We start from the raw sequence: 121,896 nt of genomic DNA on the forward strand, positions 1-121,896 counted from the left end.
ATGAAGTTATGGACGTAAGAAAGGTGACTGTGTCCGAGCCTGGCACAAGTTAGATTCCTGGAGAGCAGCAGCACCAGCCCCTGGAGTTAAGGCATCCTTGGTTAGGATCCCTGCCCTGCCTCCTGCTTGAAACCACTCCAGTCTCTTCACCCTGATGTGGCTCGTGACCCGTGAAGATGCCTCTGGGTCTTGGCCTTCCCCTGCTTCATTCAGTTACTTTGCAGGCTCTGTCTACTCGAAGCTTCAGTCCTATTTCCAGAGATGGAACTTCCAGAAGGTTCAAAGGCCAAAGCTTGTAAACGCCTGCTGAGGATGAAGCAAGAACGGGGGCGTCCCAGTCTCTTCCTTTGGATTCTACATTCCTGCTTAAATGAGCAACTGTCTCTCTGGCCATCACACTTAGTCAGAGGATAAATTCCTGGCAATCATGAGTGAAAGTAACATTACTTTTCTCATTTGAACTTCAGGGCTGTTTGCCCTCTTGTACACTTACTGCCTGTGGGAGTTTCCTCTTTACTGTTCTGTTGGCTACTACTCAAATTTAGGTGGGCATCTTAGGGTTTTTGGTTTTTTGGTTTTTTTTTTTTTAATTTATTTATTTATTATGTATACAGTGTTCTGCCTGTATGCATGCCTGCACGCCAGAGGAGGGCACCAGATCTCATTCTAGATTGTTGTGAGCCACCATGTGGTTGCTGGGAATTGAACTCAGGACCTCTGGAAGAACAGTCAGTGCTCTTAACCTCTGAGCCATCTCTCCAGCCCCCAGGGTTTTTATGCTATTCACAGCCACAAGAACTGGCCTTGTACAGCATAAAAATGAGAATTCTGGGAAGTATGAAATACTGTTCTGTTGGCTGCTACTCAAATTTAGGTGGGCGTCTTAGGGTTTTTATGCTATTCACAGCCATAAGAACTGGCCTTGTACAGCATAAAATGAGAATTCTGGGAAGTATGAAAGCATGTGTACAGATGATCGACGATCAGAATAGGCTGGGATGTAGCCCAGCTGGTGGAGTACAGGGAGTCCTGGATTCAGACCCCAGCACTGCATAAAACCAGACATGGTGGGGCTGGAGAGATGGCTCAGTGGTTAAGTACACTGGCTGCTTTTCCAGAGGACCCCTGTTCGATTCCCAGCACCCACATGGCAGCTCGCAACTGTCTGTAACTCCAGCTCCAAGAGTTTTGACACCTTCACACAGATACACACACACACACACACACACACACACACACACACACACACAACACCAATGCACATAAAACAAAAATTAATTAATTCTTAAAAACCAAACCAACAAAAAAATCAACAACAACAAAAAAACAAAAACAGACAATAATAGCACATTCTTGGGTTACATGGTGAGTTCAAGAGCAGCCTGGCTTACACAAGACCTTGTCAACAATACACATAAATACATTGGTAGGACTGGAACCACAATACATAAATCGCTGAAGAAAGTCTCAGTTCTTAACAGCTAGAAATACAGTTTACTTTTGTAATTGTAATGATTTGGTAATATACGTAATTTTAAAATGCTGTGTTTTTTTTTAAACAACATCCAGACATAAAGAAGAGAACTTCATAATTATCATTTTCTCACTCTTTTTTTTTTTTTTTTTTTGCGATAGGATTTCACTATGTAGTACTGGCTGGTCTCAAACTCATATAGGGATCTATCTGCCTCTGGCTCCCACGTGCTGGGCTTAAAGGCATGTGCCATCATACCTGGCAGCAGTTTCTCAGTCTTAATTGCCCTCTTTCTACAATATTCTTGGCCTAGATTGGCCCAGAAAACATACAGAAATTGAATTCTAAAGATAATGACATAATATTCTAAAGTATGAAAGTAGCCTGTTATGTGATAAATTCTTACCTAACCTTAGAATTCAGATGCAACCCATGGGAGCAGTCAGAATGAGGGCTCCTATCAGGCAAGCAGGTGGAGAAGACAGTGGAGGTAACTAGATGCCAGAGCTGTGAATAGTGCGCTGTGGCGCCTGGCGGTGGAGGGTGAAGGGTATAAGTGACTCTGCTGATTAGGTAAATGGACTGAGCTCACAGGGATCTAAAGGCATGTGCTGCCACCACCCAGCTCCACAGCTCTTTCACGTACCAATTGCCATCTTGAGTGCCTACCTACCTATCCTCCTGTCTTTTCATCCATTTAACCTCCCCTCCCTCAGGTCCCCAGCAAATGTGTATTTTTCCTGCAAAATTATCTTCCATCATCTACTGTGATTGCTCTTTTCCCACTTAGAATGTCTGTTTTTAAGACTTAAAATTTAGCCAAGCAGGGGTGGTGCACACCTTTAATCCCAGCACTCAGGAAGCAGAGGCAGGTGGATCTCTGAGTTCAAGGCCAGCCTGGGCTACATAGTGAGTTCCAGGACATCCAGGGCTACACAGAGAAACCTTGTCTCGAAAAAGGAAAAAAAAAAAAGACTTAAAAAATTTTTTGGACAGCACTGGAGATTGAACAGAGGGTGTCCTGCATTCTAGACAACTAGACAAGTGCTCTATCACTGAGCCACACTCCAAAACCATTTTATTTTATTGTGAGACAGAACTAAGTTGCTGCAATGGGCCTAGTACTTTAGACTCTTCTGTCTTACCTTTCTGAGTGGCTGAGATCATAGGCTTACACTGCCATGGCCTGGAATCCGTCCTAGAAATGATTGTAGCATTTGCTTTCTGTACCTTGACCTAGTACATTTCAGTTCAATTGCTATCTTGAACTAAACACTTAAAATCCCTATATATATATATATTCCCAGCACATATCAACTGCAAAAAATTTTATATATTTTATGCTTTGTTTTTGTTTTTGTTTGAAATAGGGTCTCACTATCATCTGGGCTGACTCAGAACTCACCATGTTGCCCAGAGTGGCTCCCTGCCTCAGCCTTCTAAGTATTGATTATGACGTGGGCTCTGTATATTTTGTGTTGTCTCCTCATTACAGTTGCAAACCCCTGGAGGGCAAGAACAGCCTGATTATTTGCCCTTACTTCTGCCTTTTCTGAAGGGTGTCTTTGGCATTGAATGGCACAGGTATTTAACGGGGGTTTTGTTTGTATTCTATTCATGGCCCATAGGTGGCACTCATTGAACACAACAGGCTGCAGTTTTGGAGGCTTCTGCCTAGCACAGGTTAGATTTTCTTCTTCCAGCATCAATAAACCCTGTGGATACATTGGTTCCCATAGGTCTCTAGTGTCTGCAGTGGTCCAGCTATTTAAACCATAGACATTTTCTTACAGACATGTACTCGAGTGCCCCTGTGTTGTTTGTTCTTGTAGGACCGGGTGACCTTCAGAAGAATCATAGTGAAAAACAATGCAAAGAAGAGGAAGATGTTTGAGTCATTCATTGAGTCTGTGCCACTCTTTAAATCACTAGAGGTAAAGTCTGAGTAAGAGTCTGTTTATGATTTAGGAAAGGCTTTAACACTGCTCTTAGGTTTCCAATAATACTGTTCTAACCTAGGTCTGTAACCATGACACTCAGTCACGGTTTTTCCTTACACTATATAACTGTGTTATGTAGATGTCAGAACGGATGAAGATTGTGGATGTGATCGGAGAAAAGATGTATAAGGATGGAGAAAGAATAATCACTCAGGTGAGTTGGGGTCTCACGCAGCCCCTTTCCTGGGAGTCATCATCTAAAGGAACAGTGTATCACTTGTGGGCAGAGCATGGTAATGCACTCCTGCAATGCCAGCACTTCAGAGGCCAAAGCAGTAGGTTCATAAGTTCAAGACCAGCCTGGGTCACATTGTATTACTCTGACTCCAATAGAAAACAGACTTAGCTGGGCAGTGGTGGCACATAGCTTTAATCCCGGTACTCAGGAAAGAGAGACAGGCAGGGCTCTGTGAGTTTGAGGCCAGTCTAGTCTACATAGAAAGTTACAGATTAATCAGAACTATGTAGAGAAACCCAATCTCAAAAAAAAAAAAAAAAAAAAAAAAAAGCAAAGAAACATGTCGTCCACTACTGGAAGCTGTGTCGCCTACAAAGACCTCTGAAGTTCCTTGGTGTCTTATCTCCGTGATACACGGAGATCTCTTTCTGCCCTTTTTCCATTGAAGTACTGGGAATTGAACTCTCCGCTAAGCAAGTCTTCCGCAACAGCATCCTCAGCCCTTTTTCTGTTTGTGTTTCGAGACAGGGTATTGTCAAGTTGTCCTAAACTCAGAAGCTCCCTGAGTCACTGTGATTGCAGGCATGTGCCACCAGGACCAGACTTCCATTCCTTCTGTGGGTGGGCTTCTGTTGGACATTATTTCCTTATTTACCCAAAGTAAGCTTTATTAATCTCTATTAGAATCCAGAGAAAGAGCTGGAGAGATGGTTCAGAGGTTAAGAGCACTGGCTGCTCTTCCAGAGGTCCTGAGTTCAATTCCCAGCACCCACATGGTGGCTCACAACCATCTACAATGAGAAAACTGGTGCCCTCTTCTGGTCATACATACTGTATACATAATAAATAAATAAATCTTTAAAAAAAGAATCGGGAGAACACTGGGGGCCTATGCCCTGTGTTGTCTCTGCTGACACAAAGCAGCCTCTTGATGACATGCCGCTAGAATCCTCAGCATTCACGATAATCCGATCTGTGTGATGTCTTGATTTACCCTTTGTGTCTTTTTCATAAGTTATTTTTGGATAATGTGAGATCCTCACACAGTGACCTGGACCATTATAATTAAAGAAAGACTGCAAAGTGGGCATACTGGTACATGCCTAGAATCCCAGCACTTAGGAGTGGAGGCAGGTAGGTAGGAGTTCAGGGCCACTCTCAGCTACATAGCAATTTCTCGGTTTTTCAAGACAGGGTTTCCCTGTATAACAGCACTGGCTGTCCTGGAACTTGTTTTGTAGACCAGGCTGGCTTTGAATTCAGAGATCTGCCTGCTTCTGCTTCCTGAATGCTGGGCCTAAAAGTGTAAGCCACCACAGTCTGACTGAAATATCTTTTAAAAATATTGTGTGATACCCAGGTGGTGGTGGTGCATGCCTGTAATCCCAGCACTCGGGAGGCAGAGACAGATGGATCTCTGTGAGTTCAAGGCCCACCTGGGCTACCAAGTGAGTTCCAGGACAGGCACCAAAACTACACAGAGAAACCCTGTCTCGAAAAAAAAAAAAAAAAATTGTGTGATAATTCCCGTTGTCTGCTATATTTATGGGTTGTTTTTGTTGTTGTTTTGTTTTGTTTTATTGGTTTTTCGAGACAGGGTTTCTCCGGAGCTTTGGAGCCTGTCCTGGACCTCACTCTCTGTAGACCAGGCTGGCCTCAAACTCACAGAGATCCACCTGCCTCTGCCTCCCGAGGGCTGGGATTACAGGCGTGTGCCACCACCGCCTGGCTATGTTTTAATTACATGTAAGTAGTCTGAGAAACTTTTCCAGATACACACTTCCCTGCCAGTGGGTCTGACAAGAGCACTGAGAAGGTTGAGCTGCGTTGGGCTCTGTCTGCCCTAACACAGTTGGGTTGAGGAGGAGTTTCAGGTCAGAGTGAATCCAAGGCCTATAGAACTGGCCCCAGCAGAGTTTGGGAACTAGTCAGACTTAGGATGGAAGAGAGGGAGAAAGTCCCACTAGAAGAGAGGAAACACTGACGGAAGTATGATGTTCATTCGAGTTACATCTCCGAATGGCTTTGCTTTCTAGGTTCCTTATGTAATTAAGATTAGGATAAAAGGACTGAAGTGATAAGCTCTGTGATAGTGCGAGTGAGAAAAGTGAGGGTAGAGAGAAGGAAGTGATAAACCACGTCATTTCCTGGAGGACATATCACTGGGGCTGGGCCTGAAGAGTAAGTGCAACTTCTTTTACAGGCTGTTTGAGACTCAGTTGTTGCCTCAAATGTACAAAATATAAACTCCATGAAATGTTTATGTTTACTTTGTTGTTTATAAAGTAAAAGTTTGTTTACATTTATATTACATACTTATTAAGGCAAGGGACTATATGTATTTAAAAAACACATTTGTTCTGCTTGAGGCATAGCATTTAAGTCATTCTCCACATTATTGCACATCAGCACCAGTGTATGACATGCCATCTGCATAAGAATGCTAGCGAGAGCCAGGCAGTGGTGCATGCCTTTAATCGCAGAGGCAGGTGGATATCTTGAGTTTGAGGCCAGCATGGTCTACAGAGTGAGTTCCAGGACAGCCAGGGCTACACAGAGAAACCTAGTCTTGACAAAAAACCAAGGAAAAAAAAATGATAGCCAGTGAGGCTGGGTATGGTGGCTCATCCCTAGGAGATTATCTCTCATCTCACATTATTTGCCCGGAGTTGAATTGTATCTGAAATTCCACTCGTCATGTGTGCATACTGGTGTTCTCTTTCCTTCCTTATAATCATGTGCCTCCTTTGCTCAGACTGGCCAGAGGCTTGTCAGTTCTCTTGCTCATCTCTGTGACCAAATTTCTGATGGAAGCAACTTCCTGAAGAGAGGGAAGGGAGGTTTATTCTGGCTCACAGTTTCAGGGAGTGTCAGTTCATCACAGCAAAGGAGCTAGTTGGGCTGCGGTAGCTGGTCCCTCACAGTAAAGACAGTAATCAAGGAACAGATGGAGAGCAGGGCTGGACTATAACTCTCCCAGGCCTACTTCTAGTGACGAAGGTAGGCTCCACATTCCAAAGGATCAGTTACTTCCCAAGAAAGTATTATCAGTTGGGAGCCACGTGTTCAAACATGTGAGCCTTTGGGAGACATTCCATCCAAACCATAATACAATACTCTTTTAGGTTTTTGACAGGGTATTGCTCTGTAGCCTAAGCTAGCCTCTAACTCACAGCAATCCTACCTCGGCTGTCCGTGTGCTATGATTATAGGCATGAGCCCTCAAGCCCAGCCTGGGACTAGGTCAATGCAGGCAAGTCATCCCATTTGGGGTATGAAGTGGTCAGTCAGAATTAGGAAGTCTGTCCAATCCATACCAAGCTGAGTGTGTGGTAATGCACTGGGGAGGCAGAGGAAGGAGGGTTGATGAAAGGTTGAGACAGACTCACCTGGCATACATAATGAGTCCGGGCCAACCAGATCTATGTAGCCAGACTGGTCTCAAAACAAAACAACCAACTGATAGATAGCACATGATTACTACTCAGTTGTCCGTGGTTTGAACACAGTAGCTAGTCCCTCTACCAGCTTTTGAGAACCCATGATCCCCATCTGTCCTTTCCTGTAGCACTTGCCATCCTCTAACACAGCTGTATCATCTACTGATCACCATATTTCTTCGTTAGTTTTTTTTTAATCCACTGACATATCCCTCATGTCGCTAGGACAATGCCTGCACACAGTGAGAACACAGTACATTATTTGTTGAATTACCTGAGTGGGTTGTTCAGCCAGGTAGTTTAATAGTAAACCAAGCAAAGGGAAAGCCTCAAGTTTAGAAAGATGGTGTCAAAGCACCTACTGCATCAAGGCAGAGAGAGACCCATGCTGTCCTTTGTGTATTTGGGGGGACGGACAGCCTCGAGTATCATTCCTCATATACAATCTACTTTAAAGAAACAATAAAACAACAAAACCCATCAAAGTCTTCCTGGATGTGGTGACACATGCCTTTAATCCTAACACTCAGAAGGCAGAGGCAGGCAAATCTCTGAGTCCAAAGCCAGCCTGGTCTCTACAAAGCTAGTTCCTGGACATCAAGGCTACACAGAGAAACCTGTCTCAAAAAACAGACGGAGCTGGGAGGTGGTGGTGGTGGTGGCGGCGGCGGTGCATGCCTTTAATTCCAACACTCGGGAGGCAGAGACAGGAGAATCTCTGTGAGTTCAAGGCCAGCCTGGTCTACAGAGCGAGATCCAAGACAGCTAGGACTGTTACATGGAGAAACACTGTCTTGAAAAATAAAAAAAAAACAAAAACAAAAAAAAACACAAAAAAACAGACAGAAAACAACACAATCAAGGCCTCTCACTGGCCTGGAATTTGCTGAGTAGGCTCGGCTGGCTGGCTGGCAAGCCCAGGGATCTTGTGTCTGCCTGGCTTGCACCAGGCTTTCACATGTGCAACACCACGCCTTGCTCCTCCTACCTCAGGTATAGGCTCTGAGAATTGAACTCAGGTCATTGCGTTTGGCTTGTAGAGCTTGAGCTTCCTCCCTAGTCTCTCCTTGAGGACTGTGTTTGTTGATCAAGATTATTCCTAGACTTCTGTCGTAGTCTGTTTTACTGCTATAAAGAGACACCGTGACCATGGTAACTCTTCTTTAGGACCAAACCCAGGGCATTGGGCTTGCTAGGCAAGTGCTCTACCACTGAACTAAATCCCCAACCCCATGGTAACTCTTATAAAAGGAAAGCATTTCATTGGGGTGGCTCACTTACAGTTCAGAGGTTCAGTGCAGGCAGACATGGTGCTGGCAGAGTAGCTGAGAATCCTACATCTTGCAGGCTACAGCGAATGGTCTGTGACATTGAGCAAAGCTTAAGCAAGAGACAAACCTCAAAGCTGTCCTCCACAGTGACATGCTTCCTTCAGTAAGGCCACACCTCCCAATAGTGTCATTCCTTATGATCTTATGGGGGCCAGTTATATTCAAACTACCACAATTTCACACTCCAGGACTTACCTTGACAAAATTTGCAGTATTGTTTACTGGTCCCTGGAATGGGATTTTGCACACAAATATAACCAGTCAGAACAACAATGCTGTGTAGTTGGTGACCTGGTCATATTCTTGGAGATAAATATAAAGACTTAAGAGGTAGGAGATGTGTCCGTCATAATTGAGTTAATGTCTAATGATCAGGATCCTCTAATCTGTTATGAATTTGTTAGCCATTGATCTACTTCTTGAGTTAGAGATAGAGACCTGAGGTCAGATGGTGCTGACAGTCTTCAGTGTTATATGTGACTCTGACCTAAGCTCCTCTTTTTCAGGGTGAAAAGGCTGACAGCTTTTATATTATAGAGTCCGGGGAAGTGAGCATCTTGATTAAAAGCAAGGTAAGTTTGGGTGGTGCTATGCCAGGAATGTGACTACCACTAATAAAGATTTAGTATATTTTTTTCTTATCCTGATTTTGTCTCTGGTGAGATGAGGGGTATTGACCTATAAATAAGAAAAATGTAAAAACTAATAAATACAGGAACACTGTATGATAGGTATATATGAGGTTGGATGTAAAGAAAGCATCGCTGTTTTTAAAACACTGCTAGAGAGCTGGAAGGTAGTTCATGCCTTTCATCCCAGCACTCAGGCAGCTCTCTGTGAGTTCAAGGCCAGCCTGGTCTACAGAGTGAGATCCAGGACAGGCACCGAAACTACACAGAGAAACCCTGTCTTGAAAAACAAGCAAACAAACAAAAACTGCTGGAGGAAGTTTCCATTACATTCCTATTAGGTCATTTGTGGATAGAGAGATGTTGATAATTGATGACCTATAGGTGGGAAGAATACTTTCTTTTTTCCTTTTTTCTTTTTTTTTTTTTTTTTTTTTGAGACAGTTTTGTGTGGTCCAGGCTGGCTTCAAATTCAGCTATGTATATAACTGAGGGTGACTTTGAACTTGTGATCCCTTGACTCCACCTCCCTTATGATTATAGGCATATACAGGCATAAGCTTATGATTATAGACATGTGCCATCATGCAGTTTTATCTGCTGTCGGGGATAAAAGGGCTCCAAGCATTCTAGCAGCTGAGCTACATCCCCAACCTGGGAGGAATAATTCTTAGCAGTAAATTCATCATAACCAAATATCCATTTCTTTTTTTATTCTTTTTGAGAATATGAATTTGTTGAAATAGTAAGTTACATATATATAATGAAATCTATTGTAAAATATATTTAGTAAAGGTTTAAGCTGTTGGCAGGGAGGATGTGGAGGCAGGAAGACCATGAATTCAACAATAGTCTAGACTGTAAGTGAGATCCTACCTTAAGACAAACAAACAGAAAGCAACTGGAGGCAGTGCTCTTATTACTGCCCAGCTTGATGCCATGCAGTGTACAAAATAAACTTCTATTTCCAGTTAAGAATAGATGAAAAACAAACCACTTACGTTTAAAACTGTCTAAATCATAGCTTAATTCTTAATTTAAAATAGAGCTGTCGGGGGCTGGAGAGATGGCTCAGAGGTTAAGAGCACTGGCTGCTCTTCCAGAGGTCCTGAGTTCAATTCCCAGCACCCACATGGTGGCTCACAACCATCTGTAATGAGACCTGGCGCCCTCTTCTGGTGATACATGTAGACAGAACACTATATACATAATAAATGAATCTTTAAAAAAGTAGAGCTGTCCAGCTGCTGAGATGACTTAGCAGTCTGAGTTTGATCCACAGAACCCACATGGTGAAGGAGAGAACCAGCTTCTACAAATCAACCTCTGACCCCCACATATGCAGTGTGGAACATGTGTGCACACACAATAATACTAATGCAACACAGTCAGGTTTCTTTAAATCAAGCTATCATTTTATATAAACAGTAGTTTGAAACTTCTGCTGGAGGGCCAGCCTCCAGGCAGCACCCAGGGTATGCAAAGAATCCATAGATGCAGCCATGGCTAGACTGTCCTATCTGAGGAGAAATAAGGAAACATTTGCTTTTTGATGGTAACTTTCTCTTTTACTTCATCTTGAAAAACCTTTCTCTAAAAATCTCTGTTTCCACACAGATACATTCTCCACACATCTTTACACATAGTTTCATCTCTTTTCACACAGCTCTCTCATACACACACTTCTCTCCACCCTGTTACATTTCACTCATAACTTGCATTTCTCTTCTACATCACTCACTCACCTCTTTACCCTACATACACATCTCTGTCTCCACAGCAAAAACTCTGGACAAATATGTTACATTTTCAGAGTCACAAAGCATTTCTTGAGTAAATAATAGGAGACAGAGCCATTCTGATAATCACATAAGGAATCACACGGGTTCTCTCAGGCTAGGGAGGTCAAGCTGACCAGCCAGTGAATGAGCAACAGCACTTGGCTATCAGCCAAGCTCCTCGTGAGCCAGGTGGGAGACATGTAAGGCTGAGAGGTATCATGGAAAGTGACATTGAAATTCAGGACCTAAGCAATAAACAGTTAGTTGGCTGAATCTCGAGCCTAGGAGTACTTGCAGAAAGCTAGTTGCTGAGAAAATTATGTCTACTAAAGTTGCTCTGTACATGACCTTGGTTCAACAGACACTTGGGAATTTGTCCTGGTGTATTCTCTACAGGGGAAGCTAGTCTGTTTTTAATTCGTTCTGAAGGCTTAGCTAAATGTGTGAAAGGCTATCTTTGTAGTTGAGAATTTTCCTGTGTCAGTCTGAGTATGAAAAATATCCTAGTATTTCTATTCATCAGAATTATACAGCTTAAACATAAATCATCTTCCTGACCATCCACAGCTATAAGTATGCCCAGTAGATGAAATATATACATGAGATAAACACATAGGCAGTGGGAAAACACCCATAGCAGTTTTTAGGGAAGAAATGTAGTAGCACATGAGAGAAATTACAGACAGAAGCAAACAGATTCAGTCAGTGACCCCCACAGTCTTTGCCAAGTGGGGGCTCCCCCGTCAGAGAATTATTGACCTGATAGGTTGACTTGGTGAATATCAGTTGTCATCTGCTGTATATTCTTACTGGCCCCTGGCACTCACACAATAATGCAGCACAGTAAGGTTTTTTAAATAGAGCTGTTATTTCACATAAAACAGTAGTTTGAAGCTTCTGTATTCTTTTAGTTGCAGTTTTTGAACTGCTGATACCTATTTGTACATTTCTCCAGTGTTCACTGGCACTGTCTGTCATTACAATATAGTGTTTGATGAGTGGACCAGAAGCATTGTGGCCCTGGGGAGTCAGGGAGCTTATCAGAAATTCAAAGTCTTGGGCTCTGCCTTAGACCTACCAAGTTAGACTTTGCATTGTAAGGGAGCTGTGTGATGGTGCCTAAGTGCTGTTCTAGAGAGTGGACTAAGTGGGCAGCAATATGTCTGCAGTGCCAAAGGATGCTTCAGAAGTTGGAAACAGAAGCGGGATGTGGACCATGCCTGTAATCCCAGCACTTAGGAGGTGGGAGCAGAGTGATCAGAAGTTCAGGTCTTCCTCAGCTACATAAAGAGTTTGAGGCCAGCCTTGGCTACATGACACTCTGTCTCAAAAAGAAAGAAAAGAAAAGCTGGGGGTGGTGATACACACTTTTAATCATAGCACTTGGGAGGCGAAATCAGGTGGATCTCTAAGTTCAAGGCTAGCCTGATTTACATAGTAAGTTCCAGTCCAGCCAGGTCTATGTGGAGAAACCCTGTCTGAGATAGATAGACAGATAGATAGATAGATAGATAGACAGACAGACAGATAAGAGAGAAAGGTTACATTGGTTCACCTGGAACAGCAGACCAGCTGCAAAGCTTAACAGGTCAAGGCAGAAGTGTGGAGGGATGAACAGGCTAAACACAAGAGTGTCAGTTTTAATCTCCACAGGGCTGGAGAGACGGGCTCCACAGGTAACACACCGCCCCTGCAAAGGGTCCGAGTTTGATTCTCAGCACTCACTCACGGCCGCCCCAGGGAGTCTGTCCCCTTTCTGGCCTCTGTGGACACCCACATTCATATGCACAAAGCCCACATACACATAATTAAAAATACGGTATTTTGAAAAACAGTGACACCACCAACAAAGAAGACCCAGCCAGATGGCTTATTGGGTCAAGGTGATTGTTCCAAAGCCTGATAACCTGAGTTTGATTCCCAGAATCCACCTGGGAGAAAGAGAGAACTGATTGTCACAAACAGTCCTCTGACTGCCACACCAGTGCTGTGGCATGTGCATGCCCACACATACACAAACACAAAAATAAAAGAGTGTAAAATGTTTTAAAGAAGGAATTGGGGCCAGAGAAATAGCTCAAGAGTTAAGAGTACTTACAACCTTAAGGACCAGATTGGATCCCAGCACTCATAACAAGCCAGGCATCCTCTAAATGCCTGTGGCTACAGCTCCAAGGTGAGTAGAGACAGGAGGGTCTGTCTCTGAGGCTTATTTTCCTCCAACCTAGGGAATAACTAAGCCCCACCTGCAGGGAAAAGCCCCGCTTCAGGAAAGGAATAGGTCAATGTTGTAGACGAGGATGGCGGGTGCTGCACACACAGGAACACAGCACCAGGCTATACAGATCCACATACCTTCACATACACACATAAATAAAAGATAAATACTAAAAAGTTCCCCCTTTAGGGCTGGAGGGATGGATCTGCAATTAAGAGCACTGGCTGCTGGAGCTGAGGACTGAACCCAGGGCCTTGTGCTTGCTAGGCAAGCGCTCTACCACTGAGCTAAATCCCCAACCCCCAAAATAACATTTTTTAAAATTCTCCAGGCAGTGGTGGTGCACGCCTTTAATCCCAGCACTGGGAGGCAGAGGCAAGCAGATATCTGTGAGTCTGAGGCCAGCCTGGTCTACAGAGTGAGTTCCAGGACAGCCAGGGCTACACAGGGAAACCCTGTCTCAAACAACAACAAACATTCTTTAAGGGGCTGGAGTAATGGTTCAGAAGTTAAGAACGTTCACTATTCTTGCTGAGGAAGTTCCCAGGCTCAGTTCCCAGCATTCATATCAGGTAGATCACAGTCACCTGGAACTCTAGTTCCAGGGGCTCTGACACTCACTCACATCTGGACTGCATGAGCACCTGAACATTCATACATACAAGCCAGCAGGTTCACACACATACACATAAAATCAGGAGGTAAACACACACAACACACACCCTTTAAGGGACCAGAGGGGTGGCTCAGCAGTTAAAGAGCATATACTGCTTTTCCAGAGGACCCAAGTTTGGTTCCCAGAATCCACATTGGGATGGCTCATAAATAGCTTCTTGTAACTCAGCTCCAAGAGATCTGGCACCCTCTTCTGGACTTCATGGACACCTGCACCTACACACACACACACACACACACACACACACACACACACACACACACACGAAAATAAGGTATTTTCAAAAACGGGGGGGTAAAATCTTTCAAAAATAACAAAGGAGGCTGGGGACATGGCTCAGTGATTAAGATCACTAGCTGCCCCTCCACAGGTCCTGAGTTCAATTCCCAGCAGCCACATGGTGATTCATAACCATCTACAATAGGATCTGTTGCCCTCTTGTGGCATGCAGGTATACATGCAGAACACTCATACATCACATATAAATAAATAAATGATTTTTTAAAAATAACCGAATTAGCCAGTCATGGTAGCACACTCCTGTATTCCCAGTTAGAGACTGAGACTGACTCTCATAATTTGCTGTTACGGCCTTACTTATCAGATGGATTTGTAAGAAATATAAAACACATATGAAACAGTAAATACAATATAACAAAATGTTTATAAAGGATATAGTCAACTTCTTAAGAATGGAGGTGCAGTGCAAATAGTGATTTAGAAGAAATGTCACTATAAAGAACAATACGAGACAGTCTCGGCCAACATAGAGTCTCGTGCTTTGGCTCCTCGCTAATAGAAGAATCACTATTAGGAAGAATTAGCAGAAGACCTTGTTGTGTTCAACTGTGCTTTAGTCACATCTCCCAGAAGAATTTGTAATCATCACAGAAAATGTTGGGCTTGACCAGCTCATGGTTAGCCATTATCTAAAATGTGTTAGGGCTTAGGTGGAGCCCCAAGTAAAACAGCCCTTCAGTTATACCAGACCCCAGACTTTGGTCTCTTGAGTTTACAGGGGACAGATAAGAGTTTCTGCAAAGGGAGTGCCTTAGTAATTTTGTTGAACTTTCTGAGAAAGGAATTTGAGTGTGTGCAACTGGACATGCCCAGCTGTGATCTTAGAATCAGCCCAGACCATATTCTTTACCTGTTGTAGACCAAAACGAACAAGAATGGTGGGAACCAGGAGGTTGAGATTGCCCACTGCCATAAGGGGCAGTACTTTGGAGAGCTTGCACTGGTCACCAACAAACCCAGAGCTGCTTCTGCCTATGCGGTTGGAGATGTCAAATGCTTAGGTAAGAAGAGTTCTTTGTGAAGGACTTACAAACCACCCCCAACCTTAGACAGTTCATAGTTGCTGGGGGAAGGGGAGATCTTCTTCATAAGGTAGCCACTGATAAGTTGCCCGTGATGTAATCCTAATTAAACTTTATCTTCCCCCTCCCCCAAAAAAAGACATGAGATTAGAAGAGTAGCAGGGAACTGGCTGGGAAGAGGAGGGGTGTGTAGAAGTGGGAGTGGGACAAGGGACAGGGTGGGGTGAGTATGATCAGAGTTCTAGACATCTGAAGATGCCATAATGAAAACCATTATTATGTACGATTCATATGTGCTAATAAAAACTTTAAAAATGAAAATTCTTTGTGCAATACTAATTTTTTTCTAATATACAGGGTTTGGGATTTGTTTTTTCCTGTTAACAAGCCTTGACTTATTCTGCTGACTCGTTCAGATCTAGGTCTGGATAGTTTGTGTACTTGAGTTCTTACAGCAAAGCTTTCTTTGGTGGGGGAGGTGTTGGGCATTGAAACTTAGAACCTTGTACATTCTTAGCACATGCTGCGCCACTAAGCTTTGCCCTAGCAGTCAGTTCTGAACAATCAGTACAACCCTGAGTAAGACAGGCAGGTGCTATATGCCCACAGTTAGTCTTCAGCGTAGATGCCATCCTGCTACATTCATACAGAAGCATCCCTTTCCAATATCCTAAAATTTCATCGCCTGGAACATGAGTAAATAGTTTGTTTAGAAAAAGGGTGACGGCTTGGGGATTTAGCTCAGTGGTAGAGCACTTGCCTAGCAAGCACAAGGCCCTGGGTTCGATCCCCAGGTCCAAAAAAAAAAGATAGAAAAAGGGTGACATGCAGGAGAGTACTTAAATTGTTCGTGTAAACAAATGATTCTCTCCCACACCTCTTTTTTTTTTTTTTTTTAAACAATGCAGTTATGGATGTTCAAGCATTTGAGAGGCTTCTGGGACCGTGCATGGACATCATGAAGAGGAACATCTCACACTACGAAGAGCAGCTGGTGAAGATGTTTGGCTCCAACTTAGATCTGCTGGACCCTGGGCAGTAGATGTGATGGATCTCAGAGCCTTCTCAGTGTGACACCAAAACCTTCCAGTCAGCCACAGAACACACACAGAAAACAGACACAACAGAACCGTTCTGCTGTTGTTACCGCCGTTGCCATTGCTGTGGTTAAGGGCATTGAGAAATCTTGAAAGTCCCCACTGAAAGATGGACAGAGGCTCCGCCCGCACCTCCACTTTGCTTCTGAAAGCCCATCATTAGACCACTTATGTAACAATTACTCAACCCAGTTTTCACATCTTTGGTTTAGAATGGCATGTCTCTCCAGCAATTGAAGTGCCTGATACAAAGTCCAAAGTGTAAACATCCTCCTTTCCTCTCTTGCTGCTAGTGTTGCTCTGAAAGTTACCTAAGGTCTGCAGAAACCTGTTGAACAACTGTAGACACCTCCACAGTCCTTCTCAAGGGAGGACATGGTACAGCCTTCAGTCTTCTCGTTTGTCCTTTGAGCAAGTCCAGTGTGTTCACAGTTGCTGCTTTTGCTTTCCCCATGGAAGATGGTAGCAGTTATAGTGGAGATCTGGGCCACACCATATAGCTCTGTCCAAGCCCATAGTGATGTTCGGAAAGTCCCAGTGAAGGCCCAGTAGGTCTATACAGAGCAGACGGGCTGATTACTTAGATTCACATTAGCAGAAAGTTTGGATTCAGCACTCTTGCCAGTAGTAGAGAGCCGGGAAAGATTTTCTGGGTTGGGGTTTTGTTGTTAGTTTTTAGCAAGTTTTGTTTTGTTTAACCTCTGTGCAGTTTGCTGTCCATTTCTAAGGAGCCAGGGCTAGCTGGTTAGGTCAGCTGGTTAGAGCATGGTGCTGATACAAAGAGCCAGGGTCTGGAGGTGTCATCACTTTATCTGACCTAAGTAGTTCCCTGAGCAAGCCTCACGATGCCTTGTTGGCAGTTGCTGCCACTGGTTAATGGCAGTGGGTGACAGGAGGCATGCTGCACAGAGAGCCCTCCTTCTTCAGCACTGTTGGGTAGCTTGGCAGTAATCTCCATTTTTAAACTCCTAAAAAAGAAGCTTTTTTTTTTTTTTTAAGGAAATTATTTCTCTACTTAGGGAATTCACCTTGGATATGTTTATATACATGGAGTTTGTCAGCTGGCTCAGACATTTGTCCTAAATACCTGTTTTCAGAACTTGGTATCATTGGGGAAGGAGGTGGGCATGGCTCAGTGGCAAAGCGCTTATGTAGCATGTGCAAGGCCCTGGGTTTGACCTCCAGCACTGTAATAAACCACAGAAAGGTTACCATTTCTAAACATAGACTTACTGTGAAGGCCTTTCTAACTGTCTCTCTCAGCTATTGCCATGGTCACTGTAGCCAGGAAATGTCCAGAGTAGATGAATCACTACAATTTTGGTAACTACTCACTTTCTTGTGTTCCATGAAGTAAAGCAGGACTCTTCCTTCAGACTGCCCTAAGTAGCCTAGGTTACAGGTCTGGAATTGCATGGTTGTAACTACTACTCCAAAGCAGGCAGCTAGCACTGGAAAATGCTTGTGGCGATCCTGAATTTTCCTAAGGTCCTTTTCTACGGTATTGCTTTATTAAATAAATCAGACCTTGTACTTTGACTGAATAATACCTGATTCTTGCAACGGTAAGAGGTGCATTGGGCTCCAGGAGCAGCCCAAAAGTCCAGCCCCTAGACCTTAGAAGAACTCTGAACCCCCACTCCAGCCTCCATGCCAGCATGGGTTAGGGCTGGCTTGAATCTCATGCCAGAGTTATTGCTGCAGGCTGCTAGGGGTGGGCTTTCTCAGCCTGCCCTCATACATCCCAGTCTAATCTTCAGAGCCCCCTGGTCACCCTTCCTGCCTCACTGATGGCTGTTTTTACAGAGTAGAAGTCATCAGGTGTAAGTTCTGCTCTAATTACTGATTGAACCCCCACTGCAGTGTGCCCCCTATGCTGGGGGCATGGGAGAGATTCATCCAGTCTGCAGAAGGAGACATTAAAGGAGCTAGTGTGAGCAGTTACCACAGTGCCAGGACCTGACAGTGTTCCAGTTCTCTGCAGCTTAGAGAATCAAAGGTGACAGACCAGGTGTTACTCAAGGTCACAGGTCACAGTGTTCCTGTTGTGCCAGCAATCCCACAGCTCTACAGCTGACAGTTGAGCCTCACAGGGGCGGGGGGGGGGGGGGGGGGGGCGCAGGGGGGGGGCGGGAGGGCAGACTGTCAGGTCCCTCTGTTTGCACCCCTCCTGAGGATTAGAGCTCCCATCTTCCCTGGCTTTGCTATTGACTTTGGCTGATAGAAAATAGTCCTCAGAGCCTTGAGGTCCACCTGCAGGGTTCTCCTTCCTCCCTGTCCCCAGCCTTGCCTACTCACTCTTCTGTCTCTGCAGGGTGGGCTCTTGTGTTCTTATCCTCTGAGTTCAGTCTTCATAAAGAATTCGATGTCCCTGATATAGAGTCTCAGAAATGGGTATTGAGCTTTTATTTTTTTAGCAGTGTAGTGAGCAAGTTCAGCAGCAAAGTGGGAAAGAAAGAAAAAACAAAAAGCTCTCCAGCTGGAGAGGCTGCGTTTACCCCATTGCATTCTCTGCTCATGATGGAGCCATTAGGTGCTGTTGTCACCCTGGTGCCCTGGGCACACAGCGTTTTATGACATGTCACAGCCTTCATTTTAAAAAGATGAAAGCATTTTGCACAGAGAAAGAAAAGGACCCATGAATGTCATCTTTTATCTTTCTCGGTCAGTTGATATTGGGATTTTTGGTTTTGATACACATTTGTAAGCCAGTCTCACCAAGTTACAGGTTGTTTTGACTTTTCATTCTGATTACCTCCTGTTCCTCCTGTCTTTACTGCTGACATTTCTCCGTGATTCTCACGTTGATTTGATGGGAAGTAGCCTTCCTGGGGTTTCCTATTAACACTGCAGGGCTATCTTTATACTTCAAACAAACCAACAAAAGAATGAAAGCCCGCCTCATGGGGGGTTTGCAGAAAACCATTTAGCCCACCTTGAGCAAAGGTCAGATTCCTCGGGTTTTGTTGTTGCTGTTTGTTTTTAATTCATTGTAATACAAAATCCAACTAAGCATTATTGTGCTACCTCAAAGGTAATATTCTACGGTCATCTTTTGGTCCTGAGTTCTATACATGGTGTTTGAAATGTCTTTCAATTGGAATTATTTTTTAAATTGTTGGGGTGAATCTTATTTTAACCTGTTTTACACTTGTGTTTTAATCTCAAGAATATATATGATTGGAAAGCAAACAATTCTTGATCTATGGTATTGAACATAAAATTACAAGCCACTAAGAATCATTGTTTGCTATAAACAAGGTTGAGGGTTTTTGTTTTGTTTTGTTTTTTTAAAGGAAACTCTAGGGCTCGGCTTCACTCTTAATAAAGGCTGACAAATCATGGATGACTTTTGGTGTAGTCTTGTGTTATATATTTGTCTTCTCTTTTAAGGGTCCCAGGCCATTTCAGCACTTATCTGGCAGATATATTGTTGGGATGAATAGGACCCTTGAAAATTAGGGAGAGGACCTGGGCATTTGTTGTAATTAGGTTCTACACAGAAGCAATCAATAAGGTAGGGTGGGTCGGGAGTAGGGAGAGATGGATTCTGAGGTGTACTGTAAGGGATTGGTTCACGTGGTTATTGAGGCAAAACTGAAGACCTGCAGGATGAGTCATCAACTTGGAGACCCAGAGGAATATGTGGTTTAGTTCTGGTCCAGTTCAGAGGACTGAGAACCAGGACAGCCAGGGCTGTAGTTCTTGTCTAAAGGTCAACAGGCTCCAGAGCTGTGAAAAGCTGATGCCTCAGTATGAGGCTGATGGCAGAGGCAGAGTCACGTGCCAGGTTAAAGGCAGAAGGAAAGGTCTCCTGCTTCAAGGATGCAAAGCCAGAGCCGTGTTCGAGTTCGGAAAATGCTCTACCCATGACTGAGCTGCATCCCTACCCCAGCCCTTTTGTTTTGTTCGGCCTTCAGACTGAACTGCTCATATAAGGCCTGACCACATTAGACAGGTCAGAGGGATTTATTCAGTTTACCAAGTAAAATGCCAATCTCATCTAAATCATAAATATTCATGAGAACACCCATAATAATGGTTGACAAAATATCCCATACCCCAACCAAGTGGACACACAAAATGAACCATCACAACAGGATACATTGCTGTAGATAAGAGCAAGACCATCATACCCCTTGCCCAGAAGATACCAATGATGACAGGAATCATTTCCTGTCTGCCAGGATCTCACTTCTTTGTACTCCTATAGCTAGACTAGGAAGGGTGAGAGGCTACTGCACTTGTGTCTTTCCCAGAGAAGGAAGCTAACTGGGTATCATCTTCAAGCACAGATCTAGATACCTGACCAAAAGGGCCTAGTGATCAGGACATATGAATCACCTATCTAGGTCCCAAGGAACTGACAGCTGACCCTCTTTAAAGCCAAAATGGCCATTTTTCAAGGTTTTAAAAATAAAATGGTGGCACATGCCCTTAAACCCAACGCTTGGAAGGCAGAGGCAGGCAGATCTCTGAGATCGGGGTCAGCCTGGTCTATAGAGCTAGTTCAGAACAGCCAGGGCTACACAGAGAAACTCTTGTCTCCAAAAAATAAAAAAATTTATGGGGGTCACAAGGGTAAGGGACGGACCTGGGAGGACTGGGAAGTGATGTGAAATTCCCAAATAATAAAAATATGTCAAAAATTTAATGTTTCATTTTTGTGGTTTGGGGGGGTGATGCCTGTGTCTCAAGAAGCTTCGGATGTCACTATCTCATCAGAGCCTGAAGACAGCATATCACATTCAGACTGCTTTTTGTGTTAGTATGTTGAACCAAGAGGCTAAAAATTTATCCCATCAAATTTGACTATCTCAGCCCTTAGGGTCCCAACAACAGTACTGTGCGATTGTAGACTTTTCTACCAGGGCTGTTGGAGTTCATTGCCTATATTTTGGACTCCTGTGGACAGCAACTGTGGCCTTCCACTTCAAGGATGATACTTCTAGTGTCTACTGCCTTGGACCATAAAGCAAACTGGCTTGCTCTCTCCCTTCCCTCTCTCCTCTCCCTCCTTTTCTCTCTCTCTTCCCCTTCCTTCCTCTCTCTCCTCTTACCTCTCCCCCTCCCCAGACAGAGACAGGGTTTCTCTGTGCAGTTTGGGTGCCTGAATCTCGCTCTATAGACCAGGCTGGCCTTGAACTCACAGAGATCTGCCTGGCTCTGCCTCCCGAGTGCTGGGATTAAAGGCATGTGCCACCACCGCCCGGAAGCTTTTATTTTTTTTTTTTTTCTGTTATACAAGATCTTTTAATATCATAATTGTTCTCGCTCATGTAAACCATTGAAATCTGGTGCAGCTGAAGGACCAACCAAAGTCAACATGTGTGCACCTTCTTGGCCCACAGAACCTGAACAGGCAAACAGGAGTATTCATGCTCTGAATCAAGGAAGTCATGGCTCCATTTAGAAAGACTGTAGATCATTCTGGAAGCAACTTGGGAGGCCTGGATTAAAGGACTCAAGAAATTGCATATTGTCTGCCCCGAAACTGTGTAGATAATATCTCCTCTCACAGAAGCAAGATTCAAATTGGGGGTCTCTTAGTTCTTTCCTTCCACTTGGTCAGTAAGTTATGAGAATATAAATAAGCCCAGCACTCGGGGACACTATCACAGTGGGAGGAACAGGAAGTCCAGGCTGCTTTAAAAAGAGACGACCGTTGACCACCCGTGGACACAAGGCGGCATCTACATAAGACGGTGTGGATGTAAGAGGCAAGGAGAGAGGGCAGGGCCAGGGCGGCACTCGGGCATCCCAAGCAACTACCTGTTTTCTGTCTGTCTTTATTGAGATAGGGTCTCACTACCTAACCATGACTGACCTGGAACTTGCTTTGTAGACCACTTCGCCTCTTTTTAAACAAGGGTACAGCGCATACAACGCCCCTCCTTCTCCCTCATATCACGTGATTTTGGCTTCGGCTGCCTCCCGGGAGGAGGCAAAAGAAAAGGTTACATTGGCGGGGGGGATGGACTCTAGAAATTCTCATCTTCGTGACCCTTGAAACATGGGGAAGGTTGGCCAGAGATGTGTTTTTGGCCTAAGTTTCTTCTCTTAAGACGGGTGGCAAGAAAATTTTTCCTGTCTGTTTTGTGTGGCCTCGATTCCATCAGGGAAGTCAGCGACAGTGCTGCAGCTTCCCATCTCAGTCAGCAGGGGTCAGGCTATCCCTGGGCTGCCGTGGGCTCTTGGCCTCCAACCCTAGAACTGCAGTGAGAAAGGAAACCTCAAGGCGCCAAGATCCATCAGCCTCTGCATCTCAGCCAAGTCCCAAATGAAGGACAGTTCCCCAGGCAACCGCAGCCTTGGCGGTGTACAGCTCAGTGGGAAAACGTGTCCATTGACCTTGGCGTTTAAGGCACCACCCTAATCTGGGGACTCCAGATGGTTCCGTTATGCTGACAGCTCCTGGCTGGAGGCTACCCGAAGAACAGATTGGAGTTCTCCTGGGCCTCAGGTTGTCCCTCTGTGGAAGCAACAGGTTTATGAGAGGGCATCCATCCTTCTGCTCCTGGCCTTGCCTAAAGACCCTCGCCTACCAGCTAGGGGCTAAGCACAACTCCAGGAAGGATTAGGGTCCAGGGGCTGACTTGTTCTTTCTTGTGCTCAGTTCAAGACTGGAATGTTGTGCCCCACTCCCTGACATTGAGTGGGCCTTATAACTGTAAACCAAATAAAGCTAGTCTCACTAAACCTTACAGGGAGGGCCAGGCTCAGGGCCTGCTAGGTAGCTCAGTGGGTAAAGGCCCTTGTCACAAGACCCAAGGAACTGAATCAATCCTCAGAAAACACCTGGCAGAGGGAAAGAATCTTTTCCTGCAAACTGTCATCTGGCTTCACTCCTTCACTCTGGCGTGTGTGTGTGTGTGTGTGTGTGTGTGTGTGTGTGTGTGTGTGTGCGCGTGCGCGCGTGTGTGTGTGTGTGTGTGTGTGTGTGTGTGTGTGGCTGGCTGGCTGGCTGGCTGGCTGTTTCTCAAGAGAGACAGCAAGCCCAGTGTAGATGCTATCTCTTTTTCTTTTTCCCTTTCTTGACAGGGTCTGTGAGCGTGCATGGATGCGTGCGTGCAAGCATGGTTTCTTTCTCACTGAAGCTGGAGCTTGATGATTCTACTCAACAATGTGGCCAATTAGCCCCAGTGATCCTATATCCACCTTTCCAGAACTGGGATTACAGCCATGGACCTGCCTTTTAAAAATTATTGTGTGCCTGTGATATGTGTATAGGGATATGCATATGCCATGGCACACATTTGGAGGCCAAAGGACAACTTCGAAGAGTTGGTTTTCACCTTTCCCTGAGAATGGGTTCCAGGGAATTAAACTCAGGTCACCAGGCTTGCCAAGCAAGCACCTTTACCTGCTGAACTGTCTGTGGGTCCCCATGCTTTGTATTTTTTTTTATTGTTATTATTTTTGTTTGTTTGTTCTTGGGATAGGGTCTCACTATGTAGCTCAGGATGTCCTGGAACTCACTGTGTAGACCAGGTTGGCCTCAAACTCACAGAGATCCTCCTGCCTCTGCCTCCCTAGTATTTACTAAAGCTGTGTACCATCATGTCCTGCTTTAAAAAAAAATGTGGGTGCTAGAGATTGAACTCAGGTCCTCATGTTTTCTGAACAGCATTTTACCAACAGCTATCTCTGCAGCCTGTTTTGGTTTTGATTTCGTTTTAAGAAGAATTCAGGAAATTATTTCATGAATCTAGAAAACAGCAAGATTCCCCCCGCATCAAAAGAAAAAAAAATGTCAGTCATGATGTCATATAAGTATTTGGGAAGCTGAGACTGGAGAAATACCATAAGGTCCAGCCTGAGCTATATAGTGAGACCCTGTCCAAAAAGAAAGAGACTGAATGTGGGGGTGCACATCTGTGACCCCAGCACTCAGGAGACAGAGGCAGGTGGATCTCTGAGTTCGAGGCCAGCCTGGTCATAGTGTGTTCCAGGACAGCCAGAGTTGCATAGTCAAGACCCTGGAGAAGGGTGAATGGAAGATACTGAGATAGACCCTCCAGAGCCTGGTGGGGTTAGATCTGGTTTCTGTGTTAGGCCGATGCTTCCTGCCCTTTTCTGACTATAGCTGGGGACTTAGGAAGCACCCCTTCTTGCTCGTATCTGGTCCAGAAAGCAGGTGAAGTTGACTTGAGACCAGGCAAATGTCAGAACCCTTTATGCTTTTAAATTTGCCAGCTGTTCCCTTACCCCCAGTGCCCAGAGCTCAAAGTCTGCCCTGGGTCCCTAGTGCCTGAGATTAAACACAACTCAAAGCTGAAACATGATGTTCTCGGTGGAATTGGAAGTGGGATTCTTGCCTTCTGTGCACCCATCCCTACCCACAGCCCGAGATCATGGGTCATTCAGGAAGAGAGCTGGCTGCTACAAATCATTGCTAGGATATTCTCCCAGAACAAAACACAGGAAAATTACCAAGAAAAGGATTCCACAGGGCCAGGGTGGAGGCGGTGTTCAGCACGTCCAGGACATGTACACTCTGTCCCCAGTGCTTCTAGGCAGCGCACAGCCCTGAGAGGCCAGCTGAAAGACTCCCGTTGTGCTGGACAGCTGCCCAGACAGTGAGTCTTACTCCCACGCATGCTCTCAATGCACCCTTGCCTCCACATTGTGAACCAGGCCTTTGTGACTTTTTAAGTAAAATTTAAAGTTCCTAATTTTGTATAGGGGGTGGGGGGGTACAAGGGTTGGGACAGAGAAAAGCCTCCGTTTACAGGACCCAATACTGTCCCCTCTAAACTCTGCAGCCACCAGGCACGTGTGATTCACAGACACACATGTGAACAAAAGTCTCACGCCCACAAAACAATAATTTATTACAACATAGTAACTACAACTATGAGGAAGTTTCAAGTCCTCTCCAGCAATGTTCTTGTGGATGGCAGTCATTTCAGAAGCCTCTTCTTACCATACACTATAGAAGAATAAACACTCAGACCATGTAACTCATTGCTTGGTACTTTTATTAATTCCTCCTCCTCTTCCTCTTCCTCTTCCTCTTCCTCTTCCTCTTCCTCCTCCTCTCCCTCTTCGTCCCTCTCTTCCCCTTCCTCCTCCTCTTCTTCTCCTTCATCTTGTTTTTCTTGAGACAGGGTCTCACATAGCCCAGGCTAGTCTCAAATGAGGATGACTTTGAACTCCTGATCCTCCTGCCTCCAACCTCTTCAGTATTTTTACATCTATAAACGTGAAGCCTACTATGAGGCCCAAATACGTGTGCTTGATTTTTCTGTTTCTGTTTATTGATATTGAAAGGACCAAGCAGATGCCATAAAAGTCTTCTCTCAGAGATCAGGCCTCAATGAGCCCCCATGGCAGCTCAAGGACAGAGCCTGGGACTTGTCCAGGCCTGCCGAAAAATGATAACTGTAACCCCCAACCAGTAAATTCAAAGGTTACGTACCCTCACCCAATCATATGACGCAAAGACTTGTGCCTCCCTGCTTGCGGTTTTTCCCTTTAAAAACCCTCACTCTGAGAGAGAGCTCAGGGCCGTCCTCCCTCCTCCACCCACTGTTTCAGAGTGTTGGACATGGACCTAGTCCGACCTGCTTGTTATCAATAAACCCCTGTGTGTTTTGCATTGGCTCTGTGGTGGTCTTGCTTGGGGGTCTCCAGACTCAGGCACAACAATATCAATTCTCTTGAAGTAGTCCAGACTGGCCTCAAGACTTGAAATCCTCTTCACAGGGCTATATGGATAACTCGCTTATTTAATTATTTATTTTTGAGACAAAGTTTCACTTATGTAGCTCTGGCTGGCCTGAAACTCACTGTGTAAACCAGGCTGGCCTTGAATTCACAGAGATCTGCCTGCCTCTGCTTCCCGTGTGTGTGTGTGTGTGTGTGTGTGTGTGTGTGTGTGTGTGTGTGTGTGTGTGTGTCTGTGTGTCTGTGTGTGTCTGTGTCTGTATGTATGTGTGTGTCTCTGTGTGTGTCTGTATGTGTGTGTCTGTGTGTCTGTGTGTCTGTGTGTGTGTGTGTGTGTGTCTGTGTGTCTGTGTGTCTGTATGTGTGTGTGTGTGTTTCTGTGTGTCTGTGTGTGTGTGTGTGTGTGTGTGTGTGTGCGCGCGTGCATTCAAGCAAGTGTGTAGTTGCCTGTGGAGGTTAGAGGTGTCACATCCTCCTCAGCACTGGAGTTTCAGACAGCTGTGAGCCACCTAACACTGGTGTTGGGAAGAGAACTCTAGTCTCTTGCGAGAGCAATACGTGCTCTTAGCCTCAGAGACACCTTTTCAGCCCAAGGGCTTTGTGAATTTTAACTTAAGTATGCAACATTCCTGTAGGCCATTTCACCCCTGTCCAGCATCCATTCCCTCACATCCTGGAATACAAGACTTGGTGTGATTCTTTTTTTTTTTTAAAGACAGGGTTTCTCTATGTAGTCCTGACTATCCTGGAACCCAATATGTAGACCAAGCTGGCCTCAAACTCACAGAGATCTGTCTGCTTCTGCCCTCCAAGTGCTGAGATTAAAAGTGTGTGCCCCCACACCTGGCCCAGTGGCTATGGAACGCTTGCTTGTTGACTGCTGAGTTGCCACGTGGCTTTTCTTATTACTCTTTTAAGATTATTTTTATCTGTGTATGTATTTGTTTGGATATAGGCCGTGTGTGCATTGGTGCTCACAGAGGTCAAAAGAGGGTGTTAGCTCCCCTGGAGCTGGAGTTCCTGCTGGTTGTGAGCTGCCAGGTGTAGACAACAAGAACAAAGTCAAGTCGGTCCTCTGGAAGAGCAGCAAGCACGCCTCACCACCAACACATCTGTTTTCTGTTTTTACTGCTTTTGTTTCCTATGTGTCTGTGTATCACGTGCCCCCAGAAGCCAAAAGGAGGCATGGAATCTTGGGATTGGAGTTACAGATGCTGGCAATCAAACCCCGGTCCTCGGGAAGATCATCCAATGCTCTTAACCACTGAGCCGTCTCTCCAGCTCCCTTCTACACAGTTTTTTAAATTTTATTTTTAATTTATTTTTTGGTTTTTTTGAGATGGGGTCTCACCATGTAGCCCTGGCTGTCCTGGAACTCACTCTGTAGACCACGCTGGCCTTGAACTCACAGAGATCTGCCTGCTTCTGCTTCTTTAAGAGCTAAGATTAGCACCAGTGGTGGTGCTCACCTTTAATCCCAGCACTCGAGAGACAGAGGCAGGCGGATCTCTGTGAGTTCGAGGCCAGCCTGGTCTACAGAGCGAGATCCAGGACAGGCTCCAAAACTACACAGAGAAACCTTATCTTGAAAAAAAAAAAGAGCTGAGATTAAAGGAAGGCACCACCATGCCAGGCTACTGTCTCTTTCGTTTGTTTGAATAACTTCTCCTGTTTGAGACTTCTAGTAGATTGTATGTGAAGTATATGCAGGTGCACATGCCTGTACTCCCTCAGGAAGGCCAGAGGAGTGCACATCCTCTTTTATTACCCTCTACCTTCTTCTTTAGAGGCAGGGTCTCTCAATGAACCTAGAGCTCACATTTGCTTTTGTTTTTGATTTCAAGACAGGATTTCTCTGTAGCTTTGAAGCCTATTCTGGATCTCTCTCTGTAGCCCAGGCTGACCTGGAACTCACAGAGATCCACCTGCCTCTGCCTCCCGAGTGCTGGGATCAAAGGTGTGTGCCACCACTGCCCGGCTAGAACTCACATTTTTAGCTGAGATTTCAGGCTTGTGCCACCACAGCCAACCCAAATGGCAGCTTTGTAAGTGAAACAAATCTTGTCTTGTCTTGGGCTGCTGTAGCTCATCAATTAGCTAGAATGGTGCCAACGAGCCCCAGTGATCTCCCTGTCTCTTGTTTCCCTCTTGCTTGGGTTACAGGCATGTGTAAAATCATGCTAGACTCTTTCCTGGGAGCTAGGATCAGATCTCCAGTCCTTATACTTACAGAGCAAGCTCTTGGAGCTGCTGAACCACGCTTCCAGCCCCAAGAAATGTTAAGGCTACAGAAAAATCAAATGAAAAACAGTTCTCAGCCTGTAGTGGTGGCTTTATTGGTGCATGGCTGTAGTCAACTTGGGAAATGGAGGTGGGAGGATCTTGAATTCAAGGCCAGGCTTGGAGACATAGTGAGTTGGAGGTCTGGGCCACATGAGACTCTGTTTCAAAAACAAAACAAAACAAAAAGTGCAGGGCTCCACAATTTGCATATGGTTTTCTGTGTTGTCCTTTGCGTCTATTGAGGATGCTAAATATCATGGGTGTAGTAAGTTTAAAAACCAAACAAAATAAGACTTCTTACAGTTCAGAAGGCTGAGAAATCCAAGATCAAGGGGCTGGAAGATTTGGTGCCTAAGGAGGGCCCATTTCATGGTCATAGATGGCACCCTCATGCTTCGTCTCCACATGAACGAAGACTGGAGCAGCTCTCCAGGCCTCTTGTATAAGGGCACCAGTTCTGGGCATGAGGTTCTCCCGACCTAATTCCCTCCCAAGTCCCTGCCTCCCAAAACTATCGCATAGGTAATTAGGTTCCAACATAGGAATTTGTGTGGAGAAATAAACATTCAGCTACAGCACATAACCTATGAGTTCCGCAGTATAATGGCAGGTGTTGATCATGAGGCATCATATGGGACAGTTTCCCTGACCCACATTCCTTGACTCTTCCTATTCTATGTCCTCTCACATCTGCCAGAAGCTGGTCTTTAACTTCTCAGCAGCTTTTCTACTGTTATGTATTTTTTGTTTGTCTGTTTAGATAAAGTCCCCAACTCCCAGACTCAAGCCATGCCCCCACACACCTAAGCTCCTGCTTGGTTCATTACTACATTTCTACATGTGGCTTTAGCCAAAGGCTGGTAGTCATTCATTGTTGCATTTAAAAGTTTTTTATTACTCATTGTTTACTTATCTCTGATGCATACATGTACATGTGTATTTTGTTGCTGGTGGCCTAGTCAGAGGAGCATCAGGAGGCAATTGAAGCTCAAGATGTCAGCCCACCAGGAGGAAACTCTGATGGGTCAATCTTGCACAGGCAAGGCACCAAGACCACAGACCCTGGAATGTCTTTTGCTTCTGCTGTGCCTTTACATATTTGCCCCTGCCATCTTCCTCTAGTATCTGGCAAGGTGTGAATGGGTGTGGGGAGATCCCTACTGCCAGTAATGTAGTGTATTTATCTCATGGAAATATCCCGTTCTACTGGAAATTTTTATCTGTGGATTGTCATGAAGATGGATCCTCCCTAAGCTAATTGATAACAATGATCTCTTATACAGAGTTTTGATGAATAAAAATAAATACAAGAAAATGTTATACATCTAGAACCTATGAGTTCCGCCTAAGGAGCTACATTAGATCACGGCTCAAGTTAATGATTAAGAAAAACAATTGAGGGTTGGGGATTTAGCTCAGCAGTAGAGCGCTTACCTAGCAAGTGCAGAAAGGCCCTGGGTTCGATCCTCAGCTCAAAAAAAAGAAAAAAGAAAAACAATTGAGTCCCCAGGAGTCAGGATGACTCAAATTCCTTTCAGCTTAATGCTGAAAGATGCAGTCACAAGTTTTAGTGTGCATCATTAGCTGAAACAAAGCCTTAAAGTAACTTCAAGTTAGATCAGATGTTTTGATAATAGCTTTGATATGAAAACCCCCAGAAAACAATGTAAGTTATAGATTCATTAAGTTAGAGTTAAAAAAAAAAAAGGCAGCCCAATTGTTGTTAGTTGACTTACTTTCCTTGTTAAGTTTGGTTGGAGATTAAAGGTGATGATAAAGTCCTTGTGCTCCCCCCATTTTTGATTTTTTGAGACAGGGTTTCTCTGTGTTACAGTTCTGGCTGTCCTGGAACTCACTCTGTAGACCAGGCTGGTCTTGAACTCACAGAGATCCTCCTGCCTCTGCCTCCCAAGAGCTGGGATTAAAGGTGTGCACCACCACTGCCCAGCCCTTGTGCCCATTTTTGCCCTCAATCTCCTGATATAAGAAACTATTGATTAATGGGTATGTACCCCAAAGATTTAAAGTAGAGCTGACTGATTCTTTTTCATATATAAAAGTTTAGGTTTATGGTTCCTTTAAGATTCCTTATAAGATTACTTTTCAAGGTAAGTAATGAAGTAATTGGCTCTTTCTTTATAACTGCAAAACTACTGCCAGTAGAAGACCTGACTGAGAAAAATATCTTGCTTGCCTATATGGTTAATCTATAACAAGTTGCTTGGATATGAATGTACATGAGTTCTTGAGATAATTTGTTTTTCACCTGTAATTGTAAAAATGTTTAATCATGTAAGGGACATGGAAAATATGCTGTTTTGTTTTTGTTTTTGTTTTTGTTTTTTTTACTGTTTGTTTTGTATACATTGTAATCATTCACTTGAAAAACAGAATGTAACCACATTGTAATTTTTATACTGCCTGGAAGATTTTTAATGGGGTATATAAGCTGTAAGAAAAAGGTTAAAGATGGAGTTGAGAGAGTTAAAATGGGCTAGAAGGAAAACATCAAGAATCAGAGTTAAAATGAGTTAGAAGGAAAACATCAAAAATGAAAGTTAAAAAAAATGAGTTAGAAGGAAAACATCAAGAATGAGAGAAGGAAATCACTAGGAAAATAAAGAATAGAGAATGCAAAAGAAGAATAGAGAAAAGTTCTGAAGAAAACCATCAAGAGAGTGTGTGAGTGTCTTTCCCCTTAACTCCCTCAGATAGAAAAGTCTAGTATGCACCAATGCTGTGGATTTCCCATTTAAGCTCTGTGCTGCCTAGAGGCTGGCCCCCAGGCAGTGATATTTTGTGTATGTGCCAGTACATGTGTGCACATGTGTGCCTCTGCATGTGGAAGCCAGAGGTCAACCTCCAGTGTTCCTCTCCAGGAGCCATCCCCCTTATTGTTTTTATGTGTATGTGCGAGTGTGTTCAGATACCCAAGGATGGTGTCTGATCCCTTGTAGCTGGAGTTAGATGACTGTGAACCACATGAAGTGGGTGCTGGGAACAAACCCCAGGTCCTCGGTAAAGTTCTTAACTGTTGAACCATTGTTAGATTCCCCCACCTTGTGTTTTGTGGTTTTTAGACTTATATGAAGTCACAGGCCAATCCTGAAGCCATTCTCTGACTTCTCGGCCTCCTTCCATCTAAGAGCAGGCATAGGTAACCCAAGTTTGTCTCTGCTTACCTGATAAAAGGGCCGGGTGTGGTTAGTGTCACCCTACACTGTGATTTACTGACATAATATGTGGAAAGGATGCAGCTGTCTTGCAATACTGGGCCCTTGAACATGAGGACAGAAGCCAACATTAAGGATGGTGGTGGAAAAGCACAGAGACTAGATCCTATCCAGTGGAAACAAGTGGTATGTCCACCAGAGACTTGTAAGAGACCACCAGTGCAGCCATGTTTGCAACAGCCAAAATCTGAAGTTGACCTAGATGCCCACTAATGAATGCCCAGATGAATAGTTGAACAGCTTATGTTATAGTCATATGATGAACTATTATAATATATAGCAACTAAAAGAGAAGTCTATCACTATATACATACAAAAGACAAAAAAAACATGAATACATTTTACAGGTATAATGTTGAATTTAAAAAGCTCACTGTGGGGTTGGGAAGACAGCTCTGCAGGTGAAGATGCTTGCTGCCAAGCCTGATGACCTGAGTTTGATCCCTGAAGCCCACACAGTGGAAGGAGAGAGCTGAGTCTCAAAGGTTGTCCTCTGATCTCTACCTGTATGCACATGCATGTACACAGCATAAATAAATGTAAAAACGAATTTTAAGTTAGCTGGGCTGGGCATGGTAGCACATGTCCCTGGTCCCTGGTATGTGGGAAACTGGGAAAAACAGATCACATGAGTTCAAGAGTTTGGGATCAGCCTGAACAACACAATGTCCCATCCTTTCAAAATAGAAAAGTGGAGGAGGAAAGCCCTTTTTCTCTGTGGGTGTGGCCACTGGCAGGCTGCCCATGTCACACTGGAAGGCCTCACACTCTTGTGCATACTGGCAGCACTACTAACTGGACCAAGACCTGAAGAGACAGCCCAGCAGTGAGGAGCACATACTGCTTTTGCTGAGGAATCCAGTGCAGTTCCCAACACGGTGTCCTGTGTTTACAACTGTCTATAACTCCAGCTCTAGGAGATCTTATACCTCTGGCTTCCACAGGCAGCGATACCTCTCTTTCTCTCTCTTAATAAATAAAGTAAATCTTTTTAAAAATAAGTTGGGAGGGGTGGGTTAGGGAGAGGGGAGATGAATATGATCAAGATATGTTGTATACATGTATAAAACTTTCAAAGAATATAAAAATAGCTAGGCAGTGGTGGCACACGCCTTTAATCCCAGCACTCGGGAGGCAGAGCCAGGCAGATCTCTGTGAGTTCGAGGCCAGCCTGGTCTACAGAGTGAGTTCCAGGAAAGGCACAAAGCTACACAGAGAAACCCTGTCTTGAAAACAAACAAACAAACAAACAAAAAACAAGTGCTGTGGGATGTTCTGTAATCAAATGTGTTGCTCTGATTGGTTAATAAATAAAACACTGATTGGCCAGTAGCCAGGCAGGAAGTATAGGTGGGACTAACAGAAAGGAGAATTGGAAGAACAGGAAGGCAGAGAGAGACACTGCCAGCCGCCGCCATGACAAGCGAGATGTAAGGTACCAGTAAGCCACAAGCCACGTGGCAAAGTATAGATTATTAAAAATGGGTTAATTTAAGATAGAAGAAGTAGATAACAAGAAGCCTGCCACGGCCATACAGTTTGTAAGCAATATAAGTCTCTGTGTGTTTACTTGGTTGGGTCTGAGTGGCTCAGGACTGGCGGGTGAGAGATTTGTCCTGACTGTGGGCCAGGCAGAAAAATTCTACAAAGAGAAAACTCTAGCTACAAAAATAATTTCCAAAAAAGCATGCTGTATGATTCTACATATATCAAGTTTTAAGATGAAGCTTTTAAAACATTTTATCTATGATGACAGAAGTTAGGATTGCAGTGACCTCTTCAGGAGAGAGAGCACTAGGAGATCATGGGGTCACCTCCAGGGTAGGGGATGATTAACACTCTGAGGGTGACTGACTGACTGCCTCTCACTGAAGACTTTGCCCAGAAAAGACACACCCGAGAGCCGCTCTCTGGACCACTCACCACATCATGAACTTTGTCTCCTGTTCGTCCACAGCTCAGCCCTAGAGCTCCGCTCTCCTTTAATCAGATTTGATGGGTTGCTTGCTGGTACAGTTCCTGCTTGGTACTTTGCCTACTGAATTCATTCCTCCTTTCTTTTTAATAGTTTAGATTGTTACTTAAAACTTTCTCTTATGTAACTCTCCTTTGTTTTTTAAGACAGAGTTTTTCTATGTAGACTTGACTGTCCTGGATCTTGCTCTGTAGATCAGGCTGGCCTCGAACTCACAGAGATCCACCTGCCTCTGCCTCCCGAGTGCTGGGATTAAAGGCGTGCACCACCACTGCTTGGCCTACAATGTTTTTAAGGGGCCTAACTGTAGCAAATTTATCACCTTAACATTTTATCTTATTACGATACTTTACTTTTTTCTCCTGAACCTCCAAATTATGATTAATTTTAAAGGAAAGTCCTTTAGATTTTCTATTATGGCATTAAGTACAAATTAAAAAGATAGTTTATTTCTTTTCATTTTTATTTTCTTGTTGTTCTTGTTTTGAGACAAAGTCTTTCTATGTATACCTGACTGACAGAAACTCTCCACGTAGACCAGGTTGGCCCCAGCGATCCACAGGTTGCCTCTGCTTCCAAGGGCAGGAATTAAAAGTGTGCCACCGTGGCCGCCTCTGACAAAGATGTTTAGCTTCATCATTTCATATTTACTTTTTATCATGTTTACTTCATGGTTTTATTTTTTCATTCAATTACTTATATGAAACTACCAATTTTTGCAGACTAAAATAGTTGAATATTCAGTTTCATAGGATCAGCTCAATATTTTCCTTATCCATTTTTTTTTTTTTTTCTGTTAGCATCTTGGAAACTCTCCAGTTCTTCCTCCTGTTCCAGCAGTGGTCACGCCAGTGTCAGTACAACTCCGTGACGTCACCTGCAGTTGTTCCCAAGGTTCCCTTAGGCAATCAGCTCAGGGAAAACCCCATCTTTAGTTTGACTCAGAAAAGAATTTCAAGACAAGCCAGTATGAGGCAGAGTTGAAGTTCATTGAAAACAGAAAAGTGTTCAAGAAAGAGAAAGGCGCGCTGGAGAGATGGCTCAGAGGTTAAGAACACTGGCTGCTCTTCCAGAGATCCTGAGTTCAATTCCCAGCAACCACATGGTGGCTCACAACCATCTGTAATGAGATCTGGTGCCCTCTTCTGGCCTGCAGGAATACATACAGGCAGAACACTGCATACATAATAAATCTTAGAGAGAGAGAGAGAGGAGAGAGAGAGAGAGAAAGAGAGAGGAGAGAGACAGAGACAGAGACAGAGACAGTTGAGAGTACAGACATGGGCAACTTGAAAGAGGAGCCCAGTCAATATCCTCGTTTGTTTGTTTTGTAAGACAGGGTAGCCTCAGTTGGCCTGGAATTCACTATATAGACCAGGCTGGTCTTGAATTCATAGAGTGCTCCTTGAGTCTGTTTCCAGAGTGCTAGATTATAGGGATGTGCCTATGCAGAGATTTCCCAACTCCCATGAGAGGCTGTGTGTGCTACAGGCAGCAGAGCAGAGGAGCTGGGGTGCTCAAGGGCCAGAGCCTGGAAGGGCCATCCTGAGCTCCAGACACCTGACTTGAGCTTGGAGCTCTAGTGTTTGTCCCGCTGGGTTCCAGTCTTGGTTTGTTCGAGCTTTTCCTGCTGTGCCTCCATTCTTCCCTCCATGCCATTGGGTGTTGGAAATATATATACTTTGATTTTACACACCAATCAAGGATCCCCCTCTTCCCTCCTCCCACCTTCCCAGCCTCCCCCTCCCACCCACCCTCACTCCCTCCCACAAGAGGAGGCACATCCAGCAGAGGTTAAGTCCAAGCCCTTCCCCCGTCCTCAAGGCTGCACGAGGTGTCCCATCATAGGTAGTGGGCTCCAAAAAGCCCCCTCATACACCGGGGATGGATCCTGATCCTACTGCCAGGGGGCCCCCAAAGCAGATCAAGCTACACAACTCTCTCCCCATGCAAAGGGCCTAGTCCAGTCCCATGCAGGCTCCACAGCCATTGACCCAACTTTCATGAGTCCTCACTAGTTTGGTTTGGTTGTTTCTGCAGGTTTCCCCATCATGATCTTGTCCAGACTGAGTCATTGTTCCCTTCTAGACGGGAGGACCATCCCTCGGCTGGGTGTAGGTAGACCCATGTTGTCCCTGTGGTATAGAGAAGGGTTTAGGGTTGCCTGGCCCTTCTTCCTTGGTATGTGACTTGTTTTATTTAATCTAATACTTCATGACTTTTTTTTTTATTCTTGGAGTTTAAGAATTTTACTGTGTGGCTGGAGAGATGGCTCATCCAATGAGAGGACTTTCTGCTGTTGTAGAGACCTGGGTTTGATTCCCAGCACTTATGGTCTTCTTGCTTCTATGGATTCCAGCATACACATGGTGTACACACCAACCAGCAGGCACACATACATAAATAAAAATAAATTTTAAAACTTTTTGGGGGGGGCTGTTTGAGACAGGGTTTCTGTGTGTAGTTTTGGTGCCTGTCCTGGATCTCGCTCTGTAGACCAGGCTGGCCTCGAACTCACAGAGATCCACCTGGCTCTGCCTCCCATTTTAAAGGATTTTACTTTCTTTTTCCCCCGTAACTTGACTAGTCGGTTGCCTCTGTTTTGACAGTCCTTTTTTCTCCTCTGGAATTCCTGTTGTTTGCTTGGGCTTGACCTTGAGATCTCTGATACCTAAAGCCTTTGAGCAACGTCCATATTTCCCTGGAGTTTTGGGTATTTTCTCCGTTAGACCATATCCCTTCACCCTGCCAGCCTTCTTTCCTCCGCATCTTTGCACCTGTCATGTCTTCTGTGGGTTCCCTTGGGCCCTTCCCCATGCAGCAAGATGCCTCCGGGTTAGTCAGCTCAGGCATCACCTGCTCAGAGGCATCTTCCCCCTGCCTTGGGATTAAGGTTTGTTCTTTTATGGTCTATTGTATCCATTCCTCGTCTTCCATCTCCCCATCACCTCACAGGGCAGAAGTCCCGTGATTCAAGAACATTCTTGCTAAACCCATTCTTGCCACATTCCCAGGATCTAATCCATGTCAGCCCAGCACAGGAAGCTCTTAGCAGAAGGAATGCCATCCAGCTTTCCACTCCAAATGTGGGAGCCCTGGAATGGAAGCTTGGTTGGGAGGAGGTAGAACAGTGGCCTATAAGGACCTGAATGTCTGATGCCTGCTGGGCTTCTACCCAGCAGTCACAGGCGCTGACACCACTGTCTGGTATCAGGGGCAGAAACTGGGTGAGGCTTTCTAGCAATCTAGCTAGGTTGGGGTGGAGGCTCTTGAGCCCAACCCTGGGGCCAGTCTTTGCTGTGCTAGGATCAGCACTGACAGCTGGCAGCAGTATAGTAGACTATGAAAGAATTGGCCTTAGGTTGAGGCTTTAGCTCAGTGGTAGAGCACTTGCCTAGCAAGCGCAAGGCCCTGGGTTCGATCCTCAGCTCAAAAAAAAAAAAAAAAAAAAAAGAATTGGCCAAAGACAGAAGGAGGCAGAAGATCAACTGCGTTGTAGTTGCTCATGCTTGGAACCCCAGCAGTCAGAAGGCTGAGGCGAGAGGATTGACGTTAGCTTGAGGCCAGCCTGGGCTATGTAGTGAGTTGCCTGAGCTACAGAGTAAGACCCTGAATCAAAACTCAAACAAAGAAGAAAGACATCCCCTACAAAAAACAAAACAACAACCAGTGCAGGTTATTTACCCACCAACCCCACAGTCCCCAGACTTTTCCTGAGTGCAGCAGCAGGAAATGTTAGAAGGATTTAGATTGTGGAGATAAACAGAAAATACAGGATACCCTGGAGAGGGCCTGGAACCTATGCCAAAGAGCCCTGACTGTCTCTGCCCCAGGGTATTTACAGAAATGCCAAGGGCTGGAGCAAAAGACCTCCCCCCAGCATGGCCAAGTGCAGACCATCTCAGACACCCGCACTCAGGCCCGTGGTCCAATCATCCTCTCTATGCGGACCTGCTGGGTAAAGCCATGAAGAACATGAAAATGGGCTCCCACAAACATCATCATCATCATCATCATCATCATCATCATCATCATCAACAATAACAAAACAGAGCCATAAATCCACTGCTCACAGGATTCCTTAAAGCAGCCAACCCCATCACCCACCCTGGAGCCCAGAGGTCACAAATATAGGCAATCTGGCTTGTCTCCTACCCTGCAGTTTCGAAAACACTGTTTACCCAAAAAGTAGTTTCTGGGCCTGACTTTACTAGCCCCTCCTGCTCCCTATTCTCAACTCTAAAAACTGATTCTCGATTGCTTCTCGGCCTGTTGGCCGTTCCACACACCCACCTGGTATTACAGTACCTCCAGGAATGGTGTACCACCTCAGGGAATTCAAAAAACAAAAAACAAAAATCTGATTCTCAGGTTGACTCATTCTCCTGTACCCCTGAATACTAAGTCACAGAGTTTGGGGCTGCCAACCTCTCAGACCAGTAAATGTCTGTCTGCTCCTGCTGTTTGAAGTCAACTGAGACTGCTGACTAACTTCTCAAAGAAGTAAGAAGTGAAGGGGGAGGAGGAGGAAGAGGAGGAAGGAAGAGGAGGAAGAGGCAGTTGTAGTGACAGAATAACATTTGCCAGATACTGGTGTGGGATAATGCTCTTGTACACTGTAAAGATGTGTCACTGGGATTGGTTTAATAAAATGCTACTTGGCCAGTAGCCAGGCAGGAAGTCTAGGCAGGGCAACCAAACTAAGGATGAGAAGGAGAAGGGTGAAGTCAGAGGGTTGCCAGCCAGATGCAGAGGAAGCAAGATGAGAATACCGTACTGAGAAAAGGTACCAAGCCATGTGGCTAAACATAGATAAAAATTATGGGTTAATTTAAATGTAAGAGCTAGTTAGTAGGCCGGGCGGTGGTGGCGCACGCCTTTAATCCCAGCACTCGGGAGGCAGAGGCATGCGGATCTCTGTGAGTTCGAGGCCAGCCTGGGCTACCAAGTGAGTTCCAGGAAAGGCGCAAAGCTACACAGAGAAACCCTGTCTCAAAACAAAACAAAACAAAACAAAACAAAACAAAAAACAAACAACAACAAAACAACAAAAGAGCTAGTTAGTAATAAGCCTGAGCTACTGGCCAAGCATTTATAATTAATATAAGCCTCGGTGTAGTAATTTGGAAAGTGGCTGCTGGGCATTTGGGAGTTGCTGATGGGACAGAAACTTCTGCCTACAAGATACATTGCTACTGTACAAGCACAGTAGTCAAGATGGAGAAATTCTGTACACACACATTGGAAAGTGCTGCTTTAATGGTAGGATTTCTATGAAGGCCGTCAAGCAGCGTTTCTTCATTCTTTGACAATTCTGGTCCTGCTCAGAGAAGAAGAGGCCTTGCTCTGAGACCAGCCTAGTCTGAGGCAAAAGCAGTCTTGAGATTGGAATAGCACAGCACAACCATAAGTCCCAGGATGGCATCTACAGTCTCTCCTTGCTCCAATTTCTGTCATTTTTTCCCCCTCTATAGTACTTACCACTGAACACCATGTGGCTTCTTTAAGCTAAATCAATTTGCAGATATTTCTGGAACTTAGTATTTGAAGTACTCAGGATACATCTCTTAACAAAACAAAGACACAGCCGACCCCCACAGTACTATGTAAGGATAATAAATATCTACTTTAAAGATTATATGAAGGCTGTAGATATAGTTCAGTGACAGAGTGCCTACCTAGTATATATGAAGCCATGGATATAATATCTAGTATTGAAGAAACAGACAAAAAACCAGGGAGCATACACCTTTAATGCCAGCACTTGGGAGTTGGGAGGCAGGAGAAGATCAGTGAGGGATGTATGAGACTTTGTATAAAAAACAAAAGTAAAAAATATTCAGTAAGATGATAAATGCTATGGGAAAAAGCAGAGCAGGACAGAGCATAAAGGCCACCCCAGGGCTGGGGGCCAAGAGAGAGGTTACAGTCTAAAATGAGAGAGTGTGAGAATGTTGGGGTACAGCCCATGGAAACCTATGCTTTCATGACAGAGAACAGCTGGAGGCCAGCCACTGAGCCGTCGGGTGCGCAGGGCAGGGTGTCTGAAGAGCACTTTGGGGCTGAGCTGGAGGCCAGCAAATGGGACGCAGTGAGCTGAGTGTGGGAATCCTGGGAATCTACCTAGCTCTGGACCATCTTTGGGGAGTGGCTACGAATCCACAGGCTGATGTGTGGAGAGTGGACTGAAGGGACTGGGAGGGGACTGTGACACTGACCTGGAGAGACATGTGGCGGTTTGGATATTCAAGCTGTGGTCATGTCACACAGTGACCTCCTTCTTGAGCTAGACAACTTCCTGGAACAATGGATAAGGGTAAAACAAGGACAGCCAAAACAGGGAAGGGCCACAAAGCCAGACTCAGGCTGTCTGTCAACAGCTGGATGTTGAATCAGGAAGAGTCTCGCCTGGGTAAACACTTACGGGGTTGATAAACATGAAGTTGGCATTTAAAGTCATGAGCCTGAAAACTACACCAGTTGCTTTATACCTATAAATCCCAGCACATGGAGGTTGTGGCAGCAAGACTGCTGTAATTATGAGGCCAGCCTGTGCTACAGAGCGGGATCCCTACTCAAATCAATCAGTATTTTAAAAGCAAAACCCTGAGTGTGGGTAAGTGGGTACAGACAGATGGAAAAATGTAAAAATGAATATCAGAAGAAACCTGGTGAGCATAGAGCCATGACAGCCTCACGAAAGGAGATTCCAAGAGGAATCTGTTGATGATAGGAAATCTAAGCCCATCTCTAAGAACAGCAGGGGTTTAAAAAATATAGATTTCCCTTTACTGTATTCCCTGCAGAATATAGATACTTAAGAAACACTTGAGTTTAAAAAAACGTGTGAGCCACACCTTTGTAAATGCCCAGGATGCAGGGTTGCAACACTGACCTTCTTTACAGAAAGGCTAGTGACCAAGTAGGAGGTTCATCCCACTGTCAGTGGTACCCATCACATTCCTTGCTTTTCCTAGCTACACTGACACTTATTCGCTGAGGCCAGAGCCCTCCTGAATAACCCAGGCCCCAGAACAAAGGAGTCTATGCTTTGGAGGTTGGTAGACCTGTCTTCAGACCCAGCAGTTTAGAGAGGATTTTAGATCCACTCCTTTCTCTGCCACCCTATGGCTTTCATTTTGTCTACCTGTCCACTCATCTGTTCACCTGTCAAATAACGATTTTCAAAACTTATTATTTTGTGCGTGTGTGTGTGTGTGTGTGTGTGTGTGTGTGTGTGTGAAGAGAGAGGGGAGGGAGAGGAGAGGAGAGGAGGAAGGGAGGGGAGGGGAAAGAAGAGAGGGAAAGGGGAAGGGAGAGGGAGAGGGGAAGGGGGAGGGAGAGGGAGGAGAGAGAGCCTGTCACAATGCTCGTGCAGAGGTCAGCAAATAACCTGCGGGGAGTTGGTTCTCTCCTTATGAGTCCCAAAGACTGTACTCATCTCCGTGTCTTTAACTTCCTGAGCCTTGTCACTGGCCCTCTACATCGCCTTTTCTTTGTCCATCACGTGTCGTCATTCTTCTGTCCGCTCTGTATAGCTATCCCTTTAATCCATCTTAGCGACTATTCACATGCACTTTTGTCCATCCATCTACTAGGGTGGCCAGCTTTGCAGTCTGTCACAGAATGAATACTGATTGGCCTCGACATTCTTGTATCCTAGGGAGCTTCCCCGCGCAGGGCAAACCAGGACTGCCAGCTCGTCGATCTAGCCTAGGCATCCTACAATCGCCCCATTGGCGCACAGCCCATCAGTTACTTCAGCTACGCAACAGACCGATTGGCCATCCTCGTCACCAGGACAACGCTCCGCCTCCTGCCTTCATTGCCCCCTCCCCCCGCCCAGGAAGCCCCCGAAGCGAATCCTGGCGCCCTAGCAACAGTCTTCCAGGCTGCCCAGTCCGCTTGCGCGGCTTCGGGTGCGAGCCAATAGTGAGGGGCGCCGGCAGCGAGCTCGGGGGGCGGGGCTGAGCGCGGCCGCAGCCATTTTGGTGGAAGGGAAACAATAGGACGGAAGCGTCGCGGGACTGGGCTGCGGCCGCAGGTAACGCCCGTCTTGCGGGCCCGTGGCCCTGTCGCCCCGGGCTTTAGGGAGGTTTTCGGGGCCGTTAGCGGACAGGCTTCCTGATCGCTCGGGAGCTTCCCGGATTATTTGGAGGAGGGGGTCTCTGGCTGTCACTGCGAAGCGGTCTCCCCCTTTCTGTGGACTAAAACTTTCCCTGCTTAGGGGGCATCCTGTCTTCGGGTCCTGGGGAGGCCAGAGTTCCCATTGAGAGGAGGGCAGGCTCTGCCCCCGCCTCGGAGAGGTCTGCTGGGATTGGGGGCGGGGGCGACGCTGTCTGTCTCCGTCTCTGAGGCGGTCTCCCCGGTCTTCCGGTGGGCAGGGTCCCCCGGCCACGACCTCCCAGGTCATTGCCGATCCGTCCCTATCTTTGGATGAAGGGGTCAGCCCTGATGCTCAGGTGCTGTTACCTGCGCCCGCAGACGTGCAGCCATCTTGGGTATGAACGTCAGCCAGTCACCTCGTCTTTGATTGGGGGCGGGGAGAGCTGCGCATCCAACCTTACTGTCTTTTTTTTAGACATTAAACCGCATCAGGAGATGCCTTTTTTTTTTTTTTTATAGTGATGTTTCTACCGCCAGTGGGATAGTTATTTCTTTCACATTTGATAACAAGACTGCATCTGTCTTCCGCATCCTTCCTAATGACTTGTTTCATTTTAGGATTTTAGTTTCCCTCAAATATCAAGAAAGCTGTGACTAGCAGAGAAATGAGTGAAAAATGTAGGAACTAGTGAAATCTACTGATCTTACATACCAAAGGAAATAGAGCTAGTCATCGCTTGTAAATAAACATTTTGCTAACAAAATGTATATAGAGCAAGAACAAAATAATTTCGAATAGTTTTGAGAAAAAGTACTGACGGGGTCTAGAAGAGGTGGGAGAAGGACCAGAGGGGCCAGGGAGTGAGCAGGATCAAAATACATCGTATAAATGTTTGAAATTGTCGAAGAATAAATATCAAAATAAAAATACTCCAAAGGAAAAAATACTGAAAGCTTTGAAACATATCAAAAATGTTACAGACTAGAGGAACTTGTTTACAGCAGTTTTGTTGAGTATTTAAAATGTTTGCTGTGTTTGGATTTTTTCCCTGGATGACATTGTAAGAGAAGGAAGATGCTTATTTACTAAGTTGTTGCCATGGAGAGTGTATAATTGCAGGGGTTTGTTGTTTTAATTCAGCGGCTGTCACAGATAGAAATATAAAATGAATACTTACATTTGACATGAACAGACCATTTGATTCCCCCCCTCCTTTTTTTTGAGATCAAACTAATTGAACTGTTGACTTACTCTGACAGGTTTACCTGTATTCTGTTTTGTTTTTTTAAAGAGTAAAATTCAAGTGCCTAAGTCGGATTAGACCTGTTCTTATAATTGTAGAAACCAGTTTCTCATGTAATATAGACTTCTTTTGTGCTTTGGAGTTTCCTAGGAGACAGGTTTTGGTCTATACAACCAAGTATCTGAACATTGGAATGTGCCAGGGGACGCAATTGCTGACTAATGAAACTTAGTCTCCTTTACAGGGAGGGTCAGGGACTTCTGTAAGCCCTAGAGATGTCACTGGTATCTAGGCAACAAGGATGGGCTGGAGCCTTCCTAGGGCCAGCTTGTTAAGGTGAAAATTTTCCATTGTTGGCTCATGAAGAGGATGCACTGGGGAAGAATTTTCCCTTCAAGGGAAGAGTTGTTTGGTTGGTTGGTTGGTTTGTTTGTTTGTTTGTTTGTTTGTTTTTTGAGATAGGGTCTCTATGTATACCTGGCTGCCCTGAAACTCACTATGTAGATCAGGCTGGCCTTGAATTTATAGATCTTCCTGCCCCTGCCTTCTGTGTGCCAGAATTAGAGGCATTTGCCCCCACCTCTGGCAAGGGAAATTATTTTGTCATGGGATAATTATCTTGCAAATTGGCCATATTTTTTATGGTAGAAAATAATCAGAAGATTACTTTAGTATGATTACATTTGAAGCATATTTTTATTTTTAAAATTATATTTTGTCTTTTTGTGTAATAAAAATAACAAGTAGTGTATGTTATGAAGTATGTCGTGTTGGTAAGTAAATGTCCTTGAGCCAAAAAATTGAATTGAGAATCCATTAAAAAGTTTGAAGAAAAACATCATTTGCAGAGATAATGTGCATGTGGCTTTAATCTGTCATTCATCACCAGCTTCTAACAGCCAACTGATTTCAGCTGATTGTGGCTCACACCTGTCCTCCTGTCACTGGGAGGCTGAGGCAGTAGGTTGCCACAAATTCCAAGACTAAACTGCTCAGGCTTACCATTGAGAGACCAGTCTCAAAAATCAAAACCAAAAACTACTCCAAACCAAAACTCAGGTCCTTACATGTTGTATCCATATACATCTCTTGCTGTCTCACATTGCGTTTTATTTACTTAACTATTCGTTTATTTGGTTTTTTATTTAATTTATTTTTATTTTATGTGCACTGGTGTTTTCCCATGGGTGTCTGGTCCTTTGGAATTGAAATTACAGACAGCTGTGAGCCACCATGTAGGTACTGGGAATTGAACCCGGGTCCTCTGGAAGAGTAATCAGTATTCTCAACCAGTGAGCCATCTCTCCAGCCCCCATTTATTTGGTTTTTAAGAAGGCCTCACATAATAACCTAGGCTGGCCTAGAACTTACGGCAATCCTCCTGCCTTAACCTCTAGATGCTTAATCAGATGCTGAGGTTATACCCATGAGCCACTACAGTCAGCTTGCCTTATTTCTTCTCTGTGTGGAACTCACGCTAGACCAGACAGGCTGGCCTCGAACTCAGAGATCTGCCTAACCTCTGCCTAACTGTGAGCCTGGCTCCCCGCCCCCCTCTTTTTTTTTTTTTTTTTTTTTTTTTTTTTTTTTTTTTTAATTTGGGTGTTTGGGTGTTTTGTCTGCATGTATGTGCACCAGATGAGGGCGTGAGATCTCATGGGACTACAGTTGTAGACTGTTGTAAGCTGTGTGTGGGCGCTGGGCACTGAATGAAACTCAACCTCTGGAAGAGCAGCCAATGTGCTTACCACTGAGCCGTCTCCAGCCCCTTGCCTTGCTCTTTAAGGAAGGAGGAAAAGTAGAAGAAAGCTGGGTTTTGAAGGGCACATATCCAGAAATGTTTTTGTTTCTTGTTTTGCTGTGATACCTTAGCCACCAGAAATGTTATTTTGCTTATACATATTTTAGTGCGTGTCTTTGAAGACAAAAAGTGCTGGATATGAGTGAACCCCAGCACTAAGAAGCTGATATAGGAGGATCACAAATTGAGGACAGCCTAAGCTACAATGTCTCAAAATGGTGGGGGAGGGCTAGCCATGTAATCTACAGTACCATTACTCTGCTTAAAAACTTGTAACTCTTTATTTTTTAAAGTTCTAAAATTCATATAGCCATCTGACATTTTTACTCGTTGGTATGTTTAAATCAGGATTCAAGATCTGCTCATAGCATTCTGATGAGGTGGCCCATTTTTTTCCCCAAAACAGGGTTTCTCTGTGTAACCATGGCTGTCCTGGAACTTGCTCTAGACCAGGCTGGCCTCAAACTCACAGAGATCGGCCTACCACTGCCCCCTGAGTGCTGGGATCAAGGGTGTGCCACTATTGCCCTGGTGACTGAGGTGTGTGGTGGGATTGTGTTCCCCAAAATATTGTGCACCCAAATAAACTTATCTGGGGTCAAAGACAGAACAGCCATAATATTAAACATGAGGATAGGCAGTGGTAGCACACGCCTTTAATCCTAGCATTCCAGAGGCAGAGATCCATCTGTTCAAAGATGCAGCTAAGCATGGTAAATCACACCTTTAATCCCAGAAATCGAGCCTTCCATCCCAGGCGTGAGGACCAGGAACTAGAAGCATTTGGCTGGTTAAGCTTTTTTTTTTTTTTTGGAGCTGAGTATCGAACCTTGTGCTAGCGCTCTACCACTGAGCTAAATCTTCAACACTTGGTTAAGCTTTTAGGCTTTGGAGCAGCACAGTTCAGCTGAGATCCATTGGGATGAGGACTCAGAAGCTTCCAGTCTGAGGAAACAGGATCAGCTGAGGAACTGGTGAAGTGAGGTAGCTGTGGTTTGTTCTGCTTCTCTGATCTTCCAGCATTCATCCCAATACCTGGCTCCAGGTTTGATTTCATTAATAAGACCTTCTAAGATTCCTGCTACAGAGGTGGCTCTTAATCGATTCAGTTTATATGTGCTTGTTCTGTTTTTCTTGTGATTTGTTTATTGAAGCAGCTGTGGTGGAATTTCTGGCGTTTGTTGTTCATTCCTTGTGATTGAGACCTTTTGGCTGTGGTAAGTAGCTGGATTGAATTATTAATCCTTTCTGTGAAGAAATTGGGAAAGAACTGCTGAGGTGTATTGAGAAATGAACTCTGGCTAGCAGTGTGCATGCAGACCTGCAGTCCCAGAAAGGCAGTATAGGGAGACCTCCATCTTTAAGACCTTCAAAATACATTATTATTTTGTATGTGCATGGTGTGTGTATGTGGGAGAGAGGGAGAGAAGAAGGAAGGACTTAGGGAGGGCAGAGGACAACTTTCTGGAATTGGTCCTCTTCCTCTCCGTTTATGTGGGTTTCAAGGATCAAATTCACCTTGCCAGGCTTGTGCAGCATGCACCTTCCCCTGAGCCATCTCACCAGCCCCTGAATTTTTTTCTTTTTCTCACCAATATGAAACTTAGTTCAGGCTGAGATGGTAGAGAGGATTTTATATCCAAAATCTAGTTTCTAGGTCAGAACAGGTAGTAGGATGTGAACTGCAATAGAAAAAGCCTACCTTGTTATTAAGTGCCTGCCAAATGTAACTACTGCAATGTCATGAGCATCTACAGAAACTCACGGAACATAAAAATGCTAACAGCTGCACTTGCTGTCACCACGACTGTGCTGGACTCTCTGAAGTGCATGCTTCGGTCCTTTTACCTTCTGTTCCTGTGAAGTGTCTCTTCTAACCGTCTTTCTCTGGCTGATGAATGTCAGGCTTCAGATGTCTTGAATCTTTGTGTCTAGGAGATTGCACTCCAGTGTCTGCTGTCTAAGCTCCCATGGGTAGTTGAAATCAGCCAGGGGTTCTTCTGTCTGTTTTCTTCTTTCCATTTTAAGGATGGTTCCAGGGCCTGGTGCATGCCAGACAAGTGTGCTGACTCTGAGCTACATGTCTGTCTCCCCACCCCACCCCTTTTTTTGAATGAAGACTCTGGAAATTGCCCTGACTGGTCTTGACCCTGCTCTGTATCCTGGGCAGTCCTTGATCTTGCCAACCTCCTGCCTCAGCCTCCCAAAGGAGCTGGGATGACATGGTTGTGCCATCACGGCCATCTTTTTAAAGTCTGCTCTGTTGTGGAAGGTTTACAAAATCTTTTACTCACTTTGGGTTCTTTTTTAATACTTAGAATAGAAATTCACAGTTGATAAAATGAGAAAATATTTAGTGTTTATGTATCCACTAATCTTACCACTCATTTAAAAATCATCTAAAGCCAGATGTGGTGATAATAGTTCTATAATCTCAGTACTTAATAGTTCTATAATCTCAGTACTTGGGAGGCTGAGGTGGGAGGATTGCCTTGAGTTCAAGGCCAGCCTGTGTTATATAACAAGACTGTCTCAGGGACAAAGGGACAAAGAAAGGAAGAAAAGAAATTGCTGAATAAAGTTTGTGTTTTAATGGAATAAAACGTGTTACGGACCAGAAAACAGAACCCCTGGCATCTTCATTTCATGGACAGGAATGTATGCAGTTGGTTCCAGGCTGGATCTCACTTTCCACTGCTGACCCGATATACTTAGGCCCCAGCTTTCTGGGCCATTTTACTCTTAACCCTCCATTTGTACTAGCCCTGAGTACCTTGTCTTGAGTTTTGTATTGCTCTTCTAGCTGGGGCTGCTTTGGGGCCAGTAGTCTCTCCAAACTCAAGCTGCACACACAAGAATGTGATGCCCCGTGGGCATCAGCTCCATTGGGAAATGCAAAAAATATTTCATCACCCTTCCCTGCTTCTCTTATAAGAGTAATATAGACTGTTTTACAGGTATAAAATGAACATTAGCTAACAATGTTTTCTCTAACAGTCCTTCCTACTCACATTTTAATTTTTAATTTTTAATTTTATTTTTCAAATAAGTTGCTAGAGACAATAGTTTTCTAACATAGGTGAACAAAGAACTTTTTGTTTTTTTTTTTGTTTTTTTTTTTGAGACGGGGTCTCACTGTGTTACCATGGCTGGCCTAGAGCTTGCTGTGAGACCAGGCAGGATGAACTTAGAAAGATCTGCCTGCCGTGCACCACCATACCCAGTACTTTATTTTTCGTGGCCCTTTGAGTGCTGGGACTACAGGCATGTGCCACTGCACTGCCTACCACCTAAATCCTTCTCTGCCCCAGCTTTGAATCTTACACAGATGGTTTTGCTAAGACTGCAGATATGTTCACCTTAGATTAGTATAATTATATGCCTGCCAGGCTCCATTCTGGTGCCCATTTGTTTAGATGCATTTTAAACTTAGTGCCTGTGTGCCCTGCCATGGTACCTTCTTCCCCTCTCCTAAGTGGGGAGTTAGGCTGAGTCTCACCTCTGTAGAGAGTGCTGTTAGAGCTCACAGTTGTGTCTTACAGGGTACACTGGGGATTTGCAGGATCTGCCTCTGTTCTGTTCTAATTTGGGACAGGGCCAACTCTTGAACTTGTTCACTTGCCCAGTGAGGGAAGGGGCAGGGGGTGGATGCCCTGTACTCCACCAAAGAGTGTCTTTTTTGTGAGTAACCTCACAGGAAGAACATTCAGCTAATAACTTACTAAACCACCTATTTTCACATTGTTGAGGTAACTGTCTTCCCAAATTTGTTAAGTCTTACTAAACATTTTCTGCTCCCCTCCCTCCCTCCCTCCCTCCCTCCCTCCCTCCCTCCCTCCCTCCGTGGTTTTTGACCACTGAGCTATCTCTCCAGCCCCATGAATATTTATTTATTTATTTACTTGGCTTTTCAAGACAGCGTTAGCCCTGGCTGTCCTGGAACTATCTATGTAGACCAAGCTGGCCTTGAACTCAGAATCACCTACGTCTGCTTCCCAAATGCTGGGATTAAAGGCCACCACCATGTCCAGCTGTTTGCAGCTTTCTTACTGTGTGTCCATGTCTGAAATTGGACATTTCTGCTTCCTCTGCTCTCTGTAGGATTTGTGCGGGGCCTTCAGTAACTGAAGAGCCCTTCCCAAGGGCCCATGTTTGGTGACATCGTTGCTTAGTTGGGATGATACATCTGAATTGAGAACTCTTAAGTCCAGGGTAAAGGGTCTTGGGACATTTGGGAGTACAGACCATTCTGGATGCCAGGTGGCAGCTTGTATTTCTTTTTTTTTTGTTTGTTTTGTTTTGTTTTTCTCTTTTTTTTTTTTGAGCTGAGGATCGAACCCAGGGCCTTGCGCTTGCTAGGCGAGCGCTCTGCCACTGAGTTAAATCCCCAGCCCTTTTTGGTTTTTCAAGACAGGGTTTTTCTGTGTAGTTTTGTGCCTTTCCTGGATCTCACTCTGTAGACCAGGCTGGCCTCGAACTCACAAAGATCTGCCTGCTTCTACCTTCCGAGTGCTGGGATTAAAGGCATGCACCACCACTGCCCGGCCATCTTGTAGTTTCTATGGCTGATTATTGATGGGTATGACCAACAACAGGTCTGGAGCAAGTAAGACTTAGTAAGGAAAGGACGGACAAGAATGAGACTTGTTTCTCAGAGTGGTTTTTTTTTGTTTGTTTGTTTTTTAAAGATTTATTTATTTATTATGTATACAGAAGAGGGCACCAGATCTCATTCTAGATTGTTGTGAGCCACCATGTAGTTGCTGGGAATTGAACTCAGGACCTCTGGAAGAGCAGCCAGTGCTCTTAACCTCTGAGCCACCTCTCCAGCCCCCTCAGAGTGTTTTTAATTTGGAAGAAACATAAGCTCCTTGTGATGAGAGAGAATGTGAGTGATGAATGAGAGAGTGCATAAACACATGGGCACATTGGGGAGAGATGTCAGAAGTGGCAGTGCTCTGTTGGTGGTCACCCTCATCCTCTCCACAGCCCACTGCTCTCCTCACAAGGAGGTGACCCTAAAGATTGTCAGTGGAATTTGATTTCCTTGAAGTGAACGTTAAAGATGGTTGAGCAGTGTCAGGACTTGTGAAGGATAATTGGCAGGTGGTTGTGTATTAGGACATAGTGCTGTGACTGGGACAGTCTTAGTGTTCTCACAAGGCTGGCTCATTTTGTGCTGGTTTGGTCATGGAAGAATACTGACTACCCTCGGGGAGAGCAGGGTAATAAAAGTTGGACAGTGAACCTGTAATGTTTTGTGAAGCCTTGAGGTAGAATACTTGCCTGAAGGAGGGCTTGAGAAGGTGCAGAAGAAGTTACTAGAGCCGTAGGAGGCACAGGATCTGGTGCAGCATAGGGCTCACCCCTGTTCCAGTTCACGGTAGGTCGTCCTTGTTGTATTACTGTCCATGAAGTCCACAGCATTTTGATCCCTTTGTTTCTGATTCGGGCCTAGGGGTGCTGAAGATAGGGAGCATAGACCCCTGTCTGAAGCTCATAGCCGGGAGGGACGGATGGACACAGGAGAGGACAGTGACTCTGGGTTGGAAGACACTCCTAGATTGATGACTGACTGTCTGAGAGGTTCCAGCTCTGTGTTCCTGTGTTGTATACTTTCTATTAGGAGGGTAACAGTTGTACCTGTCACCAATGGGCTGGATACTAGAGATGGAGAAACTGGGGCTGAGGATGGAGCTTAACGGTAGAGAACACAGCAGTTTTCAACACTCCAAAACTTTTCAGAGAGTAACTGGTTCTAAGACTGAAAAATTCTTGGTGTAAACAACATATTTAACTATAAGAAAATGTGATGCTTTGATAAAGGGGCCACATCATACCTCACACAATTAGATCTACTTGAGGGAGTGGTGCTTACAGCAGTTTCAAAGGTTTTGGTTTTGTTGGTTAAACAATTGGAGGCACTCACAATAACAGATTCTTCTCCACAGTTCTGGAAGCTAGAAGTCAATTTTTTTTTAAAGGTTTATTTAGTATGTATACAGCATGTATGACCAGAAGAGGGCACCAGATCTCAATACAGATGGTTGTGAGCCACCATGTGGTTGCTGGGAATTGAACTCAGGACCTCTGGAAGAACAGCCAGTGCTCTTAACCTCCGAGCCATCTCTCCAGCCCCTAGAAGTTAATTTTTAAAATTGAAATAATTTTTTTTTTTTTGAGCTGAGGATCGAACCCAGGGCCTTGGGCAAACACTCTACCACTGAGCTAAATCCCCAACCTGAAATAATTAATATTATTATTTTGTTTTTCAAGATAGGTTTCTCTTTATAGCCCTCAGCATCCTCGAACTCACTCTGTAGACCAGGCTGGCCTCAAACAAAGAGCTCAATCTGCTTCTCCAGGTGCTGGGATTAAAGGTGTGCACCAGCTGGGCAAGCTGATCTCTGTGAGTCCAAGGCCAGCCTGGTCTACAGAGCTAGTTCTAGGACAGGCAAGGCTAAACAGTAAACATTGGGGCTGGAAAGATGGCACAGTGGTTAAGAATACTGGCTGCTCTTCCAGAGGACCTGGTTCAATTCCCAGTACCTACATGGTGGCGCATAACTGCCTGTAACTACCATTTCAGGGGATCTGACACCTTTACACAGACATCCATGCAGACAAGAAAATGAATGTGCATGAAATAAAAATGAATTATTGTTTTTTAAAGTGTGTGCCACCACTGCTTGGCTCTTAATATTATTTCTTTAATTTTTTTTTTTTTTTTTTTTTTTTTTTTAAGACAAGATTTCTCTGTAACAGCTCTGGCTATCCTGGAACTTGCTTTGTAGATCCAGCTGGCCTTGAACTCACAGAGGTCCACCTGCCTCTGCCTCCTGAGTGCTGGGATTAAAGGCATATGACCACACTGCCCAGCTAGTTTTTATTTACTAAGGATTTATTTTCTTTTTGTGTATTTGTGTCAGAGATAGGTGGTGGTGCCTGAGGAGGTCACAGCTGTCAGACCCTCTGGAGCTGGAGTTGAAGGCAGTTGTGAGCTGCCCAGTGTTGAGTGATGAACATTGCCTTAACATTCCCCCCTCTGACAGAATCTCACTGTCTGCTGACTGGCCTTGAACTTCCAGTCCTGCTTCTGCCTGGTGTGGTCTCTAGAGTCTGTAATTCCAGCAGGTTACTCTAGTGACCGTTGTAGGTGGGCCAAAACGCTCTTTCCCTTGGCCTCTGTTTTGGGGACTTGTCTATCATGGCAGACGTCTGGTCTGATGAAACAGAAATGGAGTGATTTGGAGTTTGCTGGGTTTTAGAGAACAGGAGCAGCTGAGGACTGCTGTGCCCTTACAGGTTCTAGAGTGGAATTTGCAGTTTCATCTGTCCCTTGGCATTTGCTCTGCATCGCTGTGTGACTTGCATGAAATGACAAACTTCTTATTAAATCTAGAGTAAGGGAAGGGGGTGGGAGATGGCTCAGCCGTTAAAGCACTTCCTTGTATACACAAGGACATTTGTTTGGTCCCCAGCACACAGGGTGTTAGTGGACACTTGTAATCCCAGTGCTGGGGAGATGAAGACAGGAAGCTCCCTGGAGCTCGATGTTCATCCAGTCCAGCCCAGTTCATAAGCTCCAGGCCAATTAAGACTATCTTAGAGGGGGGTTTGGATGGCATTTTTTAGGATGTCACCCCAGGTTCTCTAGCTTCCATGCATAGATGCAAACACTTGTGCATATGTAGCATGAATCCTAAAGGTCTTATTAATAAAAACAAACCTAGGGCCAGGTGAATGCTGGAAGATCAGAGAAGCAGAGCAAACCACAGCTACCTCACCTTGCCAATTCCTCAGCTGACCCTGTTTCCTCAGACTGGAAGCCTCTGTGTCCTCATCCAGATGGATCTCAACTGAACTGCTTCTCGAAAGCCTGAAAGCTTAACCAGCTTTAATTCCTGGTCCTCACGCCTTATATACCTTTCTGCTTTCTGCCATCACTTCCTGGGATTAAGGGCATGAGTCACCATGCCTGGCTGTTTCCAGTGTGGCCTTGAACTCACAGAGATCCAGGTGGATTTCTGCCTACTTTCTGGCCTATTTAGTGGCTGTTCTGTTCTCTGACCCCAGGTAAGTTTATTAGGGTGTACAATATTTTGGGGAGCACAATACCACCACATGCATACGTGTGCACAGATTTTTTTTTAAACAAAGAAGTAAACTTGTATAAAATTTTTTTGATGCTAAAAATGAATACCCTGTGTTGGAGCCCAGAGAACAAGTCTGTACAGGGCTTTTGTGCCTTGTCTCTGTTCCTACTGCTCTTAGAGGTCCTTGCCTGCTGTGGTCGCTCTCTAAGGGAGACCCTCAGAGCCAGCCAAGAAGCTATGACTCTTCTGATGTTAGAATGATCCTGCCGTCCTTAGCAGTGAGTCTTTGATCTCTAGTACCTGTTGTTTTTCTGTAATGAGGCCTGGCTGATAAGTGCTTCATGTCAGCACCTGTAAAGACAGTAATCAGTACCTTTCTTCCAGAGTCGGAAGAATGGAGGAGCCGTGTAAACAGTAAGTGCTTGATAAACAGGAGTTCGTGCTGGTTCAGGCCTATAATCTCAGCACTTAGGAGGTCAGAGCAGGGGGATGGTGATTTTAAGGCCAGCCTGGGTGACATAAGGAGACTCTTGTTTCAAAAACAAATAATGACTGGGAATGTAGCTCTACTTACTAGTAATGTACAAAGGCCTGAATTCAATCCCCAGCATTACATAAACTGAGTGTGGTAGTGCTCACCTGTAATCACAGCACTTGGGAGGCTCAGAAGTTCAAAGTCATCCTCAGCTACTTAGCAAGTTCAAGGACAGCCTGGGCTGCATGAGATCCTGTTTCAAAGAAAGCAAAACCCCCATGACCTTTTATTTCTTTTAAATTCATGTCCCATTATTATTGAAAGTTGAGAAGTTAGTTGTTTTCTCCTCTGACCATCCTGTGCCTTACATACCTTAGGGACTGTGCATTAATTGTAATCATCACTTGTGAACCTGTGGGCCATTTCTCAGGGTCTCCAACATGGAGTGAAGTTCTTAGGCCCAAAAGATATGTCCTGTATCAGTGTTGGTTTGTTGGTGGTTTAAAACTTTCAAGAGCTGCACAGCCTTCTTTGGTTTCTATATAAGTTTTGGGAAACCTTCACCACTGTTTTCTCTCTTGGTGTTAAAAGTAACACGCTGCCGGGTGGTGGTGGCGCACGCCTTTAATCCTAGCACTCGGGAGGCAGAGCCAGGCCGATCTCTTGAGTTCGAGGCCAGCCTGGGCTACCAAGTGAGTTCCAGGAAAAAGGCGCAAAGCTACACAGAGAAACCCTGTCTCGAAAAACCAAAAAAAAAAAAAAAAAAAAGTATCACATGCTCAGAATTGGAGACTATTTCAAGGAGTTTGAAACATTCCACACATGTGGAGGTCAGAAGACAACTTACAGGGGTCAGTTCTCTCACTATGTGGGTTCCAAGGACTTGGACTAGGTGGTCAGACTCGACTGCAAGCACCTTTACCCACTGAGCCATCTTTAAAAAGTTTTTCTTATATGCATAGGTGTTTTTCCTTCATGTATGTCTGTACACCACATGCATGTCTGATGCCTGAGGAAGCCAGAAGAGGGTGTCAATCCCTTGAGACTGAGGTTACAGACAGACAGTTGTAAGCTGATATACAGGTGCTGGGAATCAAACTGCCTGTAACTGCTGAGCCATCTCTCCAGCCCCATTTCAACATTTTAAATGGACAGTTCATTGTGACGTGAGCTGAAAGCTGACACCTACCTGTTCTACCTCCCTCTCCCTCCTTCCATTTCTCCTTTTTTTTTTTGGAAATAGGGTCTTAATGTGTAGCCCATGCTGGCCACCCACTCAGGCTGACCCCTGATTCTAGATCTTCCTGCCTTCACTTTCTGAGAGTCCTGATTAGAGAGGTGTGTGCCACTACATCCTGCTAGGTAGTACTTTTTGTAGGTCTTTATAGTTTAAACAGTAGAGATTATATAGAGTCTTTTGTTTTGACACACACAATTGTACTCTTGATTGGTGTGGATTTGGATGGTACACTCAGTGGCAGCCTTTTGCATCCTGAGGACCTGTGCTAGGGGACATTTATGATGTAAGTACCTGTTCTGTGCTGGTGGGGTTTTCTTGTTTGTTTTGTATTCTGGAGATTCAAGAGTAAACGACTGCCTGGTGGTGGTGGCACGTGCCTTTAAATCCCAGCACTTGGGAAGAAAGGCAGGGGTATCTCTGTGAGTTTGAGGCCAGGCTGGTCTACAGAGTGAGTTCTAGTATAGCCAGAAGTGGTTTGTGAAGAAACCTTGTCGCACAAAACAAAACAAAACCAAAGAGTTAAACCACGAGCTAAAATTTTCTTATCCTGGGCTGGAGAGATGACTTAGCAGTTAAAGAGCACTGGCTGCTTCTCCACAGGACCCAGGTTCAATTCCCAGCTCCTACTTGGTGGCTCATAACCCTCTATAACTCTAGTTGCAGAAAATCCAACAACTTCTTGTGGCTTCTGCTTGCATATGATGTATACGCACACACACACCTCATACATATAAAATAAAAAATTTTAAATGCTGGGGGTGGTGGTGCAGACATTTGATCCCAGCACTTTGAAACAGATGCAGACAGATCTTTATGAGTTTGAGACCAGCCTGGTCTGTATAGTGAGTGCTAGGCCAACCAAGGCTGCATTAGGGAGACCCTATCTCCAAAAAAAAAAAAAAAAAAAAAAAAAAACCCAAAAATTTAGTTCATAGAACTTGCTTTCGAGCAAAGGTGAGAAAAGGAGACAGACAGTATAAACATGGTGTGTTGTTGTGATCAGGAAGAGAAAACAAAGCAGGGTATGCGTCAGCGACTGTGGCTGAGACAGTGTGGCACTTTAAGTAGAGTGAGTGGCTCAGAACCTCAGATCACTTGATTCCACTTTGAGGCCAGCATGGACAGCATAGTAGGACTGCACTCACATTCTCTCTCTTACGTCTCAGATGTGACCATGGAATAGTGACTGGGAAAATAAAAATGTATGACCCTTGCAGACTGAGTTGAAAGCTGGATGTGGTGGCATGTATTTCTGATCCTGGCTAAGGTACTCGGGAGGATTGTGAGTTCCGAGCTAGCCTGGGCAACATCTTGACACACACACCAGTCTGAAAAAGAGAAAGGAGGGCAGGTGAAGTGGCTCAGTGGTAAAGGCACTTGCTGCCAGTCCTGCCAACCTGAGCTCAGTCCCTGGAGCTCACTACTTAGTGGAAGGAAAAGACTGACTCCCAAAGTGTCCTCTGACCTCTACACACACCCTATACTATGCCCACATGCATGTAATGAATGAATAGATGAATTAGTGAATCAATGTAATTTAAAAAAATTTTAAGGTCATTTTCCTGAGGCTCAGAGATAGGTCCAGGCTGAACTAAAAGGCAAATTCTGTCTGAAAAAGAGAAAAAGAAGGGAGGGAACAATTAAGGAAGGAAGGAAAGAAAGAAAAGAGATTGAATCAGGTATTATCCACATGACCGTAATCCTAGTACTTGGGAGTCTGGGGTTGAGTTCAAAACTAGGCTGAGCTATGTAGTTAGGCTGTCTCAAACAAAAATAAAAGTAGACAGAAAAACTAGGAAGATGACTTAATGTTGACCAAGATAGTAACCAGGCTGCCCTAGGTGCATGACTGAAGATGCGCAGAGTGAGGCAATTTTAAGGCCATAGTTTGACGAGTTCTTGGCATATTTATCCCAATCACATACTCTTCAAGCCACAGTGTAAAACACTACCAACCCTAAAAGTTTATGAGGCCTCGGTCACCCTGGCCTTCTCTTTGGCCTGTTGTGACTCCTGGTCTGCTTTGTCACTGTGGTTTGTGTAGCTTTGTGCTCCCACCAGCACTGGGGGACTTTCAGTGACGCCCTGCTTGTGTAGCTGTGCATTGTGGTGAGATGTGCTGAGCAGTTGTTAAGTGGTGCCCTCAGGACCCAAGGTGGAGATTTGAGTGCAAAGGGTTGTTTTGTACCATGACGCTGTGGTTCCTTACACAATCCCTGGGGACTACCTGACCCTGGGGCTTTTCTTGAGGCCCAGTAAGTGGCTCCTGTGGATCCCATTTGTTGTTTCATTAGGTGAATTCTGGCCTAGTGAGCTAAGAGCCCCGGGGGGGGGGGGGGTAGGGGGGTTAATCACAGGTGTTTAGCTTGCAGCACTAGGGAAGAAAACAAACAAAACCATTAAGAATGTGAAGGCAGGCCATGGCTCCTCGGATCCTTACACTGACAGTTAATTGATCTTGGGCAGGCTGTAGGGTGCATTGTATAGCCTGTTCTAGGATGGGTCAGATTCTGCTTTTACTTGCTGTAGTTTCGTGGACTGCTGTGAGCCAATGTGAAAAGCTAAACCAGCCCCTAAGTCTGAAGCCAGGCTTTTGTTTTGTAGGTCTTTGTTCTCTAGATTGCAAGAGCTTCACAGCGACCATTGCTAATCCAGGGCTCCTGGGAAAAAAGGAGCCTTAGTCTTTGGAGGTTTATACATTTCTGACAGCTGGCCACAGTGGCACATGTCTGTAATCGCACAGCATTTCAGAGTCTGAGGCAGGTATATTACTGAAAGCTTTAGGTTATATAGCAAGACTCTGCTTTATTAGGGAAAAAATTAGTAACATCCTACTCAAACTGCATGTAGAGCAGAGAGCAGGTGTTTGGGGGCTTTTCTGAGGTGTCTAGGGGAGAAAGTTGATGGGCTTTGTAACGCTTGGGGGAAAAGTATAAGGGTACTTAGAAGAGAAGCAACTTTCTACTATTTCTAAATGTGAGACCTGGTGCACAATGTCATCATTCTCAAATTCATGTTGCAAAGTTAAACATAATCGGAGCAGTAGAATTGCAGAACAATTATGTTGAACGTTTTATCAAAAACAAAACAAGGGCTGGAGAGATGGCTCAGTGGTTAAGAGTACCGACTGCTCTTCCAGAGGTCCTGAGTTCAATTCCCAGCAACCACATGGTGGCTCACAACCACCTGTAATGGGATCTGGCTCCCTCTTCTGGCCTGCAGGAATACATGCAGACAGAACACTGCATACATAATAAATAAATAAATAAATAAATCTTTTTTAAAAAATGCTACTCATAGGGTTGGGGATTTAGCTCAGTGGTGGAGCGCTTGCCTAGCAAGTGCAAGGCCTGGGGTTCAATCCTCAACTCAAAAAAAAAAAAAAAAAAAAGCTACTCATTACTACTCTCTTGTTTGGTTACAACTGGAGGAACGGGTCTACTCAAAGCCTCATTTTACGGATCAGAAAATGACCCCCACAGGAGGAAGGGAACCAAGGATTGGAGTCTTTACCCAAGCCATTGAGTACTACCGTCTAATCAGTTTTCAAGTTCTTCCTCACAGTTGGGAGTTTTCTCTGGCATCAGACTTGACTCAGGCAAGATTGAGCCTTATTTTTCCTACCTCTCCCCAAGGTGATGATTCTCCTCTGAGCATCGCTGTGTATGAACTTCAAGGTGAATCCAGGCATGGTGGGGCATACCTTTAAACCCAGCACTTGGGAAGAGACACTCGGATCTCTGTGAGTTCAAAGCCAGCCTGGTCTATAGAGCCAGTTCAGGACAGCCAGGGCTATACATTAAGACGCTGCCTCAAAAAATAAATAAATAAATAAATAAATGAATAGTTAGATGAGCAGGGAGTGTGGCAAAGCGGCTTAGACCTAGGAGGAGGTAGTCTTGCTGGGACTTTCAGTCTCTGTCCACACCATAGTCCACACTGCACAGAGATGCCGTGAGACCTTTTTAAATTTTTAATTGGAGGGGTAGATGAGAGAAACCTGAAAAGATAGTCATCTTCTTAGTTAAATGTGTTTAAGGAGTAGTGTGCAGTCGTGTGTGTGTGTGTGTGTGTGTGTGTGTGTGTGTGTGTATCAGTGCATGTGGGTGTCCAGGTGCAGGTCAGTCTCCAGGTGTTACTCCTCAGGAATTGTCCACATTGGTTTTTCAGGGCAGGGCCTCTGGTCCTGGAACACATTGATAAGGCTAGGCTGTCTGGCCAGTGAGCCCAAGAATCATCCTGTCTCAGTTTCCCAGCACTGGGATTACAAGCATGATTCACCATGACCATTGTTTTTGGAGTTGTACTCAAGTGCTCAGCTTGACTAAGTTACTACTCAAGTCCTTTTAGGGGGCTTTAAAAACTATTATTATTAGTGTGTGTGATGCATATTTGTAAGGCACAGATGTGGAGTGCATCTGTGGAGTATGTTCTCTCATCCCACTGTTAGATGGCTTCTTGGGACAAACTCGGGTCATTAGACTTATGTGTTGGGCTTCTGCAGCCAGTGTTGAGCTATCTCTTTTTTGGGGGAAAAAAAAAAAAAAAGGTTTGAAGGGACTTGAAACTGTTTAGTTCAGACTGGTCTTGAAAGTGTGGCAGTCCTTCTGCCCCAGCCTCCTGACTTGTGGGGCCTGCCTACTGCCTAGCACTGCTCTCAGAGCAAAGGTAGTTTTGTATCTTGACAAAGACTTTGGATTTTGTTTCCAAGGCCTGGGCATTGGGGAGCATGTTGTACTCTGTTTAATAAGTATGGTCCTGACCCATGTGATACTGGCAGGCTGACTATGAGTCATTAGCTTTCCTTTGGTGTTGCTTTCTCAGGAAGTCTTTTGGAGATAGGTGGTAGAGGCAGGTAGATCTCTGTGAGTTCAAGGCCAATCTGGCCTATAGAGGGAGTTCCAGGACAGCTAGGGCTACACACGGAGAAACCCTGCCACCCCCTCACCCCCCACACAAAAGAAACTGAAAGAACTTGAGTGCTGAGGCATAGCAGAGCCCCATCTTTTGAAAAGACGCTGCTGGAATGCTAGAATGAATGCATTCTTTTTCTTTGAGCCTATAACAGCTTTCCTCATGGGGAAGAGAACAGTGGAACAGGTTAGACTTTCTTGCTGTAGCAAGCTCAAATTGTGTCAGAGAATTTGTGCATTCTTATAGTCCCATTGCCTGTGTGGTTTTGAGACTTTTCTCAGGGTATGTGTCCTCCTGAGGGCTGTGGTGGTGAGAAGAAAGAAGGTAATGTCAGGTGAGAGATCAGGACCCTTGGGTCTCTGTTTACACGGAGGAAAGCTTATGGATTTGTCATTGTTGAGTCCCCAGGTAGGCTGTCTCTGGAAGAAAGAAATGAACACCACAGACAACAGAAAAGGGAGAACACCGACACCAACTTAACCTGTCAGAAAGATGGTACTCATGTAGAAATACACATTTTGGATGAGAGCACGCTCATGAGACAAGCTGATACCTCTGTGAATAGTTGAAATACAGGTAGTGGCAGGAGAACCTGAGACCTCAGGTCCCAGAGGCAGTTGTAATGGAAGATCTGCCAGTGGCAATCTAGGCTTCACCTGGGAGCTGTGGCTCTCTGTCTGGACACTGGCTCAGATGTTTCCTAACCTCCCCACATTAATTTGTAAGTGGGTAGTGTCTGTCTCATAGAAAGTCTGGTGAGGGCCAAGTAAGAAGTCCTCTAGCGAGCCTGCATCATAGTAGTTGTTTTAACCGTGGTGAAGAACAGTGCACACATCTACAGTAGCTCTCCCTCTTCACTCCCATTTCCTGGAGAAGTCCTGGAAACACGTCCTCTACCGTAAGGGCCCCAGCAGTCACTGAAAGGTGGTGTAGTAGAGCCAGCCGAGTGAGGATGCCTGCACCTGTAAGTTACAGTTGGGAAACAGAACCAGCTTGACCCGCCCTTAAACAGTTAACTGAGTACACACTGTGTACCTGCTGTTTACTGTGTGCCTGCTGATAGGATCCGGTTTGGTGGCTGTGGGTGCCGAATCAGATCTAAGGACCAGGCTGTGTGGTGGATGAGAGAACCATCTGCTCCAGGAGTTAGCACAGCTTGAGTTTAAAGGTGTGCCTCAGCTTTTGGTGATCAGGATAGGACTGATAAAAATAGTTGGTGACCTAGAACACTGTGTATCTTTTTAAATGGAGTTAGCCAGCTTCAATCAACGTTAATCATTAAAGCAGGTTCAGAGCTCCATTGCTAATAAGGTTAATGGGGCTTGGCTTTGGCTTTTGGCAAGGGGCAATGTTTGTGGACACCTTGAAGGAATAGATCTTATTAAACAATGCGTAAGTTGGTTTTCCCTGTATTTAAATCCATTGTATAAAAATATAATTAGCAGAGTAACTTAGGCACCACTTACCTTTAAGTGTGACAGCCTTAATTAGAAAATGGTAAGGTTTTGTCTGAATACTCCGTTGGAAATTGTGCTTTTACGCCATCGTGGCTTTGTGTTTTGCCTGCTGTGGTGGTTTCCTAATGCTGCGGTGGCCAGGTTTGGCGGTTTAGAGGCCGCTGGAGCCCAGGCCTTGATTGTCAGGATCTGTCCCGCCCCTACTCTCCCTCCCCCTCCAGTGTTTGTCTCTTCTGGAAAGAGGCGGGGCAGGGGTAGGCAGTGTGGGCGGAGCCCTGTGTGGGCGCAGGCTGTTTGTCTTCCGGCTGAGAATGCCAAGGACTGACTGAAAGGCAGTTCCCAGGCTACTTCCAAACCTCATGTCATCCTTGTGTTTGCTTCCACCAGAGTGTCCTGAACTGTACAAACCTAGGAGCAGAGAGCAAACAGAAGGTCCTAAGGACAGACAGTAAACGGAGGACGCGCTGGCCGCTGGACCCCGCTGCCTCCCCTTTCTCCCTGCTGCCTGTGTCCGGAGGATGAGCCCAGCCTTCAGGACCATGGACGTGGAGCCCCGCACCAAGGGCGTCCTGCTGGAGCCCTTTGTCCACCAGGTTGGGGGCCACTCGTGCGTTCTCCGATTCAACGAGACAACCCTGTGCAAGCCCCTGGTTCCAAGGGAGCACCAGTTCTACGAGACCCTCCCAGCTGAGATGCGCAAGTTCACTCCCCAGTACAAAGGTGAGCCCCCAGCTGCTAGAGGGGTCTCCAGGCTGGTGAGCCGCAAGGGACTGGGCAGTGGAAGGCCCTGGCAGCAGTCCTGGGGTCCCGCCTGCCTGCCCTCCCTCCCTCCCTCCCTCCCTCCCTCCCTCCCATTTAGCCTTTTGTTTCCCTTCTCCTCCTCTTCCTGGCCCTCAGCCCAGCACCTCACACCCTCAGTTTTCAAGCCCTGGTAAGATTGCTCAATTGTTTCGTTTTCTGGATTTGCTTTGAGTTTATTTTTGGTGGAAGTATAGTTGTTGTTTATGTTCAGGTGTCTCTTGCTCAAGGTAACCCATAGTCCCCATGTGGGGACAGTTCTGAAGACTTTAGGAGGATTTTACCCAGAGTTCTTGCTGCCTGCTTTTTGTCCTCCAGGAAACCAGAAGCCCTGGTGATTAGGTAGGCTGGGAGCAGGGTTGAGTCAGATGGAATGCAGGAGTGGGAGGATTGTGCTGATTAGCTCAAGTCCTTTGCTATTACGGAATGTCCCCAGAATTGCTGTGTGAAGGCAACCCTTTGATTCACATGTAGTGACTTTTTTCTCTCTTTTTATACTGATACACTTCAAGGGAACATCAACCACCAGCATGGTGTGGTCTTTCCTGGGGAGGAGGGAGAGCCTTTTGTAAATCAGAAGAGAACTTACTAAGAAATTAATTTTAAATGTGTATTGCCAGGTATTAAAAAAAAAGGCTAAAACAACTTAGATTCTCTTGGGAAAATTCAAACATTGTTCTTTAAAGACAGATGGACTGGGTTACTTCTCTCTACTTGGAAATGCATGTGGTGGGACTGGGGGAGTTGGGGACCCTCACTTGGTCCTTTTCTGTTATTTTTTCCAGGACAAAGCCAAAGTTCCCCTGTTAGCTGGCCACCCCTGCCCCGTTTTTATCCCTTTGGTCCTTCCTTATGCCCACAGGGAAGTGTGGTCCCCTGACCCCCCATCCCGCTCCTCTGCGCCCAGAGCTGGGGGCCACCTCAGAAGTGTCGTCTCTCTCTGAGCACGCATTTCCCTGCAGCAAGCAAGCGGGCGGGCAGCAAGGACTGAGCAGATTGAGTGATCGTGGGGCAGAGAGGCCTAGGAGGTGTTCAGCCAGTCGGCTGTAAGGCGCTCGTCGGCACCGCTGAAATGCTCCCACCTGGCAGCCCCTTCCTCAGAGACTGTCTAATTACACATGGCAGGTCCTAGAGACTCAAAAAGGGAGAGCTGCTTTCAAGGCTACCATGTGTCTGTGTTCCTGCCCCTCATCTGCTGGTGTTCATTTTGTTCTTTTGTGACACAGAACTACAAAAACCAATAAAAGCATAACTGAGAAGGGCAAAGGCTTGGCTCACCCACCCATGTAGGGTGCTAGAGAAGCCTTGGCCAGGGTGTCTGTGCTGTGTGGTTTGTTTGCTGCTTTCCTTTGCTTTGCTTTCCCAGTCTTCCCTTCCCCTTCGGTGCTTCCATCTGAAGGCACACCTGTGTTCCCCTGCATCAGGCTCTGCTTTAAAGCAAGCCTCCAGGCTGTCGGAGTTTCTGTTTAGGGCATAAAAATTCTCATAAGATACATAGAGCAATGTTTTTGTGTCTCTCTGAGGATTAGAAGAGTTACATAAAAATTAATAAACATTTTCAATGATGGAAAAATGTGTCTTGTAATTCTTTGGCCCTTGCCTTCCCTTGTTGAGTGCATTAGAGAGGAAGTCTCTCGGCCATGTTTGCTCCCTAATTGCTTGTCTTGTATGGTGTCACTTTTTTCTAGCTGTTTTGATATTTGTTAGGTTTGCAGATGAGTTTGGGGCCTCTGGCAACATAGAGACTAAGGAACAGGGTAAGAAACAAAACCATGTTACAATCATGTTATCTAGAATGCTTTTTTCTGTGGAAATAAAAGCCCCTTGTGCTCCTCACCCCCTTTCAGGTGTGGTGTCAGTGCGCTTTGAAGAAGATGAAGACAGGAACTTGTGTTTAATAGCATATCCATTAAAGGGGGACCATGGAACTGTGGACATTGTAGACAATTCAGACTGTGAACCAAAAAGTAAGCTGCTAAGATGGACAAGCAAAAAACATCATGTCCTAGAAACAGAAAAGAGTCCCAAGGATTGGGTGCGCCAGCACCGGAAAGAGGAAAAGATAAAGAGGTAGGTAAAAACGGGTGCAAGTGTTGGCTTGGTTAGAGTCTGGTTCTTTGAAGCCAAGAACTCCTAGCGGACCTGCAGGTGACTTGCCACTGGTTCCACATGTCTGCTGTCTCTGATTGGCTCTGGGTTAGATGATGCCATTTTGCATGAACCGCTGAAGGGGCAGCTAAAAAGAGATTGACTCATTCCTTCACCTCAGGCTTTGCTAATGGTGGGTGCTAAAATGATCAGTTAGTCTCTGCAAAAGTGAGGACCCATGTGGGCAGTAAGCCTCACAAGTTGGCAGAACTTATAGAAGTATAAAATAAAAATGTGAAGTATGTGTGTAATGTGGTTAAGTAGATTGACTGATTCCAATACAGTTTCTCTTTCTCCCAGTCTCTGGAATCAGGAGACCCTGTGTACCATAGGCCAAGAGTCATGTTGCCTGGAAAGGGGGAATGAAGACTGCCTGCCTCATAAATTGGGGAGAAAAGGCCATGGTTACATCTTGCTATAGAAAATAGTGGTGGGCTGCTCCCTCTTAAAATTTTTAATCGGGGCTGGAGAGATGGCTCAGAGGTTAAGAGCACTGGCTGTTCTTCCAGAGGTCCTGAGTTCAATTCCCAGCACCCACATGGTGGCTCACAACCATCTGTAATAAGATCTGGCGCCCTCTTCTGTATACATAATAAATAAATAAATCTTTAAAAATTTTTAATCAACTTCTACAAGTAGCTACGTGATAAAATGTACCAATTTAAATATTTAGTGAGTGTGAGTAGACTGTGTGTTGTAATGACATCAAATAAATGTCCATCACTCTAGAAAGCTGCCTCGTTGTTCATATTTAATTTTGATACTACATTATGACTGATTGCGCTCTTACTTCTTTATAGTCATCAGTTAGAAGAGGAGTTTGAGTGGCTAAAGAAACCCGAAGTCTTGTACTACAGTGTAGAAAAAAAGGGAAGCACAAGTTCCCAGCTTAAACACTACAACCCTTGGAGCATGAAATGCCATCAGCAACAGCTACAGAGAATGAAGGAGAATGCAAAGCATCGGAACCAGTACAGTATCCTTTGTTGTAAGGCTTTTCTGCCTTGGAAGGAGGGCCTGACGAGGCAGCTTTGGGGAATTGGTTGGTTTATGATAGCGGGGTCTCTGTAGAGCCCAGCTGGACTAGGAGACTCTTCTGATCACTGGGATTACTGGTGTCTGCCACTGCACCTGCCTGAAGTGTTCTCTTTTGGGGTGGGGTGTGTATGCTCTTGAACACGTACCACAGCATATGTGAGGTCTAATGGACCTTGTTTTGTTTTATATTAGGATGGCCAATTTCCACTATTAGAGTTGTGCCCAGGAAAACCCTGTGTGATAACTGGGTAACTGTCTACTCCCTTACTATTAGAACCTAGTTTCAGAGTTCTGTAAGTAAGAACAACGGGTCTCTACGAGCCTCGTGAAGAAGCTGTCTTGTACCAACCAGATGGGCTTTAGCCTAGGTGGTCAAGAGTGCAGCCCTGTCTTCAGACTCTTGCAGAGTCTCACAGATTTTTCACCTGCACCAGCTGAGGGGAATGATGGGGGACTAATATTTGAATCTGGTCCACCACTCTGCCATACAAAGCTGTGCACAAGGAAAGTACCGGGAGCCTATTTGTCCATTAAACTGTCATTCACTGGCCTCAGATTTTTTGTTTGTTTTTTGCAGTTCTGGGAATCCAACCCAGGGTTGGATTTGGCCAAGGTTAGGGGACACACACAGTGTGTCTAGAGGTCGGAGAACAATTTGCAGGAGTCTGTTCTCTCCCTCATATGGGTCACCCACTGAACCCCCTCACTGCCCACCCCCAGGTCTCTCTCTTAATCCTGTGGATTGAAATTCCTGAGAATTTTTTTAACCTTTAAAAATTGAATTCCTAAGTACTTGTTGCTCAGAATTGGACATTAATGTACTTGAATCAGTGTCCTGTCATAACTATCTGCATATACCCAGTGCCCCACAACTGACATTTTTTAAATTATTTTATTTTTGAGGTTATTATTATATCATGTCCCCCTTCCCTTTCCTACCTCCAAACCCTCCTATATACTCTTCCTTGCTCTCTTTCAAATTCATGGCCTGTTTTTTTCATTAATTGTTACATGCATATATATATACATATATTCTAAATAGAGCCTGCTCAGTCTGTATTTATGTGTAGTTCCGGGCTGACCATTTGGTATTGGACAACCAATCAGTGTGCTCTTCCCTGGGGAAGACTTTCACCCACTCTCAGCTTTCCTCAGTTGCCTGGAGCTCTTTGTGGAACATTGAGGCCTTGTGGGCTTCCCTTGTCTACTTCAACATGTCCAGTGTTGTCCTTGCTGAGCTCACGTTTGACAGTCATGGTGCTGAGACTTCATGGGTGAGACTTCATATTCCTGGGAGACAATCCACGCTGAATCCCTGAGCCTCTGGCTCTTAGGCTCTTTCTGCCCTCATCTGCAGTGTTCCCTGAGACTGAGGGCAGCAGTCGTTTGTGAATGTACCCAGGGACTGGCCTCCACAACTGGGCTGCATTTGACAGGTTGTAGTTCAGAGAGAAGCTTCCTGGATGAGTAAGGCTACAGTTACCAGACTAGGCCCTGGAGACCTGGCAACTGACTGCTTTTTTCTTTTTAGGTACTGGGGGCCTTGTGCAGATTAAACAAACCTCCTTACCACTGAGTTAATTTAGGTCACCTATCCTTGTTTGAACAGTTTTGTTTCCCTGATTTTGATTCTGAAACAAGTCTGAGATACATCATTTCATCTGTTTATATCTTATCATGTATCCATAAAAGTTTCCTTTAGCATGAGGACCAGTTTGATTCCCACCATCTGTGTAATAACAGCTGGACACACCTGTGATCCCAGCAGTGGGAGGGAGAAACAGGAGAATCCCTGGAGCTCATTGACCGCCACTCTAGCTGAGTCGTTACAGTACCCTGTCTCAGACAGCAAACATGTAGAAAGTGATTGAGGAGGACAACAGGGTCAGCTTCTGCTCTCCACACGTGCGTGCAGGAACATGTGCACACATCCACAAAGTATTTTTTTAGATAAAGATATTTTAAAACATTAATACCATTGTACTTCTCAAAAGTAGACAGTAATTCTTGTCTATAAAATCCTATTTCACTTGACGTGGTAGCCCACACCTTTAATCCCAGCACTTGGGAGCCAGAGGCAGGCGGATCTCTGAGTCTACAGAGTGAGTTCCAGGACAGCCAGAACTATACAGAGAAACCCTGTCTACAAAAAAAAAAAAAGAAAGAAAGAAAAAAGAAAATATCTATTTTATCTATTTCATGTTCTTATTTTCGAATTGTCTCAGTAAATGTGTTTTTATTGTTGGTCTGTTTGAGGGAAGGTCCGTATAAAGGTCATGTGTAGCATTGGATTGAAGTGTTTGGGACCTTTAAAATATTATTCCCATTTTTTTTTCCTTGTTTTTATTTGTTTCTTGTCAGAACAAATAAGGATCAGGGCTAGGGAGATGTCTCTGGTTATAGATAGGGCTTATTCTGCAAGTATGAAGACCAGGGTTTGAATCCCAATACCTACAGAAGATCTGAGCATGACAGCTTGGGTCTGTAACCCCATTGATGTAGGACAGAGACAGGAAGACCTCTGGAACTTGCTGGTCAGCTGGTCTAGCCAGATGGTAAACTTCAGGTTCAATGAAGAAACCTGTCTCAAAATAGAAGGTTTGGGAAGTGATAGAGCAAGGTACCAACATCTGGATCTGCACTAACACATGCATGTGCGCATTAGAAAGACCATAGAGTTTCCCATGATCTGGATTTTACTTAGTGCATCCCTTTAGTATCTTATGACCCTCTCCTCTCTTTCCAGTAAGTTGATAATTGGATCTAAAGGCTTGATCAGATGCAGGTTCTGTTCTCCATGGGCTATGAGCAAGAATCCTTGAGAAATGGTATTGTCCATTGGGAAACGTAGTGTTTAGCTTTATTTTTCAGTCATCATTGTTTTAGGGCCACCTTTTTCATTAGATGATTTCCTAATTTTGTTAGTCATTAGCTGGAATTTTACAAAGAATAATCTTGAGGTGCAGTTGGAAAGAGATTAAATGTTTATTTTGCTTTATTTACTAGATGTTTGGAATAATGAATAAGTGGATCCTAATCCTCCAGAGGTGTCCATTATAGTGTGATTTTAGGCGTCATTTTGAATGCATGAGTTAAGCATATTGGATGTATTTTCATCAGCTGAAGAATGTTTTAGGCTTTGTGGTACTGGGGATCAAGCCCAGGACCTTGTGAATTCTAGGCAAGCGCTTTCTCACTGAGTCAGATCTCCACACTCTACAGCTGTTCTCTTGACTGATAACCTAAATGTCCCAAGTTTTAATTGTTGTCTTCCTTTCTGATTTGGAAAAGATAGTCTAGGAGATGACCATGTATATTTCTTGTCCTGGATGTTAACTTAAACCTTTTTGTTTGTTTTGAAATGGTTTCTCTATGTATCCCTGGTTGTCCTAGAACTCCAGAAGTGAATAAAGGACTACATAGTGAATATTTCAGGTTTTGTAGGCCATACAATCTTTTGTCACAACTCTGCCACTGTAGTAATACCCATAGATGATAGTATAAGTGAATTAGTGTAGCTGTGTTCTATTGATGTTTATTGTAACCAAACCTCTTCTGTTAAAGATCTGTTTGTGTATGATTTGTGTACTTGTTGTATGTGAGGGTAAGCATATGCCAGGCACACGTGTGAGGATTAGAGAACGTCCTCAGGTGTCCTCACCTTCTACCTTATTTGAGGTGGTGCTCGTTGGCACTTCTCTGTTTCGTCTCCGGGCTCTTGAGTCCTAGGACTTGAGTTGTTCTGTTATCACCTCGCCTCTCACCTTAGGAGGGTGGGTATAGACATCACAGCCAGATCCGGTTTTCACATGGATTCTGGGACCCAGACATAGCTCATGAGCATTGCATGACGAGCCAGCCTTTTCCCCACGTCACTTATATATGCTGTATATTTTGATATGATTTGATATGTTGATAAAGTATTGTATTAAAAAATATAAAAACTAGCTGGGTAGTGGTGGCATATGCCTTTAATCCCAGCACTTGGGAGAGTTTGAGACCAGCCAGGTCTACAAAGCAAATTCCAGGACAGCCAGGACTGTTACAGAGGGAAACCATGTCTCGGGGAAAAAAAAGAAAAAAGAAAAAGTAAAACCTGAGCTGGGAGGATGGCTCAGTGACTAAAAGCTCACAGACCACTAATTAGTTCCCAGCATCCAGCTCGGGTGGCTCATTACCACTTGTAACTCCCAGCTCCGGGAATCGGAGTCATCCTCTTTCGGTGTGTACTCAATGCACAGTCCAGTACAGGAACACAGAGATGCACAGACTTGGTGTGTGTGTCTCTGGCTGGGGCCCTAGGCCTGTGTTGAGTCTAGACACTGGCTATTATTATTTATGGTAGTTCCATGGCAAGTCAAGGGTACCCCTGAGGTCTCTCCTCAGCTCTTAGCTCCCTCTGTGGGAAAGAGTATAATTAATGAATGGAGGGTCTGTGGGCTTAGGCATCTTTTGTCATGAGCAGACACTTCTTGGGTATTGTCCTTAACTACTCAGAATTTATCTTACTGGAGAACCTAACTTCCCGCTACGAGGTGCCTTGTGTCCTGGACCTCAAGATGGGCACACGCCAGCATGGCGATGATGCTTCGGAGGAGAAAGCAGCCAACCAGATCCGAAAGTGTCAGCAGAGCACATCTGCAGTCATTGGTGTACGTGTGTGTGGCATGCAGGTGAGGAGAGCGTTAACAAGGACTACTAGGGTATCCAGTGGCTGTTACTTCACTGTGGCATAGAACTCTGAAATGCTCTGAAGAGTTCTGAAGAGTTCTCCTTTGGAAATTTAAAACTCCTCCCACTCAGTCTTTCCCACTTTCCTTTAATAAATACATCCGTTCTGATTTATTTAAAGTAACAACAAACCGATTCGGTAGAGATACATCTCAGCTGGTAGAGTGTGCACCTAACACATATGAGGCTGTGAGTTTAGTACCCAGTACCAAAAAACAAAGCAGATTTGAGTGAACTTAAGATACAGCTCAGGGCTGGAGAGATGGCTCAAAGGTTAAGAACACTGCTTATTCTTCCAAAGGTCCTGAGTTCAATTCCCAGCAACCACATGGTGGCTCACAACCATCTGTAATGAGATCTAGTGCCCTCTTCTGGCCTGCAGGGATATGTGCAGACAGAACACTGTATACATAATAAATAAATCTTAAAAAAAAAAAAATAGATACAGCTTAATGGTAGAGTGTTTGTCTTGCATATACAAGGCCCTGGATTTGATCTCCAGCACCAACACACACATACATTTTTTTTTTTTTTTTAATCCAGGTTTGGTCTTAGCTGAGTCTATTGCTTTCTGGTTAAAAAAGAAAGCATGTATGCCTAGTTGAGCCCTCTGAGGCTAGTCCAGCTGGCTGAGTCCATATGTATGTGTCCATATACTAGGCTATAAAGTTAAGCCATCTCTGTTGATCTAGTTGCAGCGTAGGGGCCTTGAATACAGTGACTGAACCTAGGTGACGGGCATATTCTGGGTGGGTGCTGACAAAGACGGGCCCTCCTGTGTGACTGATGCGCTCAGGTACAAGATCTCGTCAGTCATATCACCCTCCCTCACTCAGTGTCGAGGTCCTGAAAGGCCATTTGACGTTGACTTGCTGACCTCTCCACAGGTGTACCAGGCAGGCACTGGGCAGCTCATGTTCATGAACAAGTACCATGGGCGGAAGCTTTCGGTGCAGGGCTTCAAGGAGGCACTTTTCCAGTTCTTCCACAATGGCCGCTCCCTTCGCCGTGAGCTCCTGGGCCCTGTTCTCAAGAAGCTAACCGAGCTCAAGGCTGTGCTGGAGCGACAGGAGTCTTACCGCTTCTACTCAAGTTCCCTGCTGGTCATTTACGATGGTAAAGAGTGGCCAGAAGTGACCCTGGACTCGGATGCGGAGGACTTGGAAGACCTTTCTGAAGAGTCAGCTGATGAGTCTGCTGCTGGGGCCTATGCCTACAAACCCATTGGTGCCAGCTCAGTTGATGTGCGCATGATCGACTTTGCACACACCACCTGCAGGCTGTATGGCGAGGACAGTGTGGTCCATGAGGGCCAGGATGCTGGCTATATCTTTGGGCTCCAGAGCCTGATAGACATTGTCACAGAGATAAGTGAGGAGAGTGGGGAGTGAGCTTGCTAGCTATTCTAGTACCTGAGAGACTCTCTGTGTCCCCCCCTACAGCTGTGCTGTCGGGGAGGAGGCCAGTATGGCCAGGTGGTGGCCTCTGCAGCCTGGAGCTGATAGACGGTGGCCTCTGTCCCCCAGCCTGAGCCAGCCCCAGCCGTGCTCAGAGTCTTTTATTTATTTTAACTATTTCTTCAACATTCCACATTTGATGATGCAGATACCTCTTTCTTCCCTGAGTGTAAATGTTCTAATACAGATCTTTTTGTTTATTGTATACAGTGATGCTGTCATTCTTTTTAAGCATGCATACTCCCTCCCCATCTGCAGAAGCCTCCATGCACCCACTTTGTAGATTGCATTGAAGCTTCACAATGGCTTGGCTTTGTCCGGAGTGTCCCAGTTTAGCACCTTGCAATCACCAAAACCAGATATACTTACTTAGCCAGGTCACTGGTTTATGCTGGCTGGGTCTCTACCAGCCTTATACTAAAGTACAATTGGCATAGGTTTTGCCACAGCCCCACACAGCTTAAGAAGTTGGACAGCAGGCGCTTCAATACTTGGGTCCTTGATTTCTGTGTTGGCAGCAAGTAATTAATTGGCTGGACATAGTAATCTCAGATACCCTGGACCCCATGCTGGAGTCTCAAGTAACCACTGGTGTCTGGTCTGTTGGTAGCCATGAGCCCAGGTGGAGGACATGTAGTTTTAGACAGGGTGGTTTGGGCTTCAACACCTGCCACTGCCCCTCCTCAGCAGCCCGAACTCATTCCAGTCCTCACAAAGACTTGCCAGCACTGCCCCGAAGAGTTACTACTGCTAATGTGCCTGGAGAGCTTCTGGGAGGGGGAGGGGAAGGGGGTCAAAAATTGGCAGAAACAGGTTTGGTATGGAGAAGCCAGGATCTGGATGTCAAGTGCTTATCTCAGCTAAACCTTGTGACAAGCTCTCAAGTCCCACTGGGCCTACCTCTCCTATGTCTAAAAGCAAATTAGTGAAGGCTAGGTGTGGCAGAGGCAGTAGGATTGCTGTTAGTTTCAGGCTGCCTAGTGAGACCCTGTCTAAAACACAAAATAACAAAAAAGGCCTGGTGTAGTGGTACATACCCTTAGTCCCAGTACTTGGGAGGCAAAGGCAGATGGATCACCGTGAATTCGAGGCCAACCTGATCTACATAGTTCCAGAAATAAAATTAAAACAAAAAGCTTTAAGTTTGATGGTGTATACATCTGGTGCCTGCTAGAGTCAGGCTTTCGCTGGAGACCCTTGATGCCCTCTTCACCTGGGACTCGGGCATGGCGAGGATTTAAAAGACTGAGAAGTCTGGGATGAAGATCAAGGATAATTTTTCTTTTTTTCTTTGAAACAAGGTCTTACTACGAAGCCCAGGCGGATCTTGAACTTAACCTTTCTCCAGCCTCTGCCTCCTGCATGTTCTCCAAACCCCATGTATTCACTCCCTCCCCTGTTACCCTTCTGCTCCTCACCCCTCCTTTTTCCAGAAGGGCCGTTTGTGAGGTTGAGGTAGGACAGGGTTACATAACATACTGCCTTAAAAAAAAAAACAAAAAAACGACACACACACACAGAGAGAGAGAGAGAGAGAGAGAGAGAGAGAGAGAGAGAGAGAGAGAGAGAGAGAGAGAGAGAGAACCTGTTAACCTCAAGGTCACATTTGAGACCTTTGTGACAACCAGTGTTTGATAGGAGGTGGAGCGCGGTCCAGAAGGGAGTGCAAAGACTCAGCATCGGAAGGAAGGAAGGAAGGAAGCCTGTGACTGAAGGAGTGCGGGTGTGGTGGGAAGCAAAGATGCATTTCGGACAGTACACACTTGTCCACCACCTCAGTGACAGAGAAGAAACTTGGTGCTAAGGCACTATGAGGCCTAGACTCGCTGAGAAGACCTCTTCCCGCGAAGGACTTCCAAATGTCCTGATCAGTGTTCTTCAAAGCAGAGCGCCACATCCCCATCTCCGGGGACACACCGGCTGCAAGCCCTGTGCGCCTTCCTCAGGAGGTGGGAAGAAGAGCAGTGCTCTCACCGGAGAAGGGGAAGGGGGAGGAAGGCCCGCAAGAGCGAGCTAGGACCCGCAAGGACCAGTCTGAGGTCTCAGGGGCTGAGACTCTGGAGCACCACCCCGCCCTGCCGAACCTCTCAGGGCCGCGAGGGGGCGCTGCGCGCCAGTGCTGGAGCCGACTCGTCCCGGGGCGGGGCGCCGGCAGTCGCGCATGCGCACGCGTGGCGTGTCACGGGGCGGGGCGGGGCGAGCGCAGCGCGGCGCGGCTCTTCGGGCCTGGCTTCCCGGCATCACAACCTCCGTCTCGTACCCAGTACCGGCGCGGCCCGGCCAGGCCCCATGTACCGTGCGCTGTATGCGTTCCGCTCGGCGGAGCCCAACGCCATGGCGTTCGCTGCGGGCGAGACCTTCCTGGTGTTGGAGCGCAGCAGCACGCACTGGTGGTTAGCTGCACGGGCGCGCAGTGGCGAGACGGGGTACGTGCCGCCTGCCTACCTGCATCGTCTGCAGGTGAGTGTGCCCCTCCCTGCCAGGCCTCTCGACCGAACCCCTTCGCCCGTACGCAGAACCGATCCAGGAAGCTCAGCTAGCTTCTTCAGGACTTCGACCAGACAGGGAGTGTGAGAATCTGACCTTAAGCCCCAAGAGCCATAAGGACTGAGACCCCAGGGGCCATCAGTACCCATCAAAGACTAGGCCTATGACATCTAAAAGCTTAATTCTGGGACTGGCACTCCAGGCTCCCCTGTGTCCAGAATCAGAGCCTTCATATAAATAGAATTCCTTAGCTGGACCCAGAGACTCCAGTCTATTACCCAAGTCCCTAAGCTCCCAAGTCCTTATTATCCCCCTTTACTAAGTCCCTAGGGTTCCACACTCGCCCCCTCCCCACACCATTTGGAGCCACCATCTTTACCATAAAGACCACCATGCCCTCCACTGACACTGTGCCATCTCCTACACCACCTGTTCCCCCAGCCACCCTCCAGGTTCTCAGCCCTAACCCCTACCCACACACGTGGACCCCCAAGTCATAGGCCCCCAGTCCCTGTAATCTCTGTAGTCTGAACTCAGTCACCCTTCAATCTCTACCCAAGGACTACTCCCCCAACCCTTTCTGAACCAATGCCCCTGGCCCCTGCTGACAATGCTCCATTCTTTCCTCTGAAATCTGGGGAGCTCCATCCTGGAATGGGAGCTGTGAGGAAGGGAGCCTCCTCCATGGCTTCCCCTGTTCTGAAGATGGCCTGGTTTCCTTCCAGCGGAGGCTGCGGCTCCAGTTCCTGTTTCCTCGGGAGTGGTCCTGCTGCGGTTCTCCAGTTAATCTGTCCTCACTGTAGGAAGAAGGAGGGCCCAAAGCAGCCTGGCTCGTGCCAGACTCCTGCCCTGCCCTGGTCCCTAGCTATGGAAACATCCTGTCCAGGCCCAGGTTAAGGACAGAAATAATGTGCTAAAGTTGGAAATGTTGTCTGGTCTTACCAAAGGGGAGGTTCTAGGGGCTTCCTCACAGACCCTTAGTCTCCTCTTATCTAGAGGTGAGAGACACAAGGTCAGTTGGATCTAAAATGTGTCACACCCAGCTCAGCCTTTTGAGCACTGGGGTCTTATTGGAGACTTCTAGGGAAGTCTTCCCTCTTCCTCAGAGCCTGTGGATCCCCTGCTTCAGCCAGGCCAGTGAGCTGGGAATTTGGGAAGGAATGGTCTCTGCTCACCTCTGTCTCATTTTTACCCTACCTGGCATTTACCTTTCTTAGCCTTTCCCACTCTGCTGTGGAGCTGAGTCTTCCTGCTCTGTCTCTCACTGCCTGTCGTCTGGGGCCTTCTCTCTCCACATCTGTCATATTATCTGTGCATACATGCATTTTACTCTTTCTGTCCCCCACCACCACCACTGTAACCCTTATGCCATATGAAGGACTCTGCTGAACCCTGTATCCATCTGACCCCATCAGAGAAGCTTCATAAACTCATTCTGGAACTAAGCATGATGGCTTACGCCCACAGTCTCAGCATTTGGAAGGATTACCGTGAGTTCCAGTCCAGCTTCAGCCACACCGATGCTCATCTCAAAAAAAACCCAGCCACCCAGCCCACCAAAACAACAGAACTCCACTCTGGAGTGCATTCACTTCTGCTCTGGGGTTCCTGTGGAGCCTGGTGGGCCATGTGTCCTGGGCAGTTCCACAGCTGTAACACACATCTCCCTCCAGGCCAGACAGTCGAGTAGAGTGAACTTCTGGGTTACAGAGAATGACAGCATGGGCCAGGAACCAGGCCTGTCTTTCAAGTCCCTTATTTACCACAAGCACACAGTGGCTTCCCAGAGGTGTTCTGAAAAGCTGATGGAACAGCTTGGGAGCATGAAAGGGAAGGTCATTTTGACCCATTCTTACCTCCCAGCTGTGGGGAAGAAGCTGTTTTGGAGTGTGACCTTGGTTTTGTGAAGGATCAGTAGCATCCAGAGTGACTGATTAAGGATTCTAGACACTGGAGTCTTCCTTTTGGCATTTCACTCTGGGCTCCAAGCCAAGCCCAAGGGTAGGCTAGGTGTACATGTCTGGTCCCAATCTGGGACTTTGTGCTTTCGCTCCAGACCTATAGTTTTCAGAAATGCCTTTGCCAAGTGTCTGTATGAGCTACAATCCTACAGGGTCCCTAAATGTAAAGAACCGTCACAGAGACCACCCTGTGCCCCACTTCCTGAGTGATGCTGCTTGAGTACTTCATTCCAGATTCCATTTTGGCTCTCTGCCAGTATCCAGAATTCTAGGCTTCAACTGTAGTGGTTCCTCTACCTAGTTCCAGCCTGGGCTGGGTCTGGGCTGATCGACCCCACTTGGCCCCCAGGTTTAACTGCCCACCTACCTTTAGGGCATGGAGCAAGATGTCCTCCAAGCAATTGACCGGGCCATTGAGGCTGTGCACAACGCAGCCATGCGGGACGGTGGCAAGTACAGTCTGGAGCAGCGTGGAGTCCTGCAGTGAGTGTCTGGGAGGTGCAGGTACCACTTCCCTCCAGCGTGGCAGTGGATGGGCTCCTTTATAGGGCCAGAGATATTGTGTGGGCAGTACTAGGGTTGGTATGAGGTACCACAGAGTGGAATAGAAAGATGGAAGTATGAGGGGCTGTACTGTGGGCCCAGCATCCCACAGATACCAAAAGAGGACTTCGGGAGTAGGGAGGAGCCTCTCAGCCATGCTATGTCTGTGTCTCTGTCAGGAAGCTCATCCATCACCGGAAAGAAACATTGTCTCGCAGGGGTCCGTCGGCCTCTAGTGCGTCAGTTATGACCCAAAGCGGCCACGTCCACCTATTGGTTAGTTGAGATGCGCGCGTGCCAGGAGTTGGACAGAAAGCTAGATTGAACCAGAACGAGGGAGAACTGAGCTTCTGTCAGGCTCTTCAAGGGGTTAAAGGATGCAGTTGTCGCAGACGAGGGGCGGGGATCTGAGGAAGCTGGGCTCACAGCTGTGGTGCAACCCTGGATTCCACGTGGCACCTCAGAACAGTGGAAAGAACCATAGCCTGGAGAGATGTGGTGTCTAGTGCAGGAGCCCCGAGTCTGGGAGACGCTAGTGACTGTCGAGGCAGAGAAGAGTTGGCTTTCTTCCTGCCTCGGGAGGGTTATTTCCAGATCCTGCTCTGTAGGGGCAAACAAGGAGACATTTGCAACGTTTCATAAGTTAAACTTGTTAATAGTTAACGCTACTGTTTGAACACGCTATTGCCAGTTGCCCTGGCCGGTGTCTGGTCATTATCGTCCCTGTCCCAGGATTCTACATGGTAACGCTGCCCACCAGTGACCACCATTTGGATGCTGCTGTATCTAGGCAGCCCAATGGGGTGTGTCGAACAGGGTTTGAACGGCAGCGCAGCCTGCCCAGTTCTGAGCATCTTGGGACGGATGGAGTCCTCTACCAGGTATGGAGTGAGGGTATCTTTTTAGAACGAGGTGTATGGGACTAGGGCTTTATCCGGAGACTCAAGGGGTCTGCTTGGGTCCCAGGGGGAGCTAGCAGCCAGTCCTTCCCCTGATCCAGCTTCTGTTCTCTCAGGTCCCACCACAGCCTCGCCGGGCAGCACCTGCCACCCCACCCCCACCAGTTAAGCGCCGAGATCGTGAGGCCCTGGTGATCTCAGGGAGCGGTGAGAGGGCCAGGCTGGGGTAACTGGGACGAGGGCCTGCTGTGCTTGGAGTGGTTGCTCTGCTCATGTTAGACAAACAGGAGTCCTGAACTTGGGGAGAATCTGAGTCCCCTTGTTCGGGCAGTTGGGGGCTCTAGGCTTGGTGAGGAGATAGGGCCTAGCAGGGTGGGTCCTGTACTCGGGTCGGGGTCTCTGAGCAAGGAAGCATGGGGTCCCCCAGTGGGTTGTCCCCGCATAGCATTTACTTTCTACCCACAGGGGGCCGCACCTCAGTACCCTCCGGGGGTAGTTCTGTGTCCAGTGGCTCATCCGTCAGCAGCACCTCCATGGACACACTCTATACTGCTTCCAGCCCCTCAGAGCTAGGTCCCAGCTGCTCACCCACACCCCCACCTGTACCTCGCCGAGGTGCCCACACCACTGTGTCCCAGGCCCAGCCCTCTCCCTCCAAGGCACCGTCCCCTGAGCCTCCTGTAGAGGAGGTGGCAGCTGATACAAACTCAGCCCCTGACGACCCTGAAGCGCTGGATGCACTGAGCCTGGAGACCACAGAGGAGAAGCCAGCTGCTGAGACAGTTGTGCCAAGGACCATTGGGGCAGAGCTGATGGAGCTCGTGCGGAGAAACACCGGCCTGAGCCATGAATTATGTCGTGTGGCCATTGGTGTGGTGGTGGGTCACATACAGGCCTCCGTACCAGCCAGCTCATCTGTCATGGAGCAGGTCCTCCTCTCTCTGGTAGAGGGCAAGGTGAGGGTGGGCAGCATGGCCAAGGAGCCTTCCACCCTCAGCCCACCTGCTAGTCCCACCCCGCTCCTGCCTCACACCTCTGTTCAGGCTGTCTGTGGCAGGTATCTGTTCAACACCAAGCCTGGTTCTTGGCTTTCTTTGCACTGGGTTGTCGTTTGAGTTGACCCATGACAGAGAAAGGGAGGAAGAACATTCTAGACAGAGGCTCAGCCTGGACAAGGACCCAGGGGCAGGACAGAGCATGGCTCACAGGAAGGAGGAATTGGAAGACGGTGGCTGGCATGGCTGGATCACAGTCTGGGAGCGAGTGGTGTGGGAGCAGGTGGGCCTGAGGCAGGTGGTAAGACCAGGGTGAGTGGGCACAGGGCAAGCTCCCCGCCACCTGGAGGGGTTGCCCACCATCTGCTGGGGCTCCTTCTGTCTTTGGATTCTGAGTTCAGGGAAAGAAGTGACACAGGACATAGGTGTGAGCAGTCTCTTGCCAGCTTTGGAAGTGTACAGAAAGGGTGCTTGGTGAGCTAGGTGCTCACTTGGACGGTAGTGAGCGAGATGTGGTCATTTCAAGATAGCTATGGCTCCTTGTCAAAATTAGAATACTGGTGTTGGGTGTGGTGGCGCACGCCTTTAATCCCCCCACTCAAGAGGCAGAGACAGGTGGATCTCTTGAGTTTGATGCCAGCTTGGTCTACAGAGTGAGTTCCAGGACAGGACAGGCAGGGCTACACAAAGAAACCCCGTCTTGGAGGTCACTGGTCAGGACAAGGAATTGGGGTGGTGAGTGCTGACTACATGATGGGGTTTGGGTGAGCCAAAGGTATCCCTTAGGCTCCACCTGTGGATTTGGTTGGAGTGGGTAGAGGGCAGTAGGCAGTGGTATGTATGCCTGGACATAGTAGGCCTGGCGTCCCGTGTGGAACAGGAATGAGGATTCTGAGTCACATTTGGGGAGGGACAGAGGCAGTGCCTGCCTCATGGGAGCTACTCATCCAGGTCTAGGGTGACAGTCAGGATGTTAGAGATATCCACAGCTGTGATTTAAGCAGGATCCTGTACCAGGAGGTCGAGACTGGAGTTGACCTGCCCAGTGTAGATTTTGTGGGACCTCAGCTCAGAGATAGCCTTAGGGGCCCAGGCCTTGGAGGCTTCCTGGAGCTGGTGATGTGCACTGAGCCACGCTTTGCCCTGTTCCCCCAGGACCTGAGCACAGCCCTACCTTCAGGACAGGTCTGCCATGACCAGCAGAGACTCGAGGTGATCTTTGCGGACCTAGCTCGAAGAAAGGATGACGCCCAGCAGCGCAGCTGGGCACTGTATGAGGACGAGGACGTCATCCGCTGCTATTTGGAAGAATTGTTGCATATCCTGGTATGGGGTAGGGACGTTTGGGGGCCTCCCAGCATGGGAACAGGGACTTCTACCCTGTGCCATCCATCTTTAATGTTCAGGTCTCTTCTGCCCACACATGCTCATCTCACACCGAGTGACTCTTTCTCTTCTCTACAGACTGATGCAGACCCTGAAGTTTGCAAGAAAATGTGCAAAAGGAATGAGTTTGAGTCTGTCCTGGCCTTGGTGGCCTATTACCAAATGGTGCGTATGAGACCAGGGAGTGGGCACAGAGGAATGTGGGCAGGAGTCAGGGTACTGAGCACACAGGTTCTTCCTCTAGGAACACCGAGCATCACTGCGGCTGCTGCTCCTCAAATGCTTCGGTGCCATGTGCAGCCTAGATGCCGCGATCATCTCCACTCTTGTATCGTCCGTGCTGCCTGTGGAATTGGCACGAGACATGCAGACCGACACACAGGGTGAGGTGGAGTGGGGGCCGCTCCCTGCCACTTGGAGAGTGTTCCCACCATCTTCTGGGGATGCCTGGCACTCTGGGAATTGCTGACTGCCTACCTTACCCTCCTAGACCACCAGAAGCTCTGTTACTCCGCTCTCATCCTGGCCATGGTCTTCTCCATGGGAGAGGCAGTGCCCTATGCACACTATGGTAAGTTTGCAGATTGCTGATGAGTTGAAGACAGGCCCCAGAGGTAGGACCCATGTAGGGGCCAAGGGCCTAGAGACCTACTGACTACAGCCTGACAAGGAGAGGGTGTTCCCAAGGCTCACAGAAAGCCAAGGAGGCTGGATAGTGTGGCGAGGAAGAGTTGGGTCTGTAGATTCTTTATGTTCCTCTTTCAGAACACCTGGGCACACCCTTTGCCCAGTTTCTGCTAAGCATCGTTGAGGACGGCCTTCCATTGGACACCACAGAGCAGCTGCCAGACCTCTGCATGAACCTGCTTCTGGCTCTCAACCTGCACCTGACAGGTGGGGTGAGCCCGTCTGGAGGGTGGCTGACCCAAGGAGGGCTTTGTGGGCTCTGCACTACACACTTACCTGTGTTCATCCATGTCTTTCCTCAGCTCCTGACCAGAACGTCATCATGGCTGCCTTGAGCAAACACACCAATGTTAAGATCTTCTCTGAGAAGCTGCTTTTGCTCCTGAACAGAGGAGGTGAGAGCCTAGAAGCCTGCATGGGTGTCACTTGGAGGCCCTGTGACTCCATCACCTCCCCTGCTTTAACTTCTCTAATCCTCCGGGATGACTCTGGGACCCCGATGAGGACCCCCTTGACTCCTGTGACCTTGCCTTCTAGATGACCCTGTGCGCATCTTCAAACATGAGCCACAGCCACCACACTCTGTCCTCAAGTTCCTGCAGGATGTGTTCAGCAGCCCTGCCACAGCTTCCATTTTCTACCACACAGACATGATGGCACTGATTGACATCACTGTGCGGCAGATTGCGGACCTGTCACCTGGAGACAAGGTGCCTGGAGGTTGCTGCAGTGGGGACGGGAGCTGAGTGACATCGTAACCAAAGTGGGGTGACTGTGACATTAGTGGAGGTGAGGGAGGGGCAGGGCTGCTGCCACCAGGGCCAGGTAAGTATGGAAGGAAGGCCACTCCGAAGCAGGACAGCTGTGTCAGAACCCACGGCAGCCTTCTGTGTGGCAGTCTGGAGCAGGGTGTCTGAAGAGAGCTGGGGTGGGAAAGATGCAGATGACGAAATGGTTTTTACAGAGCCTCTGAGGCTGTAGCCATGGCTTGAGATTGCTTCTCAGGAAAGGAAGTAACGCACTGCCTTCCTATGTGAGGGCTGATTGGGAGCCAGGAAGCCCGTGGCAGGAGCGGGCGGGGAAACAGGACAGGTTTGGGCTCTGCTGGAGGTGGGCCTGGCAGGGCTTGCTTCTGGATTGGTTTTGAGCAGCTAGGTGGACAGAGTGCCAGTGATTGATGGGGGAGAGTTGTGTTTTGAGTGGATTAAGATTGAAGACAAGGACGGGTCGGGGATGCTGTGGTGGGGGCGGCAAAAGCCGGGGCTGTATGCCAAAGGGGCTCTGGCCGCGGAGTAGATGGTGCCCAGAGAGCAGAGGCGGCGCGGAGCGACAGGCCGAGGGGCGGAGGGCCGGGGCGGCGGCAGGGGCCCAGGAGGGGGCCAGAGCGGCGGGGCGGGCCCAAGGCCCGGGCCCGGGCGGGGGGCGGCGGAGGCCGTGCCGGGAGGCGGGGGGTGATGGCGAGGCGGCCTCTATGGTGGGGTCTCCGGGGACCGTCGACCCCGATACTACTGCTCCTTCTCCTCTCTTTGTTCCCTTTTAGCCGGGAGGAGCTGGGGGGCGGCGGGGACCAGGGCTGGGACCCAGGGGTAGCTACTGCTACTGGGCCAAGAGCGCAGATCGGCAGTGGAGCCGTAGCTCTTTGTCCCGAGCCTCCCGGCGTCTGGGAGGATGGAGAGTCTGGCCTGGGAGTCAAGGAGCCTGTCTTCATGAGGCTCCGAGTAGGTAGGCAAAGCGCCCGGGACGGTCGAGGGACTCCTGAGCAACCAAACGCGGAGCTAGTGGTCCAGGCATTGGGTAGTCGGGAGCCAGAGGCTGCTCAGGGTCCAGGATATCTGCTGTGCTGGCACCCAGAGATCTCTTCTTGTGGGCGGACAGGACCTTTGCGAAGAGGTAGTCTGCCGCTCGAGGCTCTATCCCTAGGGGATCCGGATCTGGGGAACATCTCTCCCCAACCTTCGGACCTTCTGGCTCAGCCTGATGGCTCCAGGCCAGTGTCCTTTCAGCGTCATGCTAGGAGAGGCGTCCGCAAGAGAGTGGAAACCTCACGCTGCTGTGGGAAACTGTGGGCGCCAGGACGCAAGGGTCAGGGCGAGAGACCCTCGACTTTTCGAACGGAGAGGGAGCCGCTCCGGCGGGACTGCCTCCCTGGCTCTTTGGAATCTGACCAAGGGGAGAATTCAGCACCACGTGCTGTGCGGACAGCTCCTACGCCGGCTTCAGCACCCCGCGAGCCTCGGACAGCTCCCGAACCCGCTCCCGGGCGCATGCGCTCCCGCGGTCTCTTCCGCCGCCGTTTCCTCTTTCAGCGCCCTGGGCCGAGCCCTCCAGGGGTCCAAACTGGTCCTGAGGCCAAGCGAATACTCTCCAAGAACCAGGGTCGTCCCCGTCGTGCCGCAAACCGACACCCGCAGTTTCCTCAATACAACTATCAGACACTGGTGCCTGAAAACGAGGCAGCGGGCACAGCGGTGCTGCGCGTGGTAGCGCAGGACCCGGACCCGGGCGAAGCCGGGCGCCTCGTCTACTCGCTGGCGGCGCTCATGAACAGCCGCTCGCTGGAGCTTTTCAGTATTGATCCTCAAAGTGGCCTCATCCGCACGGCGGCCGCCCTGGACCGTGAGAGTATGGAACGCCACTACCTTCGAGTCACCGCACAGGACCACGGCTCACCGCGCCTCTCAGCCACCACCATGGTGGCTGTGACAGTAGCTGACCGCAACGATCACGCGCCAGTGTTTGAGCAAGCCCAGTATCGGGAAACACTTCGTGAGAATGTGGAAGAAGGTTACCCCATCCTGCAGCTGCGTGCCACCGATGGCGATGCGCCACCTAATGCCAACCTGCGCTACCGCTTTGTAGGGTCGCCAGCTGCACGCACGGAGGCGGCTGCCGCTTTCGAGATTGATCCACGTTCGGGCCTTATAAGCACCAGCGGCCGTGTGGACCGGGAACACATGGAAAGCTATGAGCTGGTGGTAGAAGCTAGTGACCAGGGCCAGGAGCCTGGGCCACGTTCAGCTACCGTTCGAGTGCACATAACTGTGCTGGACGAGAATGATAACGCGCCCCAGTTCAGCGAGAAGCGCTATGTGGCGCAGGTGCGTGAAGATGTGCGCCCTCACACAGTGGTGCTCCGTGTCACGGCCACAGACCAGGACAAGGACGCCAATGGTTTGGTGCACTATAACATCATCAGCGGCAACAGCCGTGGCCATTTTGCCATCGACAGCCTCACAGGTGAGATCCAGGTAGTGGCACCTCTGGACTTTGAGGCAGAGAGAGAGTACGCTTTGCGTATCCGGGCACAAGATGCAGGCAGGCCACCTCTGTCCAACAACACAGGCCTGGCAAGCATCCAGGTGGTAGACATCAATGACCACACTCCTATCTTTGTGAGCACACCCTTTCAGGTCTCTGTTCTGGAAAACGCACCCCTGGGTCACTCAGTCATCCACATTCAGGCAGTGGATGCAGACCACGGGGAGAACTCCAGGTTGGAGTATTCTTTAACTGGTGTAGCACCAGACACACCCTTTGTCATAAACAGTGCCACTGGCTGGGTCTCTGTGAGTGGTCCCCTGGACCGGGAGTCTGTGGAACATTACTTCTTTGGTGTGGAGGCACGAGACCACGGCTCACCCCCACGCTCTGCTTCAGCCAGTGTCACTGTAACTGTGCTGGATGTCAATGACAATCGGCCTGAATTCACCATGAAAGAGTACCACCTTCGGCTCAATGAAGATGCAGCTGTGGGCACCAGTGTGGTCAGCGTGACTGCAGTGGACCGAGATGCCAACAGTGCCATCAGCTACCAGATCACAGGTGGCAACACCCGGAACCGCTTTGCTATCAGCACCCAAGGTGGCGTGGGCTTGGTGACACTGGCGCTGCCACTGGATTACAAGCAGGAGCGCTACTTCAAGCTGGTGCTTACTGCGTCTGACCGCGCCCTTCATGATCACTGCTATGTGCATATCAACATCACAGACGCCAATACACACAGGCCTGTCTTTCAGAGTGCTCATTACTCAGTGAGCATGAATGAGGACCGGCCAGTGGGCAGCACTGTGGTGGTCATCAGTGCTTCTGATGACGATGTGGGTGAGAATGCCCGGATCACTTATCTTCTGGAAGACAACCTGCCCCAGTTCCAAATAGATGCAAACTCGGGGGCCATCACACTACAAGCTCCACTTGATTACGAGGACCAAGTGACATACACACTGGCCATTACTGCCCGGGACAATGGCATCCCACAGAAAGCAGACACCACGTATGTGGAGGTAATGGTCAATGATGTAAACGACAATGCCCCTCAGTTTGTGGCCTCCCACTATACAGGCTTGGTCTCTGAGGATGCGCCACCTTTCACTAGTGTTCTGCAGATCTCCGCCACTGACCGGGATGCTCATGCCAATGGCCGGGTTCAATATACTTTCCAGAATGGGGAAGATGGGGATGGAGATTTTACCATTGAGCCCACCTCTGGCATTGTCAGGACCGTGAGGCGGCTGGACCGGGAAGCAGTACCAGTGTATGAACTGACTGCCTATGCAGTGGACCGTGGTGTGCCCCCGCTTCGGACTCCAGTCAGTATCCAGGTGACTGTACAAGATGTGAATGACAACGCACCTGTCTTCCCAGCTGAGGAGTTCGAAGTGAGGGTGAAGGAGAACAGCATTGTAGGTTCCGTGGTGGCTCAGATCACTGCAGTGGACCCTGATGAAGGCCCCAATGCCCACATAATGTACCAGATTGTGGAAGGGAACATCCCCGAGCTGTTCCAAATGGATATCTTCTCTGGAGAGCTGACAGCACTCATAGACTTGGATTATGAGGCTCGCCAGGAATATGTGATTGTGGTGCAGGCCACCTCTGCTCCTCTGGTCAGCCGGGCCACTGTACATGTGCGCCTAGTTGACCAGAATGACAACAGTCCTGTGCTCAACAACTTCCAGATCCTCTTCAATAACTATGTATCCAACCGTTCTGACACTTTCCCCTCAGGCATCATTGGGCGTATCCCAGCTTATGACCCGGATGTCTCTGACCACCTCTTTTACTCCTTTGAGAGGGGCAATGAGCTGCAGCTTCTCGTGGTCAACCAGACCAGTGGAGAGCTTCGACTCAGCAGAAAGTTGGACAACAACCGCCCACTAGTGGCCTCCATGCTGGTAACTGTAACAGGTGAGGGGTGCGGGGTAGGCAAGTGACCTAGTGATCTTGTCAGGGCTCAAACCAGAATCCCTAAAGTGGTGGATTCCTGTACCCAGTAAGATCTCCCCTAGACCTCAGATTCCACAATGTTCTTGGACAGTCTTTGCAGAATCCTAAAGATCCTACGGTTTCTAAGAACCATAAATAGTTGTTCATATAGGGGCCGTTCCTCTCTCCTTAAAGAAGGAAGGAGCAGAGGTTCTTTGTGATGCTCTGTGTGTCTAGGAAAAGCCAGGAAGTTCATTCAGTTCATGGCCATGTTTAGATAAGGGTTACTTTGGGTCTAGTCTGCCCTCAATTCAGTTGTCAGGGAGAGCAGCTAACTTTGACCGCCTCAGGCAGAGAATGGGTCCATGCTGCTATCCAAAGGGCAGGCCAAGGACCTTTCCTTTTGGAAAATGTCCAGAGATCCAGTGGCTTTCATAAACCATAGAAGGGATCAGGTGGGAAAGACCCTTGAAATCCCACCTTCTAGAAGTGCCAGAGGTTTGGAGAGTCTCTTCTGTCTCAGCCCTGGAGCTGGGACTCCTGGCACTGACAGAGGAGGCGAGATCTTCATTTACTTTCGGTTCTCTCAACAGCCAGTCTTTATGGACCACCCAACACAGGCTTGATCTGAGATAAACAAAGCAGATTAGTACCTTACTGTCATCTCAGGATGGACACTGAACTCACAGAACCCAGGCCTAGAGTGTTAGGCAGTTTGCTAACTAAAGCAGCTGAGAAGGATGCAGTGTGGGTATACATCAAGGTCCATGGTATTCCTGGAGCTTGCTGATTCAGAGTTCTGGAGAACTGCATTCAGTGTTCACTGGTCCAGGACCTCATCTAGTGCCCCAGAAGAGCAGTTGACTGGCAAGAGATAACTTTGTCCTGGAAGCCCATTCTTTCACTTGTTCTTTCTCTCTTTTTTGTTTGTTTTGTTTTTGTTTGTTTTTCCAGACAGGGTTTCTCTATGTATCCCTGGATGTCCTGGAACTCACAATGTAGACCAGGCTGGCCTTGAACCCAAGATCCACTTGCCTCTGCCTCCCAAGTGCTGGGACTTTTTGTTTTTTGTTTTCTGAGGCAGGGTCTCACTATATAGCTCTGGCTTGAACTCACTCTGTAGATCAGGTTGGCCCCAAACTCACAGAGATCTGCCTGCCTCTGCCTCCCAAGTGCTGAGATTAAGGCATGCCACCACATACCTGCCCCCCCCCCCGAATTGTTTCTTGCAGGGGGTGTCCTGCTGTTTCTGCTGCAATGGAGGAAGATGGGAAGTTAGGGATAGATGGACAGTGGTCCTGGCTTCTCCTCCTATCCTTAGTGGGGGTAGCCTATCGATCACAATGACTGGGAGTATGGATTACTGAGCACTTAGGGAACTTCTTGTATGTTCCTAGAGTACTGACTCATGGGTAATTATTGAGACAGGGCTAGTGAAGCTCCCTGGTGCTAAGGGGCCAGACCTGAGCTCGGTAAATTACTGACTCAAGCTTCTTCTCATGTTGGGGATGCTGGAGTAGGAAGTAGCAGCTAGTCATTACCTGATGCTGGAGAGATGGTGATTACTAGCCCCAAACTCTCTAGAGTCTTGTTAGTGGTCAGTCTATTGACTCAAAGGCCCCAGACCTCTTGTATTCCAAGGAGAGGCAGCTACTGACCCGAAACTAATCACTGTCCCTGCCCCTGCCTGCAGATGGCCTGCATAGTGTTACAGCACAGTGTGTGCTGCGTGTGGTCATCATCACGGAGGAGTTGCTGGCCAACAGCTTGACAGTGCGCCTGGAGAACATGTGGCAAGAGCGCTTCCTGTCACCGCTGCTGGGCCATTTTCTTGAAGGCGTGGCTGCAGTGCTCGCAACACCTACCGAGGACGTTTTCATCTTCAACATCCAGAACGACACGGACGTGGGGGGCACCGTGCTCAACGTGAGCTTCTCAGCGCTGGCACCTCGTGGGGCTGGGGCAGGCGCTGCAGGGCCCTGGTTCAGCTCGGAGGAGCTGCAGGAGCAACTGTACGTGCGCCGTGCCGCCTTGGCTGCCCGCTCGCTGCTGGACGTGCTGCCCTTTGATGACAACGTGTGCTTGCGCGAGCCCTGCGAGAACTACATGAAATGCGTGTCAGTGCTCCGCTTCGACTCCTCCGCGCCCTTCTTGGCTTCGGCCTCCACGCTCTTCCGACCCATCCAGCCCATCGCCGGTCTGCGCTGCCGCTGCCCGCCTGGCTTCACGGGAGACTTCTGCGAGACCGAGCTCGACCTCTGCTACTCGAACCCTTGTCGCAATGGCGGCGCATGTGCGCGGCGCGAGGGAGGCTACACCTGTGTGTGCCGCCCGCGCTTCACCGGTAAGTCGCGTGCCGCGCTGGATGAAGCCTTGGCGAAGCTTAGCGGCGGGACTGCGGAGTGCGAGTGAGCACCGGGCATCCTTTTTGAGGAACTTGGTCGGGTTAGAGGCGCGGCTGAGCCCAGCCTAAAGCTGCTGGAGAACTGGAAGCCCTGAGCAGGGGGGCGGGGCAGGGGCGGAGCGAAGGGAGTGTGGGCGTGTCCTCGGGGGGATAGACCATTTGAGGGCGTGCCCACAGGCAGCTCAACCATTCAGAGGCCGAGGGACTCTTGAGGTTCCAGCCTCCGGAGAGTGTGGGCGGGGCGTAGTTCTCTTACCCGTCCTGCCCTGCAGGGGAAGACTGCGAGCTGGACACTGAAGCTGGACGCTGCGTGCCTGGTGTCTGCCGCAATGGGGGTACCTGCACCAACGCGCCCAATGGCGGCTTTCGCTGCCAGTGCCCCGCGGGCGGCGCTTTCGAGGGCCCGCGCTGTGAGGTGGCCGCACGCTCCTTCCCTCCCAGTTCGTTCGTCATGTTCCGTGGCCTGAGGCAGCGCTTCCACCTCACGCTGTCCCTCTCGTAGGTGCCCGCCCCATGTCACTGCACGTCTGCCCACTGTCTCTACCTGTGTGACCCTGACCCAGATTGCTGACTGCCCAGTCTCGAGGTCCTCACCGGACACCACCTCCTCCCCTGATCCCTGCTGGGATGCACTGGCATCTCCCACGCTCTTCTTTTGGCTCAGCTTGAGTTGGTTCTCTAATGGAGGGTGTGAGATGTCTGCTCCTAATGGTCCCATTCCACCTCACCCAGGTTTGCAACAGTGCAGCCCAGCGGGCTACTCTTCTACAACGGGCGTCTGAATGAGAAGCATGACTTTTTGGCTCTAGAGCTTGTGGCTGGCCAAGTGCGGCTTACATATTCCACGGGTGGGTGCTCCCGTGGATTTTTGTGACAGTGAGTGGGGTGCATGTGTTCCTGGGATGGCTGGCAGAGTCAACGCATGAGTCCCCTCAGGTGTCCTTCACTGAGCACCTGAACACTCTCTTCAGTACCAAACAGACAACAGTGAGGACCAGGCGCTGTGGCCACTCCCTCAGGGAAGGTCCATCTCTCCCAGAAGTCTCAGTTTCTCCTATGTGTTCAAGGACACTGTAGTCCAGCCAGTGTGGTCACCAGGGGATATGGTGATCCAATTATCCAGCATGACCCTAAGAGTATCTGTATCTATGTAAATGGGTTGGGATGGTGCCGCTGGGGACCTCCAGACATCATTCCGCATGCATATCCCCCACAGGTGAATCCAATACAGTGGTTAGCCCCACAGTTCCAGGAGGCCTGAGTGATGGACAGTGGCATACAGTGCATCTGAGATACTACAATAAGGTGGGTGCCTCTCTATGGCTGGGCTGTGTGGGGGAGTCAGGATTCTGAGTTCTCTTCAGGAATTACCATAGGGGCATTGTTGATTGGTGTACCTGGTCTTTAGCCCCGGACAGATGCCCTGGGGGGTGCTCAGGGCCCCTCGAAGGACAAGGTGGCTGTGTTGAGTGTGGATGACTGCAATGTGGCAGTGGCTCTGCAGTTTGGTGCTGAGATTGGCAACTACTCCTGTGCAGCTGCTGGTGTGCAAACAAGCTCCAAGAAGTGAGCCCACCCCCGACCCTCATGTTCTCTGCCTGCCAGAGCCCACCTCAGCCCTTCACACAGTCTGCCAAACTCCTTGTTCTTTTCCCAAACCACAGATCAAAGACACTGGAAGCCGACTCAGTCTAGCCCCAATCCTATATTCTGCCCCTGGCTTCTGGCTTCCGCACAGTCTTCAGAAGAAGTCTCTAGGCATTCTGTCCTCTAAAATCTCTACATACTTTAAGTCACACATTGCCTCTAGTCCATTAATCTCATAAATAGCCCCCGAGACCATTGAGTGTGCTGATCTCAACCCCTCTTCTCCATCCCCCACCCCAGCTACCCAAATGCCTCACTCCTCATCATTGTCTTCAAATCAAAGCCCTCCACTTTCTCCAGACCATCCGCCCACCATGATCTCTTCTTTGCATCCTCACAATTGTAGTCTTAACTTTTCCCAGCCTGGCCTTGTCTTCTCCACCTAATCACCCTTCCCTTAGTCCTATCCCCTACTTCCTGTGGCCCCCAGGAGCAACCCTACTCTGGCTCCAGACCCACCAATGACCCAAGCTCCTGACCCCCAGGTCCCTGGACCTGACTGGCCCTCTGCTCTTGGGGGGTGTCCCCAACCTTCCCGAGAATTTCCCCGTGTCCCACAAGGACTTCATTGGCTGCATGCGAGACTTGCACATTGATGGCCGCCGAATGGACATGGCAGCCTTTGTTGCAAACAATGGCACTATGGCAGGTAGGCCCAAAAGCTACTTGTTCCCATTCATGTCACTGTCTCCATCATAAGGAGGAGGTGGAGGGTTGCATGGGATGGCTCCACATCTGACCCCAATCCAATGTTACATGGCAAGATCCATACTATAGTCCAGCCTAAGGCCATACTCTCACTTAGCGACTTCCTTAGAACACGAGGATGAAATCATGTGCACTTCAGCCCTCTAGACTCTGCCATCATGCCCAGCACTCGAGGGCCTCTCCCAGTCTCTCATACCTTCCTTGTTCCTTTCTCTCCAGGCTGTCAGGCCAAGTTGCACTTTTGTGCCTCAGGCCCCTGCGAGAACAGTGGTTCCTGCTCAGAGCGCTGGGGTGGCTTCAGCTGTGACTGTCCTGTGGGCTTTGGTGGCAAAGATTGTCGCCTCAGTGAGTGGGCATCATAGGGTAGGAGGACCATACAGGGTACGTAAGGCCTGTTCTTGGGGTCAGATGTGTAACCCTGCTTCTCTTATGTCCACAGCAATGGCCCATCCCTACCATTTCTATGGCAATGGCTCACTGAGGTGGGACTTTGGAAATGACGTGACTGTGTCTGTGCCATGGTACCTGGGACTAGCATTTCGAACCCGGGCAACCAAAGGGGTCTTGATGCAAGTGCAGCTTGGGCCACATAGTGTGCTCCTCTGCCAGGTATGTCTGTTCTTCCAATCCTTTACTACCCATATCAATAATACAATATCCCCGAACAGGCACTATGTTATGTCTCTGCTGTTTGGAATGCATATTCCTGACCACTAAACCCTCTGAACTCACCACCCAGCCTCATCCCAATCTAACCCTGGGGCTATGCATTTTTTACTCACAGCTAGATCGGGGGCTGCTGTCTGTGACACTAAGTAGGGCCTCAGGCCATGCTGCCCACCTCCTATTGGACCAGATGACTGTCAGTGATGGCCGGTGGCATGATCTTCGGCTGGAGTTGCAGGAGGAGCCAGGTGGCCGAAGGGGCCATCATATCTTTATGGTTTCACTGGACTTCAACCTCTTCCAGGTCTGACCTCTGACCCCAGGGTAGTCTGTTCTCAGCTTTCCAACCAGACTTAACTTATTTAACCCCACCTCTTGTCCTGCTCCTTCCCACTCCTCCAACTACCAAATCTGATATTCTCCTAGCCCTTTGCTTTGGTCCTACTCCACCAGCCAGGTTGGTCTGTTAGGCAACCCCTCTTGTGTCAGGTAGGCTACCTAGATTTCTGGCTTAATCTTGTGGTATCTCTTTAATCAGGACTTTGACTTTGCCTGATTCCTGAAAGCCCCTTCTGTTGTCTTCCCTAATCTCTACCTACCCCAAGTCAAAATCCTGGAATTTCAGGGGTGGGCAGATGGCTCAAAGGACAAAGTACCTGCTTACACAACTGTAGGGACTCAAGTTCCAATCCCCAGAACCCACTGGGCAGGTACAGCAGCCGCCTGTAATCCTAGCATTCAGGAGGCAGAGACAGATCCCCTGAGCAAGCTGGCCGCTAGACTAGCCAGCATTGATGAGCGCGGATTTTGCAAGCTGAATTAACAAAGTGGGAGTGATCAAGGAAGACATCAGGTGTCAACTTTGGGCCTTCACATGTCCAACATACACATGTTCCTACATACATCATGTACCCATATACATATGAACATGTATATACACATAAGCACACCATATACTTATACACATGCTCAAAAAATAAGATCATGGAATTTCAAGGTTGGCTCTGGGTCCAGGAGGGAGGGGCCTGCCTCAGTCTCTTTATTTGTTATTTTTTTCATGTGTATGAGTATTTGCCTCTGTGTATGTGTGCATACCATATGTATGTCTGGTGCCCAGGGAAGCTGCAGGAGAGCATCAGAGCCCTTGTTGTGAGCTTTTATGTGGGTGCTGGGGATCAAACCCAGATCCTCTAGAAGAGCAGCCAGCCCTGAGCTCAGCTCTTAACTGAAGCTTTTCTCTTATATATCACCCATACCACTGCAAGTTCTCCATACTTAGGAGCCATTCATTTCCAAACCATTCTTCTGATACAGGGGATAAAGCATGGTCATACAGGGCTAGAAGAGAGCCATTCTGACTCTGGGATATGACAGGGGTTTACTAGGTACCCCTTCTCTAGTGCTGACTGTCCCCTTCTTCTAGGACACCATGGCTGTGGGGGGTGAGCTGCAGAGTCTGAAAGTAAAGCAACTCCATGTAGGAGGTCTGCCCCCCAGAAGTAAGGAGGAGGGTCCACAGGGTCTGGTTGGCTGTATCCAGGTGAGAATCAGCATGAGCATATGATATGGGGTCATTAGGGACCTGAAAAGTAGCATTTAAGTGCACGTGGGCATGGGAGGGAGCTAGATGACCCAGAGAGATCAGAGACAAACCAAACCTTCCTCTGGCGGAAATCAGAGTCTAGCTTAGATAATCAAGGATCATCTGGAATACATGTCAGAAGCAACACCACTAGGAATCCTTGTGGGGGGCTGGATGGGGATGTTTGGGAGGCCTTGAGTTTTGTGCAAGGAATAGAGGGAGACTGCATGTCACGGGACATCAGACCGGGTGGCTGGTTCCACAGGACATGCTTTGACATGAGTCTTACACTTTGCTGTCTGTGTCTACAGGGGATATGGATTGGCTTTACACCCTTTGGGTCCTCAGCCCTGCCACCTCCCAGCCACAGAGTGAATGTGGAGCCAGGCTGTGTTGTGAGCAGCCCCTGTGCATCTGGGCCCTGTCCAGCCCATGCTGACTGCAAAGACCTCTGGCAGACCTTTTCCTGCACCTGTTGGCCAGGTGGGTGTTGAGAGAGTTGGGGAAGGAGCCAGGGGCCATGGAGAAGGCGCAGGAACTGGAGGGCCTGGAGCAGATAGGAACCCAGAGGGCTAGGATCCTGCTTCTTCCCTTGCTCTTTGACCAGTGTTCTGAGCTTCCTGACCCAAACTGCAGGTTACTACGGCCCAGGTTGTGTGGATGCCTGCCTCCTGAACCCTTGTCAAAACCAGGGATCATGCCGGCACCTCCAAGGAGCCCCCCATGGCTATACCTGTGACTGTGCAAATGGTTATTTTGGTCAGCACTGTGAGCACAGGTGAGAGGCGTGGGGCTAGGATGATGGAAAGACCTTGTGGGTACAAGCAGGCCACTGAAATATTGTGGATGCAATTCTCTCCTCTCATTCCAGGATGGACCAGCAGTGCCCGCGGGGCTGGTGGGGAAGCCCAACCTGTGGTCCCTGCAACTGTAACGTTCACAAGGGCTTTGATCCTAACTGCAACAAGACAAATGGGCAGTGCCACTGCAAGGTTTGCCCTGACCCTTGACCTTTCAGTTTTCCCTTGGACACTACCTATGATTTTTGTCCAACTTGCTGACCTCTGTCACCTGACTTATGCCCTAACCTCTTAATCTGTGTCCTACAATCCAGTTGCCACCTCTCACCCTTGACCTCTAAACGGTTCCTTGTCTTCATCTAAGACAAGTCTTTCTAGTCTTTCTATGATCTCCTTTTTAATTTTTTTTAAAACTTTTGCCCTTGATTCTACTCATCCCCCAAGCTTTCACCTAAGACTCTTCCCTTAAGCCTGACCTCTGACCTCAGGCCACTGACCCATCCCTAAACAGGAGTTCCACTACCGACCGAGGGGCAGTGACTCATGCCTCCCATGTGACTGCTACCCCGTGGGCTCCACCTCGCGCTCATGTGCACCCCACAGCGGGCAGTGCCCCTGCCGCCCAGGAGCCCTTGGCCGCCAGTGTAACAGCTGTGACAGCCCCTTTGCAGAGGTGACAGCCAGTGGCTGCCGAGGTAAGCAAGTTCTACCCACCTCCATCTGTCAAGGAGGACTGGCTCCAGCATGCTAAGGAACCAGGGGCATCCTGGCTTCCGGAGGTGGAGGGCTCTGGGAAGCTATTCCTGAGGGGGACCAGTTATACCGGGAGCCCTACATTTACTACGCGTACTTGGCTGACTTGTCCCAGACTGTAACAGGCCAGCTCTCTGGAAGCCAGCAGGGAATGGCAGGCTCTGGGCCTGGGCATGGGAGTGGAAGAACAGCAATAAGCATGGTGTTACTTGCCTTAGACCTGGCCACCAGGCTCCACAATCTTTTCTCCCTAGTACTCTACGATGCCTGCCCCAAGTCCCTGAGATCTGGTGTGTGGTGGCCCCAGACTAAGTTTGGTGTTTTAGCCACAGTACCCTGTCCTCGGGGAGCCTTGGGTGAGTATGTGGTGGGCAGCGTTGTTGCTGAGGGTGGGGCAGGTCTGTTTTCTGGTTGTTATAACCACCTCTTTCACCGAGTTGGGTGGTCTGGCCTCTGTAAAGAGATAGGAGTAGGGTGAAAATCCATGTGGGCCCTTCTGCTTCTTAGGGGCTCTGGTTCCCTTCCTGTACTCTCACTAAGCCTCCATCTGTTTCTCTTGGCTTCTGGGCAGGATTGCGGGGTACAGGTAAGGGGTACGTGTTTGCTCAGGTGCGCTGCCTCCCCTCACTACCAGAGCCTTTACAGACCCCCTCCTGCTGCTTAAGGTCCTTGCAGACCCCTCCCTGCTGCCTGAGCTCTCTAAAACCTACTCCTAACCTCCTGGAGACCCCTTCCTGTGATCTGAGGACCCTAGGGACCTTCTCTGGTCCCCAAGGTCCCCAAGGATCCCTCCTCATCACCCAGGGATCCTTCAGATCTTTTTCCATGTCCTAAGACCTTGCATACTCTTTCCTACTTCCTGAGGCCCTTGTAGGGTTTTCCCATTGGTCAGAGTCACCCGCCAGCTTCGCCTTGCTTTCTGAGGGCCTCCCAGAACCCTCCCTGCTGCTTGAGGTCTCTGCAGTGGCTGGACAGAGATTGTCTGTGTATGCATGCTTATGTGTGTGTCCTTCTGTGCCTGTGCATGTGTCTGTGAGTCTGTCCTGAGGGGATGGGGTTCTGGATTTAAGTTAGGGTCTCTTGCTGGTGGACACAACTTATTCAACTTCTATCCCAACTGTATAGACAAGGGAAGGCAATAATGATACAGTCACCATTGAGGTAGTTAAAACTTGTCTGAGAACCCTGCTCTCACCTCGCTTGGGTCATGTGATACTCCTGGAAGATCTTGTCTGTGTCAGCATGCTTGTGAGTATACAGGAGAGCAGTGTGTGAGTGTGCGTGTGTGCGTGTGTGCGTGTGTGCGTGTGTGCGTGTGTGTGTGTGTGTGTGTGTGTGTGTGTGTGTGTGTGTGTGCTGCTAATGAGCATTGTTAGCATATGTATGAATTTTGGCCTGTATGTAAGCTTGTCAAAGCCCATTTGTGTGAATGAGTGAGTGAGTGAGTGTATATGAGAGTGTGTGTGTTGTGCGTGTGTGTCTATCTACAGTACCTCTTTTTCTTTTTCTTTGTGTGGCTAGTGGTAAGAATGGTTCTCAGAATCCTTGGGAGAATTGACCAACAAGCTATTGGAACCCTCCTGGGCTTTGGCTGCAGCATCTAGGCACCTAGCCATAGATGCTTCTCACTCTGGCCCCTACCTCAAGGCTCCTTATGGGATAGAAGAGGGTGCTGTGGCCACCTAAGAGCTAAAGGACCCAGGCTCCAGGCCTGACCAGGAATTGCCTGCCCCCAGGTGCTGCAGTGCGGCTGTGTGACGAGAACCAGGGTTGGTTGGAGCCTGACCTCTTCAACTGTACCTCACCTGCCTTTCGAGAGCTCAGTCTGCTGGTGAGACTCTGCCCAGATAGTGCCCTACCCCCAGACCTTCGGGCCTCTGATGGGCCCAATACACACCTCAGCCCTTGACCTCTTGGGCATTTCCTTGTTACCCTTTCATCTGTCCAAGCCTTTCTCCCTGTAAGGCTTTTGAGAAAGGCCTACAGGATCACAGAACAACCACTGCCATCCTTGTCCTGGCAGTTGGATGGCCTAGAGCTGAACAAGACAGCACTGGATACTGTGGAGGCCAAGAAGCTGGCCCAGAGGCTGCGGGAGGTCACCGGCCAGACTGACCACTACTTTAGCCAAGATGTCCGAGTCACTGCCCGCTTGCTGGCCTACTTGCTGGCTTTTGAGAGCCATCAGCAGGGCTTTGGGCTGACAGCCACACAAGATGCCCACTTCAATGAGGTGGGCTGTGCTCTATGTTCCCTATTCCATGGCCCTGACCCCCAGCTCCATGGTTCCTCCCCTCTTGCCCTGGATGCCCAGCTTATCCCCCTCCTGACCTCTGGGAAAGTGAAGGTCCCACAACCTCACTCTTCCCTGTCCACTTCGGTCTTGCCCTCTTGCTTCCTGGGCCCCCACTAATACCTGGCTAGACCCCTCATGCCTGCCCCATCCCTATGTACATCCTCACCACCTGGGTGAGTCAACTGCATCTCCATCCATCTAGAATCTGCTGTGGGCCGGTTCTGCACTGCTTGCTCCAGAGACAGGAGACTTGTGGGCAGCCCTGGGACAGCGGGCCCCCGGGGGCTCCCCAGGAAGTGCAGGGCTAGTGCGGCACCTGGAGGAATATGCAGCCACACTGGCAAGGAATATGGAACTGACATACCTAAATCCGGTCGGACTAGTCACACCCAATATCAGTGAGTGGTGGATGGGACAGGAGAAGGGCAGGGGAACTCTGGGGCTGATGCTACTGCTGTGTGTCATACTCCTGCTCCAAGCCCTGGTGCTCGGTAGGGCCATGCCCTGCACTCATGCCAAGGAAAATACAGCTTGTGACGCAGGTGTAACATGGGCCTAGGTGGGAATGGAACCCTCGGCATGGGAAGAAGGCCCTTGACAGATGTTACCCCTCTTTTTCTTGGCAGTGCTCAGCATTGACCGCATGGAGCATCTTAGTTCAGCTCCGGGAGCCCGTCGTTACCCCCGTTACCACAGCAACCTCTTCCGGGGCCAGGATGCCTGGGATCCTCATACACACGTGCTGTTGCCTTCCCAGTCCCCACAGCCATCCCCATCTGAAGGTAGGAGCCCTCCTGGTGACCTCTGAGCTGGGCTGTGTCTCCTTATCTCCTCTCACCAATATCATGTCACCTTTCACTGATTTTTCCCTCGCCAGACCTCCCTCGCCTCATGGCTCCTGTGTGAGACCTTCCCAGGGCCACCTCCGTGTATTCTTTGCCATCTTCTTACCTTACCAGCTTTGCCACCTTTCCCATGTCCCTCCATGGCCCTGTACCCTCCACCCCCCAGGTTCTGGGTTTGTGTAGAAGAGAGCTCTGTGCTTGATGCCGGCTTGGGTTCAGAGCTAGGTCTGTGGGTGCTCGTGGTAAGAAGTCACCATGGCTCCTTCCTTTCCCTTGGCAGTTCTGCCCACAAGCAGCAACATAGAAAACACCACAGCCTCAAGTGTGGTCTCCCCACCAACCCCCCTGGAGCCGGAGCCGGAGCCTGGGATGTCCATTGTCATTCTCCTCGTGTACCGCACCTTGGGAGGGCTTCTCCCTGCCCAGTTCCAGGCTGAGCGCCGGGGCGCCAGGTACCAGTCATGGAGCTGCTCCCTTCAGCCCTGAGCTTTTTGTGGGTTTCTCCCCAACCTAGCTCTCCTTTCCTCGATAGGCAGATGAGCCGGTCCACAGGTAAACAGATGACCCTGTGCACAGCTCTGGGGAGCCAGCCTCAGCTGGGTCCCATGGGAATTATCTCTGGTTATAAAGAGTAGCAGAGGTGCAGGGGGACAGACAGAGACACATGGGGACCACCACACACGCACAAGAAGGGCACACGATCCAGGTAGAGATAGGCCAACTGACTGAGAAAGAAAGGCGTAGACAGGTTGGTTGGGGAGGCCCGATAGAAATAGGGGAAGGGAGGATTTGAGGCTGATAGTCACAAGCCAGGCCAGAGCTGTTCAGGCCTCAGAGCCCTGTCTAGACAGGGAGTCTAAAGCCCCTGGCAGCCCAGCAGAGGCTGGACAGTGTTCTTAGAAATAGCTTGTGCTCTGGAGGTCTCCCAGGCCCTGGTCAGCCATGGCAAGTGGTTTGAAGACAGGGAGAGGTGGGCAGTCGGTCTTTGATCAACAGTGTCCAAGACCAGATGGATGTCTCCTCAGGCTCCCCCAGAACCCTGTTATGAACTCCCCGGTGGTCAGTGTGGCTGTTTTCCGTGGACGCAACTTCCTAAGGGGTGTTCTGGTGTCCCCAATCAACCTTGAGTTCCGCCTACTACAGACAGCGAATCGGAGCAAGGCGATCTGTGTGCAGTGGGATCCACCTGGCCCGTGAGGACCCACCCCACTCTGGAAACCTTTTGTCCCTTTTAACCTCTGGGAGGTGTCCCAGCCTGTCCCCAAGGCCCCTATCTATGCCACTGTGCAAAAGTTAGGCCCATGAGGAATGCTATTCCCCAACTCCAGGCACCCTCTCCCTCCCCTAGCCATCTCACAAATCTCTGCCTGCAATGCAACACATCCTGGATGGAAAGGCAGATCTAACTCTCCTCTGGATACAGGGCAGACCAGCATGGTATGTGGACTGCAAGGGACTGTGAGCTGGTACACAGGAATGGATCCCATGCACGGTGTCGCTGTAGCCGGACAGGCACGTTTGGAGTCCTCATGGATGCCTCTCCCCGTGAGGTAGAGTTGTGTTCAATGACCCAAAGAAGCGGGAAGTCAAAAGGGCAGGGAAGCTCTCTACCCAGCATCCCAGTGACCATCCTTAACTCCACAGCGGCTAGAGGGAGACCTAGAGTTGCTGGCGGTGTTCACTCATGTGGTCCTGGCAGTGTCTGTGGCTGCACTAGTACTGACGGCAGCTGTCCTGCTGAGCCTGCGCAGCCTCAAGTCCAATGTGCGTGGGATCCATGCCAACGTGGCAGCTGCCCTGGGAGTGGCAGAGCTCCTCTTCTTGCTGGGAATCCACAGGACCCACAACCAGGTGCAGGGTCAGGGCCGGGGGACTGTGTCCCGGTGACTCCACCTTTCCCAGAAAGCCTCTGGCCAAAGCTCAGGATCTAAGATCAGGGATGCCCAGGTTGAGGTCCTGGTTTGGGGCAGGATACTGACTGGAGTTAAATGCTGTTGCTAGGGACACCAGTGGAAAGCAGATGTCTGGGGTGGGTCACGGATGGCATGGGCAGGAGAGGTCCTGACAGCGGTCTCCTGCCTGCCTCCAGCTGCTGTGTACCACAGTTGCCATCCTCCTGCACTACTTCTTCCTCAGCACCTTTGCCTGGCTCCTGGTGCAGGGCCTCCACCTCTACCGAATGCAGGTTGAGCCTCGAAATGTGGATCGTGGTGCCATGCGCTTCTACCATGCCCTGGGCTGGGGCGTCCCTGCTGTGTTGTTGGGTGAGGTCTTACCCACTCAGGCCTGGGAACCCAACCTCTGCCCATCATATGGTCTGACCCCAGGCTATGTCCCCCAGCCCTACCATGAGCCCTCAACCTCATGCCCCATGTCACCTACTCAGGGAGGACCCTGTTTGCATATATCCCATTTCCTTCCCATACTACCGAGTCAGAGTTTAGAATACACCTCTTTGGTTCTACCTCTCCCCTTTCAAAGGCCTTGCTGTTGGGCTGGACCCGGAGGGCTATGGGAACCCTGACTTCTGCTGGATCTCCATCCATGAACCTCTCATCTGGAGTTTTGCTGGCCCGATCATCCTTGTCATTGTGGTGAGTGGCTCTCGGGGCCACCTGTGTGCTCCATTCTCTGGAAGGAGGGAGGAGACTTGGAACAAGTGGCAGGTGCTGGTGCACTGGCATCCTGGACTGCTTCCGTCTCATGTCTGTTCACAGAGTGCATGCCCACTCAGCTGGCATGGAAGTGGGGGGTCAGTCAGGTCAAAGACTTGGCCATTCCTCCCGCTTCTGTGTCAGTTTCTCTGCGTCGCCCTCATGACCTCGCTCCACGTCTCTGCATCTCTGACTCGTGTGTGATTTTCAGCTCTTCTGTCTCTTTCTGAGTCATGTTCTCCCCTGCCCTGCCCTGCTCTCCCCTGCCCTGCCCTGCTCTCCCCTCCCCTCCCCTGCCCTCCCCTCCCCTGCCCTGCCCTCCCCACTCATCCCCTCCCCTCCCCTCCCCTCCCCTCCCCTCCCTTCTCATTTTCTCTCTCTCCATGCTTGGGCTTGTGGACTTATTCTCTTTCTGTCTCTTACTGTCTCTGTCTCTCTCTCCCTGCTCCACCTGACTGTGGGTGTAGATGAATGGGACCATGTTTCTCCTCGCTGCCCGCACATCCTGCTCCACAGGGCAGAGGGAGGCCAAGAAGACCTCTGTGCTGTGAGTTGGCTAGTTGAGGGAAGTAGGGGTCCTCAAGATGACAGACTCCTCCTGGGTGGGGTCTGGTGGAGGTTGGGCTCCAGATTCTGCATGAAGGGAAGTTGCTCGTGCCTTGACCTGTGGTCCCTCTCTGGTACTTTCCTCATATTCTGGCCTCACATGTGCTTTTGCTCTGTTGTCTCCCAATCTCCTGGGTCTCCCAGGGTTCTTCCACGACCTGAATGATTCACTTTGCCCTGCCTTTATGGGTCTTCCTATCTTCTGTTGTCTCTCATGGCTCCCTGACTCCATTGTCTTTCCCATGGTCCCTCATGGCTCCCTGACTCCATTGTCTTTCCCATGGTCCCTCATGGCTCCCTGAATGCTCTCCCTGTTCTGGGTGTGACTGCCCATCTTCCTTAGTGTCCTCCCGAGACTTCCATGTTCCTGTTCCTGTGTGATGTGTTTTCTTGATGTCCCCTGTGTGTCCTCCTGTGTCCCCTACATTGCCCTGCTTGACCCTGACGTGTCCCCCATGTCCCTGTGTCCTTAAGCAGGGCCCTGCGTAGCTCCTTTCTGCTTCTCCTGCTGGTCAGTGCCTCCTGGCTCTTTGGTCTCCTGGCTGTCAACCACAGCGTGCTGGCCTTTCACTACCTCCATGCGGGACTCTGTGGCCTCCAGGTACCTCTGGTGCTCCTCTCTCACCGCAGACCTCCATGGGGCTTCAGCAGCCCAGCCCTAGGTGTGGCACTGTCACCAGGCCCCGAGCTCCCTGACGGAATGACTGTGACTATGTTGATCCGAAACCAGACACTGACCCTGGTTGCTGAGCCCAGGCCTAGAGCTGACACCAGGCTGATCCTGGGCTGCCCTTCACCAACACTGCAGCTCCTGACCCCTTGCTGACTGCACCAGCGTTGACTCCAGCCCCTCCTGCCATCTGGTCTTTTCATTATTGGTCCTGAGACTGTGCCTGACTTTCTCTGATCCCCCTCCCCTGGACTCCTCACTGACTCATACTAACCTGTGACATTGACCCTCCCTTCTTTGCTGACCCACAGACTTTTATTGGCCCTGATTGATGCCCTCTTGGCTGTGTTCTGAGCTTGTGTCTTCTGGTCTCTCAGTGACCTTCACTGACCCTTATTGACCCACAGGGCCTGGCTGTACTGCTGCTCTTCTGTGTCCTGAATACTGATGCTCGGGCTGCTTGGACACCAGCCTGTCTAGGCAAGAAGGCAGCTCCTGAGGAGACAAGGCCAGCACCCGGGACGGTGAGAGAAGGCCAGGGCTGAAGGTGGGGTTGGGAGCCCTAGGATGCCTGGATCTGAGGCTTCTTCAGAACAAACTCACATCCTTGTCCAACCACCTCCCTCAGGGCTCTGGAGCCTACAACAACACGGCCCTCTTTGAGGAGAGTGGCCTTATCCGCATCACTCTTGGTGCCTCCACTGTCTCTTCAGTGAGCAGTGCCCGCTCCGGCAGGGCCCAGGACCAGGACAGCCAGCGGGGCCGCAGCTACCTCAGGTGAGTGACCATATATGGCTTAGTCTAGTCCCACTTCACCAAGGGTTGACCTTATCAGATCTTAGGGAGGGTGGCCACCTGGAACTCTGCTGCTGCCCTGCCCAAATGTCTTCTAACAAATACCCAGGGCACCCTCAGCCATTCTACATGCTTCAGGCCATGCACTCAAAGGCACCCTCAGCCATTCCACATGCAGCAGGCCATGCACTCGAAGACTCCCCAGCTTCTAAAGCACCTTGTCACCTTCTTCTCTGATGGGGAATTCTGCATTTCCAGGGACAATGTTCTGGTTCGGCGTGGCTCAACCGCTGACCACACTGAGCACAGCCTCCAGGCTCACGCCGGCCCCACTGACCTGGATGTGGCTATGTTCCATCGAGATGCAGGTGGAGCTGGAGCCCTGGGTCAGGGAGGAGGGGGGCAGAGGGTATCTTTATGATCTGCCTTCTACCCTAAACTGGGGGCAGTGCCTAACTGGGTGGGACAAGCTCCTCTCAGGTCACTGCCTGAGAAGGCACCTCCCCACCCCTGGTTATCCAAACCTACTCCTGATCTAGCTGAGCCCTGATCAATTCAAGCGCTTCTGTTTCTACCCCTCGCTCAAGCCCCATCCAGGCGCCACCTTAATCCCCTGCTGTCCTGCTTGTCCACTTCCAGACCCTCAGCTCCAGACCTTCCCTTGTCCCTCAAGTCCCTGCAACTTCACCTTTCTCCTGACCCCTCAGGAGCAGACTCTGACTCTGACAGTGATCTGTCCTTGGAGGAGGAGAGAAGTCTATCCATCCCATCTTCAGAAAGTGAGGACAATGGCCGGACAAGAGGGCGTTTCCAACGTCCACTCCGCAGGGCAGCCCAGAGTGAGAGGCTTCTTGCCCACCCCAAAGGTGATAGGAACTCGCTGATTCCATGGGTGATCAAGGGACTGCTATGTTTCACCTAGATGTAATGTAGGGACCTTACCACCTCCTCAGGATTCCTGAGCCTGACTCACTGGGACCCTGTGTACCATTCCCATCCAGATTTCTAGGAATGCTTGGGGACCCAGGAGCAGAGTCATTTCCTGTCCCTCAGCTGCCTAGCATCCCTGTGAATTGGGGTTTATCTTGGTCTTCCTAACCTCAGTCATCAAACTTCCATCTCATCCATACCCTTCTAGCTAAGGATAAAGGTTCAGCAGCAGACACTCCTTCAGTGGCTCCACCAAACTGAGAAGGGAAAATATTTTCATTTTGTGTGTGTGTGTGCCGGCTTGTGTGGAGGTCACAGGACAGCTTGTGGGAGTCAGTTCTCTCTACCGTGTGGTCCTGGGAATCACACACAGGCTAACAGGCTTGGTGGCAAAGTGCTTTGCCTCCTTGCCCAGCCATCTCACCAGCTCTCTCCCTTTCTTGTCCTCAGTGAGAACAGCCAGGGCTTGAAGAGTCCTTAGGTCCAGGGTCACTGAGTCTGATCACAAGTGTTAGGAAACACTAGAGTCAAGCCAGAGGCTCCTGTAACCTGCTCTGGCTTCACAGATATGGACGGCAATGACCTCCTGGCCTACTGGCCAGCCCTGGGAGAATGTGAGGCAGTGCCATGTGCTCTGCAGGCATGGGGCTCTGAAAGACGCCTGGGACTAGACACCAACAAAGATGCAGCCAACAACAACCAGCCAGATCTGGCCTTGACCAGTGGAGATGAAACGTCTCTGGGCCGGGCCCAGCGGCAGAGGAAAGGTATGACCTTCCCTGGCCCTTTGCCCTCACTGGAGGAGTCCTGAAGGCTGCTTAGACCCAGACTCTGTGAGAATTCAGCTTCCTGATCCCAAATGGGGAGGTCTGACAGGCTCCTGCTCCTCAGCCCTGCTTCGTGGTCCCCAGAGACTGCCTGATCCATGAAGACCCTGCCCCCTCCAGATCCTGCCTTGTACCCCTGGATCCTCAGAAGCCATCTTTCCTCTACTCCCCCATTCCCACTCATGTTGCAAAACCATAGAGGCTGTTGAGCCTTAGAGTCCAGAGCTCCCGTTCTGGTCTAGAAGGTCTTTGTCTCTTACACTGGCTGTAGCAGTCCCTGAGGTTGTCCTTGCTCCAGCACAAGAGGTCTCTGCCCTTGGTCTTGCATCACAGGAGCATTGGAGACTGATCCAGCTCCAACACAGGGAACTCCTACCCTTCTGATCCAGGCCCATATTTCCATGACTTAGAGTTATCCTGCGTCTGACTTCGGGAGTCGGCCCTGACCCTGCACCATGACTGCCCTAGCTTGACCCACAAGATGACTACCTCCTACTCCAACTCTTGTTCACTGTCTATCTAGGACTCAGGTTGCCTCTGACCTTAGTTCTGTACAAGATCCCAGGAACTGGCACTTCTTTGGTTAGATTCCAGCCTGCTCTTTGTCATACAACCTGTCCCCAATCTTCCACAGGTATCCTGAAGAACAGGTTGCAATACCCATTGGTGCCCCAGACTCGAGGCACTCCTGAGCTATCCTGGTGCCGCGCAGCGACCTTGGGCCACCATGCTGTTCCGGCCGCCTCCTATGGTCGCATCTATGCAGGTGGGGGCACAGGTAGCCTTTCACAGCCAGCCAGCCGCTACTCTTCTCGAGAACAGCTGGACTTGCTCCTGAGGCGACAGCTGAGCCGGGAGAGACTAGAGGAAGTTCCGGTTCCTGCCCCTGTTTTGCATCCCCTGAGCCGGCCAGGCTCCCAGGAACACCTGGATGCTGCACCAGTCCGCCTAGAGCCCAGAGATCGGGGCAGCACCCTACCACGGAGGCAGCCACCCCGGGACTACCCTGGCACTATGGCTGGACGCTTTGGGTCACGGGATGCACTGGATTTAGGGGCGCCCCGAGAATGGTTGAGCACACTGCCCCCACCCCGCCGCAACCGGGACCTTGACCCACAGCACCCACCTTTGCCCCTGTCTCCACAGCGGCAACTCTCAAGGGACCCCCTCTTACCATCTCGGCCCCTGGACTCTCTATCTAGGATCTCGAACTCTCGGGAGCGGCTGGACCAGGTGCCTAGTCGGCATCCCTCACGAGAGGCCCTTGGACCAGGCCCACAGCTTCTCAGAGCCAGGGAGGACCCGGCCAGTGGCCCTAGCCATGGCCCCTCCACAGAGCAACTAGACATTCTCTCCTCCATCCTCGCCTCCTTCAACTCCTCAGCCCTGTCTTCTGTGCAGTCCTCAAGCACGCCCTCGGGCCCTCATGCCACTACCACGCCTTCTGCCACAGCCTCTGCACTTGGGCCTTCCACACCTCGCTCAGCCACATCCCACAGCATCTCGGAGTTGTCGCCAGATTCAGAGTAAGCAGGGCCCAGACACCTGACCACACTCTTGTCAGCGTGGGGCAGTGTCCCCATGTACCTACCCCTGCGCTCCACTCTAGAATGAATTGGGAGTTGGCCCACAGCTATGGGTTACCCCAAGGCTCACTCAGCACAGCCAGGAGGCCACGTGTTAGGAACAGTTCTGGCATAAAATGGGAACAGAACTAGCTGGAACTTGCTGGCTGTATGGGTAGAGCCAGTTTCCCAACCCTACACATCCCGAAAGTGCCCCCGAAGGCTGACACTAGTGGAGGGGTAGGCAAGGGTCAAGGCATCAGAGTATGAGATATCCTGGCATTTGCATGAGGCAATGAGAGGAATCTTTGTTCCAAAGGCCCCGCCTAAGAGGTCATATGGAACACTAGCATGTTATGCCAGACTGAGGAATCACTTTAGAATAAGTCATTCACTCAGGGCTGTATTCCATCAGCATGAAACTGCTCCCCCTTGTGGGCCTAAGCACAGTACAACTCAAGTGCCTATAGAGCATCTATGGGGTTGATTTTGTCGGGGATAGCAGAAGTGGCTGGATACACAGGAATCCAAGAAGAAATGGGGGAGCAGGGGAAAGCGTTGCCAGACCCAGAGTGAGCAGGGCCCAGGCAGGGAGTTGCCAGGTCTTAATAGGAGAGTTGTCTGTCAAGGAGAAACTGCCAGGTCAAGCTCTGGGTGAGAGATGACCTGAGGGAAGAGGGTCTCTAGGGATGGGGCAGGGGACCAAGAGGACTAGCAGGGCCCAATATTGAGAGGACAGAGGAAGGAGGAAGCAGGGCTTGGGGGCCTGGAGTTCTACAGGGATGCTGAAAGGGAAGGGTGAGAAACAGACAAGCCACTTGGGTCCCCTGCAGTCTAGCCTTGGGCTCTGCAGAAGTGCCAGGGGCCTGGGTAGGGACTCAGGCTTTAGAGTCACAAGAGTTTGAGTTTGTGTTCGTCTCCCATCTCCGACCTTGGCACAGTACAAGCTACACAGCAGCTTTTCATCTGTAGAGTTAGTTTATAGACACAAACTCCTTGCAATGTGGAGATTTGTGACCTTCTCTGACTTTCCGGTGCTTCATGTAGTGTCTGCATAGAAGGTGGCTTGCTAAACTCTGAGAGACCTAGGCAGCCACTTGCTCATGAGGCTAGCGAGTGGAGGTCCAGATGGGTAGTTGGAGGCCTCAGAATCCTGGCGTGGGCATGAAGGGGCTGAGGGCTGGGAGGCCTCTTTGCCCACGGCCTTCCGTTTCTACATTCAACTCGACAGAGTTCCCAGAAGTGAAGGTCACTCCTGAGGGGCCGACCAGCAGACGAGGAGCCACCAAGGACAGTGAAGGATTTGGGCTGATGGAAGAAACTTCAGGACTGATCCAAGGCAGCCTTCAAGCCCTCCCCTCAGCTCCGTGCAGTGCAGTATGAAGGCCCCATGCACATCTGTGAGCATGAGTGACAGGTGGGGGCTGATGGGAAGACTTTTATACTTTTGTACCTTTGGAACCAGAGATATGCTTACATTATTTTTCAGCTTTTCTGTCTCCCAGGGGTATGAGACTGGGCTGGAAGGGGAGGGGGGAGAGATGCAGCTGGCCTCATTTGGGTCCTTAGCAAACCATCTGCTCTTTTTTTCTTTTCCATCTTGCGGGTGGAGTGGACAGGTGGGACACTGTCCACTGCCTCTTCCCCACACTGATCTGAACGTTGTTGGGGCCCAGAGTGCAAATTTGACCTTTGCATTTTCTCCAATGCCCCATAGGCCAAACTCTTGTGTTTGGGGGTTGGTCTTAGAAACAGGGGTCTTCCCACCTCCTCCAGGGCTCATTTGTGCCACTACCCTCTGTGGATGTGGATGTATAGCACCTGGAGTCCCTGCCACTTACTGCCTTAAGACCTAGGACTGCTGCTGTGGATGCTGGGGGAGCAGCAGAAGTCATGTTTACAGATCAAGGCTTCCCTTTCTCCCTTGGGGAGGGACGTGGGCCTCTAATCAGACATTCCTACCAGGGGGTGAGTGGAGGGGACACCCCTTTGTCCCTGCTTCTTCCCCTGCCCCAGCAACACTGCCCCCCTGAGGGGTGAGGAGGGGCAAACAAAGGGAGCCAAGACCCAGAATGTAGGTGCCACAGCCTCCCACTGTTGACAGGATCCTCCGGGCACCAGTCAGAGCAGTGACTGCCTCACCGGTTATTCCCTTAGAGAGGGAAAAATGACTGTTAGGATTCTGTTCATAAAACTCTTTCCTTATTTGTCTGATGCCCACAACTGGGGACTTTAAATTTTTGTTACTTTGTTTACAGGTCAAGATTATTTTTTTAAATTGTTGGTTTTTATTTACTGTCTACAACTGAAAACATTGAACTTAGACACTTTGTTTACAGTTGAGAATGCCTCCCCCCACCTTTGTTTACAAGAGAAAAGTAGGGAAAGTGGGAGGGGCTTAGAAGACCCACTTGTGATGTCCCTGGACCTGGCCATCCTGAGGGGGGCTTCTAACCCTGACCTTTCCCAGGTCAAAGATCAGCTGAGTCTTCTGTTTAACAGCACACCCTGAAGGAGACTCAGGGCTGGGGTCCTGTGCAAACGCCACCACCTCTACCGTGTATACACTTGGGAGGCGGTTTCTGAGATTCAAAAACCCCACTTCACTGCCTGTGCCAAATCCTACCAGCCAGGTCCCCAGCTCTCCTTACCCAGACTGACCTGACCTCTGCCCTTCAAGGCTGAGTGGCCTGTCTGTGGGAGAGTGTCCTTGCTATGTCCTAGGTTCTGTAGACGCCCGTCTCTGGGGTCCCCCTTCAGCACAGTGGCCCTCTTTCCTGTCTGTGTAAATTGTTCCGTGAAGCCGCGCTCTGTTTTGGGAATAAACTTCTATAGAAAACACTTGTTCCTCTTTCTGTTTCAGATGTAGGATGGTTGCTATGAATGATTCACCCAGAATGACCTTTGAAAGAATTTGAGCCCTCCTCCCTCCAAAACATCCAGTTATTTTTAGCCCATTTCATGGCAGATTTGGACCAGGTTCCTATTTCTTTCTGAAATATGGCCTCTCACCTTGTGATTGGAGCCTGAAGTTAGACACAGGAGCTGGGCACGAGAAGCCCTCTTCTGGGGCTAGGCAGTAGTGTGTGGGCTCCCTTACATCTGGAGCCTGACATTTGTGGTCCTGCCCATTTGTCAAACTAAACCTAGGAGTTGCCTCTCAGTGTGTGCCTTTCCCACTCGGACTCTTCCTGGTCCTTCTGATTTGGATCTAGCCAGAAGCTTGAAAGCTCACAGGGGCTTCCCTTCCTTTCCTGGATCACTGGCTGGGGTGGGTTTCCGGAGCGGGAAGGGACCTTCCGGGCTCCGTTTGCAGTACAGGCAGCCAGAATTGCAAGGGAGGCCTTGAGAAGCGAGTAGTGGTGGAGAATGCTTTTGATCACAACTTTAATCCCAGCACTCAGGAGGCTGAAGCAGGTGGATCTCTGATACAGAGAGTTCCAGGACAGCCAGAGCTACACAGAGAAACGTTGGGGGGGGGGGGGGGGGGGAGAGTGGGTGGGAGGTCTTGAGGACCCCTGTGCCAGGTCTTAAAGGTAAAGTCTGAGGGTGGTGCTCACAGCTTGGTGGTCCCTCAGAGACCCTACAGACCTAGATTTCGCACAGTTGAAGTTGGGGTCCCTGCTTACACTTCTAGGCATCCAGACCATTCAAGGATTTCACCCCTGCACTACGGGGGGGGGGGGGGCTCCACAAAGCCTGAACCTAAGATCAGGTCCATCCATTCAGGGGAACGGAGACACATTATTGGCCAAGCGCAGCACAGCTCCTTTGTTCCAGTGCCCGCTCCAGGCAGCTGGTTAGCTAGCTGCGACCAACCAGAGTTGCAGGGGGCGCGGGGCGCGGGGCGGGGGGGGGGGGGTACTTAAGCTAGGCCTCTGGGAAGGAAAGGGTTAACCCTCCAATCGCCGGGCTCGCCCCGCCCGGAGAGCACGACTTAGGTTCCACCCTAGAATTCTCATTGGTCTGAGCAGGCTCATCCCGGCGCGGGAGCGTGATGCCGGCCTCGTTCCCGGCCTGGCGCCACCTTCCCGCCGGTAGCGGCCTCCGGCGGGAGCTGTCCGAACAGCGGCACTCGAGCTGCCTGAGGGCAATGGGGCTGTCCGATGGGTCCGGTGAGTTACAGGGCGCCGCCCGAGCTCCACGTGTCCACGAAACGTTGGCAGTCCCGTGACCCCCGGCCTAGGTCAGCTCTGAAAGGGAACCGCCGGACTCCCAGCAGGCACTTCCCGCCTGCACAGCCTCAGTTTACCGCCTGGCCGATTTCCCGCAGGGATGGGGGCGGGATCCGGCGCGACCCTAGCTCTAGAGGCGAAAGTCCCCGGAGTGCTAATAAGGGGGTCGCAGGGAGGTTGCTGCCCGCCAAGGAGCCCAGGCCCAGGAGGTGCGCCGGCTGGGCGCGTGGGGACCGAGGGACGGACCGCTGCGAGACAGGCTCTACCCAGGCCGTGGACCAGGGGCGGCCGGAGGCGGCGGGGTTGTGAGCTCTCTGCCGCTGAGGACCTGGTACCCTCCCCGAGGGCGGGGCCGAGGATCAAGGCTCCGCCCCCGGGCGCGTGCTGCCTGGTAAAGGGAGGGAGCCCTTTAAGAAGACTTGAGTGATCTAGGAGGGGAGAGGGGGCCCTGAGGTCTGGCCAGCCCGCGGTGCAGAGAACCTCTGAGGATCTTCCTTGTACTTGCTCTGCTCCCTCCTCCAACTTGGACACCGGGTTAGAGGCTCTTCCCAGGTGAGTTCCTACTCTGGTGGGATCCTGCCCCCCTGGTTATAGCTGCTTCCAGAGCAGAACTGACAGATGAAAACTTTGCCCAAATGCGAGTTCATCCTCCAGATTTAGCCCACTCCCCGAAATATATTTGCAGAGGAGAGCTGCGTTCCATATGGAGTCTCCCCAGGCTCAGTTTCTTCTGAGAGAGCTCCCCAGATGAGAACCTTTCCCCTCCTCCAACCCCTTCTCCCACCACCTCTGAGAGATTCACCCCCAGGTCAGAACTTGCCTGGCTGGTGATGACTCTCTGGGCAGGTTCCCTCTAGGTTGGATTGGCTTCTGAAAACTCCTGTTCCCAGGTGAATTCTCCCTACTTCAAGTGGGAGCCTGTCTCTGGAGGTGAGAGCTTGGACCCTGGAGGTAGAGGTGTCTAGGTGGGCCCTGTCCTAAAGCTTGAGGGCAGTATTGCTTACAGATCTTTGGTTTGCCAGGTCCTTTCTCTGAACATGCTCTCTGCCAGTGAGGCAGGGCTTGTGGTACAGCTAGCTGGAAAAAAGGACTGGACGGGAATTGGTTCAGGGAAGGCAAGAGGCTGAGAGAGGTAGGGGCTAGGAGGTGCAGCTGGTCTGAACCTGGACCTGGACATGGACATGGACTTGGAGTGGTACTCAGGGCTGGGCAGCCACACCTGAGCTGCATGTGTAAATCGTGGTCATCCCACTCTCCCTCCTGGAGAGACTTTGGCCCAGAAAGAGGCTTCTAACAGCCAAAGTTCAGGTACTGCTCTTGTCTGGGTGTGAGCACGGGGCCCTCAGAGACCAGCAGGGTTGGATCTACCCTTGATCTTTGAGCCTGGAAAACTCAGGTGTGCAACACTGGTTCCAGGTTGAAGTGTAGGAAAGGTTGGGACAGGGGGATCCTCATTGTATGGCTGTGATCTCACCTCTCCAGACCACGGGACACAACAGACACAGGCACTCCTGTCTGCAGCCCAGGAGATGGAGCCGCAACGACGGGACTACCATGTGGAAAGGCCATTGCTGACCCAGGGGCAGCTAGAGGATCTGGGGCACTGGGGCCCAGTGTCCAAGACCTACCAGTGGCGAGCCTGGTTTCGGTAATGATGAGGGTAGAGGGTTGGGGTGTTCTGGCAGGCCCAAGTCCTATCTCTAACAGACTCATCATGTCCCCAGATGCTCCCGTGCTCGAGCCCATGATCTTCTGCTCCATTATGTTCCAGTCTTGGGCTGGTTACCCCGATATCCTGTACGTGACTGGCTCCTGGGTGATCTGTTATCTGGCCTGAGTGTGGCCATCATGCAGCTTCCACAGGGTGAGCTACCTTCAACAGCCTGGACCGTAAGCTCTGTGGTCTGTGAGACACCGAACCAGGAGCCCTGGCCCTGTTCTTGAAACTATGGCCCCTGAACCTGGGGCTTGGATTCCCCTACCTTTTTGAGACCCTGTTCTCCAAGTCTGCATTGCAACCTTCTACCTCCAGGCCTGGCCTACGCCCTCCTGGCGGGATTACCTCCTATGTTTGGCCTGTACAGTTCTTTCTACCCTGTCTTCGTCTATTTCCTATTTGGTACCTCTCGACACATCTCTGTGGGTAAGTGAAGTCAGGCCTAGCTTTTCATAGAGGGTGTCCTGTGCAGAGGGGAGGGGCAGGCTGGGCAGGGCAGCTTGGGGAAGAGGGCAGTGTGGGTGTTAGGTCACTAAGAGAACAGCATAGGGACCACCCCAAGAAGTATTAGGAAACTGGCTATAGAGGTGATGAGTTCAGTATCTCTAAGCCCTGGCTTCCGGGTGAAGGAGACAGTTCATGGGACCTGGGAGTCCCGAGAGGCCTGTCAAGCCCGTCCTCCATCCTTTTCTTGCTCCCAGAGAGCCTTTGTGTCACAGAACACTGAACACTGGTGAGACAAGGTGGTGAGATGAGGTCAACATTACTGGTTAGCCTTGAGAGCTCGTGAGCTCAAGGTTCACTTTGACCTTGGCCATGTCTAGCCAGTACTGCCTCCATGTGTGTAACTGTAGGCCAAGGATATTTGTTCGGAATGGGATGTCTGCTGGCCTCTTTTATTTAAGACCAGGGCTCCAGAGCAGGACAGCATCCTCTTCCCCTCAGACCTGCTCTGTCCTGCCCCTTCAGGGACCTTTGCTGTAATGTCTGTGATGGTGGGCGGTGTGACAGAAACCTTGACTGCAGATGACGCCTTTGTGCAAGGCTTGAATGCCACGGTTGACGATGCCCGAGTGCAGGTGGCCTACACACTCAGTTTCCTGGTTGGCCTTTTCCAGGTAAGAACAGCCACTCCTTAGTGTGTGCCTTACCCGGTGTCTTCTGGCTGTCATTTGTCCCTCTGATCCCACTGGCCTAATGGTTTCTGCCTCCTTGACTTTCCCTGACCGCCCAACAGGTGGGGCTGGGCCTGGTACACTTCGGCTTCGTGGTTACCTACCTGTCGGAGCCCTTGGTCCGCAGCTACACCACAGCCGCCTCTGTGCAAGTCCTTGTCTCCCAGCTCAAGTATGTGTTTGGCATCAAGCTAAACACTTACTCTGGGCCACTGTCCGTTATCTATGTGAGTGACGTGGGGGCAAGGGTGGGTGGGCTGTGCCCCATGACCTTGAACCCTGGCTATAACACCACTTCTCCTCAGACAGTGCTGGAGGTGTGCTCCAAGCTGCCGCAGACGGTGCCCGGCACCGTGGTCACGGCACTCGTGGCCGGAGTGGTGCTTGTGATGGTGAAGCTGTTGAATGAAAAGTTAAAGCGGCATCTGCCCCTGCCCATACCTGGGGAACTACTCACGGTTGGTTCGGGTGCCAGGCCATGGAGGGCAGAGAAGGGGAAGTGAGGGCAGATCTGGCCAGTACACAACCTCAAGGTATTTGAGGACCAGATGGGGTGACTGCTGTCAGGATTCCTGGGTGTTGTGGGGCAGCTGCAGCAGAAAGCCCCATTATTGGCTTTTTACCACCTTGGACGGCCTATCCCCTTCCTCACATGGTAATGTTTACCTTTCACCCTATCCACAACTTCTTCCTCAGGAAAATATTTCTGCCCCTAGAATGGTTTACCCTTCTCCCTTATGATACTGGCAGGACCTCCCTCCCCTAATTCCGTCCCTCTCCCCACAGCTCATTGGGGCCACTGGTATTTCCTTTGGTGCAAATCTGAATCAAAGGTTCCAGGTAGACGTGGTGGGCAACATCACCACGGGGTAAGCTCTGGTCCTGTGGGGGGGGGGCGGGGTAATGGCAGCCAGAGCCAGAGCCATTCTCTGACCTCACAGATGTTCCTCCCAGGCTGATACCCCCAGTGCCACCCAAGACAGAGTTGTTTACGACGCTTGTGGGAAATGCCTTTGCCATCGCTGTGGTGGGCTTCGCCATTGCCATCTCTCTCGGGAAGATTTTTGCCCTGAGGCATGGCTACCGCGTGGACAGTAACCAGGTCTGTGATTTGGATCGTGCAGGGGCATACAGGGGTACACAGGCCCAGACGATAGGAGTGAAATAAAGAAGGGTCAGGCTGGACTCGAAAATGGCTGAGGATGAGAGAATAGGATGTTGGGGACAACGAACGGCCAGATATTGGAGGCCATTGAGTAGGAATGGGGGTTGGGAGTGTGTCAGCCTAGATATACCAGGAGAGTGACCTGGCATCCCTGGCAATACTTCTCACACCACACTCCCCCAACAGGAGCTGGTGGCCCTTGGCCTCAGTAACCTCATTGGCAGCTTCTTCCAGTGTTTCCCCGTGAGCTGCTCCATGTCTCGGAGCCTGGTACAGGAAGGCACTGGGGGCAACACGCAGGTGGGCCTCAGGTGTGAGCATGTATGTGCGGGCATACCATCTGGGTGTACATGCTCTTCTGCCAGCATGGTGGGCCCAGCTGTGGGTGTATGTCCATCTGGGTGGCCCACCCCTCCTCACCTTCACCCCCTGCTAACTCCTACCGTGTAGGTTGCCGGAGCCGTATCTTCCCTGTTCATCCTCCTCATTATCGTCAAACTTGGGGAACTCTTCCGAGACCTGCCCAAGGTGAGCCTCCTCAGCCAGCCTTCAGTCAGTCTAGTCCCATGGAAGGGGCTCAGAGATACAAGGTTGAGCTCTTGGGGATACAGTCTGGAATTAGAGGTCAAGGGTTTGAACTTTCTAATCAGCTTCAAGGAGTTAAGGTGAGTGTGGGTGGTAGCTGGTTGTAGGATGGGCTCTGCCCAAGTGCTTGGCCAGTCTGGGTGGGTCATGCCAGGGGTGGTAGAGGCTGTCAGCCTCTGGGAACCTCTCAGTAACCCTAGTGACACTCTCCCTGCCCCAGGCCGTCCTGGCAGCCGTTATTATTGTGAATCTAAAGGGCATGTTGAAGCAGTTCTCTGACGTCTGCTCTCTTTGGAAGGCAAATCGAGTGGACCTGGTGAGATGCTTGGGAGCCCAGGACTGGGCTTTGGGGCCTTTAGTGCCAATGGACCCTCTGACCCCTGCCCTTTATGTTATCAGCTAATCTGGCTGGTGACCTTTGTGGCCACCATCCTGCTGAACCTGGACATTGGCCTGGCAGCTTCCATAGTATTCTCCCTGCTACTCGTGGTGATCCGCATGCAGCTGTGAGTCAGCCACTTTTGGTACTCCCAATTCCAACTTGGTGGGGGAGTAAGTTTCACACTGGCCCCCCACCACTTTCCTCACACCTCTGGGGACACCCCAAGTTCCTCATTCCCCTCTCATGGCCTTTTCTTTGCCTCCCTTTTTCGCCCCTAACTCTCTCCTCAGGCCCCATTACTCTGTCCTGGGACAGGTGCCGGATACGGATATTTATAGAGACGTGGAAGAATACTCAGGGGTGAGTGGCAGGGCTAAATGGGCAGTTGGGGCAGACAAGATAAATGGGCCTTTTATTCCCTTCCACATGGACAAGAACACTGGAGGATGGGCTGGGAAGTGACTCAGAAGATACACTGTTGGCTGTACGAACATGAAGACCTGAATTTGGGTCCCCAGCACCCACATAAAATGTCAGGCATAGCAGCATGGGTATCTGTAACCCCAATGCTCAGAGGCAGTGACAGGAGGCTCTCTGGGGCCCACTGGCCAGCTAGTCTAGCCAGTTGGTAAGCTCCAGGTTCGGTAAGAGACCCTGTCTCAATGATAATGAGCCATAGACAAAAATACCCAATGTCTTCCTGTCTTCCTTCACATGCAAGGTGCACACCCGTACACACACACACACACACACACACACACACACACACACACACACACACTGGGAGCATTTTGGCTTTGGTTCTTGGGATTTGAAGAGAGGAGTTTAGGTCTGTGACCCTATTCAGGGCATAAGTGGATGGATCAGTCTTGGAGCCAGAAGAACAAACCCTACCCTGTAGAGTACCCCTGGGTCAAGAGAATGGAGGAGTGTGGGGCGGGGGCGGCACAGGATGTAGGAGAGGCTGTTTCCTGGTCCGTTCAGTGGGAATGCAAACTCCCCAGTTGCTAGTTCATATAAAGAACCTTGTGTCATGTCATGAGAACAAAGGTTAGGTGAGAGTCAGGAATAAAATAAGCTCTGTCACTTTGGCCTGGAGCCTGGGAGGCCGACTGCAGTCTGCTTAGGCAGAATCCAGAGTAGAATGAGGGGAGCAGCCAGGTGACTGGGAGGTGGCCCACGTGGTACAGCCCAAATGTCTGGGAGAGACCTGATCGGAGGGTAGAATGAGGTGAGAACTGGGGAAAGTAGGAGTGGAGTAAGCTTAGAGCGGCTCTTCTGTCTGCATGCAGACAAGAGCAGAGCGCAGGGCTGGGAGACTCAGGAACAGGGGTGCTGAGGGCTGAACCACAAAACCTGGTCAAAGACAGGAGAGTCGGGAGGGACCGGATCTGTGCAACATAGGGAGCTAGGTGACGTAGCTAGGCTTCTGGCCCAGACTCCTGGAAGGGTATCGGTCACAGGCTGGGGGCAGAGGGTAGCAGGCTAACTGAGTGAGGAGGGTTCAGTTGAAGGCAAAGAAGGTTTGGCCACCCCAACTCCACCTCATCTCCAGGCCAAGGAGATCCCTGGCGTGAAGGTCTTCCGCTCCTCAGCCACCATTTACTTTGCCAATGCTGAGCTCTACAGTGACTCACTGAAACAGAAGGTGAGGCGGGGGTCCCCCTGCTTGGCATATGTGGGGGTCTGAATACCGTCATCTCCCCAGAGTACCCAAACCCCACCTCTGCCTTGTGTGTCTAGTGTGGTGTGGACGTTGACCACCTCATCTCCCAGAAAAAGAAACGGATCAAGAAGCAGGAGATGAAGATGAAGCGGATGAAGAAAGCCAAGAAGACCCAGAAACAGGTGCGGTTCTCCTCAGCAGCTCCTGGCCCAGCCCTGCTGTGGACCCAACCACAACCTTCAGCCATTCCGGGGTCCTTCTTTGGCCTTTCTCCCAGTCTGGTCCTTGTCCCATTTTCTCACCCCCATCATTTCTCTTCACTACTCTACGTCCCTCCCCTTTCTCCCTCAGAACCCCAGGGACCCTGGTTCAGCCCAGGGCAGGGCAAACTCTAGCGATGTGTTCCTCTCCTGGATTAGTCACAGCGCCAGCCACAGCAGGTGGCTGTTGAACTCTCAGGCCCTGCAGCCTATGTCCTCTTGTGGCTGCCCAATGCCAGGGGCAATACCAAGTCTACCTGGCATGATTGTCATATGGCACTTGGGATACCTTTCCCATCATCCTTCTTCCCTCCTAGGCTACCTCTTCCAATATCTCCTCAGTTTCATTCAACGTCAACACCAGCTCCGAAGACATCAAAAGCAATGATGTGGAGGAGGGGCCAGCCAAGACCCGCAAAGATGTGGGTGTCCACACATGCCGCATGAGAAAAGCATGGCCTGCTAGTGTGGGTTTGGAGGTGTTGGGCTAATGATGGGAGGAATGGGGTGAGGGCTCAGATGCTGCAGGAAGACCCTTGCGATACCGAATTCTCTGGCGCTTGTCTAATCTCAGACTGACCTAGATGAAGACCTTGGATATAGATGTAACAAGACCACACAGTCTATGCTCATGGATAGGCGGGGGAGCGGGGGGACTTAGGAACATTGGGAAAATCCAGGGGTAAAGAGGGATGCCAAGTTCAACCAAAAATTCGGACAGGTCAGGGTATGAGGTGTGTATAAATGAGTGTGGGCCCGTGAATGCCTGCGGCCATCTTGTCTGTTCCTAAGCCCCTGTTCACTCTACCCTGTTTAACTAAGGATGGGACATGATCTCCCAGCACCCTCCCTTCCTGTGTCTCTGTTAAGCTTTGGCCCAGGAAGTACCAAAGCAGTTTGTGCATGTTGGAGTATGCTTTCCTGTGTCCCTACATGTTCCTCCTGTGCTTATAGATCCACATGTCTCTCCTATCAACCCATGTCTGTATCCTTATGTGTCCCATGCACGCCTTCATATATCTGCGTTTTACATGCATTTATAGTTTCTGTCTGGCTCTGTGTGTCCCTGTACACTGTGTGCATACCTTTGTTCCATCATGGATGGTCTTTGAGCACATCTGAATCCACTGCAGGTGCATCAAGAGGAGCAGCTGGAGGATGTGGTCGCCAGCAATCAAGATGTCAAGGCCCCAACCATGACCTCACTCAAGTCCCTGGGCCTGCCCCAGCCAGACTTCCACAGCCTCATCCTAGACCTGAGCACCCTTTCCTTTGTGGACACCGTGTGCATTAAGAGCCTGAAGAACGTAAGGGCCTGGTGCCGGCTGGGACCCTCAAGCTGACCCCTCACTTGCCCTCTGAGCTCCCCCACTAAATCTTGCCCAACTGCTGTCCCCTCTAAGACCAGCCCTCTTTGTTGCTGCAGATTTTCCGTGACTTCCGGGAGATCGAGGTGGAAGTATACATCGCAGCCTGTTACAGTACGTTGATGAGGGACAGCAACAATCCAGGCAGAGGGCGGGACTCTTCCGGTCAAGGGCTTTTCAGGAAAAGGCGCAAGGAAAAGTCTTTTTCTGAAACTGCAGGCCTTGGGAGACAGGAGTCAGGAGCAGGGCCAGGGAGATGGCTCAGTGCTGCCCTCACATGAAGACCTGAGTTCAAATCCCCAGCGCCATGTAAAATAAGCCAGGCATGTCTGTGCATGCCTGGGATGCTAGCCTTCGGTGGGTGACAGATGGTTCCAAGGAGCTAGCTGGTCAGCTGGCCTAGCCAAGATAGTTTCAGGGTTAGGGAGAAACCCTGACTCAAGGGACTGAAGTTAAGGGACTAAATGTTCATAAGAACAGAACATTTGACGTCCTGCTGTGTCTTCTGGGTGCAAGCAACACACACGGACACACACACGGACACACCCCCACACAGACACTACCCCTTCTCCCCACACACACACACACTCGGACACACGGACACACCCCCACACAGACACGTATACACACATAGACATATAGACACACAGGCACACCTCCACAGAGATACACACACACACACACACACACACACACACACACACATGGACACACCCCCACACAGACACACACACACAGACACACCCCCACACGGACACACACACACACACACACACACACACACACACGGACAACACGGACACACCCCCACACAGACACATACACACACATAGACATATAGACACACAGGCATACCTCCACAGAGATACACACACACACACACACACACACACACACACACACATGGACACACACACAGACACATACACACACATAGACATATAGACAGACACACCCCCACACAGACATGCACACACACACATAGACATATAGACACACAGACACACCTCCACGGAGATATACACACACACACACAGATACACCCTCACACAGACATACAGATATACATAGACATATAGACACACTCACACACAGACACACACATATACACATAAATACATAGACACACACAGACATATATAGACACATAAACACATAGACACACACATACATTGGAGTGACTGGGTTTCTAGCTGTAAGTAGCCACAGGGGTAGCAGGGGTCAGAGAATCCTAGGTTCCTGGGACTGGGTCTCCTGGTGGTACTGAATGTCAGGACCTCCTCCTTGCCCACAGGTCCCGTGGTCACCCAACTTGAGGCTGGACACTTCTTTGATGACTCTATCACTAAGCAGCATCTTTTTGTCTCTGTCCATGATGCTGTGACCTTTGCCCTCCACAACCGGAAGCCTGGCTCTAAGAGCCCTGTTTTGGTAAGCTGCCTCTGGCCCACTGAGCAGTTTTGTTAATCTGTTGCTTATCCCCACCCTGACCCCAACTCGAGAAAGTCCATGCTATTGCCCGGGGCTCTGGCCACACTGAACCCATTGCCCTCCCCTCCTGCCAAGAAGAAAGTTGTCTGAGTGTGTGTGTGGTGGTGGGGGTGCTGTCTCTGGAACAGGGGTTCACATATGTCCTTCAGAAACTAACTGGAACTTCCTCTCGGGCCCACTCAGGCCACCAAACTGTGACTTTGCTGCTGGAGATTACCTACCTCTGGAGGCTGTGACAGGTCACCCTCATGAAATTCCTGCTCTCGGCCACCTCCAGGTGCCATCCAGGACTCTGTTCCGTGTACATGCACTTATAACTCATGGATGGATGCCTTGGGACTCCAAGTGTAATGCTACAGGCCTGGGGCAGGGTATTGCAGTCAGGCTGGCCCTGGCTGGGTGCTGGAAGGGAGCTGATATGAGTTTACAGCTTTGGGAATAAATGTGTCTGTCCAACTTCAGTCTCTGCTGTGGTGTGGCCAGGGTGTGGCTGGGCTGTCATCCTCAGCTCAGCTCCCAAACCGCTTTATAAACACTCAGGTAGACATAACTGGAGTGTAAGATTCAGGGAGGTCAGGGTCAGACAGAGAACATGCCGAGCATGGCAGCTGTAGGGCCCAGGCTGGGTTGGGATTTTACACGCTCAGGGTTCTCTTCAGTTTCACACAGACAGCCCTTTCGTTCCAAATGGGAAAATCAAGGGACTCAAAACTGTAGCCATTCTCAGGGATAGCCTGACAAAAGGCAAGGCCGAGTCGGTGCTTCTGGGGGATGTAGAGTGAACCCCTGACACCATTCACAGGGTCTGCTGCTGGATTTAAAAATCAGTGTTAGGAATTGCCTACTCATAGAGTTGCAACACTGGGATTGGCAGAACACCGCCAGGCAAGAACTGGCTGGTTTCTGGCATAAGACACCAACAGAGCATGCGCTGGTCCTATGGGCCCCTGATCCCGTGGTGGGAAGGATGGGGCAGTGGGCTCCTGATCAGTGAGGGATCAACAGCCTCACGAGTTGCCTGGTGAGTTACCCGAGCAAACACATGGACATGACCAGAACAATGCAATACCCACATCACCCGCCCAGAACACATGAACTTCCCTATTCATCAGGTACGTTCCAGGTGCCAAGTTCAGTGCTAGGCACTAGGCAAGTTCCCAAAAATAGACTGAGACTCCCTGCCCTCCAAATCACCCAGGCACCCTTGCCTGTCCCTGTTTTTATCATGGCCTTTGCCCCCGCCTGGCACCATAGTATTAACAAGCCGTCCCTGCTCCCACCAAAGCCTCAGCCCAGAAAGGCGGAGCTTTTTGTCTGTTCTGTAGCACTGCATTCTGGCACTGGGCTTGGGTGCTTGGTAAGTATTGTTTGAATGAAGACTTGGAGCCAGAAGCAGACTTCAAACAAGAACTTGTCAGGCTGGCCTTGGTTGGGTGCTAGAAGGAAGCTGGTGTGAAAATAAAGATGAATGAGTAGGTAGGTAGCCAAAAATGCTCTAAAGGAAATAATGTAGGGTCATATTAGCGAAAGTGGACTATATCACCAAGGTAGTGTGCAATGCTGACAGGGGCTGGGCTAGGTATGTCAAGCTGTTGGGCAGCTCCCCTAAAGCACTGAACCTTAAAGGCATAAGCACGGGGTGCTTAGATTAAGGAGGGACGGTAGGTGAGTTGGCGGCCAGCATGTAAGAGGTTCTTTTCATATACCTAGTTCACCTGGGAGGAAGGGACCCAGCCCTACCTAAACCTGCATTATTTTATCAGCCGCCCCCCACCCCATGTCCCATCATCTGGCCAAGCTGTGTTTTGAAAGGCTATGGGCCTAGCTGGAACCTGCTGTCTCAGAGCAGGGTGGGGGCTACTCTTGGGGGAGGGGTGTTTGCTGGTTGCCAAGGTACCCGGGTTCCGGCCTCTGGCAGTGGCCACAGCCATGCTGTACTTACTGTTTTTAGTGCCATCACTGTCCCTGCTGGTGATGCCTGTCCCTAGCCATGCCTGGTCACGGCCCCTCTGGTACCAAGTGGGGCTGGACTTGCAGCCCTGGGGCTGCCAGCCAAACAGCCTGGATAGCTGCAGGACCAGTCTCGGCTGCCCTGGTTACTGGATGGCCCTGGGAGGAAATCGCGTCTACCCCGTGGCTGGCATCACGATCACCACCACCATGATGCTTGTCGTCTCCCGTGTGATGTTGTACCGGTGGCGTTCTCGGGTCGCCAAGGGTCAGGTACTGAGTACAGCTCTCCTCTGTCTTCTCTAGTCCCTGCTTCTGCTCACACGCCATGGACCCATGTCCCCCATCAGCCTGGCCTAGGGCCTTGTTGGCCTCCTGCCTGGCCTTGTCCTCACCCCTGTGTCCTACTCTGACATTTCTATGGAGCCCATGTCTCCACCAATCCATCCCTAACCATTCCTCAGGGCCAGTACTCTGACCCAACTGTCCCCATTTAATACGCCCATTCTTCATTCAGCCTCCATGGGCCCCAGGACCACCTAACCCCCGGCAGACCCACAGTGACCCGTTCCCTGACTCCCCAGCCTCTTTGGCACTGCCCCATAGCCTTTCTCTCTAGCTCTGTTGCTGCGCCCCTGGCCCTTTTCCGCTCTCACTCCGACCTGATACTCTCAGCTCCCACAGGTGACCCCCAGCACCTGCAGAAACTGGAAACGGCAGGCAGCTGTCTCAGACCGCACCCTGGTCCTCAGGGTCCTCCACATGCTGGATGCCATCCTGGTCCACATTGAGGGCCACCTGCAGCGCTTGGCTTCCCAGCAACAAATTCAAATAAAAGGGACTCCCACTCAGTCTGGGTGACCCAATAATACATGCTTCTCTTTATCTGATTGTCAGCCGCGGTGGGGAATGGCCCAAGGCCTTGGGGCGCCGGTGTGGGTATCTGTGGGACTGTCTAGACCCTTCCACTGTTAGAGGCAGTGGCTTCTTGACGATGCGGTGCACAGGCTAGGTGGGCAGGTAGTCCCAGGCATCACTACCCTCTCAGTGGGGGAGTGCCCACTCCTTTGTTTCTAGCCCTGCTCTTGTCTCATCTCAGGTAGGTGGATGAGTAAACTCAGGACCCACCCCCAGAAAGCAGCTGGCTTGGACTCCTTCTATACCTTTTCAAGTCTCTCCCCAAGGGGTCACTGCCCTGGGTCCAGTAGTTGACACTCCTCAGATGCTTCACTCCTACCCAG

At 49.2% G+C, this 121,896-nt stretch overlaps 6 protein-coding genes across 12 annotated transcripts in view; all 6 read left to right on the top strand.

The window, feature by feature from the left end:
- Positions 1–17,690, top strand: part of Prkar2a (protein kinase cAMP-dependent type II regulatory subunit alpha) — a 77,166-nt gene extending 59,476 nt beyond the window's left edge. For both annotated transcript variants that reach the window (XM_036193064.1, XM_036193065.1), the window contains exons 7-11: positions 3,307–3,408; positions 3,554–3,628; positions 8,930–8,995; positions 14,887–15,028; positions 15,958–17,690. In XM_036193064.1, the coding sequence (XP_036048957.1) occupies positions 3,307–3,408; positions 3,554–3,628; positions 8,930–8,995; positions 14,887–15,028; positions 15,958–16,091 (519 nt within the window). In that variant the 3' untranslated portion in view covers positions 16,092–17,690. The remainder of the gene's footprint in view (positions 1–3,306; positions 3,409–3,553; positions 3,629–8,929; positions 8,996–14,886; positions 15,029–15,957) is intronic.
- A 23,460-nt stretch (positions 17,691–41,150) lies between these two features.
- Ip6k2 (inositol hexakisphosphate kinase 2) lies at positions 41,151–71,016 on the top strand. 2 transcript variants are annotated; one of them, XM_036193319.1, is made up of 6 exons: positions 41,151–41,350; positions 61,027–61,359; positions 63,285–63,507; positions 64,386–64,561; positions 69,121–69,296; positions 70,242–71,016. In XM_036193319.1, the coding sequence occupies exons 2-6, from the start codon at positions 61,158–61,160 to the stop codon at positions 70,743–70,745; spliced, it is 1,281 nt and encodes a 426-aa protein (XP_036049212.1). In that variant the 5' UTR covers positions 41,151–41,350; positions 61,027–61,157; the 3' UTR covers positions 70,746–71,016. The 2 variants fall into 2 exon arrangements, with proteins under 2 accessions (XP_036049212.1, XP_036049213.1); XM_036193320.1 differs by lacking the exons at positions 63,285–63,507; positions 64,386–64,561; positions 69,121–69,296; positions 70,242–71,016 and adding an exon at positions 62,223–62,376 and having other exon boundaries at positions 41,153–41,350.
- Positions 71,017–72,987: 1,971 nt separating this feature from the next.
- On the top strand, positions 72,988–80,567 carry Nckipsd (NCK interacting protein with SH3 domain). Its single transcript, XM_036191935.1, has 13 exons — positions 72,988–73,271; positions 75,633–75,742; positions 75,982–76,059; positions 76,557–76,683; positions 76,818–76,908; positions 77,167–77,657; positions 78,852–79,022; positions 79,161–79,247; positions 79,327–79,465; positions 79,573–79,653; positions 79,848–79,976; positions 80,072–80,164; positions 80,307–80,567. The coding sequence occupies exons 1-13, from the start codon at positions 73,101–73,103 to the stop codon at positions 80,513–80,515; spliced, it is 1,977 nt and encodes a 658-aa protein (XP_036047828.1). The 5' UTR covers positions 72,988–73,100; the 3' UTR covers positions 80,516–80,567.
- Positions 80,568–80,999: 432 nt separating this feature from the next.
- On the top strand, positions 81,000–107,563 carry Celsr3 (cadherin EGF LAG seven-pass G-type receptor 3). The gene is made up of 36 exons (XM_036191936.1): positions 81,000–84,956; positions 86,668–87,318; positions 87,651–87,876; positions 88,111–88,226; positions 88,595–88,683; positions 88,787–88,944; positions 89,511–89,674; positions 89,953–90,078; positions 90,173–90,342; positions 90,518–90,703; positions 91,823–91,939; positions 92,293–92,464; positions 92,618–92,759; positions 92,853–92,973; positions 93,293–93,476; positions 93,789–93,890; positions 94,106–94,120; positions 95,271–95,365; positions 95,558–95,767; positions 96,033–96,228; positions 96,457–96,612; positions 96,956–97,127; positions 97,701–97,868; positions 98,099–98,225; positions 98,320–98,526; positions 98,765–98,939; positions 99,157–99,269; positions 99,797–99,876; positions 100,413–100,536; positions 101,013–101,129; positions 101,234–101,382; positions 101,659–101,768; positions 102,108–102,266; positions 102,897–103,097; positions 103,792–104,683; positions 105,954–107,563. Exons 1-36 carry the CDS (start codon positions 81,224–81,226, stop codon positions 105,979–105,981), a joined length of 9,951 nt encoding a protein of 3,316 aa, XP_036047829.1. The 5' UTR covers positions 81,000–81,223; the 3' UTR covers positions 105,982–107,563.
- Positions 107,564–108,698: 1,135 nt separating this feature from the next.
- On the top strand, positions 108,699–119,218 carry Slc26a6 (solute carrier family 26 member 6). 4 transcript variants are annotated; one of them, XM_036191937.1, is made up of 21 exons: positions 108,699–108,837; positions 110,380–110,545; positions 110,622–110,761; positions 110,930–111,040; positions 111,584–111,732; positions 111,852–112,016; positions 112,095–112,247; positions 112,576–112,658; positions 112,744–112,891; positions 113,141–113,254; positions 113,405–113,482; positions 113,760–113,855; positions 113,939–114,045; positions 114,212–114,281; positions 115,477–115,569; positions 115,665–115,769; positions 116,165–116,269; positions 116,981–117,154; positions 117,274–117,328; positions 118,509–118,645; positions 118,889–119,218. In XM_036191937.1, the coding sequence occupies exons 1-21, from the start codon at positions 108,720–108,722 to the stop codon at positions 118,901–118,903; spliced, it is 2,382 nt and encodes a 793-aa protein (XP_036047830.1). In that variant the 5' UTR covers positions 108,699–108,719; the 3' UTR covers positions 118,904–119,218. The 4 variants fall into 4 exon arrangements, with proteins under 4 accessions (XP_036047830.1, XP_036047831.1, XP_036047832.1 ...); XM_036191938.1 differs by having other exon boundaries at positions 108,770–109,827; positions 109,920–110,545; XM_036191939.1 differs by having other exon boundaries at positions 108,770–109,827.
- Positions 119,219–119,321: 103 nt separating this feature from the next.
- Tmem89 (transmembrane protein 89) lies at positions 119,322–121,526 on the top strand. Of its 2 annotated transcripts, XM_036191942.1 has the most exons (3): positions 119,322–120,181; positions 120,657–120,928; positions 121,331–121,526. In XM_036191942.1, the coding sequence occupies exons 2-3, from the start codon at positions 120,680–120,682 to the stop codon at positions 121,514–121,516; spliced, it is 435 nt and encodes a 144-aa protein (XP_036047835.1). In that variant the 5' UTR covers positions 119,322–120,181; positions 120,657–120,679; the 3' UTR covers positions 121,517–121,526. The 2 variants fall into 2 exon arrangements, with proteins under 2 accessions (XP_036047835.1, XP_036047834.1); XM_036191941.1 differs by lacking the exon at positions 119,322–120,181 and having other exon boundaries at positions 120,601–120,928.
- Positions 121,527–121,896: the final 370 nt, after the last annotated feature.

The sequence above is a fragment of the Onychomys torridus genome, chromosome 7 (assembly GCF_903995425.1).
Source record: "Onychomys torridus chromosome 7, mOncTor1.1, whole genome shotgun sequence".
Taxonomy (NCBI): domain Eukaryota; kingdom Metazoa; phylum Chordata; class Mammalia; order Rodentia; family Cricetidae; genus Onychomys; species Onychomys torridus.

Bases quoted from the DNA above. Each gene is read 5' to 3' on its own strand.
- Ip6k2 (XM_036193319.1), top strand. From the start codon at position 61,158: ATGAGCCCAGCCTTCAGGACCATGGACGTGGAGCCCCGCACCAAGGGC. The intron at 64,562-69,120 runs GTATCCTTTGTT...TTAACTACTCAG, and splicing joins AAAGCATCGGAACCAGTACA to AATTTATCTTACTGGAGAAC. The intron at 69,297-70,241 runs GTGAGGAGAGCG...ACCTCTCCACAG, and splicing joins TACGTGTGTGTGGCATGCAG to GTGTACCAGGCAGGCACTGG.
- Nckipsd (XM_036191935.1), top strand. From the start codon at position 73,101: ATGTACCGTGCGCTGTATGCGTTCCGCTCGGCGGAGCCCAACGCCATG. The intron at 73,272-75,632 runs GTGAGTGTGCCC...ACCTACCTTTAG, and splicing joins CCTACCTGCATCGTCTGCAG to GGCATGGAGCAAGATGTCCT. The intron at 79,466-79,572 runs GTGAGGTGGAGT...TTACCCTCCTAG, and splicing joins CATGCAGACCGACACACAGG to ACCACCAGAAGCTCTGTTAC.
- Celsr3 (XM_036191936.1), top strand. From the start codon at position 81,224: ATGGCGAGGCGGCCTCTATGGTGGGGTCTCCGGGGACCGTCGACCCCG. The intron at 95,366-95,557 runs GTGAGACTCTGC...TTGTCCTGGCAG, and splicing joins TTCGAGAGCTCAGTCTGCTG to TTGGATGGCCTAGAGCTGAA. The intron at 102,267-102,896 runs GTGATAGGAACT...CTGGCTTCACAG, and splicing joins GCTTCTTGCCCACCCCAAAG to ATATGGACGGCAATGACCTC.
- Slc26a6 (XM_036191937.1), top strand. From the start codon at position 108,720: ATGCCGGCCTCGTTCCCGGCCTGGCGCCACCTTCCCGCCGGTAGCGGC. The intron at 113,483-113,759 runs GTGAGCCTCCTC...TCCCTGCCCCAG, and splicing joins TCTTCCGAGACCTGCCCAAG to GCCGTCCTGGCAGCCGTTAT. The intron at 114,282-115,476 runs GTGAGTGGCAGG...CCTCATCTCCAG, and splicing joins ACGTGGAAGAATACTCAGGG to GCCAAGGAGATCCCTGGCGT.
- Tmem89 (XM_036191941.1), top strand. From the start codon at position 120,635: ATGCTGTACTTACTGTTTTTAGTGCCATCACTGTCCCTGCTGGTGATG. The intron at 120,929-121,330 runs GTACTGAGTACA...TGATACTCTCAG, and splicing joins CTCGGGTCGCCAAGGGTCAG to CTCCCACAGGTGACCCCCAG.